Source organism: Macrotis lagotis, chromosome 2 (assembly GCF_037893015.1).
Source record: "Macrotis lagotis isolate mMagLag1 chromosome 2, bilby.v1.9.chrom.fasta, whole genome shotgun sequence".
Classification (NCBI taxonomy): domain Eukaryota; kingdom Metazoa; phylum Chordata; class Mammalia; order Peramelemorphia; family Peramelidae; genus Macrotis; species Macrotis lagotis.
Window position 1 is genome coordinate 343,055,631 of NC_133659.1, and position 108,840 is coordinate 343,164,470.

General features: G+C 50.7%; 4 protein-coding genes across 11 annotated transcripts; 1 reads left to right on the forward strand and 3 right to left on the reverse strand.

The window, feature by feature from the left end:
* Positions 1-679: 679 nt before the first annotated feature.
* On the reverse strand, positions 680-13,175 carry FAM118A (family with sequence similarity 118 member A). Of its 4 annotated transcripts, none has more exons than XM_074227300.1 (10): positions 12,944-13,175; positions 10,077-10,132; positions 9,283-9,535; positions 8,261-8,482; positions 6,664-6,792; positions 4,746-5,031; positions 2,997-3,095; positions 1,245-1,277; positions 929-1,012; positions 680-820 (listed from the first exon to the last, which is right to left on the reverse strand). In XM_074227300.1, exons 2-10 carry the CDS (start codon positions 10,121-10,123, stop codon positions 801-803), a joined length of 1,173 nt encoding a protein of 390 aa, XP_074083401.1. In that variant the 5' UTR covers positions 10,124-10,132; positions 12,944-13,175; the 3' UTR covers positions 680-800. The 4 variants fall into 4 exon arrangements, with proteins under 4 accessions (XP_074083401.1, XP_074083399.1, XP_074083398.1 ...); XM_074227298.1 differs by having other exon boundaries at positions 4,746-4,926; positions 12,944-13,025; XM_074227297.1 differs by lacking the exon at positions 2,997-3,095 and having other exon boundaries at positions 12,944-13,025.
* A 1,182-nt stretch (positions 13,176-14,357) lies between these two features.
* Positions 14,358-21,197, reverse strand: UPK3A (uroplakin 3A). Its single transcript, XM_074227301.1, has 6 exons — positions 21,026-21,197; positions 20,393-20,551; positions 18,150-18,429; positions 17,282-17,364; positions 15,817-15,949; positions 14,358-15,118 (listed from the first exon to the last, which is right to left on the reverse strand). The coding sequence occupies exons 1-6, from the start codon at positions 21,075-21,077 to the stop codon at positions 14,959-14,961; spliced, it is 867 nt and encodes a 288-aa protein (XP_074083402.1). The 5' UTR covers positions 21,078-21,197; the 3' UTR covers positions 14,358-14,958.
* Positions 21,198-40,263: 19,066 nt separating this feature from the next.
* KIAA0930 (KIAA0930 ortholog) lies at positions 40,264-67,730 on the forward strand. 2 transcript variants are annotated; one of them, XM_074227318.1, is made up of 10 exons: positions 40,264-40,410; positions 58,174-58,331; positions 60,185-60,289; positions 60,445-60,522; positions 60,910-61,011; positions 61,438-61,578; positions 61,759-61,953; positions 62,438-62,600; positions 62,762-62,920; positions 63,902-67,730. In XM_074227318.1, exons 1-10 carry the CDS (start codon positions 40,347-40,349, stop codon positions 63,940-63,942), a joined length of 1,206 nt encoding a protein of 401 aa, XP_074083419.1. In that variant the 5' UTR covers positions 40,264-40,346; the 3' UTR covers positions 63,943-67,730. The 2 variants fall into 2 exon arrangements, with proteins under 2 accessions (XP_074083419.1, XP_074083418.1); XM_074227317.1 differs by having other exon boundaries at positions 60,182-60,289; positions 63,902-67,728.
* Positions 67,731-69,338: 1,608 nt separating this feature from the next.
* NUP50 (nucleoporin 50) lies at positions 69,339-91,067 on the reverse strand. 4 transcript variants are annotated; one of them, XM_074227302.1, is made up of 8 exons: positions 90,882-91,065; positions 75,657-75,735; positions 75,491-75,574; positions 73,767-73,953; positions 72,733-73,311; positions 72,542-72,623; positions 70,322-70,440; positions 69,339-69,708 (listed from the first exon to the last, which is right to left on the reverse strand). In XM_074227302.1, the coding sequence occupies exons 1-8, from the start codon at positions 90,911-90,913 to the stop codon at positions 69,506-69,508; spliced, it is 1,365 nt and encodes a 454-aa protein (XP_074083403.1). In that variant the 5' UTR covers positions 90,914-91,065; the 3' UTR covers positions 69,339-69,505. The 4 variants fall into 4 exon arrangements, 3 of the variants coding, with proteins under 3 accessions (XP_074083403.1, XP_074083404.1, XP_074083405.1); XM_074227303.1 differs by lacking the exon at positions 90,882-91,065 and adding an exon at positions 76,088-76,121; XM_074227304.1 differs by lacking the exon at positions 90,882-91,065 and adding an exon at positions 75,936-76,079.
* Between the last annotated feature and the right edge of the window lie 17,773 nt (positions 91,068-108,840).

Below are 108,840 nucleotides of genomic sequence, written 5' to 3' on the forward strand. Positions count from 1 at the left end.
GACATGAAAGAGGATCACACTTCCCAAGAAGAAAGGACCTGGATTCGATTTCCCGGCATCCCTTGGGGTGTGACAGCCAGATGTCACTTGGTCTATCACATCTCCCAGCAAGGGGAGAAAGGCCTGCTATCAGTGGGGAGTATGGTGGGGCAGAGGCTACCCCTCCAGGCCAGGCCAAGGCCCCTTCTTGGTGCCATTCGAGGCCTGCCAGTTTAGAGTGGCGCAGGCCCTTAGCAAAGTTCTGCCTCCCCCACTTGACCAGAGGCCTAGGGCCCGTTCTGTAATCATTTCCCCAACTGAGCAGCACAATATGCCCTATCTTAGGTACAAAGGAGTGTAATATTCTCGAGGGTCTGCCCACAGCCTGGGAAGCCCCTCTCTTTCTAGTTCACAAAATAAACACTTTCTAATGCATCTGTGCCCCAGGAAACCCCTGAACAGGGCCTCTAGTTTCTTCATTCCTTGGCACCTAGGAGGTGGTCGGGATCACACAACACTTCTTCCATCTCTCCCCCACCCCCTTTTAAAAAGGGTCTTCACAAACAGGGAGGCCATCATTAGACTTTATCCCTGAGGTAGCTGTCCATCAGTCCTTTTCCAAGTATACCTGAAAGGTAAAAATATCAATCCCTAGTAGTTATATGCACAGTCCCACCCCCACCCTACCCTGGGCCATGCCCCGTGGGGCTCCCTTGGGGCTTCCCTTGATGTCAGTGTCTGAGTGGGGGGGGTCCTGGGTATGCACTGTGATGGCCTCGAGGCTGGTTTTTCCAGGCACAGTCTCCAGGGTCTCTGGGATCTCAAGACCCTCCTGCATCATCTGTCAAAGACACCCAGCAAACACTGGATTCAGAAGACAGGCCCAAGAAAGGGTCCACCAAGACTGCCCCTCCCCATCCTGCCTCCAGCAAACTCCAAGCACACAGACCTGGATCTGACTGTCTTGTTCTTTTGGGATTGTCGACACCAAACTCTCCAAGCTTCCGTTTGGCACAGTCCTGGCAGGCATTCCCTGGGGGGGGGGGGGGGGGGGATATAGACACAGATCCCATCCCATGAGCAGAGCTCCAAGGGGCTCCATGCCCCTCAAACTTTGTTTTGGACCTTCTCACCAGCCAGCTTCCGGAGAGTTGAGGGGACCTCTTGGGTTGCCTTGAAGCAAGGACTAGGACTATCAAAGGGGCTTCCTCCCCCCCTCCCCACCCAGGTCAAATATCCCCCAGTCCCAGAGGGATGTCCTTTACCTAACAGCGTTGTACTGTCCACTCGGTCAGCATCTACAAGTGAGAAGAAACATTCCGTGAGTCACGGGGGCCTGGATGCTGTCCATCTACAGTCCCCACCTTCAGAGCCTGGGTAAGAGAAGCTACCCCAGCCCTTCGGACCCAGCCAAAGGTACCTCCCCAGGCCATGTGTCTCCCCTCTCAGGGACCAGTTGACTGCCTCTCATTTCTTAAGGGTGAAGGCTGAGCTAGGGAGGGAGCAAGACTGGCTAGACTCTGAGCCCCTCACAGCTGGGAGTGGGCCCCCTGTTCAGAGGCTGCTGTGCTATCTGGCAAGAACCCCCCCCCTCCCCTTTCTGACACTGGAGAACATGCTCCCAAGGAGAAGCCAGACAGAAGGTTCTTTCTTCTAGGCCTGCCCTCTCTTCCCTCCATCCCCTCACAACCACTTTTGTTTGGCTATAATGTCCAGCCCTCCAATTCCTAGGTTAATTCAACTCCAACAGATGTGAAGGTTTGGCATTAGCCAGAAAAATAAACCAAATCAAGCCATGACACAGAGAAAAGGGAAACCACAGAGGGCCCCATCACCAGGTCAGGGAGGGAGGGAGGAAGGAGTGGGCAAAGACAGACGGACAGACAAATGGACAAAACTATTCAGAGTCAAAGTGACCCAACAAAGGAATACCCCCAAATTCAGAGGGTACTAAACAGGACCTGAGGCCTCTCTGAGAAGAAATGAGACCAAAAACTTGAAGAATCAAATCTAAGCCTTTGAAGAATCAAATTCAAGACCAAAAACCCTCCCAGAAGGCAGAATGAGAAGAAGCTGGGGGATGTTGTCATTGTAATATTTTCAAAGTGGCCAATGCAGGAATGAATGGGTTTGCTTGACAAGAGAAAGGTTTGGATTTTTTTTCCTTTTCCAACAGGGAGAGGTGAGAGAAAAATAAAATTTTACTTATAAAAAACTAAAAAGAAAAAAACCAGAGTTAAAAAGAGAAAACTTACATTGGAATCCCTAAATTCTTTAAAAAAATAAAGACTAGATACAATGCAAAAAAAAAAACCCCAACTGCCCAAATTAACAAAAAATCAAAGTACAAGGTAAAAAAGTGGACTTCCTAAAAGTCAAAGTCCCAAGAGTGACCAAATCCTGCAACCATACATAAAGAAGCAGACCAAATATCAAGGAATCACAGCCAAGATCACATCAGGCCTGGCACCTGAAACTAAAAACCAAAGATCTTGAAATAATAGTAGTCATTTCTGCTGTCTATAATACTGCAAAGGGAAAAAGAAATGAACTTCTCACACGATTTTCTGGTCTTAAAAAACTAGAGTGGAATAGGAAGTTTGACATAGAAACACAAGAGTACAGAGAAATCTAGAAAGAGTCTTAACTGAGAAATAAGGAGGAGCTATATTATTTCTCTTTACATGGAAGAAGCTCCATGTTATCACCTACAGAGTTTGATGCAGGAGGGAATCAGGCTGGGAGTGTCAGGGGTGGGATGACTTAGAGAGTCATCCTGGGGAGGGAAGAGTCCCAGGCAAAATAAACTTGTCAACCCTGAAGCAGGGGTTGGGGGGGGGGTCTAAAATAATACGACTCAACAATGGGGGAAAGGGATCCTGGGTCACATAAGCTAAAGCACAAAGGGAGTTAAAACAGCCCAGTCAAGAAAAGGCAATGACAAAAGCACATCCCCATCCCAGACAGACATAGGTACATAAAACAAAGGTACATAAAAGAGATGGGGGGTTTTGGACCTGGACACAGGGTGGATTCATTCTGCTTGACTTTGTTACAAAGGCTTTTTTCCCCTCTCCTCCTGATTTGTAATTGGGAATAGGGTAGCAATGGTGAGGCTAAAAAAGAAAGAAAAAAAGAGGGCCAATATAACAGAAGAGACAAAGGGAAAGTTAAAAGGAAGCTTAGAAAAAGCAGGCACCTCTAGAAGTAATAATGCTGCTTTTTTTTTTTGGAAAGAAGGGTATGGAGGCAGCTACGTGGCTCAGTGGATAGAGCACTGGCCTAGAAATCAGGAGGACCCAAGTTCAAATCTGGCCTCAGACACTTAATAATTGCTTAGCTGTGTGACCTTGGGCTTAGACCCATTGCCTTAAATAAAATATTTTAAAGGAAAGAAGGGTAGGAAATGGAGCTTTCGAGTGCTGCAAGTGCTTTGGCTTCCATGTTCCACCATTTGCCAACATTGTTAACTCCAGCACATCAGCCCCTCCCTGTCTAACCCTCTCTGCATCTCATGAGATGCCTTCCTTCCAGTGCCCTCCAATCCATCACAGGTTTGGCCAGACCTAGTGTCCTCCCCCCGATTTTACAAAGCCCTATGTTTGCAATTCAAAGTGGAAAGTGCCCACATCTAACTCCAAATCACTTTCCCTCCCCTTTGCAAAACATCATTCACACAGCTGTCAAAATGATAATTAATTATATGGATCATAAGAGCAGATCTAGAACCAGAAGGGATCGAAGAGACCATTAACTTCAACCCAATCATTTTTACAAATGAGGAAACTGAGGCACGGGGAGGCGAATCCGAACCCTGTTTCTGATTCCAGTTTAGCACTATAACCATATCAGGTCAATTCTCTGGCCTCCAGGATCAACACCATGTCTTAAGCAGAAAAACTAGCCTTCATACCATTGTCTGAGACATCCAGACCACCCTTCCCTAGGCCTGGGCTCTTCCTTCCTCTGGCCACCTCCCTCCCTGTGGCCGTGTCCCAAGGGTTCCGGATTCTCTTCCTCTCAATTACTCAGGCTGCCTTTTCACATTTGTTCACCTTGAGAAAAGATCTGTTCCTCCTCAAGGACAAGAACCGTTGAGACTAGAGCTGGATGACTAGCACCTGGCCCAAGGACTGGCACACACTAGGGACTCAATAAATACTCATAAACTGAATTTAGAGAGAGTGTACATCAGGCAACTTTGCTTGCAGTTCTGATTTGATTCACTATTTCATTTGAGGAGAAGGGAGGGAGTGGAGACTTGTGCTTTCAGTTCACCTTGGATTTCAATTCTCTAAGCTCTACCCTGCTCCCCCAACCTCTCACCCCTCCCCTTCTTCCAGCCCCCCAACAACTAGCCTTCAAATTGAGAACTGGCAGGACAAACTAAGGCTAAAGGGATCTCGTGCCTGACAACACAGTGATGTCAAGAACTTATCAATACCGACACCATTCAATGCAGTGCCAGGGACTCCTCAAGTTCGAGGAGACCACTGAGCCCTCTCAACATCCTACCCCCACTCCTCTATTTTGGTCGGAAGAATCCGAGTTTGGGGTTCCCCTGAGTTGGGGACTGTTCCCCAAAGGTGTCTTTGACCTCTTTTGTACAGATCAGAACATGCCACCTTGGGCCACAAGCTGGCCTGGTCCTAAATGCCTGTATCCGAACACTGTGGGCTGCTTCCAAGGGACTCCTCCATCCCACCCTGCAGCCCCTTGGCTTTCCCAGACACATGGACAGACACAGAGAGAGAGGCTCTGCACACCTGGACTCCGCTGTTTGCAGATCTGAGCAGCAAGATCTTGCACATATTCAGGGAAGTGGTCAAAGCAGTCCCCATAGGAGACAACCTTAATGCCATGCAGAAGCATGTCAGCCTGGTGCTTGAAGAAGTGGTCTTCATCCTCCTTGAGCACCACCATGAAGTGCTCCAGATCCACCTTGTCCTGCACAGAGTACAGGAACAGGGCTTGGAATATCTGGTCCCTCAAGGTCTCGCCGCAGCCCATAAACAGAAAGGATTTGGTCCGGTACAGGTTCTGCAGAACTTTCTAGGAAGAAGCAGAAGCAGCAAGAGCTCGCCGCAACTTACCAGATGAGAGCAGTTGCCTGTTTGCCCCTCCCCCAACCCCTCCTATTCGCTCTGGCTCTCCTCCATCCCTCTCCTCCAATTTTCAACCAGGTCTAACTCAACTCCCACCTCCTACAAGAAGCCTGGTCAGCCCCTCTAACATCTAATGCTTTCCCTCTATTCCCGTTTATCCAGTATTTAGCTCATTTTGTGGATTTGCCTCTTTTTGTATTTCCCAGTGCTGAGTGGAGTGCTGGCCCCCAAATGTACATCTCAACAGTTTCTTGAAGGAAGGAAGGAATGAGACAGATGGAGACGCCTCCACCATGGCAGCAGACCTAAAGCCACAGAGGCATATGGCCAAGTCTGTGACCTTTATACATCCTCCCAATCCTGGGGACTCAGGCCCCCAAGGACCCTTCCAGCTCTGACCTGCTAGTTCTACAACCAGAAAATTCCCAAGCTGCCTAAATAGACACCCAGGCAGCACCTTTGAAATGCCTGCTAACTCACAATCTGGGTCAAGTCACCCAAAGCTCAGAAGTTTCATTCTACTCATCCCTAAGACCTATTTATTTCACAAATCTCTAGGACTTCCTTGAGCATATCCTCTTTGCAGGGCTGTCATTTTGCCCGGCCTTTTCCATCTTAAGGATTTAAGGTACCCTTCTGCAGATCCAGATAAGGGGCAGTGGCTTAGATATGGCAGCAATGCTGGAGTCCTCATGGTTAGTGAAAACCACAAGCCAGCTCATCATGTTTGGAGGACTTTTTTTTTTTAGCTTAAAAAATCTTCAAAATTCTCAAATTTAAATTTAGGAAAAAAAAATTTTTAAAGTAAGTATTAAAATCAGATAACATAGGGAGAAAAACACCAAAAATGGGGGGGGGGAGACCAAAGGAGGTAAGAATGGGCCAGAAAGTACCAGGTTAGCAGATTAGCTGCCCCCCCCCCAAAAAAAACCATCCAAGTACCAACAGTAAAAGGTGATCTCTTTCTAATTGATAAACAAACCAAATAGGTTGGGACAGAGACCAAAAAAGTGATGTAGAAACACTTTCCCACATGGGCAAAAGGAAAAAAAAAGTCACAGGACCAGGTTTCTGTCAAATTGCTCAAAGAAAATAGTTGCTCTGGGAAATGAAGCAGCAGAGACTTCAGGGAGGGCACCTTTGGGTCAGTGCTCAAGCCCAGCTGGTTTATCACCTCTCCGCTATTTCTCTAGGGACCTGGCCTGGCCTGGCCTGGCAGGCCCTTCTGCTGCTGAGGCCTGGCCAGATCAGCCCAGAAGGACCCAGATGGACCATTCTTCTAGGTAGAGTTGTTCTATGTCCCCATTGTCCAACTGGGGAGCCCACCTGCTCTGGACCTAAGCTCCAGGAGTGGGGGCAAGGGGAATTCCAGGCAAACTAAGCTGGCCTGGGTTTTGGAGGGAACTTGGAGGCTTTTGCCCTTCTGGGAAACACCAAGCTAAAGGTTGGCAGTTGGCAGTGCCCTTCAAGTTCCTCATTTTACAGATACGGAGGAGTGCACCAACAGAACCGACTCCCAGACAAGCCCTATGGATAGGATTGTACCAACACAAGCCATTGAAGAGAGGGCTTTTCCTACCATCACTTCTGGGTCCTGGGTTACATCTTTATATCCTGAAGGATCCAAAACCATCCCACAAGGATCTGTGTATAAGCCATGGATATGAAGAACACCATACTTCATGTGTCCTTGGGCCCACTGGAGAACCTGCCAAGAAAAATCTAGGGTTAATCTTTGCCCCAAATCAGAACAGAAACACCCCAGGGATCTCACCAGAACCTACTCATCTTCTGTCTTGAGCTCAACTTAGAAGTTCACTGAGAGCTTCCTTAAAGGATGTACTGCTCAATGTTCTCAGGGACTTAGGCGCCCCTCAACCCTGCTAGGGGTACCCCAGAATCACAAACTTCTGAGACTTGGCACAATCATGCCCTCCATAGCATCTCCCCAAGAGGCAAACCTGTCCCCTCATTCTCAGGCAGAGACCAAGGCAGTCTTCTAATACCCTGCCACACAACAATCAGTAGTTCCTGGGGCTCCAAGCTTCTCAACAGTGCTCTGCCTGTCCCTTTGGGGATTAGCTCATGGAACCCGGAAGAGCACTAGACATATCAATATCCCCAATACTTCATTCATGTGACACCAGCAAGTCCTCAGCTCCACTCCCACCTCAGCTCCCTTACCCAGTCAGGGAACCAAGAACATAGGCCTTAACCATTGTGTGCCTCTGTTTCCTCTCTTTATTTATTAAAGAAACCTCTCCAGAGACTCCTTCAAATGACTCCCCAGGAGGACCCAGAAATCTTCAAACAGTAAGAGATGGACAAGAGTCAAGAAAGCCCCAAGATGCATTGGAGAGCACCACCAAAATGTGCCCAGCTCTTGCCAGGACTACCTCCTCAACTGTGCCTAAGTCAGCACAAGGCCATGACACCCTCAATGCAGCCCAATCCTCTACAGGCCTTCCCTGAGATTCTGTGCCGAGTTGCCAGTATGGGGTCTCTCCTATCAAACGGGAAGCTTGCTGAGGACAAGGCCCCTGTTCTGGCCTTTACTTGCATCCCCTCTGCCTAGTGTAGGGCCTGGGACATAGTACAGTGCCCTTAATAAAAGCCTAACTTGTTGACCACAAGGATACCTGAGATTTCCTGGGAGAAAGCAACAAACCATTGCCATATTTGGCAAACCTATTCTTATTCCATACCACTGTACATATTTATCCATCAGATTCTTTGTTAAATTGGTTTTTTAAAACATACAGATCTATGACAATTAATGATAACTTCACGGTCTTATACTGGAAAAGACAAAAATGAACCAAAAATATTAATGGTTCCAAGGCAGAAGAAAGGAGGGCTCTTGGGAAGGTAGAAGGTGTGGAAGACGCGATACCTCTGGTTCAAAATGTGCTTGATTATACATTCTCTAGTTAACAGCAAGATTGACCAATGGCAGGATGCCCGGTTCCTAGTCAGATTCTGCTACTAACTAGCTTGGTGAAGCTCTGCCAGCTGTCAGACCTCTCTGGATCTCAGTTTCCTTCTCTGTTAAAGAAGTCCAGAAATCCACAGGAGGCAACAAGCTTATCAGTTTGATTCCCTGCCCACCAAAGCTGAGCCCTCCTTTGCCTACGGTAGCCTGAACAGATGCCCTAAGGGAGCTTGTTCTTCCCGACCTTGGTTTTATCTTTCAAATCTAAGGACTCCATTGGTTTGTTCTGCTGCTGGCCAAAGATCTCCAGCAGGTTGTCGTAATTGGTGGTGAGCACCATGGTTCCCCGCTCCATCAAGCTGAGGATAGACTGCAGCACAGTAGGGTTCTGGATATGCTGCTCCAAATTGTCGAAGACTTCCATTAAGCAGTCCTGGAAGAAGTTGGGCTTGGTGTCCCCGGTGCGCTGTGGATGGAAAAGCAATGCTGTTCATGACCGAGTGTCCACAAAGGACTTTTAGCACCCACGGGCTTCCCTCTTAGGGCTGGCCAGGATCACAGAAGCCATCGAAGGCAAAGTGATTTAGCCTGGGTCACTCAGTCAGGGTCCAACCTAAGAGGCTCATCTTGGCTGTGACTACAAATTCAAGATTCCCTCCATGGAATCCAACTGCCAGCCAGAATTCCTTTTCAGCTTTCAGGTGACATGCACTAGAGAGCATCCATGATCCCCATACCAGGCCACAAACAGCAAGGTGGCATTTCATGTTTTCCCTGCATAGCTGAGCGAACTGTCCTTGACAATCCCAGCAAATAGCAGAACCAAATCCCAGTTCATGTTTTTGAAAGACAGCCCCTGATGCCACCCATAAAAAGTGGCTTTGGTTTTGAAGCAATTCCTACAGAGAGCCTCACATAAAGCCTAAGAAGCAGATCAGAGACCACAGAGACCAGGGCTCATTGTCTCCCCCCTATGCTCTTGGACAATTCACTGACCCTCTCTACACCCCAAGCACCTAAGACAACATCACTGACCTGCATCAGTAAAGAGTTTCTTCAGCTGAGAATTCCCCAATGAAATCCCAGGACCTGGGCCAGTCCCTAGCCCTGATGCTGATGGGAAAAAACAGAAACGCCTCCCTGGAGAGACGAAGTGAAGGCAGAGGGGGACATGCCACACACTGGCTGGGATGCACTTTACACACGTTCTCTCACCAGAGCCTCAGCACCAGACACCTAATGGACCTTCCTGTACTAGAACCTTACCGGTGACATCTTTCGGATCAGGTCGTGAGCAACCACAAGCAGATCTCGGTCTTTCATCACTTTCTTCCGGAATTCTGCAACATCTCCTGGATGCAGGACCTCCAGCTGCTCTGCCGCTTCTAGGACGGCCTCAATGCAGCTCCTCCAGGAGCAGAGGGCACGGATGCCAGGGGCCACTGCAGCACTAACACCCGTCCCAATGACCAGCAGAAGGTCCTGGGGCTGCTTCCTTACCAGACTTTTTAAAAATTTCCTGGTGGAAAAAGAGGAGGACAGAACAAGAATCTACCTTTTAGAGACAGCCCATGTCAATAAATGACAGTAACCTACATCCTCCTCATCCCTTCCTCACATTGTGGGTGCTGGGGTACCTCTGCCCATCTCGATGGTAAGGTCCATGCAGAGAAGGGACCTCCTCAACAGTTCTGTGACTGCCTGGTACTAACTACCATCTCTGTAAGAAGCACCCCTAAGTTTGGTGAAACAGATCATGGCCGGACCCTCCCAATCCATCTGCCCCTGACCTTTCCTTACCCCTCTCTCCCCCAAAACTCCATTCATTTGGATTCACTCCAAAGGCCTTCTTGCTCTGGGCTTCTAGGGAGGCACAAGGAAAGGTGGGCTCTCAGAGGGGGCTGGGGTCTCCCTACCACACTAATTCTCTAAGAATATCTCTTCCTTCAATTCCTCATTTTTCAGGTAGGTGGTCAAAGGCAATTTTCTTCTTCTCATGAGCCCTCCTGTGGACAAGGGGACCACTGGAGGAGGCCATGCTAACACTTGTCATCTCTTACCTGGATTTCTGTTCACTTCTATTTGCTGTCTTTTCTGCTGACTCCATCTGTAAACCCTGTGAAAAAGAAAACAACATCAGAAGCCCAGCTGAATTCAGTCACCACTCTGGAGGGCTCCATAAATAGACTCAAAGTGGTTACAAAAAGGTCTCTGTTAAATGCAAGTCCTCATCTCTCTTCTCAATTGCTTTCTCTCTCCATCAAGGGCTTCCTAAGCTAAGCTCAGGGTCTGGACAGCCTGGGGCCAGCAGCTCCATTCATACCACATGGGGAAAAGGGGATTTAAAGCCAGACCATAAGAACCTGGAAAAGAGAAGGGGGAGATGTTTCCGACTTCAAGCACACCAAGGGCTGTCCTGTGGATTCTAAGGTCTCAGGCTCAGTCTCAGAAAACAAACATCAGACCCAAAGATGCCAACAGCAGGGGCAGATCCAGGCCCATGACAAAGCAGCGGCAACTTTCCAACCAGCCCGAGTGTCCAACAGAGAGGATGCTCTCTCATGAGAGAAGGTTGCTGTGAGGGGTTCTGCTTTTGGCTCTAGGCTGGACAAGGTCAACTCTAAGGCTTCCTTGGAATTCAGAGGTTCTGGGTTGAAGACTACACAAGGCACCACATCCATCATCCCCCAGCAACTGCCAGTCAGTTTTCTCATCCCCATCTCTCCTGGGTCTTTATGGTCAAGAAGACAGAAGTTCAGAGTCATAAAGTCAGCTAACAAGCTTTTAGCACTGGGTAGGGGACTGGAGATTGAGACAAAATGAAAACAGTCCCATCCCATCACAAAGTCTGCATTTTCCCCACTTAATTTTATTTTTTCTAGTCACATAGTTTCCATTTTTGGAAGATTTTGAGTTCTTCTGTCCTTCATATCCAAGACAACAAGCAATATGACATAGGTTATATATGCACAGTCACTGTAAATATATTTCCACATCGGCCATGTTGTGAAAGAAGAATCAGAACCAAAAAGAAAAACTAAGAATTGGAAAAAAACAAAAAACAAAATTTCAAAAAGTGAAAATAGTAGATTTGATTAGCATTCTGGCTCCTCCAGAGTTGTCTGGATATGAATATTTTCCATCACAAGTCGTTTAGAATTGTTTTGCCTCGCTTCACCACTAAGGAGAGCTAAGTCTATCATAGCTGATTATCGCACAGTGTTGCTATGACTTTGTACAACGTTCTACTGGTTCTGCTCACTCGACATGAGTTTGCCTCAAGTCTTTCCAGGTTTTTCTGAAATCCACCTGCTCACCATTTCTTATGAAAGAAAATCCCTTCACATTTAAAAACCACCACTTTTTCAGCCCTTCCCCCGTGGATGGGCATCCCCTCAATTTCCAGTTCTCTGCCATCACAAAAAGAGATGCTGTAGATATTCTTGTACATATGAGTCTTTTTTCCCTTTTTAGGACCTTTTTGGGAGATCTCTTCAGGGTACAAGTCTCATAGTGGCATTGACCCAATTTCTACTGGACTCAGGGAAATACGTGATTTTCTCTCTTACATTCCTTCAATGATTGTAGGCCCCTCGGCCTGCCTCCTGGGGGTCTGGCAGAGCTGGGGGGCCCACTTCCACAAGGCTCATGTTGAGGTGGCAAGGCCCAGCTATTCAGAAAGCACGTGCCGCCAAGGAGCCCAGGCTGGGCCCAGGGCAGGTCATCTCCCCTGGCTCTCTCCAGGCCGGACCTGGGCATCTCCTCCCCTGGCTCTCTCCAGGCCGGGCCCGGGGCAGGGCATCTCCTCCCCTGGCTCTCTCCAGGCGGGGCCTGGGGCAGGGCATCTCCTCCCCTGGCTCTCTCCAGGCCGGGCCTGGGGCAGGGCATCTCCTCCCCTGGCTCCCCCCAGGCCGGGCTCGGGGCAGGGCATCTCCCCTGGCTCTCTCCAGGCCGGGCCCGGGGCAGGGCATCTCCCCTGGCTCTCCCCAGGCTGGGCCTGGGCTCGGGGCAGGGCATCTCCCCCCCTGGCTCTCTCCAGGCCGGGCTCGGGGCAGGGCATCTCCCCTGGCTCTCTCCAGGCCGGGCCCGGGGCAGGGCATCTCCCCTGGCTCTCCCCAGGCTGGGCCTGGGCTCGGGGCAGGGCATCTCCCCTGGCTCTCTCCAGGCCGGGCCCGGGCATCTCCCCCCCTGGCTCTCCCCAGGCCGGGCCCGGGGCAGGGCATCTCCTCCCCTGGCTCTCTCCAGGCCGGGCCCGGGCATCTCCCCCCCTGGCTCTCCCCAGGCCGGGCCCGGGGCAGGGCATCTCCTCCCCTGGCTCTCTCCAGGCCGGGCCCGGGGCAGGGCATCTCCCCTGGCTCTCCCCAGGCTGGGCCTGGGCTCGAGGCAGGGCATCTCCCCTGGCTCTCTCCAGGCCGGGCCCGGGCATCTCCTCCCCTGGCTCTCTCCAGGCCGGGCCCGGGCATCTCCCCCCCTGGCTCTCCCCAGGCCGGGCCCGGGGCAGGGCATCTCCTCCCCTGGCTCTCCCCAGGCCGGGCTCGGGGCAGGGCATCTCCCCTGGCTCTCTCCAGGCCGGGCCCGGGCATCTCCCCCCCTGGCTCTCCCCAGGCCGGGCCCGGGCATCTCCCCCCCTGGCTCTCCCCAGGCCGGGCCCGGGGCAGGGCATCTCCCCTGGCTCTCCCCAGGCTGGGCCTGGGCTCGAGGCAGGGCATCTCCCCTGGCTCTCTCCAGGCCGGGCCCGGGCATCTCCTCCCCTGGCTCTCTCCAGGCCGGGCCCGGCGCCTCTGGGCTCGCTGCAGCCCAGGTGCCCCCGGGGCCGCCCAGCCTCCTTGGCAGCCCGGGGGCTCCCTCGCCCCGGCCACGGCCCGGGCACTGCCCGCCGGCGCCCGGGTGGCTCCGGAGGCCCCCGCCCCGCCCTGCCCTCACTCACCGGGGGGTGCGCGGCCGCGGGGCGCCGAGGCGGGGCCCGGCCGGCGGCCCCCTGGGCACCGGGGCGAGGGGCGACGGCGGCAGCACCTGCTCCCCTTCCTCCTCCTCCTCCTCCTCCTCCTCCCGGGGTCGGCCCTGCCAGCCCCGCATCCGCCGCCTCCGGCCGGGGGCGGGGAGGGGGCGGCGCCGGGCCGCGCCGCTCTGGCCCCCGCGCAGGCGCACTTCTCCCGCGGGGCCGGCGCGCGCGCCCAGGGACCGCCGACGCGCAGGCGCGACCCTGCCTCGCGAAAAAGGCCGTTAGAGCGGAAAGGCGGGCTCGCGGTCACTCTGCCGCGCAGGCGCGGACCCCGGCGCGGAGGGGGAGGGGCGCGGGCTCGTGCTCGTGCTCGCCGCCGCCGGCCGGGGAGACGGGAGCGGCGCCGGCGCCCACGCGCAGGCGCGGGACGCGCTCCCCGCCTTCCTCCCTCCCCACGCAGGCGCGCCCGGCACGCCGGAGGGACCCGGAAGTCGAGGCGGAGGCCGGCGGGCGGGTGCGTCACGCGGCCTTCCGGCGGGACTCGGGCTCCGCGCGCCGGAGAGTTCCGGCCCCGAAGGGGCCCCACGCGGGCGGGCCGCGCCCCGGGCTGCCCGGCAGAGCCGTCCGGCCCGAGGCAGGGCACGAGCTGGCCGTGGGTGCGCCCGGCCCGGCCCAGTGAGGGGGGATCAGGCAGAACGGGGCCCGAGGCCCGGGCGCGCCTAGGAAGGGCGAGGGGCCTGCCCTGGGAAGTCCGCCGAGACTGACCAAGGAGAAAAGCGAGTGAGGCGGGGCCGCTCCGGGTGAAAGGCCCGGTGGGCAGCACCGGCCCCGGAGCCGGCGGGGCCTGAGCTCCCCTGCGGCCTCGGACACTTCATGACCCAGCCGGGTGGCCCGGGGCAAGTCATCACCCCGACTGCCTGGCAACGACAGAAAGACCCCTAGTGGCTCTTCCGGATGAGCCCCTCCTCTGGGGGTGGAAGCTGCCCCAGGCACCGGCACTTAGCCTTGACCTTTGCATCAGCACAGGTAAGGGCCCAGCATACGGCAGGTGCTCAGGTGCTTGTCCGGGGACCCTCAAATACAACCTCCCTCCTCCGCAGAGGATCTCTCGTTGACCTGGATGGACAACAGGAAGATGCCTTGGAAGTCTTGGAGGCCCACTACGCACTTTACAAAGGGAGAAACTGAGGCTGAGAGGGGGTTACCCCTCAGTCAAACTGCCCCCTGCACTAGTGAGTGTGCCCAGGGCGCTCGAGGGCTCATTTTCTATGAAAGTAACTTCGTGCCCAGGAGGCAAAAGTGAAAGGCTGTACTTGAGTGATGGAGAGCCCATTAGCTCACAAGCTTGTTCTGATCAGTGACGGTTTAATGAACACATCCTCAACGGAGCAGAGTGGTCAACAGTTGTTTATTCAGAACCTGCTCTGAGCTCTCCCTAACCAGAGCCAAGAGCCCTTATACAGGTCAAGTCAGTGGGGCAACACGTATTGATTCCCCTCCCTCCAAGGCCTGGAGGAAGCTGGGAAGAAGATCCAAGCAGAGGCCTCTCTCAGATAGACACACTGGCACACACACACACACACACCTTTACACAAGCCCACACATACTCAGCCATTCACATATCCATACACACATTCACATACATCTACCCACCCATAACATATACAACACTCACACATGTAGACTACATACCATCAGTCACTCACATATACATATATCTACCCACTACATATACTCACAGACATACCTACACAGATATACACATATAACCTACCACTCATACATTCATACATGTACAGATAGCCTACACACACACACACACACACACACACACACTTTTTTTTTTAGGTTTTTTTTGCAAGGTAATGGGGTTAAGTGGCTTGCCCAAGGCCACACAGCTAGGTAATTATTAAGTGTCTGAGGTCAGATTTGAACCCAGGTACTCCTGACTCCAGGGCCGGTGCTTTATCCAATTCTTTATGCCATCAGTTCAACTGGTCTCAGTCCTGGAGCTTGCTGGTATAGACCTCCGCTCGATCCAGAGATTGCCTTCGATTCACAGAGGAATAGGAGGGCTCTGAGGTTCCCTGGGCTTTTGGAACCACCTCCTGGCTGATTTGAGATTCATGTTGTATCTCTAAGTCTGAGTTCCCCATACTCCTAAGCAAAAGAAATCAGGACAAGAGATTGATAAATACATAACTAGGTGGGGAAAAAAGGACTTTGTCGCAAGAAATCAAATTAAAGAGGGCTTGCTGAGCTTCAGTGATGTGGACAAGAAGAATTCATTAAAATAGGAAACTACCAGATGGCAGGGCCATCCTGCCTTGAGGCAATCTCCTCAGACTCAGCCCTGAACTCTTTGCTTCCTTCAAAATCCTAGGAGTTCTCCTCCCCACCCCCTTGCCTTCTTCCCAGCCTTGTTCCACTGAAAATCCCTTGGGCCTCCTCACTGCCCCATCTGCACTTAATATCACATGTAAGCCCCATAAGAACCCAGGAGGATGAACAGATTCTCATGTCCATTTTGTAGTTAGCAAAATCAAGGCCAGTAAGTGGCAGGGCCAACTAGATGCTGAGGAATGTGGTTGACCTATCATCTTCTAATATTCCAAGATGTTACTAGCTGCATTACTATGAACAAGGTCCTGTAAGGTGAGGGACCTAGATTGTGTTCCCTGATTCTTCCTAGCTGAGACATTCTCATTTCCCAAGGTACTGGGACAGAAAAGGACCTCAGCAACCCAGCAGGGTGAGCAGGAACAACCCTCTGACCCAGCCTGTCAAGAGACTTTTCCCCAGGGAAACTTCCATGGTCCTAGAGTGGGTCTCATCTCACCAAGGAGGCAGTGACTTACACAAAGCTGAAGATGACAGCTGCTGCAAAGCCCACCAGCAGAAAGAACACGAGAGTGCTGAGGATGGAAGTGATGACTATCATGGCCCCACTCCGCCTGCCAGGCCAAGTGTCAATCTGTGAGGGTGGGAAAACTGGAAGAGGGGACACAAGGCACCTCATCAAAGTGAGGGAGGCAAGGAGGAAAGCCCTCTCTCAGAACACCAGCTCAAATTGTGGAGTGTCAATGCTCTGAGGGCTCCAGTCCAACCATTGATTCCCCTTCTGATCCCTATGTCTCAGCAAAAAGAAGGGCTGAGATCAGATGATCTATCGGGGTTCCCTCCTCTGACAGGCTAAGGTTCTGGGAACACTGGCCCTCATGGATTGCCATATTGTCCCCACCACCCCCTCACTTCAACATCCACAACACACACACCCCTTTTAGTACTGGGATAGCCATTGGACAGTCCCATCTTCTTCACACCAAAGATTTGATTTTGCCAGTGTGAGAGCTAGAAGAGCCCCATCAAGCTCATCTCATCCAGCCCCCTAGTTTTACAGAGGTGAATTTGTCCAAGACCACCCAACTAGTCCCAAACAGGTTTTCTCCCTCCCCTGAGAACAGGGAAGAAAGATGCTTTATTTGGATATCTGCTCCCCAACTTCCAATCCACTCCCCATGATAACGGTGTTTAATTGAATCTGCCTGGTCTCAAGTCCTTGTGACTGTATCTCTTCTCATCTTGGGGCTGAGCTAAGTCCTATGAGACCTGGAGCCCCCAAGGATTCAGGATGCCATCCCCCTTGGAGCTCCCTGCACTCAGGAGACCCAGTTCCTTCTATGCTTCACATGTAGGAAGTCATTGTGGACTGTTGTAGCCATGATCATTACAACTGATGAGACCAGAAGGGATGACATGAAGACAGCAAGAACCCAGATCCAAATGCCTCCTCTGATGGTAGACCCTTCAACCACCTGGACTCTCTCGCTAAGTGGAGGAGGTTGGATTGGGTGGTCTTGAGGTCTCTTCAGCTTTAGAGAAATGATCCTCTGACCCTAAGAAAACACATTGGAACCAATTTGCCCAGAAGCTAGAGAGTGGGAAGGAAGCCTTTAGCCTAAAATGAAACACAAGGATGGCCTCCCCACATTAGCCATCACCTGTGGTCAGACTGAGCAGAAGTCCCATCTCAGCAAGTTCCCAAGTTTGCTAGAAGTGGGGGGCCTAGGAAAGTGATCTAAAACCCCTGAGAATCGAGTTTGGGACAGGAAGCTCCGTAGGCCAGTCTAGGCTTGACTCTTTCCATCTGGTGTCACCACAAGCCTATCCCTTCCACACTGCCAGCCCCAGATTCTTCCCACATTGCCAGATGAGAAAAGAGCTTGTCTAAACCTTGCAGTGCTACTGGGAAGAAGGAGAATGCTCATCCTCTTTATTCCATCACCTCAAATGATCCAACCTCCAGTCACTGCCAGTACTTACTCTGGTTTGTCCGAATTGGCTGAGACCAGAGGGTTTGATCTTCCACAAAACCACTTGATATATTTACCAGTACATATTTAAACCTAAAAGAAAAAAAGGAGGTGTTGATAGAACATTTGGAAGGGTACTTAGAAGACAGAACACCATCTTAGAACTGGAAGAGACCTTTCAATATAGAATAAAGAATATTAGGGCTGAGAGGGAGTCTAGAACAGAGCTGGGAGGGACTTTAGGCTGTAGAATGAAGGATGCTAGAACTAGGAGGAATCTTAGAACAGGGGATATCAGAGGAGGGAAGGAACTTAGAACAGGGAAAGTCTGAGCCAGCAGGAAACTTAGAAGAGAGACTATAAGAGCTTAGAGAGGAAGCTTAGAGCTAAGAGGGGCCTTAAATATGGAGAATATAGAAACTTAAAGGTAGAATCTCAGAAGCCATCTAAATTTTACTATCTTACGGGGGGTGGGGGGGTGGAGATGAGACCTGGAGAGAGAAAGAGGCCATAATAATTACAGGCATATTCCAGAAAAGCTACCCAGTGGATGCAGAGCTTCTTTGAATTGCCCATCAGAAATATATGGTGAATAACATGGAATTCCATTCTTGTTTGACTTCGTCTCAAACAGCCAAATCAGGAGGATTGGGGGAAATGTTTCATGGAAACAGATTTGGGTTCAATGTGAAGAAAGTCCTTTTCCTCCCTAGAGTTATCCTATCCCGGCGTAGTTCCTCTCAGGGGGCAGTAAACTGGCCAAATAGGCAGAACTACTTGTCAAGGATTCTAGCAGGGTCTGTGGGTTGTCCCAGGTGACTTGAGAGGGCCTTGGAACTCTAGTATCCCGTGATTCTGACCTAGGAAAGCCTACCTACCTGTATTCTGTGGCCCTCATAAGAGGGGGATTGCAGTTACCCTTGAAGTTGGGGTTCAGTAAGCAGTAGTCATCGTCTCCAACCCTGACCAAATAGGCACTCAGGATCTCAGCAGCTTTGTTCACGTCCCCAGCCTCGTCCAGGTTGGGCAGGTCTCCACACTGGGGCATGATGAAGGAGGCAGCTTTGTAGGGTGCTCTCTGGCCCCCGAACGTCTCCTGGAATGTGTTATTGATTGGGAAGCTGCGATTGTCCTGGATGGCCGCCTGTCCTAGGCTCTCTGAAAGGCAATTCCTCATGATCAGCACCTTCCATGTGGACAGCATCCACCTCTGGGAGCATCACATCCCCGCTACTGCAGTGAGAGCAAGACCTGCTGAGATGAATCCCAGCAGAAGGATGCTTAGGTCAGAGAATGAAAAATGTTAGAACTAGGAGGGAGCTTAGAACAGGGAATATCAGTGCCAGAAAAGAGCTTAACCCAGGAAATGTCAAAGCTGGGAGGGACCTTAGAACAGAAATTGAATGAGTTGAGAGGAAGCTTAGAAGAGAGACTGGGAGGCAGCGTGTCTGCTACATCTTCACAATTGCCCTGAAAGGCAGGTGTGACTCCTATCCCAGTAACTCTCCTCTCTCCCTTTCAGGGCAGTAGAAAGAAAACTGCTGCCTCCAGTCAAGGGCACCTTCTGGGCATGACCCTGGGTCAGGCATTGGATAGATCTGGACCTCCAGATCCTCCACTGTAAAAGGTTGGGGTTAAAAGTCTGTGGCCTATGAGTCGATGAAATTGGAGAGGCAGGGACTACAAGGAGGGGCCAAGGATAGAGCCCTGCATTGAAACACGGCAACTCCATGTCAATCACCGTGCTGAGCACCTCTTACAAATACGTTCTCATTTGGTCTTCAAAACAACCTTGGGAAGTAGGGGCGATCATTATCCCCACTTTACCACTAAGAAAACAGGTAAATAAAAGTGCAAAGACTTGTCTAGGGACACGCAGCTAATGAGGCAAGATTCAAATTCAGATCTTCCCAACTTCAGATCCAGTGCTCCATCCTCTATACCACACCAGCTGCCTGGGCTCACTGAGATCCAACCTCAAATCTTGCCTCAACCTTCATTAGCTGCTCTGTGACTCAGGTCACTTTGACTCTCAGCCTCTGCTTCCTCATCTCTCAAATGGGGGGGGTGGGATAGATTTCCCAGCTCTAAATCTGTGACACTGAAGTCCTCGATGTCTACCAAGCTAGTCTTGGACCAAGAGCTAAGATCTGGACCCCAAGTTTCTGCCACGTCCATTCCACAGGGAAGGTCAATATTACTCCATCAGGGAAAGCAAGATATTGTCCCAATAAAGGAGTGAGTCTATTAGGGTTGATCTGAGGGGGAAGGGTGAGATTGAGGAACCAAAATCATGAGCCATTTAAGATTTGTGCCACTTCAGGAAAAGAGAAAATCCATCACAGTTACACTAAAGATAATCATTTCTGTGTCTACCTGCTAATCTAACACAAAGCCAAGGAAGTGTCTCCTCTACGAAGCTCCCATAGGTAACCAGCCAGCCTCCACTTGAATAAGAGTTCACTAACTCTTAAGACCACAGAGGTCATTTTCATAGAGCCCTGAGGGTTAGGTAGGATTCCTGCTCCCAGATCTTCCCCTCCTGTTCCTTGATCTGCCAAATGGGGTTATGCAGAACAAAACTAATCCTTCTTGACCATGACAGCCCCTAAAACACTTGGCATCTGACCTAATCCTCCTCCATGATGCATTGAAGTTGCAATGATACCAATTTTTAAGTAAGGATAAAACCGCAATAGAATCTGGGCAAAGGTGGCATGGGCTGCTTGGGAGGCAGTGATCTCCCCCTCCCTGGACTGTTCTCAGAAAAGGTTAAATGCTACTCATTAGTAATAATGTAGCCGAGTGTGGATGCTGGCCCAGGGAAAGGCTCTGGGTCTCACCCAGTTGTGAGGATGCCTTGGCCTCCTGAATGCCTAACTATATGTTCTGAGATCTTGAAGGCCCAGAACTTGTGCTCTTCCATGACTTTTTATTGGGAAGATGCTAGGCCAAGATGAATCTTGACTCAGGAGACTTGGATTCCAGATGTGACGTGATCACACTTCTCTCTCTGTGAACTTGTGCCCTTCTGGTCAGTGAGGAGTGGGTATAATCAATGATCTCCCAGGACCCTGCCAGCCTTGACCTCCTGGGAGCTGGGCATAAGAACTCAACTTACCTGAGTTCACCATCACATACAGATTGACCTCATAGGAGACATTCTGTGAGACAGCAGAGGCATCAAACATACAAATAGGCTTCTCCAAGGTGATAGTGGTCAAGGTGGGGTTGTTAGTGGCAAACGTGATGCTGGCTAGTTGAGGTTCCAGGTCCACCGCTGGGGAGGCAAACAAGGCAAGGGAAGGATCAAGGGAGCTGAAAGGGACGCCCCTCATTTTACAGCCAGAGAGGTTGAGGCTCAGAGTGTTAAAGAGACTTTTGCAGAATCACAATGAGTATCAGAGACACCATCTGAACCCAAGTTTGGGATTCCGACCATGAGGCCCCCCTAACTCTAAGAGACATGTTCCATTTTTTTCTGCTCTAAGCATGCCTTCCCACTCAGGCCCTCTATAGAACAGAGGGAAGGAGGGGTTAGACTATAGAAGAGTCAGAGCTCTTGGCTGTTGAGAGGAGACCTTGGACAGCTCGCTGGCCCTCGATTGTCGTTCATCTGCAGAAGGGGGCTTTCAGACACATGGGGTGTTCTCCCCACTCACTCAGGGCTCTTACCTACTTGAGGCTTCTCAGCCTGGCACCAGGCTTTGGGGTGGGGAAGAGGGATGAGAAGAGAGAGAGGGTGCTTACTTACCCAGGCTCAATGGCAGCCAGCCCAGAGCTAGTGCAGCCCATAAGGGACACATGGTCAGGTACCTGGGGAGATTCTGGCTGAATTGGGACGGAATAACAGAACTTGACTACAGCTCCTACACATCAGAGAACCTGGGGACCTAGAGCTGGCCCCACCCCTATGCTGCCCTCAAACCAATCCATGCTCTCATCACCCAGTAGCCTTGCCTACAGTCCCACCCTTTCCACTCACCTGGTGACCCAGGAGAGAAGGGAGGAGAGGAAAGGTGACTGGAAACCGATATTTCTTGTCCCCCCATCCATGTTTGTCTGCCTCTGCTTATCAGGGCAACATTGATGGTAATCAAAGGGTCAGTACTTAAGCATTCCTGAGTTTAGAGGCAGGACCAATATCCTTATCTAAAGCTTAGATGTGTGTGGGGAGAATACAAGGGAAGGGTAAATCTGTTTCCCTGTCTTCACCATTCTGCCTCCACTTGTCCTGCATTCTCCCCTTATCCCACTCACATAGTCATACTAGACCCACATCAATTTTCACTGAACTGAGGCAACAGTCTCATCTTTGGCCTCCCTGCCTCCGGTACCTCCCATCTTAGATCTATCCCTCATAGTTGTCAGATGGATACAGACATCTTGAACCAAGTGAGCTTGGTCTCATGGTGGTCTTGGCCCTACCCTACCCCAGATCCAGAACAGTACCTGGCAGCAAGTAGATACATGGATTGATGCCCCTCAGTTTACTGATTGATGTCTCTGTCCTGCTCGAGGACCTGCAAAAGCTCCCTAGAGTCCCTGAGCCTGGCATTGGAGGCCTTCACAAGCTGACCTCCACTTACCTTTCTGGGGTTACTGCACAGCTCCTCAGCATGCATTCTGCCATGAACTCTTTGGCCTTCTCCTACCCTCAAGCTCTGGCACACTCCTGCAGTGCCCTTCCTCCTGGCCTCCCTCAAAGCTCTGCTCACATTTTCCCTTTCAGAGGAAACTTTCCCGTCTTCCCCCATTGGATATACAGGCTCCTCTCTTTAAACAACATATCAAGGCTTCTTTATCTCCAGTAGCTGGGCAGCTCCTGAGGGCAAGGATTGCTGTTTGATTTTGTTCTATTATGTCTTCAAAATCCTGGCTAGCACTGATCGTACTGGAGACTTAATGTTTGGATGAGATTGGATGCTCTGAGGGCTCTCACAGTTCTGACCTCTATTCTAAGATCTCTCCCAGCTCTGCCTTTATTACCTTCTGTCTTCCTAAATGGGGGGGGGGGGGATCCTCAGCATAATAGCCAAACAGCTTTCCAGAAATTGTTCTCATTCTAGACTCAAATGTATAAACAACCTTTTGTCTGCAAGATTCTAACATGACTTTGTGGGGTCTGAGCCCAGGCCAGTCCCGAGGCTGCTAGTGAATTGACTTACTTTAGGGCTAGTAAAAATAGCTGCTCTGCAGAGGGGAGAGGTGCAGAGTTTGAGATTTATCACCATTCCTGTGGTGGCCCTAAGCCCCAATGGCCCATTCAACAATTCAGTCTGCATTGAAGGACTGTCCCATGGAAAGCCTTCCAAGGACCTTCAAGCCCTGGTTTTACAGAACAGGATACTGAGAAAGAGAACATTTGGAGAGACTTGAACCTGGGACCCCTGCCTTTTTTATCCCGGATTTTGTTGACTAGTGTTTCCACAGTAGTCCTGCCCAAGCCAGGCACATCCAGGACTTTGCTAGTGTCTCAGCTCATTGAAATGCTGTCTTGAAAGCTGACTAGCTGAGAGCTTCTTTTGGTCTGAAGGAATCTTTGTACCCCTGAAAAAAAGTTGTGTTTTGTTGGAAATTGGGGGAGACTAATTGTGAGAAAATTGCCCAGAAAGCCAACCCACTCTAGGTCAGGTTCCTGAATTCTTTTCCCCAAGGCCTTGCTTGAGCAAAGCAGACCATCCCATCTCCTGACCTTGCTTCTCTTCCTTCCCCCCCTCTCCAGGCTACACTCCAGACCTGGATCCCCAGGCTGGTCCTCAGCTCTCTCTGCCCACAGGGCTTCTCACACTGGAAGGACCCCAGCCAGGTAGCTCCGCTCAGAAGCTCTAGTTTGGGAACAACTGCTGAGTCCCCAGGATGCCCACCCTCCTGATTCACTGATCAGCTGTTCCTTGAGACAGGGACAGTCTGTCTTTTTGACTGCCACTCATAAAACTTGGCCTCCCTGTCCACATGCCAGCCCCATCCTTCTGTGTGATTCCATGAAAGGGGATCTGAGTCCTCTGGTGACTGACCTGGGGAGGCTGGATCAGTCATTAACAAACATTGTGCCAGACAGTGTGCATGTAAAAAAGGGCAAAAACCCTGCCCCTGCCCTCAAGGAGGCCGCAGTCCAATGAGGGAGAGAACCGGTAAAAAATCTAGTAGTAACAACTTTTTAAAAACTTCTCATGGTTTTCATTCCTATCCCATGTTTTTTTTTCTTTTCCCTTAGTCCTAATTACTCAAACCCCAAATGACTAATATGTAAACATGTGAAATTCAGATGTATATGTACAACTTTTACTAGACTGTTTGCCAATGAGGGGAGGTAGGTAGGAAGGAGGAGTGGTAGAAAAATGTAACATAAATATGCAAATGGATGAACATTGAAAAACTTTCATAGCATGCAACTGGAAAAATAAAATATCAATTAAAAAATCTAAGAACATACAAAAGAGAGAGTGTAAATGACAGAGAATGGGGATGGAAGGAGGAGAGGGAGATGGCCCCCTTGAGTTCCCCTCAGATCCCCCGGGGCGGGTATCACACAAATCTATAGGCTAAGAAGCAAAGATCAGTCTTCACAACCCTGGGCTGCCCTTCAGGGGTGCCCTTTGCAGGGAGTGTTGGGAGGGACCAGAGGCCATCCTGCATCCTCTGAAACTCTTCCATGATAGGGCTGGCTAACAATGCCTCTGATTTTTGAGCCAGTGAGAACTGGCAGAGACCTCAAAACAGAAGATGCCAGAGTGCAAAAGAACCTTGGACTTTAACCTCCTCATTCCAGAGTCTGGGCAATTCCCTGAAGAGAGGCTGCCCAACTCTCTGGCATCCTCTCCCCTCTTATACCGGATGCAGGTGATCAGAAACCCCGAACTCAGACACTGCAGTTACATTTACAGACTTCAGTTGTTGTGCAACACCAGACCTGGCTGACTGGCTCTGGAATGAGGATGTGAGTTATTAGAAAGAAATTCCTTCTTGCTGACTAGGTCTGACAGCTCAGATGACCCAGGCTACAGAGCCCCAAACCACAGCAGCCATAGATCCCATGACCTGTTTGGCCTTAATAAAAAAAATTAAAGTTTTTTGAAATAAAATTTGAAAAAAAAGAGATGAAAAAGAAAAAAGGAAACTATCACTATATGCAAGGTTAGTTTTGGCAGCTCTTTCCTGACAAGGAATAGGAAATGGAGGATATGTCCATCAGTTGGGAAATGGGTGAACAAATTGTGGTGTGTGATGAAGATGATGATGGGAGAATAATATTCTGCTATATGAAGTGGGAAACAGAAAAACCTGTGAGGACGTATATGCACTGATGCAAAGTAAAATGTACTGTGTACAAAATAATAGCAATATTATAGGATGATCAGCTGTGAATGACTTCGCTTTTCTCTGTGATATGATAACCTAAGTCAATTCTGAAGGACTTATGATGAAGACCACTATCCATACCCGGAGAAAGAGCTGATAGAGTCTGAATACAGATAGAATATATTTTTTAACTTTATTTTTCTTGAGGTTTCTTTTGAGGGGGCAGGGAGGTCATGTTTTCTTTAACAACTTGACTATCATGGTGATGTTTTGAATGACTGCACATTGATTGTTTGCTTTCATATGGGGGGAGTGAGGCAGGAGGAAGGGAGAGAATTTGGAACTCAAAGTTTTAAAGACAAATGTTAGAAATCGCTTCTGTGTATAACTAGGGAAAATAAAATATTAAATAAAAATTTCTTTAAAAAAATAAAGAATTAAAATAAACATGGTGTTAAACTCCAGAATTTGTCCTAATAAGGATCAAACATTAGCCCCCAGAGCTGGATCTCAAGAAAGAACAGTTAGGTTAACTTCCATATTTATTACATTTCTCTAAGCTTGCAGATTATGCATATATGTGTGGGACCCAACTGGAAAACTGGACCCAAAATGGAGTTTGGAGAATGATATTTATATAATTGCGCTATCAGAAGATGATCAGAAAAAGTTGCTCCTGGACTTATCCATTGCCTTCAGCTCAGGACATACTTCATGACACACTGGGGAAGGGGGGGAGCTCAATATCAGACATTCCGTTCCTTTAAAAGGAGTGCCCCCTCCCAACTTGGGACCTTTGTGTGTGCCTGGTCAGTTATGCTAAAGATCTCCACAAAGCATGGGAATCTTCCCTCCCCCCAGGACATAGGTCCCATCCAGTGACTGTAGGACAATGAGGAGATTCAACAGTGTCTATTTAAGGTGATATGCATAGGATAAAAAAAAAATCACTGTCATGGACAAGATGGAGATAGTGAAGCTGGATGAGCAATCTTGGGAAAAGGTCTGGAGTCATAATGGATCCAAAGCACAATGTGAATCAGAAAGGTGACAAGGCAGCACCCCCCAAATGATTTTAGATGGGAGGTCCTGTCCTGGTATCATCTCCCATCCCCAAGCTCTTCACTTGCTGCTGGGGTCTCAGGTTCAGAATGACAAACCAGAGTGTTTCCAGAGGAGGAAGAAGCATTGAAAGACTGGAAGGGGTGTCATGGGGAAGCAGTGATCAGCCACATTCTGCTTGGCCCCAGAGGGAAAAGCCAAGAGAAGTATTCACTGAAAGAAAGCTACAGAGGCAGATCTGGGGTTGAGAGAAGCAAAAACTCACCCAAGTGGAACATTGACCTTAGGAAACAATGAGCTCCCAGTCACCAAGAATAAGGCAAAGCTTACAGACCACTTAGATTGGATTGAGATACTCTCAAAGACTACTTCAAACTCTGGAGCACTGTTTGTGTGTCTACGTTCCCCCCACCCTCCTTTTTTTTAATCACAGACATTTCTGGAAATATCTACTCCCCCTCCAGACTGAGTTTTCCTTAGTAACCAAAATCAACCAACCTCCCTATCATGAAGTTCCCCTTTCTACATTGGAATGCTCTGATGCTTTCTTCTTCTTCTTTCTTTTTTTTTAAAGGTTTTTGCAAGGTAAAGGAGTTAAGTGGCTTGCCCAAGGCCACACAGCTAGATAATTATTAAGTGTCTGAGGCCGGATTTGAACCCAGGTACTCCTGACTCCATGGCCCGTGCTCTATCCACTGTGCCACCTAGCCACCCCTTTTCTTCTTTTCTAAGATAATAGTGGTCCTACAACTTGGCCCAGGAAGAAGGCAGATCCACCAAGGAACAGGAGTGAGTGAGCCTCCATTCTCCCTGCATAATCCCAGGATTCTAGAACTCACTGCCCACATATGGCCAGCAGTAAAATATTAATCCCAAGTCCATACTGCCCCTCAATTTTATACACACACACACACACACACACACACACACACACACACAAATATATTTGCCTATTCTACCAATTTAAGTTTTCCCCAGAGTTGTTTATCCTTAGTTTTGGAAGGGAACTAATGACATCGTGAAGTGATGTCACTACTTGCTTGTGAATTGGATTGAAGTGATACACAGTCATAAACCTCACACTCTCCTCCAGAATCCAGTTGTAAAACAAAAGTCAAAATGACTGGTCCAAGATGCAGTGGGAGACCCAGGCCTTTCTGAATTAAGGTTTTCTCAAGTCTTGTTTTTTCTGAGGTGACACCTATTCAATGACTAAACACTAGTTTCTTAAATCCAATTCACTTGCATATCATATGGGTGCTCTGCCCAAAGGAATATGGAGATGTTTATATTCCTTTAATCCAGTTATTCCAGTATAATTGATATTGGTCCCAATATAAATTTGAAGTCTCAGGCCAAACCCCCACTTGGTCATTGTTTGGACCTCTTGATTCCTAGTGAATGTAAATAGTAATTGTTTCAGTTTTGGCCAGAAACCCTGAGGATCTTCTCCTCCCAGATTGATATTTTTTGATTTTTGACTAGATAAAAGGTCATTCTTTGCCCCATTTCTTTTTTTATTTTTATTTATTTTTCCATTATATTTAAAGATAGTTTTCAACATTAATTTTTTTAAGTTTTCTCCCTCCCATTCTTCCCTCCCCCAACCCTAGGATAGCAAGTAAGAGATATAGATTATAGAGATACAGTCACGTTACGCACACTTCCATATTAATCATACTATAAAAGAAGAATCAGAATAAGGGGGTGAATATAGTCTGCTTTGCTCTGCATCTAGTCTCCATAGGTTTTCCTCTGGATGTGGGGCATTTTCCATCACAAGTCTTTAGAATTGCCTGTGATTACTGAACTGCTGAGAAGAGTTAGATCCATCATAGTCACTCATCACATGGTATTGCTCTTAATCTGTACAATGTTCTTCACAAAGTAGTTTTGCTCACTTCTCTCATCTCTCTACTAACCTAAATCACTGAATTGCTTCAGTCGAACTGAGACCTGGCAAAGACCTAGCATTAAAGAGCCAAGTCTACCATTCTATCTCCAGTTGTCTTGATCCATATCTGGCACCTGGGCCCAGTTCAAACCAGACCATAGCAAACTAAGAGTAGGCATCAGTGGTAGCAGTGGTGGCTTCCAGATCCCTCAGCCAGAAATGCTAAAGACAACTTAAGATCAGCAGGGAGCACAGACCTAGCTCCAGCAAGCCAGGTTGATAATTGGGAGCTGCTGCTGCTGCTGCTTCCTCAGCTCTCAGCTCACAGATGGGAAGGGGAGCAGAAGGAGATTACCGGGGACTCTTTGCAGGACTGGGTCAAAATCCCAGGGTTAGAAGGAGCACTAGCACACCAGAGCTTGCTGCCAAAGGGGAGCGGAGGATCCTCTTCACAGCTCCCAGGGCCATTGTGGTCATTCACAGACTAGAGCAAAGGCCAGGAGAGTAGTAAATGTCTCTCGCTAGATCATATCACCTTGGAAGAATTGAAAACCTACAAGTCCCTAGAAGCATCTCTGGAAAAAGCTGCACAGAAGCCCTGAAGCTTTGGATTTTGTATCTTCCCAGAACCCTGCCTTAACAAAGAGTTAAAATCAAGTCATAGCTTGAGAAAAATGAGCAAACAATGAAAGAAAAAAATCTGACCCTAGAAAGTCACTATAATGACAAGGAAGATCAAAACACACACTCAGAGTCAAAGCTCCTACATCCAAAGCCTCCAAGAAAAATCTGAATTGGTTTCAGACCATGAAAGAGCTCAAAAAAAAGATTTTGAAAAATCAAGAAAAGTAGAGGAAAAATTGGAAAACAAAATGAGAGTGATACGAAAAATGAATCTGTCTGATCTTGTTATCACTTAGACTTTTTGTTTCTTCCTTAAGGATATGATTTCTCTCTCATCACACTCAATTTGGATCAATGTACAATATGGAAACAAAGTAAAGACTGACAGATTGCTTTCCGTGGGTGGGTGGGGGGAGGGAAGTAAGATGGGGGGGGAATTGTAAAACTCAAATAATGTCTTTAATTAAAAAAAAGGAAAAATCTCACTCAAAGACTTAAGGAAGAGTGAACGTGTCACTGTGGGGACAGATGTGAACTAATCAAATGAAAAATCTGCGCAGTCCGTAACCTTTCTGTTACACTAGACCCCTTCATTTTTAGCCCACGCTCTATCCACCCAAGTGAGGTGCTACATCATGAGGAAAGGGAAATCAAACCTTGCACTCCACCAGCAGACCCAGATCCACTCCCATGAGAGCAAATGCCGCAGAAACCAATCAACCAACCAAAAGGCTTCTGCTAGCAAAGAATCACTTGCTGATATCTATCCTCCATATTCAATCAGGGTGCTTTGTAGGGGGTGGGGTGGTGTTTCGTGTCCAGGAAGGCTGAGACAGGTTAGACAGGATGCCTTGGAGGGCCCTCCCTGCTCCCCAAGTCAAGTAGAAGATTCTAGGTCCCCCATTCCACCTCCCCCTGCATGTTCTGCCCTTCAGCACCCTCACCTTTCCCTTCCTCCACTCCCTTGGTCTCACATGCCAGGAATGTTTCTGGGTTATTTTTTAAACAGCCCTGGGAGCCTCTGGCCTGGGTTGGATGAGGAGACAGTCATATCCATAGAAAAGGAAAGAAAGCACCAAGCCTTTGGGATACCCAGGACTTCATGATTACAGTCATTCCTTTAGGGGGTCATCAGAAGCTGCAGCTGCCCTGTCCTGTCCTCTGTCTATCCCCTGCCCAAGCCCTGCTCAGTGAGCTTTCTGGTCTGTAACACGAGGAGGCTGGTTGGAGGGGCAGCTTCTCTCCGGTCATGTCCTAGTCAAGATACTTTATCACTTCAGGCCCAGCTCTGAAGACTTTCAGGCTGCCCACAGCTAGAGCTGGTCTCTTCCTCCCCTTTCCTAGTGCATCTCACATACACCCACATTCTAAGTGAACAGACATTCATCAAGGATCTATGATGCTGAGCACTGTGCTGAGAGCTGGGGATACAGAGTAAGATGCTCAGGAGGCTCATAGCCTGATGAGGGAGGCCTCTGAACAGACCAGATACGGATGGGGGGAACTATCAGAGGGAAAGCTAGGGCTTTGCTGGGGGGCTCAGGAAAGGCAAAAAGCAGGAGGGTGCTGGAGACTTGAGAACCCAGAGCAGGAACCCAATCCCTAAGTGTGTGAGTGGACAGAGAGTTTCATTTTAAAGGGTGTTGAAGGCCAAACAAAGCACCTCATTCTGGAGATGATAGGGAGCCACTATAGTTTATAGAGTAAGGGGTGACATAGTCATCTGCACTTTAGGAAACTGCCTTGGGTGACTGATTGGAGGATGGACTAGAGGGGAAAGAAACTGAGGCAAGCAGGGAGTCCTGCCCTGTCCCATCCACCTTATGGATGAAGGAGTCATATCCTTATGAATAAGGGAGGGGAAAAGTATGCCTAAAGTGCTATGACTGAGCTGGGGGATGGGGGTAGGGAAGAGGTTGGTACAAGCACAAGACGGGGAACTCCAGTGGGAAGGGGCCAAGACCTGAGAAAACTTGGGGGGAGGGAGGAAGGGGAGAGCTGTCTCAGAAACCCTCTTCCTGGATGAAAGGAGTTGCAAGGTCAGCACCCAGGCCTGGGGGCAGGGGGTGGAAGGTGGAGGTGGGGTGTGAGGGCTAGGTCACTAAACTGAATGGAGGCTTGGGAAATGCTTCTCCTTAGCTCCAAGGTATTCTCCACCTCCCCCCCTTCTCTGGGCAGTATTCATCCCTTAGACTCCCTGAGTCAACATTTCTGGCTTATAACAATACATCTGAACCCCTAAAGTTTTCTATGGTCAGATTAGCTTGAGTACTCTGGACTTGATCTATGGTTTGGGGAATCTGGAACCCCAAGACACAGGCCCCTGGAAAAGGAGTTCTCTTCTGGTTTGTGGCTTTCAGGTAAATCTACATCATTAGGTCTGAACCCTGACTCTATCTCTTCCCCTCTGTCTTTCCCTGTGTGTTCATGGCTCTGCTCTCTCCTTTCTCTTCTTTCTGACTTCTGTCTCATTCCCCGTTGCTAGACCTTCATCCAGATGATGTCAAATAGTCAAGTATATTTACCAAGTCCTCTCTTCTCTTCCCCCCCTCTACCCCAGGGGTGATAGTGGCGGAACAACAACAGAAACAATAGGGAGCCATTGCAATTTATTGAGCAGCGAGTGACCTGTTCAGACCTGTACCTAAAGAAAGTCACTTTGCCAGAAATATGAAAGCAGGGCTTGAAATGGGGTGAGATTTGGGGTAAGGAGACCAGTTCGGAGAGTTGCTGCAGTGATTTCTGCTGGACACTGCCCCTCATCAGCCTTGGGAGTTACTGAGCTTCTCATCATTAGAGGTATCCCAGCACAGACCAGACAGAGGAAGATCCTTATACCAGGCAATGTACTGTGGAAGGTAGTCCAGCTTCTCTGGGACACCAGACTAGCTTTGTTCTAAGGTCTTTCCAGTCCTCGGGTTCTATGATCCTGTGCCTTAAAGGATTCACTTCTTTTTTTTTTTTTTTTTTTTTTTTTTTGCTTGGCTCCAGAGGAGAGAGCTCAGAGCAGTGGGAAGTTACAAGGAGACAGATTTCACTTTGATTTAAGGAGAAATTTCCTAGGTATGTAATAATTTCTTGGTGATTGATGAGTCGCTCACATTTCAACCTATCCAAAAATAGAATGGACTACCTTTGGAGGTGGTGAGCTCCCTGTCCCCAGCAGAGGCTGGTTGGCTGTTGTTGAACTGTTGGGCTTTTGGTCTGAGTAGCCAAGACTTTTTTTCTCCCTCCTAGATTCCTTCTAGACTTTCCCTTCCTCCCTCCAACCGCCCCTCCCCTTCCTTTAAGGATGCTCTTATTGTCCTGGATCCATCTGAATTCAAATCTTGGCTCAGTCCAGGATAGCCACAACCTAGACCCTTCCCCTCTATAAGCCTCCGTTTACTCCTTTGTACAGTGAAGGGATGGGACCAGATCCTCCTTTAGGATGGAAAGGGCTGGGTGCTCTATAATAACTCAGGGTGGGAACTGGGATGCCCTCTGGTGGAGAATGGGGGAGAACCCTCTCCAGACAGCCACAAGTCCAGTAGGGGGAAAAGAGGGAGTAGAAGGAAGGAGTCTGGAGTCTTTGCCCAAACAGCAAGTCCTGCTTTGGGAAAGACTGGAAGCAGCATGTGCCACCCCCCCAAACCACCATCTCCCTTTGGATCCTGAGGGACACAGTCCAGCAACTAAGAGCCCCAAGAACAGCACTGCCCCTCCAGAGCCAGGACCAGGTCTATCCTACAACCATCATCTGGAGGAGTGATCTTGGTGGATCAGAACTCCCATCAACTACCCCCTTGGCATGGGAAGTATCTCTGGAGGATCAGCATCCCCTTCCTACCCCCCTTGTTCCTTCTCTTCAGAGAAATGTGGAGGTGATGCCCCCTTTACTTCTTTTTTCTGAGTCTCTGTGCTGGTTCTACAAATTGGCTTTCCATTAGGAGGGAATGAAACAGCATAATGAGGGGCAGGATGGTTGGAGGATATCTCCTTTCTCAGAATGACTGCCCTGAGTTGGGGGTAAAGAGGTGGGAGAAATGGAGGGGTGGGCATAGGGTGTGGAGGTACCTGCATGTGCTAGGAACCTCCATGCACTCAACCCTCCTGTGGCTGGCTCAGCCTCTCAGAGGCCTAGACTGGGCCAGGAGAGGTTGTTGAGAATTCCCGTTGGCTCCACCTGCCTTCAGTCTCTTGACGCTGCCTTGTCCCCCATCCACTGAGTTTCTCTACATTTGCTTATTATGTGTTTAATGTTTTTCATCTTCAGTGATCAAAGGCATTCCTTGCAGGTTATCCATTAGAGGGGTGAGTATTTAAGCAAACCTTGACTCTTCAGGATCTCTAAGGACTGGATGCCCATTTCAGAGACTGGTCCTCAGTCTAGAAATGAAATGAAGCCCTGGGTGTTGGTGGGAAGGTGATGGGGGGTGGGGGGAGAAGGCAACAAGCATTCATTAAACCCCAACTGTGTACCAAACACTGTGCCAAGTTTTTTTACAAAAATTTTCTCATTGGCCTTGATGGGCTAAAAGGGCCTCAGTGATATGGGTTGGGCAGGAATCAGCTGGAACTGGAGCCCAGGAGCTGTCTACTAAGGTTCCCCTACACTAAGGCTGGGCCTAGGCTTCAGGTGAGTGACCTCCTTTTTCAGGGTCTTCAAATAGGGACTTAGCCTAGATGACTTTGAAGGCCCCTTCCAGTTTCACATTCTCTGTTTCTGACCATCTCTGAATCTGGTCCTGGAATCCCCTTGGGCACCACTGAGTTCACTCCTCTCATTTTGACCCAGGAGGGGATCACTCCTGATCATCCAGGTCCCTTCCAGAGTTGGCATTAGAGATCTTACCTCAATCCTTGCCCCTGTGGGTGAGACTGGGGCATGACCACTTTTTCCCCTGGATGGGGGGCAGAGGGAGCTTGGGGGAGGTTCTTCCCCTTGGTCAAGGTAAGACAGTGCTGAAGGAAGTCTGCAGAGAAGAGGAAACAAAAGGGTAGTATCTCTTTAAAGAGGGAACATGAGCTCATCCTTCTTCCCACAGCTGATGTCATCAGGTAGTCACTCACATTGGAAGCAGTAGCATCCCTGAGGCTGGATCCAGGGCCAGCCCATCTGAGGTTGGGGGGGGGGAGCAGATAGAGGGAGTCAGGGGTGGTATAGGTGCAGGAGTGAGGACCATGATGAAGGGATCCAGGAGTAGAGGGGAGACACAGGATTTTCCTGCTGGGGAGATGGGTGGGGTATGGATAATGCAGGTGCCATCTGGCTCCAGGGCTGCATGACTTTCCTCCCTCCCTCCTATTTCTCTTCATCTTCTCCCACCTCCTCCCACCCTCCCTCCTTCATCTCCTTCTCTACCCTTTCTTCTTCCTTCTTCTTCTCCCTTCTTTCTTTCTCCCCTTCTCAGTTTCCTCCTTCATCTTCCTTCTCCCAGCTCTTCTCTCCCACATCCTCCTGCCCTTCTTCTTTCCTTCCTCTTCCTCCCTTTCTCCCTTCTCTTTGTCCCCCTTCCCCCTTCCCCCTTCTCCTCTCTCCTTTCTCTTCCTCCTCCTCTTTTTTGCCTTCCTTCTTCCTCTTCCCCCTCCCTCCTCCCCACTCTCCCCCCCATGAAGGTTGGTGGGGAGGGGTGCCGGAAAGATGATATAATCTGAGCCTTAAAGCTGGGAGGGCCCTCAGGGTCGAGCAGTCCTCCCCCTGTACCCCAGGAGGAATCCTCTCTTTGACCTTCCATTTGCATATCATTTGAAAAGGTGCCTTGCTAGGGAGTTCACTAGGACAGACTTATACATGCATTTCAGAAAATCTCCAAGCAACCTGCTCTTTGTTTCTCTTTGGTGTGGAATGTTGTTCAGCCTTTCAGTTGTGTCTGACTCTCTGGGACCCCATTTGGGGTTTTCTTGACAAAGATCCTGGAGTGATTTGCCATTTCCCTCTCCAGTTCTTTTGACAGATGAGGAAACTGAAGCAAGCAGGGTTAAGTGACCTGCCCAAGGTCACAAGGTTAGGCAGTATCTGAGGCAGGCCAAGAAGAATGGGGTCAGGGTGGAGAGGGCGACGCAGTTTGGCCCAATGAGAAAGTGGAAAGAATCTTTCAAATCCCAGGTGTCACTTGTCACTACACAAAAACCTCCAGAGGCTCCTGATTGTTTTGAGGAAAAAATATAGACACGTGATCCTCTTTAACAACTCCCCTCCTATTTTTCCAACCTTTCACCCCCAAATTTCTCCTCTTTTGAGTCTCAGCATTGCAAAAATAATGCAGCCCTGGTATGCCCCTTCCTTAGCCCCCTTCAGACCTCAGTTCAGGGGCCATCTCCTTCAGGAAGCCTTCGCTGATTTTCCCCTATTTCAAAGTGCTCTCAGCCTCCTCACATTTCTCAAAGAACCTGGTCAGAATGACTCCTTGGTCCTAATTGGACCCTAGCCTTATCCAGCCCTAGGGAAGATCTCGGAAGGTGGGGGCTGCAGTATTTTTCAGCTGCTTGTCTCCTACCACCCAGCAGAGGGAAAGTCTGGCCACAGGAAGGGCCCATGGGAGAGTTCTGGTCCCCACCCCAGGTGGGGGGCCAGAGGTGGAGTGCCTCCCCACCCTCTCCCATTTTCTCCCGAGTTGGGGATAATGGATGGTGAGCTCTTGCTTTCCCAGTCCCCAAGAGAGTGAAGCAGGGCTCTGTTCACTCCTGTTCTTTTTAGCATGTTTTCAACAAGGTTGTGATGAAACTTTGGGATGGTTCCTGAAAACTTAGTCCAGAGTGATTTAAATTTTTTTATTATTATTTTATTATTATTTATTATCTTACCAAAATGGTGCACCTCTCATAGTGGGAGAGAGGGGTGAGGAAATCCCAGAATGCAAGGTCTTTTATGAACTTTGCAAGGCCTTGTTCCTGCCCCTCATGCCAATCATAGTTTGGGGTCACAGTCTAATGGATCCATTGGTCCCCACACATTTCCCCTGCCCTGCTCATTATACTAAAGAGCAAGAACAGCCACATCTCCCTGAGCATGAGCAAAGGAGGTCAAGACCCACCTAATCTCAGTTTTGATCAGATGGAGGCTGTCTTTTGACTTTACCTCAGTACCTGCCCATAGGCACCAGTAGAAGCAGACCCTGGTCTTTGTCATGTAAACTAAATCCTCCCTTCACATTCTAGAGAGATCCAAACACCCACGTATTCCTCACTCTCCCCAAAGTACAAATGCTTTGGATTTAGGAAGAGCAAAACTGAATTAGAGTAAAGACATATTGATTAATAGTTTATCATTCTGAGACCTGCAATGAGGTGGCTGGATGGACATTTACTCTTAAGTATCCCCATCCTGTTCCCTCCAGCTAGTTCCTTTGGATGAGGCTGGGATAAGGTGGCCAAGAGACGGAAGGGGGTGGGGGTGGGGTGGGGGAAGGAAACCTGGGAGCCTTTCCAACTGGAGAGTCTAAGAAGACCCTAGGGCAAGTAAATACCCACTGGGGTTTCTGATGGGATTAGAAGGTGATCCTTGTTGTTTTGTTTCCCATTAAGGGAATCATCTCTAAGCACTGTTTTCCAATGTTAATTGGTCTAATTACCAGGAGGTGTTTTGTTATCTTCTTTGTACCTAGACTACTCCTTTGTTTCCTAATTTGTTCAAAAGGAGATAATTAAAGGAAATGGGAGAATTTTCAGTCACTTGTAACAGAAACAGAAGTTCAAGACTCATTTACCTTTGGTAATTGTGCGGGTGAACAAGGCATCAAGACCAGCTTCTGCTCTGATATTAAATGATTTAACTTGAAAAGGCTACAAGCCAAGCCTAAAGTGCAAGGAGAGTTGGAGAATGATTTTTTTGTTCATATGTGATTGGGCACTCAATGTAGCTTCTGAGGCTGAGATGCAACTATGTATTGATTGAATCTCTTCTGCTTGTGCTCATTTTGGTCTGACAATTAATGCCCAGAAAACACAGGTGCTCCACCAGCCAGTACCACACAGCCCATATATGGAAGGATTGGTTATAGGGTTGCTGGAAATTATGTGGCTGACTAAACGTTGAGCAAATGTGAAAAAATTCACTTAACAGATCCTCTCTGACCCAGAAGAATTTAGGGACAAAAATGCATTTAGATTTTGCTGTGATTAGTAGAAGTTAAGGGAAAGAGATCAGCAGCAGCAGCAATAGCTAGAATAAGTAGTAGGGAGGGTATCGTGGCAGAGGAGCTTATTTGGGGAATGGCACTAGCCAAGAGCAGGCTGGCTTCCCAAAAGAAGACAAGCAATTAAATCTCTTAGAAGGTGAGCTTTTGAAGGGGCTGGAAGGTGAGATAGGTAATTAGGCCATAACTCAGAGAGCAAAACTGAGGTCTTTGGGGATATAATAGAAAAGGGGTGGTAGCTCCAAGATTTAATCCTTTCAGACTTGGGTGGGGATTCACAGTGTGGTTGACTGGGATTGGTTTTGTTCCTGAGGGCACTGATTTGCTGATCCTTCCCCGGGGACATACTTCTGGAGAAGTTTTGAATACTGTGGCTAAATTCACTTTCTTCGGCAGTATACTTTCCTGGTAGGTGCTCTTTGAATGTGAGATTGACACAGGGCAGGCTAGCCCAGTGCTGAGAGGCTCCAAAGAAAGTTTGGGAGAAAAGAAGCATTCAACTGACAGCCACTGTGCTGACCTCTCTGCTGTGCGCCTGTGAAACCGGAACAGTCTCCCAGCACCATGCCAGGACAATGACTCGCTGCCATTTGCATTATCTTAGGAAGAGTCTGAAGATCACCTGGCAGGAGAGGATCGCAGACGTAGAGGTCTTTTCTTGGTCTAAACAGCCACTCATTCAAACCACGGCGTAGGGCACAACTCCAATGGGCTGGTCACATTGTCTGACCAGCAACTGTTTATTTGCCTACATGCTATTGTCTGGAGAACTCATACAAGGCACGCACTCCCATGGAGGCCAGCAGAAATGGTCAAAAGACTCTCCCAAGATCTCTCTGAAGAACTTTGGAATTGATTTGGGAGATAACTGGCACAGGACTCCCCAGCATGGCATGCAGAGAGAGTGTTGTGCTCTATGAGCAAGGCAAAAGCAAACGTGAGATGAGCAAGTTTAGAGAGGCCACTCCAATTTGGAGCTTGTATTGGGCTGATCAGCCATAGCTGCCACACTGAACCTTGATCCCACCATCATGTTGGTATTTCGATCCTTTCTGAGAACAAACCAACCAAACATTTTTCCAGACTGGTGAGTCTCTGGACTCTCTGGCAGGATGATTCCCAGACAATTTTGCAATTCAGTTCAACAAAGATTTATCAAATGTCTATAAGACATTCCCAGACCCTGGGAATACTGAGGCAAAATGAAACAAGCCCTGGCCTCCAGGAGCTCATTTTATTGAGGAAGTGGGAACCATGTGTTCAAAGACGATTTCAATAGAAAATGCATTCAAAGTATTTTCAGGGCCTTGGGGGAGAAGAGCACAGGTCTGGTGTGAAGGGCAGTTTGTAATTAGAGACCCGAGGGCTCAGAACCAAGGGGATCCTGAAAGGGTCTGGTGTAGCTAAAGGGGAACCCAGAAGGGATGGGGCTGACTCTTCCCCTAGCCCTCAACCCTCTCCTCTCCTCCCTTCAGCTTTCCGTGATTTTGGTCTTTCTCCCTCAGGATGTATACCCCTATTGGGCAGGTTTAAGTTCTTAGCAATCCTTAATCAAAAGGGGAAGCTGAGGCCAGAGCAGGAAAAAGAACTTTGAGCTAGACCTCCTATGATTCAAAATCACTGGGATTCTGAGTAGATTGCCAGGAACTTTCTAGTCTCCTGGATAGCTTTGGTATGCTAATTAATGCTTAGACCAGAAGAGAGGGAGGAGGGGGAGGTACTTTGAGAGTCCTTGCTGGACTTCCTCTGGAGCTGAGGCTGGTACCTCCTCCTCTCCAGTGAGTCCCTGTTTGTGTGTGGGGGAGGGGCTCAGGAGGCCCCTTCACTGCCTAAAGAAAATGGCTGGGGGTGGGCTGGTCCCAGCAGGTGTGGCTGGTAGAAGTCTGGGGCCTCGCTGTCCCTTCTTCTGGTGAAGTGGCCTGGAAAGCAGGGACAGATGAACTATATAAACTGAGGCCCAGACAGGCACTCACTTGTCCCAGCTCATGGCTTCTGGCTGGTGTAATTTGTGCTGCTACTGGCTACCCTCTTTAGGCCACCTCAGACTTTGAGGAGACTTTCCCAAGATCAAGGTTGCCCTAGGTCAGAGTCTGTGTTGATGAAGAAAATCCTGAGAGACCAATCTGGGAATTCTGTAATGCTCCGAATGACTTGGTACTGTGCTAAGCAAGGTAGCTACAGATGGGAGAAAAATGGTCACATAGCCGCCCCCCCATCCGTCCCCCTATCTGTTCATCCATCCCCTACCCCTTGTCCCCTCACTCAGTCAGCCATCCCCCCATTCTTCCACCTGCTTCTCCATCCCTCTACCCACTCATCCTTTATGCCATCCTGACCTCTGTCTTGCCACTGGACCCAGATGGCTCTGGAGGAGAGTGTGAGGCTGTGACTTGGCCCGGCCCTGCCTTACTTAAATCCAATTCGTTTTGGGGTCAAGACATCTTTCTGATGATGATCTCCCTCTTCAAGAAGCAAGGACAATGGCTACCCGCCCATCTCCCATCTATTTGTCCCTTCACACCCCCCCCCCCATTCGTCTACCAACCCATCTACCTAGGAGAGAGAGAGCTGTCAAGTGGGGGACTAAGAGAGACTTTCTGGCAGAGGTGAGGGAGGGGGAACACCTATGGTTCAACAAGACTGTAGGAGGGGGAGGAAATCCTTGGGTCAGACCTGCCTGCCCTTAGGCCTCGGGGAAGGTGAGCTGGCTCCCAGATGAGCCCAGTCACCCTCAGGGGAGGGGGGGGTCTGCTCCTGGATAGCCCTAGTCCCTGGACAGGAGGACTGGGGGCTGGCACTGGGGCTCCCAGAGTTCCAGATTCTCAGCTGCCCCCCCCCCCACCAGCTCAAGCTGCTTTTGGACCATGGAGAACATGATGGGAAAAGGAGGGTTTTTGGCAAGAAGATACTATCTCCTCCCAAGACTCCGGACACCTCCAAATCCACTGGGTAGCAAGAGTCACATTTAGCCACCCTGGTGGGTGACTACAAAAAGTGGGGAGCAAGCTGGGCCCACGACTGGGGAAGCTCACCCAGTGAGGGAGGGCTTGGGGAGAGTTCAGGGAGGACGGCAGAAGGCAGGGGGAGCCAAGAGGCCCTGGGGCCCAGCCAGCCAGGGCCTGCCCTGGCTCTTCCTGTGCAGAGGGGCTGCTTTGGGGGGGTCTGTGTTTAAGGACGGAGGGGCAAGCTTTGGGCCTGGGGGCTCCCCTCACTTCTTGCCCTTCTGCTAAGGCTCTTCCGCTGTTCCCCCGGCCTCTCGGTAGGCCTCCATTTTACAGAGAAGGAAACTGAGGCCCCGGAAGGGCCAAACAAGCGCCAGGGAGCTCAGAGGCCAGGGAGCCGCGCTAAGGGGCCGGGGAGGCCCCGGGCCCGGGAGGCCACATTGTATCTCGTGCTCGCCACATTGTAGCAGCCGCGGCTCCAGGCCGGCCTCCGCCCTTCCTGGCGCCCCGGGGGAAACTGAGGCCCCGGGCGGGGCCGGCGGCCTGGGCGCAGGCGCCGCGCGGGGCGGGGCGGGGGAAGCTCCCGCCCCGCCCCGCCCCGCCCCTCCCCCAGTCGGGCGCTGCCAGGCCAGCCTCTGCCGCGGAGCCGCCCAGCGCCCGGAGGTGGCAGCTCCGCCGCGCCCGCCCCCCCCGGGGGCCCCCGCGCCCGCGCCCCCGCGCCCCCGAGCCTGCGATGAGCCCATGGCCTCGGCGCGGACGCCCGGCCCGGCCCGGCCCGCGGAGCCCGGCCACGAGGAGGAGGACGGGGGGCCGGCGGCTGGGGGCGCCCCCGGGGGGCCGGGGGGGCCCGGGGCCGGAGACCAGTCCCTGCAGCAGACGCCCCGGGCCGTGGCGGAGGAGCGGAGGCGCCTGGGCCCCCGCCCGGAGAGCCGCGGGCTGGCTGAGGGCCCGGGGGGCCCCGGGGCGCCCGGGGGGCCCGGGGCCGGAGAGCGCTCCCTGCAGCAGACGCCCCGGGCCGTGGCGGAGGAGCGGAGGCGCCTGGGCCCCCGCCCGGAGAGCCGCGGGCTGGCTGACAGCCTGGGGGGCCCCGGGGCGCCCGGGGGGCCCGGGGCCGGAGACCACTCCCTGCAGCACATGCTCCAGGCCATCGCGGAGGAGCGCAGGCGTCTCGGCCTCCGCCAGGAGATCAGCGGGCTCGGTGAGGGCCGGGCACGGGGGGCGCGGGCGGGGCCAGCCGGCAGGTGCGAGAGGCCGGCGCCCCCTGGTCTCTGCGCCTGTCCCGGAGAGCGACCCCCCGGGGGCGCGCTGTTGGGGTGCTGGGTGTGCGGGGGAGGATGGGGAGGGGTGGGAGGGGGCTGCAAGGACAGCGCCCCGGGGCCGGGTGCTTGGAGATGACGGGTAACCCCCGGGGCTCCCTGAGCGCCCGCTGCCTTTGTCTCTCAGGCTGGGTCGCTGGGGCGGATGGGCTGCTCCCCGGCGGGACGCTGCCCTTTCGGGGTTCCCGGAGTTCGGGGGACACCCTCTGTGGGCTGCCTGGGAGATCCGAGGAAGCAGGTGGGCAGGGGTGGTTCACGTGGGACCCTTTGTTCCGGGTGCCCTTGGGATGAAAGGTGGGGGGGGAGAGGGCAGAAGAGGGCACCCGCCCCATCCCCAGCCTGGCCTCTCACCTCCTCAGACACTTGGTGAGTCAGACGCCCCTCCCACCCAGGTGAATGACTTCATCTTATTCCCAGGCAGGAGGAGGAGGAGGCTTAGCTTCTTTCTCAGGTTTAGACTGTTTCATTGGGGGTGGGGGGGTCCTTCTTGAAAGGGCTCCTTCCCTCTATGCCCCCCAGTTGGCCTTTGGTAAGGGGAAGTGGAAAGGGGTTTGGGCAGACACAGGCTGACATCTCAGCTGCAACTCTGCTGCAGTGGAAGGGAGCTGGGAGTCCTAGGCCTTCCCTGCCAGCTTGGGTGATCTCAGGACCCCTCTGGCCCTCAGTTTCCTCCTCTGTAAAAGGAAGGCCCCCAAACTAGCTGGTCTTTTCCTAGGATTGAAAAATGAAGTTCTTGTTGGAGTCCTAGAGGTGGGAGCCCTTTCCAGCAGGAGATCCTGGGGCTTCTACTGTTGAACCCCGGGAAGGGTTGGGGGGGGGCAGAGGCTCTTGGAAGGAAATGGAAGTTCCTACTGGGAACCACCACCGTTGCCTTTAGGGTGGAGTTGTCAAAAGGGAGACCCAGCCAGGAGCCCTACCTGCCCTCAGGAAATCCCTTAGATCCTCTCCTCCCCCCCCCCCCCCCATCCCCACTTCTACCCCACCCCCCAGGCCCATGCTTTGGGTTGTTCTTGAAGAATTCTCCCTTGGCCTGTAAGGCAGCCTGGGGTGGGGGTGGGGCAGTTCCCTTTGTCTCTGAGAGCAATCCCCTGCCCCAAGGGACAGCCATTTGCCCCTGGTTTGCCCATCCCTCTTAGCTGGCATCTCTGGGGAATCCTTCTCAGGACCTCAGTTTTTCGGGTAAATGTCCATTTTTCTTAATGGCAGTAACCCCGCTAAGTAGAGTGGGTGGCAGGAGACCTTCCCGGGGCCTTAAAGTGAGTGACAGCAATGGGAGTGCCTAGGATTATTGGGGGGAAGCCCCATTGCTGAGCAGAGATCTGGGCCAGCCCCTGCTGCCGAGGATCTGTCCTAGGTGCTGGGGCCTCCGGGTCTCCAGTGGCCAAAAGGCAGGAGGGAGGATGGGGATTGGATCTAGACCCATGCAGGATTCGGGCAGATGGAGGCTTGGGATGTGGTGGACAAAGGTGAGGCAGTAGGGGATGTTGAACTGTGAAATGAGGCTTCAGAGTTAGGCTGGAGTCGACCCAGGATTGCCAGCCTCAGTCAGGAAAGGCAATAGTGAGCCAGTGAGGGGCGTTGAGCAGCTGAGGGGCTGGCACACATAAACGGTGCCATGCTCCGTTGGCCTGGCTGTTGTCTACCGCTAGGGCTCTGCTCCCAAAGGCCCAACCGCCCTTTGGACTCTTGACCTTCAGGCCTGTAAGCATTCCAAATGCCACGCCACTAAAACAGAACTCTAACTCTTGCACGCTTTCCTCTGTTTAACTCCCCCATGTCTGGAGATTACCCTGAACTTGGAGTCAGAGCCTCACTTCCCCACCAAGTAATGTCTCCTGGTGTGACCATCTTTTTCTTTTCTCACTCAGCCAGTCAGACATTTATTAGGTGCCTACGTTTGCCAGGTGCTGGGCTTGCAAAGGAAGGCCAGAGACAGTCCCTGCCTTCCAGGGCAAACTCGAAATAGGAAAGACCAGGCTTTGGACTCAAATGAAGAGGGTGGGGGTGGGGGTGGAGGATGTCAATGGGATTAAAGAAACCAGACAAAGTAGGAGGCTGAGATGAGGAAAATGGCATTCCAGACTTGGGGAAATAGCCAGAGATGAAACAACCAGGCCATTGGGTGTGTTGGGGGGGGGCTGTACCCAAGGGAATGTGGGAAGGGGCAGGTATAAGAAGACTGGTGAGGTAGAAGGGAGCAGGTTATGGAGGACTGTGAACACCAAACAGAAGGTTGTAGAAGGAGCTCCTGGTCATTGGTTGCGGGGTGGGAGGACACAATATGGCCAACCTGGGCTTTAGGAGGTCACAGCTGAATAGAGGAACATTTATAATGAGGAGACACTGAGGCAGGCAGACCCTCCAGCAGCCTTTGGGTCTAGGAAGGAGGGGGCAGGGTCACAGGAGACAAAGGGGCATATTCATAAAGGTCAAATCTGGGAGGGTGAAGGAGAAGGGAGTGCAGAGTCCAGAATGATTCCTAGGGTGGAAACCTAGAGGACTGGGGTTGGGAGGGTAGGAAGGAGGCAGGTTTGGGGCAAAGAGCATGAGCTCTCTTTGGACCTGGTGAGTTTCAGATGCCTACTGGACGCCCAGTTAGAGATGTCTTAGAGGCTGTTGACCATGAGAGACCTTCCAGAGGTCAGCAGAGTCTGGGGGTAGGCCAGGTATCATTGAGAATGGCTGTTGGGAGCTACTGAGATCAGCAAGGGAAGGGAGAGGAGCAGAGGGTCCAAGCTGTCCCTTGACAAATAGTTCAGGTTAGAGGGCATGATGTGGAGGTGCCAGCCAAGAAGTCAGAGAAGGAACTGTCAGAGAGAGAAGAATCAGAGGAGCTGAGCACAACCACAATGAGAAGGAAATGATTGTGTCCTAGAGAAGTCCTAGAGAATGAGGATTTAAAAGAGCTGGTTGGGGACTTGGGAGAGGGCAGTTTGGGTGGAATGGTGGTGTCAGAGCAGTTTGGGAAGACTGATAAGAGAGGAGAGGTGGGCTATCAGTGGGACCTTTCAGAAGGCTGAGAGGGGAACCTTCCCAGAAGCTCCCTTGAGTTGTCCTGGTCCTCAGAGAAGAGTCCCTGCTTGGGACTAAGGGAGGGCAGTGGTGTAGGGGGATCTGCCTTGGAACAATCAACCCTGTGCCTCTCTACCTTGGTGTTTGCTGGCCGTGGGACCCCAGACAAGGAAGGCCCTTAAACTGTTGTGCTGCAGGGAGTTGCCAGTCTGTTGGCATGGGAGAAGTCTGACATACCAAGTTGCCTACCCCTGTGAGAGATGGTAGCTAGCAAAAGCCTTGGTCATGTGCCGTCAAGGGAAGGGGTGACTTTCCCATGGGGGCATCATTGGGCAGAGGCAGGCCAGAAGGCAACTTAGCAGCCTAGAGCTCTTCCTCAGTGGAGCTTCTGGCCAGGTATGAAATCCCAGGCCTGCACCAAACCAGAAGCTTCCCAAATGGTTTCCCATTAGTTTCTGTTGTCTAAGCTGATGGTTCAGCAGGGGTGGCAATGATCCATTTTAGGCAGATGAATAAACAGTTAACTTGCCTGGGCTCATGCTGAGAGTCACCTACAACTGGGCTTGTCCCTCAACCTACCAAACCTCCTGGAGTTCCCCTCTGGTCCCAGTCTGAGCTGGGACTGGAACCCAGTTCTTAGGATTCTCCCCTAGGGTCACTTCCTCTCCCTCCCTCCCTTCAGGGAGTATGATGGCTCTGGAACTGTCCTGAGCAGGAGCTTGGTCCCTGTCTTCCCCAGCCTGGACCTTCGGGACCTTCCTTAGTCCTCCCCCACCCCCTCTTCTCGCATCCCCTCACCCCCTTCCCCCACTTCCCTATTTCCTTGGTCCTGCTTTCCCTAAAGGGGCTGATGGAGTCAGAAGGTAGTAGGAGCCTAAGATGTGCTAAGCTGGGGCCAGAGACAGTGAGGGCAGATGGGCCAGGGGCTGCCATTCTGATGGGGAGGCTGCTGCCCCGGGAGGGTCTCAGGGCACCCTGCTGCAGTTGCCTCACCCAGTGATCCCATGGCCCCAGCACTTCCTCTGCTGGGCTTCTAGTGGCTGTGGCAGCTCAGGAGATCGGGGTCGGGCCTTGCCACCTGCACAGGAAGTCGGTCAGTAGTAAGCGATGGTGGCGGTGTTGAGGCTGGGATCAGGACAATGGCACCTTCTCTGCAGAAGGGCTGGGAGCAGGCCTGTAATCTCAGAAGAGGGGGTGTGGGGGCCCATGGTCCTGGCTCTGTGTACAGGAGCCTCCCTGGTAACTCCAGGTAGACAGACTGAAGACCTGAGTTTTCAAGTCTTGGTTTGAATATTAACTTTCTTTGTGACTCTAGATAGGTCATTTCTCCTGAACCCAGTATTCTCTGTAAATAGAAGTCTCCTGAAGGCCCTCCCAGGCCTGACTATGTCCTTCTCTCCCCCATAGACACCCCTCTCCGCTCCCCCTACCCCCATTCCTGCCCCTCCACAGTAGCCCTTAATAAGTCTCGTGTCTAATGAACAAGCTCCTTCTGGTGCAGAGTGCAGAGGGCCCTGGACTCTGGGGCAGCTGAAGGGCTGGAAGGGGTAGCCTTAGAGACAATTTGGCTCTAACTGGCATGGGCCAGCCCCTGGGGTACTTGGGACCCTTAATCTTCTTTTTACATACTTAAAATGACACAGGAAACCAATTCTCTTGAATTATAGAATATTAAAAAGAATAATAATCATCGTTTGCCAAGTCCCAATTGGGAGCCTTGGTCTAGTCTGTTTCCTGTAGCCAGGTGTCCTCCAGGTAGCCCCTTTCTCAGAGGCTCAGCTCAGAGGATGGGGAGACAGGGAACCTCATCTCTTTACTTTTTTCCTTGGAAGCCAGGCCCCTCCTGTTCCCTTCCTCCCTCTCCCCAGAGTTGACCTGGGTGAAGTTGCTTCATTTGTCTGGGCCTCTGTGGTTCTATCTGAAGAGGGAAGAAGGGCCTTGTCACCTCTTTCTTAAATTTGCATCAGGATCAAGCTGAGCCTAGGGAATTGTTTTACTGCTTGAATTGCAGCATCTAACATAGCTTCCTCTCTGTAGAAGTTCCCTAAATGGTTAAAATAATAAAGAGGTGACTGTTCTTTCACTTCCATCTTCTCCTTCCTGGAGGAGAGGACAGAGACATTGTCTCTAGAAGCCTCTGCTAGTGGGACCCAAGCTCGAAGGCTCCAATGACTTTTGGGAACGGGATGGTCCAGGTGGGGGTGGGAAGGAGGGGACTCTATACCCCAGATGTGGCTCCCAGGGATGAATTTTTCAGCTACAAGAACCCTGAATGTTTAGTCTTGTCTGGCTTCAAATCCCTCTTCCGTTATCTGCTGGCTGGTGACCTTGGGAAGTAATTTCACCTGTTCTCAGTTGGCCAGGGATGTGTCCCGAGAGTCCTTCCCATTCCTGTTCTAATGGAAGAGGACCCAGCCAGGAGCCGTATGGGTGTGATCTTCCTGTGGGTGAACCCTCCTTCAGGGGGACCTCATCTCATTTTTCAAGCATGGGAAGCCTTACGCTTGCTGAGGTTGCAGGAAGTGGGATGAGTAGGCACGCCACAGAATTTTCAGTTCCTTGGCTGTTTGTTCCCCATCCTGCCCCCCCGCCCCAAGCCTGAAGGAGATTTCTGACTGGGGAAGGCCTAGCTGGCTGTAGCCTGAGTTTATCTTCCCCTACTTCCATGATTTCCTCCTTCATGACAGTTGATATTTCTGTAATCCTTGCTTTAGAGGGTTTTTCAAAAATTATATTTTGAGATCTCTTCCCCTCTGCTCCCCTCCCCAGCCATGGAGAAAGCAAGAAAAACAGAGCCTCGGGTACAAATGCATATGGTTCCCCTCATGACCATATCTAAAGGGATCTACCCTCTGAGACCTTGACTTCCCACTGCGGGCAGCAAGTTTCATCCAGAGTCCTCTAGAATTGTAGCTGGTTTTTCTGTTGATCAGAATTCCTACATGTTTCTGTTAATGTTGTTGTCTAATTCCTTCCCCTGGTTGTGCTCACTCTGTATCAATTCTTCTAAGCCTTCTCAGGATTCTCTGCAACATTTCTTATAGCTCCATAGTATTCCACCCCCCTTCATTCATCATACCTTGTTTTCAGTTCTTTGTTACCACAAAATGAATTGCAGATGTGGACCCTTTCCCCTTTCTGTGATCTCTTTAGAGATATAGACAGGTAGCGTTGTTGTTGGGCCAATGGATATGCAGAGTTTATGGCTTTTGGGGCACAGTTCCAAACCTCTTTCCAGAGTGGCTGCTCCAGTTCGCAGATCTACCAAGAGTCTTGGTAAAGTACCTGTTTTTCCACAGGCTATTTTTGTCAACTTAGCCAATCAGATGGGTTTGAGGTAGGACTTCAGAATTGGTTTAATTTGAATTTTTCTAATTTGTGAATGATTTTAGAGCATCTTTTTTATATGGGTATTGATAACTTGGATTTATTCCTTTAAAATGTGCCTATTTATATCTTTTGATCACTCATTAATTATGAGAATGGCTTTTATTTCTTCTAAGTTTGAGTCAGTCACTTTTGTATTTCAGAGGTACCAGTACCTTTATTGGAGAAACTTACTGTAAAGATTGTTTTTCTTCCCTGTTTCCTATTTTTCTTCTAATTTTAGCCATATTGGTTTTGCTTATGCAAAAACGTTTTAATTTTATATAATCAGAATGATTTATTTTCCCTCCTGTGAATTTCTTCTCTTTTGTTTCTTCTCTCCTCCTTCATTTGTGAATCAGATAGTAATTTCTTTCCTCAGTCCGTGATTTTGTCTATGATAGCTTTCTCTTGGTACCCACCCACTGGGAGCCTAGTTTTGATCAGACTGAGATTCCATTTCCTGGTAGTTTTTGTCAACCAAAGTGTCCAAAGTCTCTTGAGTTGATCCAACCCTCAGTTGCTGTGCTTATTTACCCCTGTTTGTTGTGTCCTGAATCGGTTCTACCCATCAGTTTTTTCCCCAGGACCAAGGTGCTTTGATGATCATGACTCAGTCAGATAGTTAGATCTGTGCTACTTGGCCCCTTTCCTGCTCATTGAGCCACATGGGACTGTACTGGAGCCTCAGACTACACTGGGAGGCACATCCTACAGGTTCTGTTTATTTTATAGATGAGGAAACTGAGTCTCAGACAAAGGGAATGACTTACCTAGGGTCATGTAACCAGTGAACAGCAGAAACAGGATTTGAACTCAGCTCTTTCAGCTGCTGCCTCTCTTGGAAGCAGCTTCCTTGAATTGTCTTCACACCTTCTCAGCCTGTATGATTCATGGGGTTCCTCTCATTTCATTAAGGAAGAATCAGGGAGGGAAAGGACTTGCCTGAGGAGGTCACTCCAATGTCAAAAAAAGTGGGATCCGAACCTAGGTCTTGTAGCTAGAGTTGGTGCCCCTTCCGCCATGCCAGGGCTTGTCCTTGTCCTTCCTGAAATCCACCAACAGGGAGTTATCACAGGACACTAGAAAGCTCCGATTTGGCAAGTGGGGGACCTGCTGCGTTTGAATCCTGCCTCCCCTGCTTCCTCACTTGGACAAGTGACTTTGCCTCAGTTTCTTTTTCTGTAAAAAGAGGGGATTGGATTTGCTAAATGGCCAAGGGTAGTGCCTTATAAATGGATGATTCTGTGAGAGCCAGTGTTGCCTGAAGGCTGTGAATGGACTGTGGGGTTAGGAAACCCTGAGTTGAGGCCCTGCCCCTGACGGGACTGCAGGCCCCTGGGCTCAGCCGCTCAGGAGGTATCCCAAGTTGCAGAGGAGCAGATGGTCTCCCTTGAGGGAGGTGACAGAGGTACCCGGGATACCCTACCTGGAGGGAGCTTCCCACAAGCCTGAGTCATTTCAGGCTCTGGCACGTTAAGGCTTCACAGCTGAGGAGAAGGTAGTCCAGAGCAGAGGGGCCAAAGTACAAAACCAGTTCTCTGGAAGCAGCTTTCTCTGCTGGACTTTTCTTAGGGGGTGGGAGTGGGGATAGGGAGGTTGGCCTCTGCTGAGAACCCTTAACTATAGGCCTAGTCTCTGAGCAGACAGTTGTACCCGGACTTGTATCACATTCACAGGGCTAGTCTGGGGTTGATGGGGGCACTCAGAACAGAGTCGGCATATCAGGTGACTGGAACAGAAAAGCAGATTTCTACCCAACTTGGAAAAATGACCTTATAAAATTATAACCAAAACAAAAAAGAAAACAGAACATTGTAAATGGAGCTGTGAACTTATGTTTGGAACAGTTGGCTTTTTTGTCAGTGTATATTAAATTTAGCCTGGTAGTAGTAACAAAATTGCCCTGCCTCTCTGTGTCCCTTTCTGAACTCTCTTTGACTGTCCTTTCTCTATTTTGGAAGCTTCATCTTGCTAACAGTTCTTCTTCCCCTTCCTTGGGGTAAGGAAACAGTCAAAGAGAGGAAATCCATATTTTGTATGACAACCCATGTCTGTCTCTGATGATTCCATCATCTCTTTGAGAAGAAGCAGACCATCAGTTCTAAAGCCCTACTAGCTTTTTTTTTTTTTTTTTTTTTTTTTTTAGGTTTTTGCAAGGCAAATGGGGTTAAGTGGCTTGCCCAAGGCCACACAGCTAGGTCATTATTAAATATCTGAGGTCAGATTTGAACCCAGGTACCCCTGACTCCAGGGCCAGTGCTTTATCCACTGTGCCACCTAGTCGCCCCCACTCTACTAGCTTTAACCAGAGTTCTGAAGTCTTTCATAACTGTTTTTATTTATATTATTGTAGGCATTGTGTAATCACACCTCATTCTGTGGATTTGTCTGAGGCCCATCTATGAATCTTTAGACCAGTACTTTGTTTTCTGTGGTTAGAAGTTCTGGGAGCTATGGCTATGAAAAACATGTTTTACTTGTGGAGATCATGTTTTCTTTTAACGTTATTGTGTTTTCTTCTCTTCTTCCAGATTGTTCTTTACTTCTGTATTTTCAATTGGTTGTTTTCTCTTGTTTCTTGATCAGGATTCAAGTTTTTCTGTTCTACCGTTTCTGCTATCCAGGTTATAAATTCCTGTTTCTTTCTTTAACCAGGATGGCACATGCTTCTGGGGTTCCATGATCCCTTGAGAATCTGATTCATCAAATGTTGATTCCTTTTGCTTTGTCTTATAGTAATTATTTGGAGATGTTTGGGTTCACTTGGGTACCCTGGAGGCCATGGTCCTTTCTCTTACTAATATCTTCCTTGATACTTTTATCTGTTTGTGTTGAAGGTCTTGGGTTTTTTTTTGTAAGACAATGGGGTTAAGTGACTTGCCCAAGGCCACACAGCTAGGTAATTATTATTAAGTGTCAGGCTGAATTTGAACTCAGGTCCTCCTGGCTCCAGGGCCAGTGCTCTATGCACTATGCCACCCAGCCACCCCTTGTGTGAAGGAATCCTTTTCTTCCTGAGATCTTCAATTACTGCAGTCTTTTCTCCTCCTCTTCCCCTATCACTCACTTTCTGACTCTTTCCCCTTTGAGAGTGGTTTTCTCAAGGGCTGGGCCTTGAAGATTACTTGACTTCCTCCCACTCTGAAGGATTCATATTTCACCAGCTGTGATCTCTGTCCTAAATGATTTTTGGCAGGACAGCACTGGCCTCTGCAGAATGCCAGTTCCCTTTGCTTTGGGCCTGCTGGTGTCCTGCCTCAGTTCCTCCTGTTTCTCTCTTCTCTGACTATTATTGCTTTCAGGAGGATCTTCCCAGTCACATGAGTGCCAGAGCAGGCCTCGGAAGAGTAAGGCAGGGTTACCCTGTTCTTTCTACTAATCCAAATTCTGCCCACCCTTTGAGGGACAGTTCTAGGCTTTCCTCCTTTACTCTTGGAATGCTCTTGCCACCTGGTCCTGCTCCCATCCCTTGTAGCAGTGATACCGGTTCTTGCTTCCAGGCATCTCACCTCTCCAGTCAGACTAAAAGCTGTGGAACTAGAACAGAGAATGCCTGAGTGCTAATCTCCAGCCTTGCCATTGCCTCACAGTCTGACTTAGTCAGGTTTCTCCTTTGGGAAAGAAGCTGCTCAGCTTTGCCTGACCTGCATCATGGGCTGTTGGGGAAAAGAAAGTACTGGGAGCTGTGGAGACCCTTAGGGGTCCCGTTCTAGGGGTGACTGAACTGGATTGGGATGGATAAGCTTTTAGTTTGGATCCTGGCACCATTGCTAATGGTCCTGGGAATCTAGGGTCTCATCTATTTCCTCTATCTCTGTATATTGAAGGGATTGGCTTAGAAGGCTTCTGAGGGTCCTCTCTAATCTATCCAGAGAAGACAGGAGTCCATCTTTGGTACAAGGTCTATCTAGCCTCCCTCTGCCCACCCCTTCATCTGTACCTTGAAATCAGAATGACTATTTAAAGCAGTCCAGTGAGGTGGGGAGAAACAACAGGAATGTCCCCATTTTTCTGAGTTTGAAAGCCGAGGGAAGACGATCATCCCAGGTCATGTAGGAATTCAAGTCTCCTGACTCTGGTTCTTTGGTTAGGGTCAGTTTGATTCAGCGATGCTGGTGGGAGGATCCCCATGGACTGGGGCTGGGATGTTCTGGTCATTATTCCACGACCCTAGGGTGTGAAAGCACCACGACCTTTGTCTCAGAGCCCCAGAGTAGGGAATGGGGGTACATGGTACTGGGGAGGACCACCCTGGACCCAGGGGAAGGGGGGAGGTTGGTTCTGGGAAGGACCACCCTGGCTCCAGCTTCTGCTTTCAGAAGAAAAGTAGGAAGACTTTTGACTGGAAGTCTGGAGATTGAACTTTGAGGTCCAGCTTTGTTCCTTATTGACTTGGATAATCTTAGAAAAGCTATTCTCTCATTTTCCCTCTGACTGTATCAAGTACAGTGATATCCAAGGGCCCTTCCAGGCCCCAGAGTCTCATTGTGTAGATTCCTGTGGGCCTGCCCCAGGCTCAACCTTCCTGGAGCACTTCCTACCTCTGGTGACCAGAAATACTGATGTCCTGGGAGGTGTAGTGGGGAGGAGATTGGACCACTTTGGGGAATAGGCTTGAACCCTGTCTCTTGGTGACTTTAGGTCCCTTCCCTCTGGGCCTCAGTTTTCAACCATGGACAACTTTGCCCTGAAACAGGCCTTTGGTCTTACAACATACCCAGAGAGATGGCCCTTGAGTCTTGGCTTAGAGACCTTGAGGATGGGGAGTTCCCTCACCTCCTGTGAAAGCTGTCTGGCTGTTGACCATCACTGTAGGTGCTCAGAGATGCTCTAGTGCCCCCAATGTGAGCAGGCCTGCTCCCCCTCATCCCTCTGGAAATGAGGCCCTTGTCTGAGTCACCCTCTACCTCCTACTGCCTGCTTTTGTCCTGTCCATTATAAATTCAAGACTATTCAAATGAAGGGCAGGTTCTGGCTCAGAGCCCCACTGGCTGCCCAGGCCCTGAGACTTGCTGGTTCTTGGGGCAGGTGCTATGACCCCCGAGGGAGCAGCTCACAACACTGGGGTTGCAGAAGGGCATAGCTGGGTCTGATTAGTCAGAGAGAGAGAGAGAGAGAGAGAGAGAGAGAGAGAGAGAGAGAGAATGTACAGAGGGATCAGCTTTTACTCTGTTCTGGCTCTGCTCCAGGACCATCCTGCAGGTATTTGAAGTGTGCCTCCCTGTCCTGGCAGTGTGCTGGGCAGACCAGCTGCATCCCTCCTGACATGAGGCCCCAGGACCTGAGCCTAGCCACCAGCCCCAGCCTCAGGCCTGAGGACAGACCTAAGATCATGAGTCATCTCCCAAGTCACCGTCTTCCTGGCTGCCCTCCCAGGTCAATCCCTTGGAGGCCCTCCATCCCTCCCCCGTCATCTCCAGGGTCAAGTTTAAACTCCTGACCCTGTGATTCAAGGGCCTCAGGAGGCTGGAACCCGCTTTTCCAGATGGGCTTTCTGCTGTCACCAGACCTCACTTTATTGAGCCTCAGAGATGCTGTGGCCAGCGAGTCTGGGACGCATGTCTCTGCCTGTTATTGCATGTGTTGTGGCCATCTGGAATCCCTTTGGTGGAGCAAGCTTACTGTGATTGCTTTGGGGTGACCCAAACCCTGCCCATAGAAGATGGTGAATGTCATTGTTAAGTGTGGGTGTTCTGACTGCTCCAGGACTGGTCGCCCCTTGTCCCTCCTCTCCCTCTCCGTCTCTGCTGTCTGTCTCTCTCCTTTGGGAGGGATCCTGCCTCAAGATCAGGCACGGGTATGTGGGTGTTCACCCAATGAGGAGTGATAGAGCGAAGCATAAAGAATGGGGCAGAAGCTGGTCCTCCCTACCTCCCTGTCTGCTTCCTGGCCTTGGCTGGGGGAATCCTGGGGGGTAGAGGCCGAGACAGCCACACTCTTTAGGCAGCCCATGGTAGTTTAACCCTTGAGATGCCGTTTCACTGTCTGGAGAATGAGAGGCTTGCTACCTAAGGCCCCTCCAGCCTCTCATGCGAAGACTGGTGGCTGTCCGGTTCAACGGTTCATTTTGTAGTCAGAGACAGGAGGAGTTTGTCCAACCCCAGGCCAGAGACTCTGAAACCCAAGGCTCTTTCATTATGTCCCCCTCTCCTGCCCGCCAGATCAGTCCCAGCTTGCTTCCTAGAGAAGGGGTTTGGGCTTGGACTGAAAGACTGGGGGTTTGAGAAGTTTCTCTGGGGTGTCCCTGGCATGCCAGTACCTCAGCTTCCACAGATTCCCAGAGCTGGCAGGGATCTCAGAAACTCCTGCTCAGCCCCCTTCATTTTACAGAGGCCCAGAAATGGAAAGCCCTTTACCTAGGGTCCTCCTTCCCCCAAATAATGTTCTCACTGCATTCCCCGATCTCAGCTCTGGGGAATGCTTAGTTGGGGAGACCTGCTGGGGGCTGCCTGGCTGGAAGCTCCCCGAGTGTCGAAGGTCCTTGTGTGGTGGTTTGGGAGGCGGAAAAGCTGCCCAGGTAAGCAGCTCTGAGGTGATGATTCACTGCCCAGAGGGGGGAGAGTCCTCCCCTGGGGCCCAAGACCATAACAATCATGATAATGATCAAATTTGGAGTCAGGACGCTTTCCATGGAGCTCTCTGCTTCCTTCCTTCCAGCCTTTACAAGAGTGACCTTTAGGAAGATGATGCCTGACCTAGAAGGGACCTCAAACTGGGCCCCCCTCTGCCTCCCCTTGATTGAGGGTTACATGAGGCCCTGGTTGGGCTGGTGCAGTTAGAGTGTACCCATATCCTGGGAGAGGGCCTCTGTTCTCCAGGGCTGGCTGTGGATCAAAGGCACCATTCAGGGAAGACAGAGGACCATTGAGCTCTAGGCTCTCAGTGGCCAAGCATGGGGGCAACTGCCCCCAGCCAGAGCCCAGATACTCCTAGACATGAGATGTTAGCTCTATCCTCAGGCATCAGGGTGGGGCTCTGGGGTACCAGGCTTCCTCCCCCATATAAGCAGAGAGCCAGAGCCCAGAAGGGAGTGGGGCGGAGGTTGTAGGACCCTCTGAACCCCTGCTAAGAGGTCCTCACGGCTCTCCTTTTTGTTTCCAGCATTGGGGGAGGGGGCTGGGGAGGACAGGAGCATGTGAGGTGAAAAGAGAGCCAATATTGGAGTAGGGAAGGATGCCCAGGCTCAGCCCTAGAGGAAGGGCCGGATTTCAGACCCTGGGGAAGAGGCACCTCTGGACCTAGGGAATGGCTGGAGATTGTGGCGTGAGGGACACTGGCAGTGGCAGTGACTTCATGGAGAAGGGTTGTTGGGCTGTATTGAGATTATTGAGGACCTCTGTGGCAGGGGCAAAGCGGGGGCATGGGTGAAGATGCCTGTGGAATGGGGTAATACCACTGGTGGGGTCCAGGTGGAGGCAGCTTCTAAAGCTCAATTGAGGAGTTGCATTTGATTCTGGAACCATGGAGTGACCTGGTTTCCCCTTGGTGGCCCAGTTGGAGACATTCACTGGGCTGAGAAAGGTAGGGGAGAGGAAGTGCAGTGGCCAGGTCTAGTGGAGGTTTTTATCCAGGGATGTTTGAAGGGGATGGTTGATGTTCAATGAAGATGCTGAGAAGAGGTGGAGGACCAGGGGTGTGTGCTTAGCTGTAGCCTTGGCCAGAGGCTGGAGGAGAGTAATGAGTGTGAGGGGATGTCAGGAAGGCTTCCCCAAGATTACTGATTGCTCCTAGGTGGATGGTGACACCTTCTCCTGTGGTGATTTAATCGGGGTCTTTATTGGTATCATTTGTAAGCTTCCAGTGGTAGAAGGCGCTTGAGCACGAGAGCCCTCCAAGGGTAGTTTCCATGATTCTGTGCAGGAGCCTGGGCTACTCAGCCCTGTTCTGACTTGTGCCAGGAAAGAAAGAGAACCCAGGTTGCCTCACTTGTCCCTGTAAGTAGCTGAACAGGTGAATTGGAGTTCTCAAAGCCTTCCAATTTCAGCCAAGCTTTTTCTAGGAAGTGGGTCCAGTAGGCAAGATTCCTGGAGGACAAAGTCATCCCCAGGCCCGGTGCTGCTTGTCAGAGACGTCTGTCATCCCTCTGAAGATGCCAGGGTCACCTGCCATGGGAAGGGTCTTCTTAGGGATGGCCAGAGTGATTGGGAGCTTCTCAACAGAGATCATCCTCAGGGCAGAGGTAGTCCACAATGTGCTGGACATTGTTAAGCATGGGACCAGTCCTGAGCATTCAGAGCTTTTCTTCTATTGGAAGGCATGGAGAGAAGTCCATCAACAGAAGGGGCACCAGGAGACTCCATGCCAGGAAAAACCAGGATCCAGAAGAATGTCGTGGTCACCCCTCAGGTGACCACTTTTGGTGGATGGCCCAGCCTGCACCAGCTCTGGGAGGAGGCAGGAAAGAGTCTGGATGGCACTGGGAAAGGGAGCTGGTATTTCAGGAGTTCACTGCTGTTGCCTCCTGGTAATAACATGGCTGGCACCATCACAGAGGACCAGGAGATAGAAATGGAAATCTGCTGTGTGTGTGGGGGTCTGGGGACACCACAACCGAAGGGTTCACGGAGAAGAGAGCTGCTGAATGTATTTGCCGTCAGAGCCATAGGCACACAGACCAGAAAAGAAGGGTGAGCTGGGAGCAGCATAGCCTATGTGGCCAGGTGCCGGGCAGTTTCTGGCAGAGAACTGATGCTTGTTGTGTCTGCATGGTGGCTAACCACAGGACCACGAGGTCTCTGACCCACTCAAGAATGAACTCAGGGTTCTGTGGAGTCACAAAAAATACAGAAGTAGCAACGCCTCTAAAAGGTTCAAACCTTGACATGAAGACCAACTTCCAGGACCCTTCGACCCAGAGCCTCCATTGTCTCCTCCATGTGGTAGGAGGTGGACGGGGCAACCCCTGGACTCCCTTTGAAGCCTCGCTCTATGACCCAGACTCTTCTTCAGCAAAGTGACACAGAGCATCAGAGACGAGGGAAGAAAGATGGGGAAAAGCCATCAGTCAATGAGCGCTTTGGCTCATGAGGAACCCTGAGGAACAGACAGGAAGTTGCTGAAGAGAGGAGAGAATTAAGGGAGGCCCGGATGCTTGAGGAGAAATCAGAGGATGTTAGGGCTGGAAGGGGCCTGAGAACAGGGGATGTCAGAGCTGGGAGGGGGCTTAGAATAAGGAAGTTCTTTTTGGATGCTCTGTGGCCAAGGAAGCAGAGAGAGGCCTGGAGTCTCCTCACCTCCCCCTGTGCTGGGAAGAGTTTCTGTCCAGGAAGGTTTTCTGCCCTCACTTGGCCTCTGCAACTTCTGTCCCTCCACCTCTCAGTCCAAGTCCTAATCTCTGACCTTTCCTCCAAGGGACAGTCCTTCATGTTAGGTGTAGATAGCTGTCCAGCCTCCTCTCTACATCCCAACAGTCTTTTCTAGGCTCAACAGCTGCAGATCCTTAAATGACACCCCTTTAATTAGCCTGAGATCTTGTTTGCTTTTGTTGGCTTTCATATTGAGGTATGCTGAGTCACTGAACTTGTAGTCCACTGAGACCCTCAGATCTTTCTTTTAGTTTTTTTGAAAGATTTTATTTTGAATTTTACAATTTTTCCCCCATTCTTGCTTCCCTCCTCCCACCTCCACAGAAAGCAGTCTGTTAGTCTTTACATTGTTTCCATGGTATACATTGATCTCAGTTGAATATGATGAAAAGTATAAGAGATAGCAAAATTACATAATAAGATATTTTTTCCCCTAATTTGAAGGTAATAAACTCCCCAGTTTTTTCTTTGGATACAGATGGTATTCTCCATTGCAGACAGCCCCAAATTGTCCCTGAGTGTTGCACTGATGGAATGAGTGAGTCCATCAAGGGTGATCATCGCCCCCATGTTGCTGTTTAGGGTGGACAGTGTTCTTCTGGTTCTGCTCATCTCACTCATCATCGATTCATGCCAATCCCTCCAGGCTTCCCTGAATTCCCATCCCTCCTGGTTTCTAATAGAACAACAGTGTTCCATCACATACCTATACCACAGTTTGCTGAGCCATTCCCCAGTTGAAGGACATTTACTTGATTTCCAATTCTTTGCCACCACAAACAGGGCTGCTATGAATATTTTTGTACAAGTGATGTTTTACCCCTTTTCATCATCTCTTCAGGTTATAGACCCAGTAGTGGTATTGCTGGGTCAAAGGGGATGCACATTTTTGTTGTCCTTTGGGCATAGTTCCAAATTGCTTTCCAGAAAGGTGGGATGAATTCACAGCTCGACCAACAATGTATTAGTGTCCCAGATTTCCCACATCCCTTCCAACATTGATCATTGTCCTGTCTGGTCATATTGGCCAGACTGAGAGGTGTGAGGTGGTACCTCGGATCTTTTTTCACACGAACTGTTGTCTATGCATGCTCACTAGGGATGAGGCCAATCTATTCACAATCCCCTCTGCACCTCAGTTTCCTCATCTGTAACATGTTCCTTCCTTGAAAGAGTGTTTGTGGGCCTATAGAGGGGTCACATGTATGGCAGTCAGGAGATTAGAATGGGAGGATCATTTTCGGTCCCGACTGGGGTTAGTGGTTATTGCCAAATGGTGAAGCAGACAGAACTCACTAGGGTTTTCTTGGTCCTTGGGCTGTGTGTCGCTTAAGGAAACCCTAACAGCTGTGGCTGAAGGAGGGGTGGGTTCAGCTTTGCCTCCCCCCCCATTTTCCTAGCTGTTGCTCACACCTCAGTGTTTCCTCTTCACCTGGCCCACTTGCTGGGGGAAGGGGTTGAGACCCTGGTTCAGACTGGGCCTTGCCAGCCTAACCCTGCCTCTCAGAAATAATGCTGGTGGACTTTTGTGGAAAGGTCTATCCTCCCCGTCTTCCTTTTATTTCCCTGAGCCCTGTTCTGGTCTCCATTCATCCATAATACCGACCTGCCCCAATTCTCTTGCCTTTCTCTGCACCCCCCCATACCATGTTCCCCTCAAAAAACTCCCAGAGTGGAAATTTGCTCCAGGTACAGACAACCTGTGGCCTGTAGCCTTTAGGCCTGGAGCCCAGGCCTTCCTGACCCCAAGCCCCTGTGTCTGTGAGAGCCTCCTACATGAGGCCTTGTCCCCAGAGATGGAGACCCCAGGTCCCCCAGAATGTGTTGCTCTGCCAGGTTCTCCCCTAGACTCTCCTCTCTGGAGTCTCACTGGGGCTCCTTGGACAGTCCACATGGGCTGTGCCACCGGCCTCCTCTTTCCAGTCTCCTCCTCACCGGCCTCTCTGGCTTCCTCTCCAGGCTGCTTCAAGGATGACCGCATCGTCTTTTGGACCTGGATGTTCTCCACCTATTTCATGGAGAAGTGGGCCCCAAGGCAGGATGACATGCTGTTCTATGTGAGGAGGAAGCTCCCTTTTGTGGAGAGTGGCGACAGCCCCAGTGATGATGGGAAGAAGGTGAGTGGCTGCTGCCGGGCTCCTCCCCGGGGGCCAGGGCTGCTTCCCACCATTGTGGCATCCAGGCCCCACTGTGTGGGAGAGCTGGCAGGGACCTTGGGCAGTGGGACTTCCCCATTTTACAGAGGGGGAAACTGAGCCTCGGAAAGGTTCTCGGCCAAAGTCACTCCACCAACTCAGGTGCTTCCAGATGGCCGTTGAGGGAGGTCTCGTCTCTTTGCCCACCTCTGGCGCCGCTTCACCCATCAAGGCCTTCACCCTGCATCTGAAATGGCATGTGGCCTCTCTCTGGACCCCCTGCTTGGGCTCGTCCACTTTCCCTTCAGAGCCCCCAGACCCTGCCAGTTGCCAGGTCTCACTGGTCCTCTCTCTGCTTGTGGAGCCTTCTGAGGGGTCTCCTTGCCTCAGCGCCTCCGCAGCAGCTGCCAGGGCTGTCCTGAATCTGGTCTCTGTCTAGTGACGCCCCTCAGAGTTCTGACCTGCTCGGGCTGCCTCCTCCTTCATGACTTCCTCAGGTGCCGTGGCTGCCTTGGGCTGAGTCCAAGGAAGCTCCGAGAGCAGGGACTGGCCTCTGACACACGGCATCCTCTTGATGGAAACTTGGGGAGTTGAACCCAAGACTTCTTGTCCCCCAAGTAAATGCTGGGTCTCTGAAACAGAAACAAAATCCTGGTGCAGGGCAGCACTTTTCCTGGGGTCTGCTTGTGGCTACTCTGATCCTCAGTTTCCTCTTCTGTAACATGGGAATCATGGAAGATTAGAGACCACCCGATCTGAGAGCTGAGAAAAGCCAAGGCCCAGAGAAGGGGGGCACCTTACATGAGCCCTTTAATGAGCCCTTTAACTCTGCCTCATCTGACCTGGGGGACCCTGACTGGGGTCATGCTCCTCTCCAGGCCTCAGTTTCCCTTCTGAAAAAGAGACCACCCTGTGAGGTTCTTTCTGGCTCCCGTCCTTAAACTATGAGAGCCACTTATTAACTCCTGCTCTGGGCCAGGCCTTGGGCTCAGTCAGGGTAAGCTCCAGGCCCCTCATCTGGAGGTTTTACCCCGCTGGAGCTTCTCCTGGGGTCACCCCCAGGGCCCGTTGTCCACTTGTTGTCTTTCCTGTTCAGGTTCTGTGGATGGGGAGGGAGTGGAAGGGACGTGGGTGAGGGCTGAGGTGGACGGGGTTGACTTCTGCTGGCAGCCAGGCTCTGATGACCAGAAGAGATAGTGGAATTACACCACAAAAGTGAGGGGCTGGCGCCGCAGAGGGAGACTGAGGACAAGACTGGATTTAAATTCTCTTTTTAAGAAATCGTACTGAAAGTTTTGTTTGAAACATTGCCTTCATTTAGAATTCTTTCTTCCCCCTTCCCAGCCACCCCTTCCCTATAAGAAAGAATAAAAAATAAAAGGGAGGGCAAAGAACAGTTCAGAAAACTGCCCCATCAGCCACTGTATGTAGTGTCTCTCCCCCATAGCCCCTCACCCTGCCAAGGAGGGAGGAGAGTTGCCTCTCTTCTGGGGTCAAGCTGTCCCTTTGCCCGACCGGTCGGGTGCTGGAGTTATGGGGAAGGGCCGGGTGGCCCAGGCTCAGCCCTTCAGAGGGGCCAGAGGCCCCCTCAGTTTTATGGGCTGTTGGGGCATCTTCCAAGCCACAATCCCCTGCTGTCGTTTCTTTGCCCCCCCACCTAGACTTTGGCCCCTCTGTGGTATTGGGGCCCAACTCAGACCAGGGGTCCCTGAAGGGCTTGTGAGTTAAGACCCAGTGCCAAGGTCTGCCTGGGCACAGGGAGAGAGGTGAAGATGGGGGCCTCCGTAGTGAGGAGGGACTGGAGGGCTCACCGGACCCCCGGCTCCTCCCAGCAGGTAGATGTGGAAGTTTACCGGCGTGACTCCAAGAAGCTGCCTGGCCTCGGGGACCCCGATATTGACTGGGAGGAGAGCGTCTGCCTGAACCTCATCCTCCAGAAGGTTCGAGAGTATGAGTGACGTGTGTGGCTTGTGGGAGTGTGAATGATGTGTGAGCGTGTGCGTATCGTCTGAGGGGCCTGGGGCTGCCAGAAGGGTGCGAGCTCTGGGGGCGCTGGCCCCCCTAACTCTCTGCCTGCTCACCTGGCCTCTCGTAGCTCGATTACCTGGTGACCTGTGCTGTCTGCACGCGTTCGGACGGAGGTGATATTCATATCCACAGGAAGAAGTCCCAGGTGAGATCACCCCCCCCAGCTGGGGAACGAGGGGTCTGGGGCAGCTGGGTATTGGCCCCGGGCCGTGGGCCGGACCGAGTCGGCCCCTTGGTCTCCGGGACTGCTCCAAACCTGTCGGCTTTGGCTCTTGATGGATTTCTCCCCTCTCTGGGAAGTCGGAGCAAAGGACATGACCTGGGCCTCGCTTCCTCTCTGGGAGTCCGCCCCTGCCCCCTTCCTCTTCTTCCGTCCCCCTCGCAAATACGCAGTCTTCCCAGGTTTGCTTGGGTAGCCTCTGGCTTCCCTGACCCTGGTGGGCCTGGATATGGCAGGCTCTGGGGCCCTGGGCTTTGGGGGGGTGGGCTCCGGGGTGGCCTCCTTCACTCACCTGTGGAAAATCTCTTCCAGCAAGTGTTTGCCTCTCCCAGCAAGCATCCGATGGACAGCAAGGGGGAGGAGTCCAAGATCAGCTACCCCAACATCTTCTTCATGATTGACAACTTTGAGGAGGTGAGCGACTTGGAGGGGGGAGATTGTGGCAGGGCTCCTCGGTCCAGCCCGGGAAGGTGAGTGGGAGCTCCAGCAGGAACCCGGTGATCCTCTGGTGCTCCGCACACAGCCAGTGCTCAATAAATGCATGGGCTAGGATCAATGAGCCACAGAGCTGGTCTTGGCTCCCTCCGGGGGCCTGTTTCCTCCTCTGTGGGAGGAGGGCATCCCTAGAGTTACTGATTCCTTTGCCGCAGCGCTGTGAGCCCCCCCGGGGGGGTGTCGCTTTGGGTCTCCATGGCCCTGCCCGGGGGCATCAGGCTCCCAGGCCTTTCTGTTGCCCAAGCACCCAAACCCTGAGAGCCCCTTCCCCAGGGTCAGCCAGGGTTGGGGGAGAGCCTGGGGGGGGGGCCGGGTCCAGCTGCTTACTGCCCTGCTGCCCCCCAGGTCTTCTGTGACATGGCCGTGGGGGAAGGCGAGATGGTCTGCGTGGAGTTGGTGGCCAGCGATAAGGCCAACACCTTTCAGGGTGTCATCTTTCAAGGCTCCATCCGCTACGAGGCCCTCAAGAAAGTCTATGACAACCGGGTGAGACCTTGGAGCCTGAGAGAACCCTGGCAGTGGGGCCCCTGGCGGACGGCCCCTGGCAGAGGGTTATGACTTCTAGCAAGATCGTTTTGGGGCCTTCGGACGTCTCCCCTCCCAGGGTGGTGGGGCCCGGGGCCGGGCCGGGGCATCCGGCTGACGGCTGCCCTCCTGCCCTGGCAGGTGAGCGTGGCGGCTAAGATGGCCCAGCGGATGTCTTTCGGTTTCTACAAGTACAACAACATGGAGTTTGTGCGGATGAAGGGGCCGCAGGGGAAGGGCCATGCCGAGATGGCGGTGAGCCGGGTTTCCACCGGCGACACGTCCCCATATGGGACCGAGGAAGACTCCAGCCCTGCCTCACCCATGCACGAGAGAGTAAGAGGGCTGGGCCCCTTCCAGACCCTGGGTCCGGCTGGGCACAGGCACCAGAGGGGGCAGCGTGGGTCCATCCCCAGTCAAGCTCCTGGGACCTGTATGGCCAGAGGGACAGCAATGAGGGGAGGGGTTTTCTTCTGGCCCCTTCTGTGGTGTCCTTAGTCCAGGGAAGCCCTGATGAGAAAAGTCCCTTCCTTCAGGCCTGGGCCTGGGCTTGGGGACTTGTCCAAGGTCACACGACTCCAAGGCCCAGGCTCCGGCCATCGCACTTCACTGCCTCCCGGGGAGTGCATGTGGGCCGGCATGCCGGGGTGCGTGGCGTGCCCCTGTGCGGAGCAGAGCTGTGCCACCGGGGCCACCCGACCTTTGGCCAACAGTATCCAAAGGCCTTTTGGAGGGTCGGTCCATTTCACGGATGAGAGCCGAGGCCGGGGGAGCTCAGGCGCCTGAGGACAGGGGCTGATGCTCCCTCCTGTGTCCTCAGATGACCTCCTTCAGCACACCTCCGACCCCAGAGCGCAACAACCGGCCGTCCTTCTTCTCCCCGTCCCTCAAGCGGAAAGTGCCCCGAAATCGGATCACGGAGATGAAGAAGTCCCATTCGGCCAACGACAGCGAGGAGTTCTTCCGGGACGACGACAGTGAGGGTGAGGCTGGGGGGCCGGCTGGAGCCCTGACCCTTCTAGGGACCCCAGCGGATGTGGACAGCAGTGGGGTGGGTTTCCGGGCCCCCCGGCGGGGCCTCCCCGGCCTCATGGTCTGAGAGCCCACGAGGGGCCCTGACCGCCCACGTTCTCTCTTCCCGTAGCGGACCTCCACAACACCACCAACTTACGGTCCAGGTCGCTGTCAGGGACCGGGCGCTCGCTTGTCGGGTCCTGGCTCAAACTAAACCGGGCCGATGGAAACTTCCTGCTCTATGCACACCTGACCTACGTCACCTTGCCCCTGCCTCGGATCTTAACAGGTAGGCCCCTGGTGGCCCCCCTCTGCCCCCCGGCCTGGCCCCCTTCCCTCCCTCTGGCTGGTTTCTCTTGGGGGAGTCAGGAGGCTTTTGGGGCTCCGCAGCAGCCCCTGAGAAGGGAACCGTCGCCCAACTTGGGGGGCCGTGAGCTGGAGGGGTGGGCCAGGCCCCCATCCTTACTGACCTCCCTCCCCGGCATCTGTACATGTCACTACTTAGAAATTCTCTTTGAACCACATTGACTGAGAGTGAGTGGAGGGAAGGTTCTAGACTTCCAGGGCCGCCTAGGTCCCTGGCTCCTGGCCCCTGCCTCTCTTGGACCCCGGGAAGGACCGGGGCTCAGCTGCTTTTGCCACCCATTGGAATCAGGACAAAATCTGTCTCCACGGACTTGATTCCCACCCGAGGAGGCCGGCGGAGAGTGCAGGAAATGAGGAGCATTTATTAGTCCCTTGCTGTGCGCTGGCGCTGGGCCGCGAGGGGACTGGTCTTCGTGAAATTCACCTTCTCCTGGGACATGGGCCCAGCGGGCGGGCAGGGGCCTCCGAAGGACCTTGGGTTTTGGGGAGACAGGACCCAGGACTGGCTGCACCCACCTCGAGTCTTCTCCTGTTCCCCCAAGCCTTTGGAGGTGGGATCGGAGAGGGGAGACCTGAGGCGGGGGTGGGGCACGGTGGTCACACCTGGCCAAGGACACGGGTGGACCCAAGGCTCCCAGGGCGAGAAGCTCCTGCCCAGTAGAGCAGAGTGGGTCAGTTCCTGAAGGATGGTTGGTCTTTTTGGGGGCAGCCTCAGGAGGGCTGGCGTGGCCTTGGGGTGAGAGAGAAGATGAGTTTATGGGGGCCATCCTGTTCATTGTTTCTCCCCTTCTCCCCCCCATCTTTCTTCCCTTTCTCTCCTAATAACTGTTCCCGTTTGGGTTCTCTCTCCTTCCTCCTCCACTTCCTCCTCTCCTTGCCTCCCTTCCCCTCCCTGCGGCCACAGACATCCTGGAAGTTCGGCAGAAGCCCATCCTGATGACGTAGCGGCGAGCCCCGCAGAGCGGCACTGTCCTGGGTTCTGCTGCCAAGTGCAAGTGCCTGTCTGCCGTGGTCCTCCGATGCCCGCCGCCGCCCCACTAGCGCCCGGAGTGCAGCGTCCAGCGCCTGCCCCCGTCTGGCCAGGCTGGCCCCTGGGAAGCCGCCCGAGAACACCAGCCGCCCCAACTGAAGTGCCTCTCTCTCCTCCCATGCACCCGGTGCCCACGTCCGTGTGCCACCGGTGGGTCCCGAAGAGGCCTGGAGAGCGATCCGAGCGGCGCCATCCTCATGCCTTCAGACCGTTGGTTCCAGAGCCAGCCTTTCGACCCACGAGGAGGACTCCCTGAAGCCCGGAGGGGGGGCCCCTCTTGCGGTGGGCAGGGTCTGGGCCCAGGGAGGAACGGTGCCCCTGGGGTCTGGCCAGGCGGAGGCCTTCAAGTGCTCTGTGGGAAGGGGGTTCCTCGGATAGCCGGCCCCCTCCCGCTTCCAGCCAAAGAATACCCACCACCCATTTGGAGAATGTCCACTCCAGGCAAAGGCTGCTGGAGGGCTCAGAGGTGGACCGTGAGGCTGGACACCCGGCGGGCCTCCCCGGCCCACCCGAACGGGAGCCCCGAGAGCTGGCCTGGGGCCCGTGATCTTGGGGGCTGGGGGGGTGCCCTGTCTTTCCTGACTGTGCGTCGGTCCCACTTTTCAGGCTGGGGCCTAGCGGGAGCTGGTGAAGGCGGTGGGGGTGGGGGGAGGGCATGCACACGGGTCAATGGAGGAAGGAACTTTGAACGGAAGTGTGGATTTTTATTTCTAGTTCCCCCCCCCCCCCCTTTGGCGGGTGAGTGGCTCCACGGGGCTGGGCTTGAGTGTCCCTAGGACCCAGGGTCCCATCTTCCATTAACCCGGGGGCCTGTCGGGGGTCTCCGGCTTTGGATCTGCTTCTGCTGCGGCGGCTCCGGGAGCCGGTTTGGGGGCCAGCCTGGGGGGCCAGGGAAGGCTCTTGGTGACCTATGGTCGGTGGTTCTAGAAGGAGATGTTTCCCCAGCTTGACCTTTGTGCAGGGGTGGGACCACCACAGGCAAGTGATTGCATTTCTTGGTGCCTCAGTTTACCCATCTGTAAAATGGGGCTAATCACCTACCTCACCGGGTGTCAGGAGAGCGAAAGGGATGAGAAATGGGCCGTTCCAGGGGTAGCGTCACATGCAGGTTGGGGGGGGTCACTAGCGCGGCGAGGTCGCCTCCCCAGCCCATCATGGGAAGCCTGATGTCTCCCCACCATCTTAAGCCAAGTGCCAAAAGTTAGTCTCTTCCCTTGGGGGGCTTCCCGGGTCCTAGGAATCTCTGAGGGGAGCGCCACAGAAAGAAGGCCCCTCCTTCACGGACTGGGGCTGTCGTGGGGGGCTCATCTCCTGAGGTGGGGAAGGAAGGGCTTGGGGCCCTGCAGAGGCCGCAGACCATCCATCCAGGACTCACACCTGCCCAATGCCCCCCCCCCCCACTCACCAGCATCTTAGAGCAGCGCTCACATGGGTAGGAAGAAAATGGGATGGGACCTGGGTTTGAATCCCAGCTCCGCCACTCCCAGGCCTCAGTTTCCTCATCTAAAATGCTCTTGAGGCTGGTGGGGGTCAGCAGCAAGCACCTCAGGCCTCTCGGTCAGTGGAGCAAGACGGGGCATGTGCCTGGGGGTCCTCCCGGACCCTCGGGCCCTGGCCCACAGACTTCCCGACACAGGCTGGAACCTGATGCAAAAGCTGGGCCTGGGGGCCCTGCTCAGTTTTCCCTTTAGATTGAGTTCCTAGCTTGGGGCCCACGGACCCCTTGTTTTGGGGAGGGGGAAGCCTGTGAATTTAGATGGGAAAAATGCAACAGTAACCAGTAAGGTCCTGAGAAGCCTGGCCACAGGCTTCAGACTGACCCACCAAGGGGCTGTCTCGAGCTGGGTGTGGGTCCCGTGTAGGGGGGATGTGTGTGCTTGTGTGTTGGCGTGGGTTTTGGGGGGGTACGTGTGTGCTTGTTGGTATGTGTGTGGGGTTCCTGCCAAGTTCAGAATGGAAGGAACCCTCAAGATCATTTTACAGTTGAGGAAACTGAGGCCCCGAGCAGCTGGGGTCTGCCTCAGGACCCCCGCCGTCTTTCCTCTCCCCGGGTCTAAGCAGGTCCTTTCCCCAAGCCTAAGGCTGGGCTTTCCTGGCCTCGAGGACAGATGAAGGAGGGTCTTGAGTTCTGCAGCCAGCACCCCCAAAGAGCGACGCCTGCCACTGGGATCCTGGCAGATGCTGGAGACCCCCCCACCCCGCCACCATCATCCACCTCCTTGGTGAAAATAGGAAGACCATGGGGTGGACCCCTGCTGGGGAGCAAGCAGTCCTGGGCTGGGAGAAGGGGGTGTGCGGGGAGCCCCATTTTTTAGACGACCACCACTTACTAAGCGCTTACCATGGCACCAGCTTCAGAAGGGAGGTCCCGACTCGTCTCCTTTCACACATCCCCCTCCTCTCCCCAGGGAGGGTTGCCCTCCTGGCTTTGCCTTCAACCCCCACAGACCCAACCCTTTCTATGGCCTGTCCCAGATGAGAGAGTAGTGAGCCCTAGGACTGTGGGCAGGACAGTGGGACTCCCCAGGGCCCCCCAAAAGGGGGGCTGCAGGCTAGGAGGGGGCAGGTCCAGGCCCCCGGCTGAAGCTTGCCCCAGAGTCTGTGTTTACAGTTTTCTACACACCCTGAGGCACAGTGGGATTTGTGTCTTTGTTAACAACCCCCAGCCCCCCCATTCCCACCAGGCTCCCAAATGGTGGGGTGGGCCAGGGTGAGGTGTAAATAGCCCCTGCGAACTTCCCGATTGTGGACAAGCAGCCCCAGCTGTCCACAGGTCCCCCGCCCCGGTCTGAGGCTTCCCCGCCGTCTGGACTCCCTGGAGGTGGCCCGGGCTGCTGCTGCTGAGCCTGTCTGCCGGGCCTTTTACCCTCCGGCCCACCCCACTCCCCCCTCCGGGACCAGCCCAAAGCTCCCAGGCCTGCCTGGGCTCGCCGGCCCTCGACATCTTCGTGGCCGGCCGCTGACTCTTGGTGTGGTTTTCAAATTAAACACTTGCCCGTCTTTGTTTTGCCGTTAAATGTCTCAATTATTCGTCGCCCAGTGGGGTGAGGCCCAAGTCGGGGGTCAGCTGGGGCTTTGCACCATCTCTGAAGTGCCAGGCATCCCAGAGGACGCCCAGTCTGGCTCCCAGTCCTGCCTTAAGGACGGGGAGGTAGATGCCTAGGATTCCTATTCCCGAGGATGGCTGCAAGTCTGGGAGTTCTGGAGTCAGGAGGGTCAGAGTGGGGAGCCAGACTCAGTAAGGGGAGTCTGAAAGGAATCTGACCCGGCCTCCTGGGGGTCGCTGCCCGCAGCAGCGTAATGGGTAGAAGTAGGGAGGGCCATTTGGTGCAGCAGAGGTCACCAGGGACAGATGGGGGGCACCTACTCCTGGGTCTGGAGATGCTTCTGGAGGAAGCCAGGCCGGGCCAGCTCCCAGTCGTGGGTAAAGGGCCCCGGGCTCACCAGGTGAGAGCCGCTCCCACAGCTTTGCAGTCACTGGGAGCCAGAGTTTGAAGCAGGGCAGTGCAGGGGCCGGGGGCCAGTCATGGGCTTGACCTTGAGGAAGGCCAGCCTCAAGACCACCAAAGGTCACAGGGAAGTGGCCTGGGATGAGCAGATTGGCCTTGAGTGAGGCAGGGCTGGGTGGAGACCCCAGCCTCCTGGTCCAGTGGCCAGACCACTGTGCCATCTAGCTGCTCTGATGGGCCCCCAAGCAGTTGGGAATGACAGCTGGCAGCATGTGCCAGCCAAGGCAGGCCCCCAGACCTGAGGCAAAGGGCTGGCCTGACTGTGCCCGGGGGGGGGGGGGTGAGGTAGGGTGTGGTAAGAGCACCTTACCTTCTCGGATACCCTTTTCTAACCCCTCTTTTGAACAATTATAGTCCAAGGGCATTTCTGCTTCCATACCAACCCCCCCAGATTAGAGCTAAGAAGAAAGGGGGTGCTTTGAGATTAGGAGGCGGGTCTGAGCCCAGGGATGGACAAAAACTAAGGCATCTGCCTGGTTCCCTGGCTTGGCAGTGGCGCAGCAAGCTGCAATAAAGACGCCCAATGGCTGCATTTTGTTCACTTGCTGTTTATTCACATTCTGTGGATTTGTTACATGTCCTCAGTGGGACCATTCAAAGCAATACAAACCCCAAATGCCAGTGTACTGTGAGCCTCAAGGGCTGGCACAGCAGGACAAAGGGCATTGCCAGCCCCTTGGGTGGCCTCAGGGCCCCTGATGCTTCGGCAGCTGTTGGGGTGAGTCCACCCCAGGTGGCTCAACCACTGTTCCCCTCTCCTAAGAGCAGCGCCCCCGTCACCTCCTGGGGCAGGATCCCAGGCAGAGCTTCATGAAAAATCTCTTTCTTGCTTGCCCCCAGCACTGCTGACAAAAGCCAAGACCCCCAAGGGCCCCCAAAGACCAGTGGTAGACAATGGCTCAGCGCCGCTGCCCATCAGATGCTCACTCAAAACCTACACAATTCCTCGCTTTCCAAGTGGTTTCTAATTTCTTTTAGTTTACGAATCTAGCTCCGTGGCTAGACATAGCTGTGGTCAATGCCCCGCAGGAGTAAGGTGCCCGCCTTGTTCCCTATTGTCACCTCTCACAAGTAGTGAAAAATGGCTAACCACCAGCAAAGTGGGTTCTCACCAGGCCCACTGCCTGAGAATCTGGGCAGAACCATGCCCACCCTCAGGGCACTTTCCTGGCACTGATACTGGGGAGTGAGGTATCATCCCTCAGGAGAACACAGCATGCCACTATCATCCATCCCTGACATCAGGGAAGGAAATGGGATACTTGGAGGAGACCCCAGAAGGCTCTCCACCATACCCAGGGTGGAGAGAGGGTCTGGTCTCAGGAGGGAGGCATAGACCCTGAGTCCCTGGGCACTCATAGTCTTCCTTTGGAAAACCTACCCCAGGTTCCCAGGGTTACACAAGAGTGTAGGGGATTTAGTGGGAGGGTCACCAGGGCCCCTCTCCCCTTTCAGAAGGGCAGCGAGGCTTCCTAGGATCCACCACTTCTTCCTCTCCACCTCATTCACAAAGGACCATAGAACAGGATCCCCACCTAAGGGGAGTTCCACTAGAAGAGCCCCCACTCTCAAGAGAGCCCAGGGCTGCAAGGGGCTCAGCCCCTCAACTCCCACTCCCCCTTCCCATTAAAAGGCCATTCCTGGGTCTTTGGCTGTGGCCACACAGGGGGTGCCCCATCAGTGGCCATCAGGGTCCAAAGGAGAGTCACCTCATCCTCTGCCCTATCCCGGGGTCCCTCAGGGCCATGTGCAGGCAGCTCTTCCAGGAAAGGAAGGCAACACACTCCTGAAGCTGTCCTGCATTCAGTTAAAGCTTTTTATTGGCCATAGTAATTTTCCCCCCACAAAACCTTCCAGAATACCTGTACCTTCTTAGAATGTCAAAGTAGAAAGTTTAGAATAAAAGGATTCAGTTTCAGGGAAAAAAGCAGCAACTTGGCAAACAAGTCTTTGAACCCTCCGCCCAGCTTCATGCCTCTTTTTTCTCCAGTAGGATTTTGTGCAGCTCATCAGCATCCTCGGTGGTCTTGACCCGGATGAGCATCGTCACAGGGATGGAGGCATTCTTCTCGCAGACCGGTGGGTTTGGGACACAGACAATGAGGACGTTGTTCTTGCCAGTTCGGGAGCAGGGCATGTTGGGTGGAACCAGGACGTTCAGGAGGATGTTACCTGTGCATGAATGGATGAGACGCATAAAAGGACCCATGGCTTTAGCTGGGCACCCCTCACCCTCCCAGGGGAAGGGCGTCTCTCTGGGGTTGGTGGCATTGGGACCCCGCCTCTCCCTGAGCCAGTCTTTATACACAGTGGTCAGTCCAAAGTGCCTGGCAACCCAAGAGAAAAGATAACTCTCTGGACCAAGTCCTGCCCTAGAGACCCAAGCAAACACAAACTAACTTGGGGGCCAATTCTAGTTCTGACTGAAAACTTTGGAAACTCAATCTGTTCCTTAGCAGTATCAGGCACTAATTCAGCCAGTGAGATGTGAGCCCATGCCCCCTGCCCCAGACTATCCACCAAGTGTGGTTAGCTCATACAGGACAACTGGGAGGAAAATGAGCTCACTGACCACCCTTTGTCCCCCCTGCAGGTGACAGGCAAGGAAGAGGGCTGGGGTCTTGGTTAGCAGTTTTCAGGACCGGGACCAGTGGCCAGCTTTTGAGGGCAAAAGTCAGAACCCACTAGACCCCTAAGGATCCCGGATGGCTTTGAAAGCCTGCAGGGCAGGCCCCCAAGTCATCGTCCCCCTTCTTCAAGATGCTCAGCCCCTCAGCCTACTCACCTAAATTGGTGTCAGCTCGAACCAGCAGCTGGGTCTTCTGATTGGCCGTGGGTTTCAGGTGCAATGTGCCCACTCCCTTCTCTTTAAACTCATTATCTTTTTTGTAAAAAAGTTTGCACCTGAGGAGAGTCAATGAAAAGGGTGCTGTTACCATCATCAGGAACCCTAAGCAGAGCGGGGTCCCTGGGAGCTGCAAGGCAGAAAAAGGAGGTGAGTGTGGCAGAGCCCAGCACAGTGAGCCTTAGCCTGACACTGCTCTCTTACACAGACCCTGCTGGGCCACTTCTGGGTGGCCAGAGGGCTCTTTGGAGGCCCTGACCCTCAGCCTTTCTGCCTGGTTCTACACCATCCAGTGTCATTAAGCAATCTCAGGAGCCACCAGACCTCATGCGACCCCCAAGAGGCCTCCCGCTGACTCCCTGTCTCCAGTCCTGTGGAGGTCTTGGTGGTCACTGGCATTAAGATTCCAGAACCCCACTTCTGCCTTCATGGACCAATGAGCTCTGCAGGACCCTTCCGGTTCTATGCCAAAGACCCTTGGCTGTCAGTTAACGTTGGCTCGGCAGTCTGATCCTTCCCCTTGAGGACCGTCTTCAACTCGGGTGTCTGGATTTGTGCACGGGCACCAAGCACCTAAAGAAGTGATGCCAAGGGTGGCAGAGTCTTGGGCAAGGAACTGGAGAGCCACACGAGAGGTGGCGTCAAAGGTAGGTGGACTAAGCAAGGAGCCCAACAAGATGGCGCTGCCTAGGCCCTAGACAGGTTCAGCTCCTGGTCACACTCAAGTGCCCAGAGGCTTGTGGGTAGGCACTGACCAGGCCTACAGCTTTGCACGTAGTCCAAGGGGCTTACACCCAACCAGGGAAGGGATAGAACTGCCTCAGAGAGGAGCTGCAATCAGAGAGAACGGCAGCAGAGATGCCCAGGATGTCACGGGAGAGAAAATTCAGCAGAGACCAGGAATGAGGTTGGTGGCCCTCAGCTGCAGGTCAAGTGCCCTTAACTAGGAAAACTGACCTCTTTGGTGGGATGAGGGCCATGGCTGGAACAGGACATAGACACAGGAGAGCACGTTTGAGAGAAGGTCAGTGGAGACAAGAAACAGGAGAGGAGACTAGAGACCACCTGGACAGAAAGAAAGGAATGAGGATTTCTAGAAAAACACCTGGTGCCTGGCCTGAAGTCTGGAGCATGCTAGGGCCGGGGGCTCCACTTGTTCTCAGACCCTTCAGGCTCTCGCTGGGAGGCCTGCATAAAAGGGATAGCAGAGGGCAGAAGGGGAAGGATGCCAGCAAGTGAGCGCCGCTGTGGAAGCACAAGGTGTGAGCTCTCCTGAGGACTGGGCCTGTGGGGTCAGGATGGTGGGGGTGCCCCAGGCCTGAACAGGTGGGAAGGTCTTGGGGACCAATGTTCACTGAGATAACCAGACTAGGGTGGGGAGAGCTTTTGAGAAAACCTGGAGGATGGAAAGGAGAGGAGAGGAGGTGCAAGCAGGGACCCTTGACAGCCGGCCTCTGGCCAAGGAGTAGCCCAACGCGACGGTGGAGGAAGAGCGAGCTGAGACCACCAGAGACCCCCCCCCCCGCCAGGCTCAGATCAGAGGCTCACTCAGGAGAACCCAGGAAGGCGGCGGCGCTGCTGACAAAGGACGGCAAAGGACTCGTAGGTTCTTGCTAGTTCTGCCTTTTCTTTGCTTAACCCAGGGTACATCATGCCTTGGAACAGGAGTCAGTCCTGTCTGTGAACATTCTAGCCTGTCGGCTCACTTCCCATCAAAGTTCAGAGATCAGTGAACGGGCTTGGGCCTGAAACAAGGGAGCGAATCCCTGGAGGCATCTCCTGCTCTCAAACTCTAGCACAAGGATTCTGCCCAGAGGATGGAACTAGCCATCCTAAGCAGATATAAGAAGAAGGGGAGGGGCAGACCAGGCTGAGGAGCCTGCATTCGCACTCGAGTCTTTGGCTCCAGATCCGGCACGCACTAGGCTCTTTTGCTCTCAAAAGATTCAGGTAAACAATTTCAGTCCTTGGACTGAGGGCAGCAGGGAGGAGGCCACAAGCCCTGGCTCCATCAGTTCCAGGGACAGAGCAGACCCTGCCCCAGGCCGTGGCCTGATTCCTCCTCCTGGATCCAGGCTGCCCACCCCCCCCAGGGGGCAGACCTCAGAGTATTGCACAAACAGACCCATCCCTGCTTCCCAGGAGAGATGCCCTACTTACTTCTTGGAGTAAAAGGCATCCTCCTCTTTGACTTCAGTCACAATGACTTTAGGTGGTTCCTCACTCTCTTCCTCGTCAGCACCTTAAGACAGACCCAGAGCTGTTGGGGGAAGGCCTGGGGTCCCCAGCCACCTCAGCAACAACCCAGGCCTCCCCTGCCCACCTCCTAGGGGAGCCGCCCAGCTCGTTACCTTTGCGTTCGTTAGCAGGCCCATCAGCATGGCCCTCCGGCACTTTGGAGAAGGAAGAAATGGGACTGGCTTGGCTCACACTTTTGCCAAACATGCCTGTGTTTCCAGGAGAGAAGGAGAAGCTGGCTGCCACGCCTGAACCCAAGGGGCCCAGAACTGAGCCATCCACTTTCTGGCCAAAGTGAAAAGAGGTGGTGGACGTGGCTGCCGAGGCCGAGGTCGGTCTCTTCTCTGGTGGTGCCTCATCCTGGGGCTGCTGCGAGGGGCCCCGGGTGGCAGGCCCAGCTGGGGTCTGCTTCTGTCCACTGCCGTCATTACTGTTGCCAGGCAGCTGCTCGATGCTGGTGAGGTATCTCTCGTAGTCTTTAAAGATAGGTGTCAGGTCGCAGAGCGGGTTGGTGTCCACGTGCTTGACAATCCAATCACGCACCGAGCAGTTTAAGGCTGCGAGCTGTCTGTGGTAGGCACTGGCGCTGGGACCGGAGGAGGAAGGCTGCTGCTTGTCCCCATTGGTCTTGGGGTCAGTGGCCTTCTTGTCCGTTCCCAAGGGAGACTTGGGGCCATTGGCTGTGATGCGGCCTGTTCAGGAAAGGAAGTCTTTGAAGCATGCTGGACCCAGCTGTCTGATGGGACATACCCAAGGGACCTTTTGCACCCCTAGGGGAGACTCTCAACTTCAAAGTCCACTTTAGATCAAAGGAGCAGTTCCCAAAACCTGCCTCTCTCAGCTGAGTATCAACAGGGATTTCCCTCCATCTCCAGGAAAGGCCTGGCCTCCCTTCTGTCTCTCCCATCAAACAGTCTGGAAGTGCCAGGGCTAGCCACTTTGGGTCAGGGACCCAGCCACAGGCATGGTTTTGCTCCCATTTGTAGTAGGCTCAATTCTACTGAGGGTTCCACGAGTTATGATGTACTGAGGACACTGACCCTGCGACATGCTTCAGGTCGCCCTGCTCTCGAGTAAAAAAGCCCAGAGCCCTTTGAAGGGAAAGCAGGCTGGACAGTGTCCTTGGTCACACGTTTGGGAAACTCACCAAAAGTCACCTTCTTTTCTGGTGTGGTCTTGGCAGGGGCCAGGTTGGACACAGAAGACATGGTACTGCCATTCGACAGGCCTTCCAGAGGCTTGATACTGGTGCCGTTGCCGAAGCCAGCGAGGCCTCCTCCTCCTGGAGGAACCATCAAGCCTTTGAAACCTTTAAAAGCCCCTCCACTTTCAGACTGAAAAGCAAACCAGAGAAGGCTGGTTGAGATGGTGGCCTGCATGGTGCATGCATTCTGACAAAAGCAGCAGCTAGAGGGCCAGCAGCAGGCTGCTGCTGACCAAGCCCAGCTGTCCCAGAGCACCAAGCCATGTGAGCTGTTTCCTGGGGGGGCTACAGACACCTCTCCTCCCACCACTTCTGGATACCTTCCTTTTCCTCCCCTAATGAGGCACCACATCCTGCCTCTGACAATAAGGACCAACTCCAAACCCAGGTCTCCTGAATGCAAGGCCATGGTTCCTTCTACTTCCCCATCAGCACAAAACAGAGGCACTGCTGGCACAACAGAGCAGAGGACTGGGGCAAGAAGGTTCTGGGTTCAGATCCTTCATATGTCCCCAAGAGTGACTACATCATGCTTTGCTGCTCCTGGCAGCTGCCCCCCCCACCCCGTGGGACAGAAATAAGACAACCTGGGCCACATGTTCGACACCCCCCCAACGTTCTAGATACAGTGGTAGGACCCTCACTCAGGTTCAATTAGGCCTCTGGTCAACCACTAACCAACTTTTCAGGCATTTAAGTATAAAGTTGAGCCAGAAAAAATAAATCATCAATCATGTCACACTTGGCTTGCCTGTGGAAAACCCAAAGCGCCACCCCCCCAACCAACAAAAATATCCAAACCCTCTAAATGCCCCATAATACACACATACAATCCACAACCCCCCCCCAATCTAAACAAATGGTCCCCAAAGCCTGGCTGCTTTCTCTGTTCCATGGGGTCTCAGGACTGCACAGCTTAGGAGCAGGGCTGGCCCTGGAGTGCTCCCCAGGGGAGGGCACCTGATATATCCACGGCTATCCCTCAGCTCCCAGGAGTCATGGGCTGGATGTGGTGGCAGACCCAGTGGTCTGCTCTTGTTTTACTAGTTAATTTTAAGAGTTTGACCAGGAACATTTTACACTGGAAATTTCCAAGGTAATTGGGAGATACAATCCTAACCAGATCCAGCTTGTTCTGCCCCCAAACAATCAACTCCAAAACAAGAATTATTTGTGCAATTAGGCCTGGAACCACTGAAACAAAAAAGTGAGTCCGGGAAGGAGCTGCAGAATTCATCTTTGACCCGGCTCTTTTAAAATCCCACCCATCACAGCCATGGACTGGTGAACGGGGGAGGGGACGAGCCTGGGAAGCCCCGCAAGAAGCAGGGCAGAGCAAGGCCAGCTGAGCCACAGAAAGCACAGACCCGGCGGGGGCAGGGGCAGCGGCGGGGCGGGGGCGGGGGCAGCGGCAGGGGCAGGGGCAGCGGCGGGGCGGGCCCCCCTCCTAGCTCAGGCTCGGGTGAGGAAGGGGAGGCACGTTGACAACGTGTTGCTGGTCTAGGAAACCCCGTTCTGAGGGACGGGTCTGCGGGGAGGAGCGTGAGGAGAACTCGAGCAGCCGATGGCCACCTGGCAGTCCTGAGCCCCACTAGGCCCGCGGGGCAGGAAGGAAAGGGGGCTCAGCACTGCGGGGGCCGCGCCTGCAGGCCCCGGGCCCGGCTCACCTCCAGGGCCACGCCGCGGCGCTTCGCCTTCTTGATGGCTCTGTTCTTCAGGACTTCCTCACTCGCCACTGAGAAAGTGCCCACCTGCGGGGGACACGGTGCGGTCAGGAGAGCCCGGCGCCCCCCGGCCGCCCCGCGGCCCGCTTTGGGGGGTCCGGGCCCTCACCTCCTCCGCGTCGTCCTCCTGGTCCCAGTTCCGGTCCGTCAGCTCCTTCTCCGCGTTCCTTTTGGCCATGTTTCGGTACCTGGCGCGGGGAGATGAGGTCAGGGGCCGGGCGCACCCCGAGTCCGCCCGGGCCCGCGGGGGCCGGGCCGCGCCGCACGCACGCGGCGCATGCGCGCTGGCCCGCAGGCCGCGGAGCCCCCCCCCCCCCCGGGCTGAGGCGCCCCTCCCCGCCCCTCCCCGGCGGGGTCTCCGCGGGCCGCGCGCCGGGCCCGCCCTCACCTGCCGGGCGGCTCCTGCTGGCTCCCCGGGCCCGGCCGCACAGCATCGCCCCGCCGCCTCAGCCCGAGGAGGCCGCCGCGCGTGTCCGCATGGCGCGCGCCCCGGGGGTGGGGGCGGTGGGGGTGGGGGGCGCGGGGACTCACGGAACGGACCCGGAAAGGAGCGCGTCCGGCAGCCGCGGCCTCGGCTCTTCCGTCGCGCAGGCGCCGCCTCCCGGGCTCAGCGCGCAGGCGCCGCGCCCCGCCGCCCGCCGCTGCGCAGGCGCGACAACGGTCGCCAACGCCCGCCCGCTCGCCACGAGGCCTCCCTCCTCCCCTCGAGCCGGCGCCGGAGGGGCCGTTGGGCGGAAGGGCGGGAAGGCCTGCGTGCTGGGCGTCTTGACGTAGGATCACGTGACCTCGGGCGCCCGGAACGGGGGGCGGGGCCGGATACGGGGGGGGGGAAAGCGGGAACTGTCAGTCCCTCAGCTACCTAGCCAATCACGGAGCAGCGGCCGGAGTTGGGGCGGGGCCAAGCCCGCCCGCCGCCGGGTGGCCGTCTCCGGCCCCCCCCCCCCCCCCCCCCCCCCCCCCGGGATGAACCCGGAAGGAAGGCGGGAGGCCTGGCTCCGGGGCCTGGCTCCGGGGCCTTGCCCAGCCGGTTGCAAGGTTGCTCGGGCCCGTCTCACGGGCGGTGAGCTGAGGCGCTGGGGACGCATCGTGACCACCCCCGCGGCCGGCGAGTCGGCTGGTGCCTGAGCGCGCGGGCCCGGCCTCGGCCCGTGGCTGCTGGAGCCTCCCCCGCCCCCCACGGGAATGCTCTGGCTCGCGCAGGGCAGGGGCCCCCTGGCCGGCCCCGCCCCCGGCAGGCCGGCCCCGCCCCCGGCTGCGCCAGGCCCCGCCCCCAGGCCACGTGGCCGGCCTCCTGCCGTCCCTGAGCTCCAAGGCCAAGGCCGGAGACAGAGGAGGGGCAGGGGCGCCAGTAGGGGCCAAAGGGGAGGGGCCAGCCGGTCCCCGTGACCCCTCCTCACCGAAGGGCCCTCGCCCTGGGTTCTGCACCACCCTGCCCGCCTTGCCAGGCGCTTGGAGGCCGCTTTGAAGGACACGGCGTTGAGGAAAAGCAGGTGGACTGGATTTGAGTGAGGGGGTGCCACCCTTTCTCCTCCAGATGGACGTCCGGGTCCAGGGGCCACAGCTGGATCAGGGAGACTGCCGATGACCCTGATGCCCGGCAGCCCGGGGAAGTGACTTGCCCAGGGTCACCCAGCCAGTCAGTCAAGAATCTGAGGGCAGGGCTGCTGCGCGTCCACTGCACCCAGCTGCCCCTTTCTACGAGTCTCTAGAGAAGTTGAGGAGAGTTTGAGGGTCCCCTCTTTGGGGAGCAGCGAGTGTCCTGCGGGGCCTCCCAGACTGCTAAGGGAGGAGGCCAACTGTCCAGATCCTTCCTGGGGGCCAAGAGCTAACTGATCGATATCTGAATACACCAGAGAGGTGATCCTCACCTCACTTTGCTTATTTTAAAAATGGGGATCGGACCAAGCTGTCTGACCAGTGGGATCTCTGCTGCCTCTAGAGCTTCGACCCTTGTCCTTGTCTAGTGAAGGATGGCCTACGTGCCCCGGCCTGGCCTCAGCAGGAGCAGAAAGGTGAGGAAAGTTAGGACAGCATCCCTTTCCTTCCCTTTAAAAGATATTTTTGCCGTAGCTGGAGAGTGCAGCCTGTTGTGGAGGAAGCATTCCCCTGTAGGAAGATGGTAGTACTCTCAACAGGAATAGGGAGACTTGGAAGAGGGAAGAGAGTTGTGTTTTGGAATGGGCAATGGGCATGCATCCCCCTCCAGGCCACTCCCCCATGGAGGACAAAGATGTCATCAACGCCTCGGTGTTGCCCTTGTCCTAGGTCGAGTTGTTCCTCTCTTCACACAAGCCCTTGATTCCTCTTTCTGAGGTTTCCGTCAGCCTCCTTGCCACTTCTCTCTCCTTTTTGCATTCTGCCTAAGTGCGGGTTTCCATCTGTAATAAGCACTGGTGACTTCCAGGGACTTCTCTTTAGCTTTTCAGGTCTTTACCAACCTATCTGCAGCCACCTCATCTTCATCATCATCCAGCCCTCTTGTTCGCTGCTCTCTGACCCAGCCAAATTTGCCTTTCTCTATCCCTCACACTTGGAGCAGATTCCTGCTCCAAGGTTTGGCTGGCCTCCATTTCCTCCTGACCCTTGCCTTGGAGAAGCCCCCCCAAAATGCATTTCAAAAATCAACTTCTCTATAGCAACTCTTTTTTAAAATTAATTTTTATTAAAGATAATATTTGAGTTTTACAATTTCCCCCCCAATCTTACTCCCCCCCCCCCCACGGAAAGCAATCTGTCAGCCTTTACTTTGTTTCCATGTTGTACCTTGATCCAAATTGGGTGTGATTATAGCAACTCTTAATTTCCCTCCTGAAGGACTGGCTCTCTTCTCACTGCATTACAGATGGAATTGATTTGTTTTTCTTTAGAAAAGGATAGGCCACCTCTCCTATCCAATGGTGATTTCCAAATGGTGGTTTCTTTTTGGAGTCTGTATTTCCTTTGCCCAGCACAGTTCAGGGTGTGATCTAGATACTGAAGCTTCTTCAAAGGAGCAATCTGGAGAGCAGATCGCCTGAGAAACATGACAACTCCTTGCTCTACCTACACTGGGCTCTGGTATTTGAGAGCCTCAAAGGAATATACAGCCTGCACACCTTTGAAACCCCTTGGTCAGATGCCTGTACACAGCTCGAGTCCACAGTCCTAGGCAACTTTATGGTCCCATGGTGGCCTCTCAGAAAGGGCTGCCTCGGTTATAGGGTGTCTTCCAGGGGCTCTGGAGCCCCTCCCCAGCCACAGTCTTGTGGGTATGTGAGCAAATACTGAGATATGTGAGGCAGGAGAGCAGTGCTTCTAGATGGCTCAGCATTCACAGGAATTGGGCCTGAGAACAACCCTAGTTCTAGCCCCAGATTCCTGCTCCGAGGTTTGGCAATTGCCAAGGGCCCCTGAACCTTCATTGACTGTCTTGCCCTTAAAATAAGAAGATTCTAGGTCAGGTCAGGAGGTATGAGCTCAGCTAGAGCAGAAAATCAGGGTCTAGAAGACCCTGGAAGCCCCTCTAGCTTCCCCATGCTGATTGGTATTTGTTGTATCTCTGCCCTGGAACTGCCTAGGGTCTTAACATAGGGCACACAGACCCCTGTGAATCCCCACTTCTCCATCTTCCCCTCTGCACCTCCAAACCACTGGTTTCATTATCCCCCCCCCACTTGTGCCCGCTCTTCTTCCCCAGTCTCCCCCTCAACACAAGCTGTTTTGGTTAATGCCTGCTGGCCCAGCTGCCCCAGGGTGAGGCAGCTTGTGTAGCTTTCCTGCCTCTGGCTTCCTTAGGTCTCCCCTTCATCCCTTTCAACTGAAAGTTCCTTCCCAGTTTTGAAATCTTCCTGAACACTTAAATGATTCCTGTTCCAACAGACAGGGAAGAGACCTGACCCAGGTCCTTGTAGCATGGCTTCCCCAAGCAGAGTCTGCTGGGAAATTTTTAATAACAAAAAAAACAAACAAACTGGAAAAAAAGGTACCTCTCTCCACTTTTCAGTTTAATCTGCATCAACAGTTTTTTTTTCATCAAACGAACGAATGAGTAAATCCATTTTTTTCATAGAATTTTTTTTAGGTTGTTTTTTTTTTTTGCAAGACAAACGGGGTTAAGTGGCTTGCCCAAGGCCACACAGCTAGGTAATTATGAAGTGTCTGAGACCAGATTTGAACCCAGGTACTCCTGACTTCAGGGCTGGTGCTTTATCCACTGGGCCACCTAGCCGCCCCTATAGAATTTTTTCATAACCCCAATTTGACTTTGGTTGATTGTTGATTTTTAAGACATATAAATATTCCCACTGCATATTTAACAAGCTCTCCAGCCTCCAGCACCCTAGATCCCCCTTCTGGAGCCACTGGCTCCCTACTGATCTGCCTGCTTTCCTAAGGATTGATCAATCATAAAAGCACCTCTAAGCAGATGCGGTGACAGAAAGACCCAGATGAACTCGAGGCCCTGCCCTTGGTGTGCTTGAACCCACTAGCACACAGCAGGGCCTCTGGCAGTTAGAACCCAAGGTTTTCTTGTATTTGTGACATTTTCAGAACCCTAGTTCTGTGGTCAAGCTGAACAGAGCTTGTGCCATTACAAAAGAGGAGACCCCCACCCCCTGCCAGTGAATTCAGAGTTAGCATCCTGGACCCTCAGAATGTGGAAGGGTGGGGCCTTAGCAGAATCACGTCCACTCTGCCCCTGCCCCCCACCCCTGCTGGAAGATTCTCCCAAACTTCAGTCAAGAGCCTCCTCTTAGAGACTTCCAGGGAATGGATGGAGAGCTCCTTACTATGTCCGATTTGCGACAGTTTGGTTGGGGGGTGATTTTCATTTAGACCAAGCTCCAGTGGGTGGAGGTCCCCAAAATATTCATCTGCTGTACAAAGCCTCCTGGCCCTTTGGGAAATGCTGTTCCTACAGACAAGCATTATTATTCATTCAGTTGTCTTCCCCTTGGGGATAGCTGTGGTCAAACTGTGCCAGCCCCTTGGTTCTTATTTAGTGGTGCCCACTCATCCTTGGCACCATCTTTCCACCTCCTCATGCCTCAGCATGTAAGGAGAACTCCTTTCAACAGCTCTGGAAGGTCGGGGTTATTATGATCCCCATTTTACAGGGAAGCAAATTGAGGGAAATAGAGGGTAAGTGACTTCCCTAGGGTGACATGGCTAGTCTGAGGCTCTTGGAATAAAGGCCTGGTGCCCTGGACACTGCCATACTCTAGCCTCTAGCCTCTTGGTGGGCAGGAATCCTGCTGCAATGGTTCCTCTTTGGAGGCCTCTTCCTTCCTTTGAATGGTGTCTTTGAGGCCAGGGATCTTCCTTCTTGCTCATGCTCAGTACCGTATCTGTCCTAGAAGTGGTGTCATCCCTTCATTCTTTGGTTAGACAAGGACCTGCTCCAGTAATGGAGTGGATTGGCCATTATCCTCATGGGTACAATGTGGTAAAAGCCCATTGTTGACCCCTACAGTCAGGGGCCACCTCATAGACTGCAGAAGGCTCAGAGGGCTCCAGCTCTGCCAAGGGTAGGTCAAGGCTCCAGCCAAAGCCCTAGCACACCCCAAAGGAATCTTATGGTGTGGTAAGAAGTGATACCTGGGAGTTCTGGGAAAGGGGAAAGAGACTCAAGAAACGCATCCAACAACTGCAGCTGCTCCAATGAGAAGGTCCCCTATCGGAGGCTGAACTCCTGAGTCTGGGAGAGTCAGCTGAAGCAATGACAATCCCAAAGAAGGGAGAACCCTCCTAGCAGAGGGAGAGGAGGGGGACTGCCTTGGAGGGGGTGGCATTTCCGGCATCAGACAAGTTTTCTACAGTCTAGGTTTTCTGTGGAATCATTTGTACCATCACAAAGGGAAATTCAGCTTTGTGGTGGATGGGAAATGGGATGGGAAGAACAAAAAAAAGGCTCAGAAAACATTTTTTAAGAACTGGGAACCAATTAGGGGCCATGAAGATGTGGTAGCTACTACTAAAACTGGCTCAAACAACCAACTGGCTGCGGCCTCATGTCTCCATGAAGGATCCGGTCCACCATCCTTTACCTGGGGTGTCTGGGTCACCCAGGACTCTGGATTCTCTCATTGTTGGCTGCCACAGTGTAAGCTTTGAAGATAATTCCACCAAGCTAGAAAGGGTTCAAGGCACCCACTGTTCTAAAGACGAGCATAGAAAGACTTGTCCCCAGAAGGTGGGCATGAGAAGGGATGAGCTTTCTGGGTGCAGCATCCCCCGAAATGGATCAAAATAGCAAGCAGCCGGGAGCCCAGGTGGTCCCTTCTGCCACCACGGCAGCAGAGGCGTAGTGGTAGAAAAGAGGGCAGACTCTGGAGCTGAGAACCACATGCTTTGAAGCCATACCAACATTAATTTTACTGTTGGTATTCTAAATATACAATCTTTGGCCAATGGCCAAGTGACATTACTGGAAGAACTAAACACCATCCACATTGACATTTTCTCCATCTAAATTAAGCCAGAAGACTGACTACACTTACAAAAAAAATTTTTTTAAATGAAAATAGTATGCTTTGGTTTGCATTCAGACTCTATAGTTCTTTTTCTGGATGTGGATGGCATTTTCCATCACAAGTCTTTAGAATTGTCTTTAATCCCTGTATTGTTAAGAGCTATCACACAATGTTGCTGTTACTATGTACAATGTTGAACGAGTTGTTTTCTTCTTGCACCCCAAGACAATAAAGAATGCCCTCAAGGGACCTAGAAGTCAGACCATCACTTGTCAGAGGGCTTATTATTGATGTCCTTCCTGAGCCATGGCCCCCCAAATTGAACCACATTATCTAGATAGATCTGGCTCTAACAGGGCAGAAGCAATGAAACACATATATTGAACTTGTGGGCCACTCAAATCTCCCAATCTTTTTTCACTTGAACTTCTGAGTAAACATGCCTTCTGAATATCTGTTGCCCATGTGTTGGTGAATGTGCCTATAAATCTGGTGGCTCAGCCAAAAGAAGAGGAACTATCTGCTTCCTCTGACTGATGACTTGAACAGAGATCAAGAAGCAGTCTCTTCTACCCAGATAATAGGGTGAGGATGAAGTCCCCTCCCTTTCTCCTCCAAGCCTTTCTACACCAATCTAAGCCACCACTGATCTTTCCCTGAGAGATTTCATAACAATTAGTAGGACCTATTCATTAGCAATTAGTCAAAAACCTTATAACTTGTCACATTTACCATCACACTGGCTGGAGAGGTATAGGATTTAGATAGTTCTGTTACAGAGCTGATTTGTTTCTGTTTAAGTTGTGATAATCTACTTCCCAAGCTAACATTTCTTTAATACTTCCTTTAGGCAGGCATTGTGTTAAGGCTAGGAGTTACAAAGGGAGGTGAACATGGTCCCTTCCTTCTAGGAACCTGCAGTCATGTTGGGTCTGGTGAAGAGCAGGGGTGTTTCCTTCCCTCTCCTCCTTCCCAGACCCTACCTTTGTTCTCTGGAATGGTGAACCTTCAGGAGGGAGGAGAAGAATATCAATTCCAACTGTAATCCGCTAAAGGTTACCAAGTGAGGAGACTGGTGTGAGCATGCTTCCCACGTTAGAGGGAAGGATTGAGTCTCAGAAAGTTAGAAGATTGGAGACTTGGTTCCCCTGAACACTAGACAACCTGCTTTTGCTGCTCCCTGTTGTCATGTTGCTGAATCAGCAAGGCAGGATGGAAAATGGTGGGGGAGATGACTGGCAGTAATTCTGGTTTGGGGGAAAAGAGGCTGAGAATGATGCCTGGGGGACTATGGCTTGCTGTCCTTGTGATGGTGGTCTCTAATTGGCTTGCCCTAAGAACTAGGGAGGTTTGACTTTGGAAATGGGCATAGGTGGCTTAAATAAAATGTTAGGTACCCAAATCTGGAACCAAAAAGATCTCAGCAGGCTAGGTGATATCTGATAAGATGAAATTTAGTAGGAAAAATAAGTCTCCTACATGGATTCAAAAAGTCCACTTTCCAAGAGGTGCAACCAGACAGTACTTCACCTGAAAAATCGATCTGGGGTTTTAGTGAACCACAAGCTCAGTGGGAGTACAAAGTGAGAGATGACAAAAAGAGCTAATGCAATATCAGACTGGGCTTAGAGAGAAGAGAGAAATCCTGCCCAGTAGGAGGGTGGTGAGGAGAGTCCCTCCCCATCCTATCCTTGGAGGATTGTGCTCAGTTCTGCTACTCGTTTTAGAAAGGGCATTGAGAACATTCCATGGAAGGAAACCAAAGTGGCAGAGGGACTTGGGATCACACTTAACCACCAGGGGCCAATTGAAGGGCTTGGAGAGACCAGTCATATAATGCCAATGAATTGTGTGCAGTCTGGTGACATTTCCTATTAATACTATTTATACTATTTAGCCAAATTATTGTGGAGAAATGGAAACGTCAGAATTGGGTGGGGATCTTAGCAAGCAGTACTTAGAACAAAGAATTTTGGAGTTGGTAAGGGCCTTAGACCAAAGACTGGTAGAGCTAGAACCAGAAATGTCAGAGCTGGGAGGGGACTTAGAACAGGGAATGGTAGAGCAAGAGGAGAGGGTGCTTAATGGTCACTGAACTCAAGTTACTTCACTTCATTGGTGAGGAATAGGAGCCCAGCACTGCAAATTCCATTACTGCCCGAAGTCTTACAGCAGGTCACTGGCCGAATCCTAGGCATGTCTCTCCACCTTTCCAGGGCCTCTGTTTTCTTCTTCTCTAAAATGAGAGGCTGGCCTGCAAGGCCTGGGCAGGGGGTGCAATGGCTAGAGGGAAGGGCTCAGGAAGAAATGAGATCAAATCCAGCCTGATACACTTAGTAGCTGTGGGGTCCTGGACAAGTCAACCATAAAACAAAACTTTTCAAATTGTCCTTGTGTCTGAGGGTTCTATTGTAAGGACCTCAAACAGGACTGGGCACAGGGGACTCCCTGTCTCTGTGCTTGGGCATCTCCCTCTGCACCCCCCCCCCCCCAGCTAACAGACTTCACGCTGTCAGCCAGCAGGCATCACTGATCAGTGGGAATATAGAAAACCCAAAACACAGACCCTGCCCTCTTAATGGAGACAGCAGGCAAACAAATTACTAAGGGTGGACCTAGTGTGTACATGGAAGGTACTGGGGCTGGCTTGACTTATAAGGAACCTGGGAAAAGCCTTTGGAGTTGAAATAGAAGCTGAATCCAGGCAAAGGAGGCGGCTCCAGGCACTGTCATGGCCAAGGTGCGGTGTTGGGCAATGAAGCATATGTGGCAACCAAGAAACAGCCAAGAGGCTAGTATGACTGGAAGGAGGGGTGAGAAGCCTTGCACTGTCCCCATTGAAGGGTCCTCTGTGGGCATGCAGGCAGTATCCTAGAGGAGGCCGCTCTTAGAGATTTCATGATTCTGAGGTCTTCTAAGGGAGTCCTGGGGCAGCCTCAGAGACCCTGAAGAGTTGTGCTCCAAAGGTTCAGTGACATTTCACAGGGAAGCCTCAACCTTTCAGTCTTTTTGAGGCTGGCTGCCAATTCAGTGCCCACTCTGACAATGAGAGACCAAGGGAAACTCCTCTTTGAGATAAAGGAAACATCTCAGCTCCAGGTCCGATCAAGGAAACTTTCCTGCCTGAACTTTCCCCTAGCCCCAGGGATTACTCCCTCCTTCTTCTGAGGTTCTAGACTTCTTGGAGTGGGGGACACTCTTCAGCTGAAATCCATGCTCTGTCTCCAGGACCCTGGGCAGTCAGCCACATATTGACTCTGGCCTGTGGTATCCTCCCCAGACCAGGCATCTCACTGGTAAAGGGTCTAGCCCATCCATCTGCCTCCTCTGGCACCCAGCCCTTCATGGCTTCTATTGGAACAGAACCATGGTGAAGTGGGCTTCAGGGGGTCTGAATGAGAAGAGCATCGATGATCCAGTAGAAACCTCTTTGCTTATTGGTCAAATAGAGACTTCCATACATGAGGTCAGTTCAAAGGAATCACTTTGTAATTACAGAAATGCAGGCTATTTTGTCTCAATTTAAAGGAATGAAAATTCAATTCAGCAAAAGTACAGTTATGTGATGGGGGGAGAGGGAAAGACCATGACAAGACAGACTAGGAAAATTTGAGGAGGGAGACCCTGGAAATGCTTCTTCAGGAAGAGAAAGATTTTGAATGGCCAAGTTGAAAGATGATATTCCTGGGTGGGGGAGATAGCTTGTGCAAGGGCAAAGAGGTGAAAGATGGAGGCTTCAAAGTTCGGTGTGACAGGAACCAGAGGGTCCCAGGAAATCATATAGAACTAGGCTGGAGAGATCATCTGAAGCTGGATTGCAGAAACCTTCTATGAATTGAAGTCTCTTCCCTAGTTGGGTCATCCTCTCTGTAGCCCTCCTGAGGACTTGGGATGGATTTTAGAACTGTGATGATGGTTGGCCCTCTGACCCTGTGGCTCTCCTGGTCTAGCCTAGGACCACTTATTTAGCTCATTCAAAGGACACACATTATTTATCTAAAATAGCTGAGGAGATCCCAGGGGACCATTTCCCTGTACTGTGTAAATGCATGTTTGGATCAGTTTAGTGCACAGCAACAGATGCTGTAATGAATGACTCCTTGGTTTTTCCAGTCATCTGGGTGAAAGCCATATGTGGCACATTATAAAACATGTCATTTTTCTCACCTGACAGACCACAATAGCTTGTTTGGAGCCATGATGGCCTAGTTCCTACTGTGAGAATGGGGGTCTATTCCTATCAGCCTCCCCATTAACAGAAAATAACCATAATACAAATCAGGATGAAACTTCTCTGAAGCTCCTTAACCATTCCTCAGCACTTGGGCCTCTTGGATAGTGCTGAGGGTTGGCTTCTACCCTCATTTCCATGTGGCTTTCTGCCTCAAGAAAAGTTTTCTGTATATTTCTAACTTCTCCTGCCCATCCTTGGAGGCCCTCCTCAAGCTTTTTCTCCAGGAAGCTTCTCCCAGCCCAGTTTAACCCACCCAGCCTTGCTTTGCTCTGCTCTGTCATTTGGGAGCAGATTCATTTGCTGTGATCCATCCTTCATACCACTAATAACAGAATAGCCTTTTTTGTTCCTGAGTCTGGTCATACTTCTCTGCTAAAGCATCTTCAGGTTCTTCCCCCCGCTTCCTTCTCCTATCTCAGCTCCTTAAAAAGTTCCCCATTTGGGAACTGATCTAGGCCCAAAAGTAATGAAACTGTTCATACCCTTTAAGTCAGCAATACCACTACTAGGTATGTATCCCAAAGAGATCATAAAAAATGGAAAAAGTCCCACATGTTCCAAAATATTCGCAGCAGCGCTTTTTGTGGTGGCAAAGAATTGGAAATGGTAGGAATGCTCATCAGTTGGGGAATGGTTGAACAAGTTGTAGCATAGGAATGTTATAGAGTATTATTCCATAAGAAATTGTGACCAGGGGCGGCTAGGTGGCGCAGTGGATAGAGCACTGGCCCTGGAGTCAGGAGGACCTGAGTTCAAATCCGGTCTCAGACACTTAATAATTACCTAGCTGTGTGGCCTTGGGCAAGCCACTTAACCCCATTTGCCTTGAAAAAACCTAAAAAAAAAAAAATAAAGAAAAAAAATGAAATTGTGACCAGACTTTATAGAAGCATGAAAAGACAAAGTAATCACAGAGCCATCTACACTATGAGATGGATCTCACTATGATGGAGGCAGCTCTTTCCTCTGAGCAATTCAGAGATCAAAGACCATCCTAAGAGAAAATGCCATCCCTATCCAGAGAAAATAAACTGGATTCTGAATGCAGAGCAAAGTCTACTATGTTCACTTTTTTAAAACTTCTATTATATTTTTCCTTTCTTTCTCATGTTTTTCCCCTTTGTTGTAATTCTTCTTCCACAGCATGACTAATATGAAATTATGTTAAACTCAAATGTACATAAACAACTTTTACAAGGTTGTTTGCTGCCATGAGGAGGGGGAAAGAAGAGAGGATGGTAGAAAATTGTGAAACTCAAACTTGCAGATGGCTGAATATTGAAAACTACCTTTGCATGTAAATGGAAAAATTTTAATTTCAATTAAAAATCATAGGTTCCACATTGGCTTTGCCCTTCCTGTTTCTTTGCCTTTGTTAATTTTCCTGCTTGTGTGACACTGGGCAGGTCATTTACCCTGTCTGGGCTTCAGTTTCCTTCTCTGTCAAATATTTAATAGCCTATGAATGACTGCTTCCAGCTCTAGGTCTGTCCTCTAATCCCATTATCCCATGTACCATACTTTCCTACAGAAAAGCTCTTTTCCTCAAGGAAGCCTTCCCTGATTTCTCCTAGGGTTCACCCTCAGGCCTCAAGAGCAGATACAAAGCCTTTGTTTAGGCTAGGCAGTTTTAAGTGATCTAATATTTCTGGAAATCATAGTTAGCAGTGTTGGCTTCTGACCTTTCTCTGCCTCTTCCCCCACCCTGTATTTGTAAGCTTCAGGAGGGCAAGGAATGCATTTTAGTTTGAGTCTGGGTCCCAGCACCAGGGGGCTCTTGGGGTCTCTGCATACAGCAAGTGATGAATAAATATGTTGATTTTTTTTAATTTAATATTTATTCATTCTCATTTTGTACAAATAATGTTTTTTTATACATTAATAATATATCCTTGTTTAAGAGTAAACAAAAGGGGTGGCTAGGTGGTGCAGTGGACAGAGCACCGGCTCTGGAGTCAGGAGTACCTGGGTTCAAATCTGACCTCAGACACTTCATAATGACCTAGCTGTGTGGGCTTGGACAAGCCACTTAACCCCATTGCCTTGAAAAAAAATCTAAAAAAAAGAGTAAACAAAATACCCCCCCAAAATATAGACTCGCTTGAGCAATAAAGGGGAGAGAAAAAAATTAAAATTAAAATTAAAAAAATAATAGTAATAATTGTAGGTATGTCCAGGTGGCACAGTGGACGGAGTACCAGCCCAAGAGCCAGGAGCACCCAAGCCCATATCTGGCCCCGCACACCCAACAATCACCCAGCTGTGTGACATGCAAGCCACCCCAACCCCACTGCCCTGCAAAAACCAAAAAAAAGAAAAAAAAGACCTAAAATAAAATAAAATAGTAATAATAGTAGGGGCGGCTAGGTGGCGGACAGAGCACTGGCCCTTGAGCCAGGAGCACCCGGGTCCAAATCCGGTCTCAGACACCCAGTGATCCCCCTGCTATGTGATCCCAGGCAGGCCACCCAGCCCCATTTGCCCTGCACCCCCCCCCAAATAATAATAATAAAAAATGTGCTTCAGTCTGTATTCCAACACCACCAACTCTGTCACAGGTGGATCATATTCTTTTTGATAAATCCATCACAAAAATTACTTCCATATTTTTCCACCATTGCCATTGCTGATCACAACTCCCTCCTTTCATATTTCTCCACTACCATGTACTATATTTTCTCTCTCCTTTCACTCTGACTCTGCTGTAGGGTCGCTGAGTGGTGCAGCAGACAGATCCCTGGTCCTGGGGCCAAGAAGCCCTGAGCCCCCATACCACCCCTTAGGCCCAGCATCCACCTGGCCCTATGGTCTTGGACAGGCCATCCAATCCCAGCCCCTTGCAAGAAGTAAAAAAGAAAATGTGTTATATCTGACCACTCTCCCCCCATGGTCCATCCTCTCTTCCTTCATTCACATCCCCACCCCTTCCCCCTGCTCCCCTCTCCTTCTTACTCCAGATGTCTATGCCCCATTGAGTATATATGCTGTTTCCTCTCCTAGCCACCTCTGAGGAGAGCGAAGATTCCCTCATTCCCCTTGCCTTCCCCCCTTCCATATCATTGCAATAGCTCATTGTAATAAAGAAAAATCTTATTATATGAAATATCTTGGCCTATTCCCCCCTCTCCTTTTTCTTTCTCCCATTACATTTCCCTTTTTTCTATTGACTCCATTTTTACACCATATTTTATCTTCAAATTCAGCTTTCTCCTGTGCTTCATCTATAAAAGCTCCTTCTACCTGCTCTGTTGAGAAGGTTCATATGAGTATTATCAGCATCATTTTTCTATGCAGGAATATATGCAGTTCATCATTATTAAGTCTCTCATATTTTCCCCTTCTCCTCCACTCTCTATGCTTCACCTGAGTCCTGTATCTGAAGATCAAACCATCTGTTCAGCTCTGGCCATTCCAACAGGGACATTTGAAATTCCCCTGGTTCATTGAAAGTCCATCTTTTTCCCTGGAAGAGGACATTCAGTTTTGCTGGGTAGTTGATTCTTGGTTGCATTCTAAGCTCTTTTGCCTTCCAGTATATTATATTCCAAGCCCTACGAGCTTTTAATGTAGTTGCTGCTAAGTCCTGTGAGATCCTGACTGCAGCTCCATGGTATTTTGAATTGTGTACTTCTGGCTGCTTGTAATATTTTCTCTTTGACTTGGGAGTTCTGGAATTTGGCTATAATATTCCTGGGCATTTGTTTTTTGGGATCTCTTTCTCGGGGGGATCGGCGGATTCTCTCCATTTCTATTTTGTCCTCTGCTTCTAGGATATCAGGGCAATTTTCCTGTAGTAATTCTTTGAAAATCATGTCAAGGCTTTTTTCCTGATCATGACTTTCAGGTATTCCAATAATTTTTAAATTATCTTTCCTAAATCCATATCAGTTGTTTTTTCCAATGAGATGTTCTACATTTTCTTCTAATTTTTCATTCTTTTGCTCTGGCAGGCCACCCCTCTGGTGGGCCACCCCTCCAACCCCAAGGAGCAGAGCCTTTCTTCTCTTTTCCAGGTTACCTTGAGTAGGAGAACTGCCTCACTGGGTCCCTCTGTGGGTTCTGTCTCTTGAAAATTTAGTTAGAGTCCTTAGTTTATAAGTTTTATGAGAGAGCGTCTAAGAGACGTTCCTCTCTTGTCGCCATCTTGGCTCTGTCCCTGATAACAAGCATTGATGGTCTTTTCATTTGAGTCTGAGGTAGGACCACCAGATTGGAATTCAGATCCTTGTTCTTCCTATCCTACTCCCTTATTCCCGCCCCCCCATCCAGTGATAACCCCAGACCCTTTGCTATAGCTCTACTCAGGTGCTAATATTGGGGATTCATGTGAGAGAAAATCCAGACCTTGGCCAGACTCCCTTGGGATGACAGCTGGGACTAAGAGGAAGAATCCTAGCACAATGCTATTACTTTTGACCTTTTTGTGGTCCTTTTCAGTGGGCCCACTCAGACAGCCCTCTCTTTTAGTTCTTGTTCTAGAATGAAATCTATGGACCACATATCTCTGTATCAGTGGACCTTGTGCTTGGGAGGCCCCAAGCTTCAGGGAGGCACACATTTTCATTTTTTATCCCAGCTATGAGGCAGCTGCCAGTTAGGATGAGCCTGGGAACCCTTGTTCTGCTTATGCTGGGCTGGGCTCACTTACCTGGTACAATTGAAATTCAGTTTATATTTCATTCTGACTGTTGCTGGGTGGTTCTGTTCACAGCAGAATAGATGCTTTCATGGAATGGGATGGTCCTGTTTCTGAGGACTAGGATGGACTTAGGTAGCTTCTTTCTGACACCATTCCAGGCACACTCTTCTTCAGTGTCCCAAGTTGACCTTTGAGGAAGAGATCTTCAAATGCTACTGTGCTACTGTGACCCGGGCAGGGCCTCACAATGCCTACTGAGGCCCCTGGCAACTTCCACCAGGTCTTGGGCTGGCCTCCTCAGGGACAGAATTCCCATGGGGTGGGGCAGCCACCTGCATTGGGGAATATTCCATCTGACTGCCCCAAATACTGGGTCTAAGTGGGGCCTTGGAAGCTCCAGGATGGAGTCCTAGAAGTCCAGATGCTAGCCAGTCCAGTCAGTATGTGGGCAGGCCAAGCCTCTGCCATGCTCCTAGCCCCTATTGGAGGGGGGCCTTCCATCCCATTTTGGACAACTTCTACTGCCAGGAAGCTTTCCTTGCATTTAACAAATTCTCTTCATGCTCATTTGGTCTCTGTGCAAGTGGAAGAAATCTAATTCCTCTTCCATGTGCCAGCCCTTTCCATCCTTGGAGTTGCTGCCTTTTCCTTCCCTCAGCCAGAACCTTCCTGGGTCTTAAGACAACTGAACTAGAGCCTCTAATTCTACCCACACCATTTACAGATGGAGAAACTGAGACTCAGAGGACAAGTGACTTGGGAAAGGCTACACAGCCGTAGAAGGCAGAGTCATGGTTTGAATCTTGTGCTTGAGAATGATCTTGAGATTCTCCTGAGGGAAGTCCTCCTGTCCAATGGGGCATATCTGAGAGACTGAGGTTTAGTTCTGTATACTCCTTGGTAGGAGGAACATTGATCGACTGGAGTGGAACTAGCCAGGATGGTATTGGATCAAATATAAAATCCTCTTAACATCCTTACTAACCTGGCCCCCTTGAACCTTTGGATACCTTCCTCCATACTAAATGCTCAGTGATGCAGTGACACTGGCCCCACGGGCTGTTCTTCACACACAACATGGGGCCCACATGCCTCCAGTTTCTGGCTTCCCTGGCTTTCTCCAAGCTTCAGCTAAAGCTGACCCTCCAAGGAGCCCTTCCCTAAATCCTAGTGCCTTCCCTCTGAGATGTATCCTCCACTGTATTCTGCCCATAGCCTGTCTGTCCATAGTTGTTTGCATGGTGATTTCTCCCCAGTAAGTAATGCCTCCTGTGAAAAGGGGGTGTTTATTGATAACAAATGTTGGAGCTGGGAGAGGCCTCCTCAGAGAGATGAAGAAACAGGATGAGTGGAAGGGACGTTCCCAGAGTCACTGGCGTATGAGGTTGCCTGTCCTGGTTCTGGTGCCTCCTGTTCAGTTTCCTCTGATGGCTTTTTCGTGAACTGAACTGTCATCCTTTCTTTAGTTTCATCCAATGGACTTGACCTCCCATGGTCTTCATTTTCTGAGAGCTGCTCCCTTCCCTTCTCTCCAATCCCAACGGTCCTCAGTGTACAGCAGCAACCCAGTGGAGTTGTGTTCTGAAGCTCGCCACTAGATGGTGGTGGAGAGAAGTTCCAGTCAAGTTGGAGTTTGTGTGTCTTTTTGGCTCTCTTCTGGGATTTTATTTTGGAAGGCAGGAGCATGGCTTCTAGCCCAGGGGAAGTCAGTTTGCAGGAGCATATTATCTCCCCTGCCCCCGGTAATCCCTCCAGAATTTACATTATTACTTTGCCTTGGAATCTGAAGTCCACAAGCATTAAGCACCTACTGTGAGCCAAGCATCAGAGGGACAAATGCTGACCTGGCATGAAGAGGCTACCTCCTAAAAGCTAGCCTTCTAAGCATGTGTCCCCTGCCATAGCATGGAGCGGGGATACCATAACCTGAGAGAGGAAGCCCCCTCTTTTTTCCTATTCCCCCTCCCTGGTTCAGAGAAGTTAAGTGATTTGTCTAGGGTCGCAAGCTCATGAATATCTAAGGAAGGATTTGGACTTGGATCTTCCCAACTCCAGGCCCCTTGCTTTCTCTGCTGAGCCACTTAGTTCCATCACTTCAGGGGAGAGAAGGGAGCAAGCAGGAACTTGGGAAGGCCACTTTGCTTTGGCACCTTGGAATATCTGAGTATCCTCTGTGGCAGGAAAAGGTGGCACTTCATGATGTTTGTGCAGGTGGGTTGAACTGAATGTGCTGGAGGATGTCCTGTCTTCCCCTTTTCATAGCCAAGGTGCTTGATAAGGCTCTTTAGGTGACCTGCCTTCTAGGGTCATCTGATCATTCCCAAATACAGACTGCTGCCAGCATCTTGGTGGCCAAGGTGGACTTTGGAAGTATTGGAAGCCCCAACTTGGGTGTTTTAACCCATCATCCTCCTATTCTGTAATCCAGACCCACCTCACAGTCAATGGGCCCCTACTGAGAGCCTACTCTACCAGCCAGGCATTGTGCTATGGGCTGGGGTTACCAAAGAGAAAAATGGGTTAGCTTCAGTACATCTGGAAGGATACATACAAAGGACACACACACACACACACACACACACACACACAGAGACACACACCACAAACTTATGAAAGTCTTGAGACAGGTTCTAGGTTAGCTAATCTTGGCATTCCTAGCACAAAACATACAACTCTGCACCAAGGTGCTTAATGATGATGATGTTTGTCCTTTATTATCAAAGAAGATGACAACAGCAGGGAGGTGATGCCAGGACAAGGAAATGTTGGCTGAGAGGAAGGTATTAGAACTGGAGAGATTTGAAAGACTTCTTGTAGGATTTGAGTCTTGAAGGAAACCTGATATTTTAAGAGACAGAGATGAGAAGGAAGTAAAGTTAGGTGTGGGGAACAGCTAATGCAAAGGCCTGGAGATGGGAAATGGAGCACCGTGTATGTAGTACAATAACTTCACTTTGACTGGGATTATTGAGTACATGCAAGGGAGTAATAAAACAGTAAGACTGGAAGGATAGGTGGGGGTCAAGTGATGAAGGGATTGAAAGGGAAAACAGGCCTTCTGGTTGATTGCTGACTCTAGGGAATTAGGGAGCTCCTCTCACACTTACTCAATAACCCTCAGGGCTGCCTGTCTCTGTCTCTGTCTCTGTCTCTCTCTCTCTCTTCTCTGCCTCTGTCTCTCTGTCTCTCTCCTCTATTTTCTCTCTCTTTCTCTCTGTGTGACTCCTCTGTCCCCAACTTCCCTTATTTTTTTCCTTTCACATTGGGAAAAAGAAAAAGAATGCTCTTGTAACAAAAAAGAATGCTCTTGTAACAAATAAAGTCAAACAAGCTCCTAAATTGACTATGTTTGAAAATGTATGTCTCATTTTGCACCCTCTCAATCCACCACTTCTCTGCCAGGAGGTGGGCAGCATGCTTCATCATTAGATCTCTGGATCAATGGTTGGCCATTGCATTGATCACAAATCTCAAATCTTTCAAAATTGTTTTTCTTTACAGTGTTATTGTGTAAATTGTCCTGGTAATGCCCACTTCTTTCTGCATCAGTTCATATGAATCTAAGTTTCATCATTTTTTAATAGTGCAATCATACTTTGACATCTATGCATTAATATTGGTTTATTTATTCACCAGTTGATTGGCACCCTCTTAATTTTCAGTTATTTGCCATCACAAAATAACTGCAATTTTAGTGCGTATGGATCTTTCTCTTTTTCTTTGATCTCTCTGAAGGAAAGGCTTAGTGAAAGTCCAAGGGTATGGACATAGATCTGAGTAATAAATTTGTTTTCCATCATCATCATCTTTGTGTTGGCTAGAGGGAGTGAAGCCCATGTAACCATTCAATGTCTACCAATTATCAACATTGTAAAGGAAAATAAATTACTTTTTTTTAGGTTTTTGCAAGGCAAATGGGGTTAAGTGGCTTGCCCAAGGCCACACAGCTAGGTAATTATTAAGTGTCTGAGACTGTATTTGAACCCAAGTACTCCTGACTCCAAGGCCGGTGCTTTATCCACTACGCCACATAGCTGCCCCTAAATTATCTATTTTTTTTTAGTTTTTTTTTCAAGGCAATGGGGTTAAGTGGCTTGCCCAAGGCCACATGGCTAGGTAATTATTAAGTGTCTGAAGCTGGATTTGAACTCAGGTACTCCTGACTCCAAGGCTGGTACTCTATCCACTGTGCCACCTAGCCGCCCCTATTATCTATTTTCTTAAAAGACTTTTTAAAACCTATGCTTCTCTGAAATTGAACTCCCCTTTTTATCATAGGCAGAGGATTTTTTTGCCTTTGTGATTACCATCACCTTTCCTTTTTCCCTTCTTTTGTGTCCCCCTGCATCTCCATCAAATCCTTTTTTTGATTCTAAATTGGAATATATTTTAGCATTCATTTTGTGTTACTCATAGTCTATAATTCTAATTCCCAAATAAAAGCTGCTTCTTTTAAAGTAAGTAAAGTTTACCTAATTAGTTCTTACATTGCTCCATGGGATGTTTAGATCTCAATATTTATTTATGTGGAGGTAATCTTAGCTGCAAGTATTCATAAGTTTCACATTTACAGCAGTGTAATGACCTTCTTGTGGGAGGGGCACAGTTGGCAGGACAGTACTAGATTGTTTCTGTTCCCAACTCCCTTCTGGAAAGGGCCCCCTGTTTCCTCCCTAGGTTTTAGGGTATCTGACCTTCTCTTCAGTAATCAGCTTTTACTCCCATCTCCCTACCCCCCATATTGAAGACTTGTGATTGAATCATTACATTGTGTTAAAGCAGTTAAACTTCCTTTGTCCTAGGGATATAGTTCACTAATCAGTTTTCACAGGATACAAACTATATCAAATATTAGAGAAAGGGCCCACATGAACCTTATGACCATCACAATGTTTGTCTTTCATTCTCAAAGAAGACCACAACATCAGGAAGGTGATGCCATGACAAGCATGTGAATTGAATTGGAGTGAGGGTTGCTGAGCTGTGCTGTCACCAGTCTCACTATCTCCTCCAAGGTCATCTGGATCCAGTGGCCAGATATGGATCAGGACAACTGAGATGGAGATATATGAGGCAATCAGTATTGAGTGACTTGTCCAATGTCATGTAGCTAGTAAATAAATGTCTGAGGCTGGATTTGAACTCCTGTTCTCCTGACTTCAAGACTAGTGCTCCATCTAGCTGCCCTTATGACCATCAGACAATTGGTTAATGACTTTCTTTGTTATTTAGGGAATTTATTTAGATGAAACTTGATTAAGAAAAGTAAATATCTCAAAGCCTTACCCAGGTAGGAAAAGTTCTACTTTTTGGACAGAGATTTCCTTTTCTGCCCTAATTTAAGTTCTGTGTATTTTCAACTAACTTTTGACTTCCTCAGTTTACCTTTTCTAATGGTATAAAGTATGCAATCTAAACTTCATCACCAACCCCAGGTTTCTTTACATTTGAAGCAAAATTTGGAGGCATAAAAATAGTTTAGATAATGAATGAGAAGACAACCTCAAATCGTGTGACTAGCCTGAGAAGGGAAAGTTGTGAGTGAACTTCCCTATATCCTTAAAGAGATGAGGCCACCTGAAGCTTTAGACTGAATTCTTTGCTTCACCACAAAATGTTCCCTCCCTGCAGTGTCTTGAGTTTTCTCATCTCTGCTCACCCATTTTCTTGTGGCTGTCACTTAGAACTTCACATGGTACTTTCCTTGTAACTTATAGTCTCAGAGAGTCTCCTGGGCTGCTGAGAGATTAGCAGGCTGAAGATCAACCAGAATGTGTCCGAGAGGAGACTAAGCCTTAGATCTATTGGACACCATACTCCATGCTGCTTCTCATGGAAAACATTTGTGATACCAACTTCAGGAAACCACTGACAGAAAGTCATCGTAAGAAACGACAGAATCTTGGAATATTACAGCTAATCTTTTTTCTTTGAGGAGTCTATGATCAGACTGAAAGTCTGACTTTCTCGAAGTTAACACTACTGGTTGAAAGAGAAGGGGAGGAAGACAGCAAGAAAGGACTAAGTACTTATTTCTTGAGAGAATGGAATTCAACTCTACCTTGTGAAGAAACCTAAATAAAGCTCTTGAGAGAGGGAATATTACCTGGGAGCCTGAGAGATCTGAATGGTGGCCCTATGTTTCCAAAGTTGAGAAGTCATCAGTTATAATGATGGTTAAAGATGGCTTTGTGGTCTCACCGCTGATGCATTGTAAATATTTATGTCTTTGTTTTTAATGTTTGTTATATTGGTAATAAATTATTTCACCTCTAATCTTAGTTTTTATTTAAGAGAGAAGAGGATTTTTATTAATGCAGAAGTTTTCATTGAAATTTGGTGTTTTAATTTTTTGTCATGGCCTCTATCCCTTGTTTGTTCATAGCCATGGCTATGAAAGGAACTTGATCTGGCACTCATCATTTTATTATGCTTTAACCCTTGACTTTAAATGTATATATCCCTTTTTAGCTTATAGTGAGACCATGTAAGATGGTGGTCTAACCCTATTATCTGCCAAACTGTTCCTCACTTTTCCCATCCTGTTAAACAGTTAGTCTTTCTCTAAGTAATTTATGTTATCGGACTTATCAAATATTCAGTTGTTGAGTTTGGTTACTGCTGATTTATCCATATGTAGTTTATTCCATTTTTCTATGTTTCTGTTTTTTAACTATGGCAAATAGTTTTGATGAGTGCTGCCTTCTAATATAATTTGTGTTTGAGGCTGAATTTGAACTTAGACCCCTCTCCCCTATTACAGTTGGTAAACCTGAATATTTTCTTCTTCTAAGCTCTGTCATGGGACCCTGGCATCATTTCTTTTTATTCTTTTGAGTGCAGGAAAAGTTCATTTACCATTTTTAAAATATTTATTATGTATTCATATAGGCATTATAGTCGGGAGAAGCCAAGTCAGCTGAGGAGGAAATGTCTCTAGAGAAGCAATGGAGATAACTCTCACCCTGAGGTCTTTAGTCAGAAGGACAATCTTTGATTAGGAGAAGGAACTGAGGATGATAGATCTTTGGATGGTACTTCTCAGAGTGGAGAAGTAGCATGTATACTCATCTGGGCAAGGAGGGTGAGGGGAAGGAGAAGAGGCCAAATAACTCAGATCACCCTAAGACCTCATTATTGCTACTCCCTGGAATTGGGTTAATAGATTTCTGGTTCTGCTTTGTCCACTTTACATCAAGATCTTTAAATATTTCTTTGATTTTTTTCATAATCTTTATTCCTTCCATCATGATGATATTCCATTATATCCATATGTATCAGTTTTTTTTCTGTCATTGCTCAGTTCCCAAACAACATAACTTTTTCTAAACTTTTGCTATCATCAATTATGTGGCTATGACTATTTCCTTAAGGGGACAGAACTGAAAGTGAAAGGACTGGGTTCTGGATTCAGAGCCTCGGGAAGCTAGGGCTGGAAAGGTGTCAGACTCTGATGAGTCCCATCCTCCCTTTTAAGAGAAAACAACAGATCCAGGGCAGAGAAATTTTGAAACTTTCTTTTATAAATCTGATGTGTTTTCCAAAATGCTTGGACCAGGTCAGAGTGCAGTAGTGGTAAATTAGTGACACTTCCTTCACTATTTTGGCTGCCATGTGAATCTGGGTTACAGTCATAGGTCCCTGGGCCTTCTCTCCAAGCCATGCCAGAATAGGCATTCCTTCTGCAGTTTCTGAAGGGTGTTGGTCTCGTCTTTGCTCAGTAGACTTCTGTCATGGGTGCCATGTTTCTTCACAAGGTCTCAGACTCCTGATAGTGGAAGGGCTTCTTCCATTGGCTCAGTGAGTCACAGAGGCCAAGGTTCCAGTCTACACTGACCCCTCAGTCAATAAGGCAAGCCTTCAGCCCCTGCCTCCCACACTGGCATAGCTATACCCCACCCTACCCAAGATGATGAGCTCGCCAGAGGGAGGCCTCCCAGGCTGGGCTGAGTCAAGTTGGGTAAATGAGGAGCAGCTCCTGTGTTGTCTTCCCTTTCCCTGGCTCAGCCACGTATGAGTAAGCCAGGTAGGCCTGCTAGGCCTGAGTGGAATTTCAGAGTCCAAAGGAGGACAAAGAAGAGCTGTTATTTTAGGCCCTGGGGATTGTGTGGGCTGGGGGGAGGGTGGTAGCTCAGATGGGTGCTTCCAGCCAGCACTCTGGGGCACTCTGCTAGTCCATGGGCATTGCAGGAAGGAAATGCACTGTGGGAGGAGAACTAGCTTTCTCCTTCCATCACAGAGAACCTGGACCTCTGCCAGTTCTTGGCCAGCTTCCTTGTTCTCTCTGCCTCATGCCTGACGTGGTATTTTGGGCAAAAATCCCAGGGGATCCCGTTAAACCCCCCAATTCTATTCTAAAAGCTGACTCCCAGGTCCAAGCTCTGTGTGTGTGTGTGTGTGTGTGTGTGTGTGTGTGTGTGTGTGTAGGAAAGACAAGAGATACAAGAGAGACAGATATAGGAGAGAAGAGAGACAGAGACACCAAACAGGAGAGAGAGAGAGAGAGAGAGCACGAGTACACACGCATACTGAGAGGATAGAACTGGAAGATCTAGCTTCATGTCCCATTTTGATTTGTGTGAACGTAGCCAAGTCACTTCTCTCTGGGCCTCAGTTTCCTCTTCTGGGAAATGCAGGTGCTGGGTGATTCTAAGATCCTTTCTGACTGGGACAATTTAGGGTTCCTTCATGTGTGGGAACTGCTTTGATAGGAAGCCGTAAGCTCCCACCCCAGCTGCCTCCTGGCCCCCTTCTCAGTTGTTTGCAGTTGTCATTCAGCCCTGGATTATTGCTGGGGGAGACAGATGCTGGTGCCTGGGTCATTGTTCATGACTCCCCACCTTTCCAGCACATACAGAAAGATGATGGCCCTTACCTAGTACAACATTTCTGAGACTGGCCAGTATAAGCAGTCTGGCTGGGGATTGATTCCCAGGTGTGAGAGATCAGACAAGCACAGCTCTAGAGATGGAAAAAACCTTAGGGGCTATTGAGTCCAATAGCCCCACAGGTCTTCTCTGCTTCAAGACTATATGGCATCTGCTGTGCCTTGTCTTCTGACAAGTCAGGACTCCTGTGGTTGCTCCCCTCCCCCAACCTTGATCCTGTTCTGCCCTGATTCCCTGGGGATTGGAAGAGACTCCCCCTTAGGATCCTCTCCTTTTATACCTGAGGAAAGGGAGGCCCAGAGAAGGATAGCAGCTTGCCTGGGGACACAGCTGGAGCTGGGTCTCCCCTACCAACTTGTGGTTCATTCTAAAACAGTCTGTCTTCCTGCTGATTCTCATTTGTCTGTTCCTCCTTGGCTCCTCTGACATCTAGGCCTTCTCCCCTACTGGACCAGACTACCAGGACTGTCCCTCTCATCTCTCCAGGCCTTAGTTTTGCCCATATTTAGAGGGAGACTCCCAGGAATTCTAATTCTTATGAGCTTGTGTACTTGTGGCCCCTCTCCCACAGTGTGCTCCTTCTGTGAGGAACCAGGACCCTGTATATGGTAGGGTCGTGGGCTCAGTTAATTAAACAAAGAAGTCACTTTTATAGAACCTTGACATTCTCAACATCCTCACACACACTGAAAAGAGCTCTCAGCAGATACTAAAATGACCTTGGTTCTAGTAGCAGTTCTTTTCATTAGTTACCAATGCGGTATTGTGAACCTCCATTTCCTCACTGGTAAGATGTATTTATCAATTTTTATCCTGCAGAGTTCTTAGACCTATCAATGTGATCATGGATAGGAAACTCAACTGATGGGTTGGATGTTGGACGATGAGTTTTGGATGGCAACAATGGGCTTTGGGTCAGGGATGGAGTGAGTGCCTCGAATGAGATTGGGTAAAATATTTAGCAGCTTAGAGACTTCCTGATTTGGTCAAGAAGACTTTAAACTGAAAATGTAGAAGAAGGGAGAAAACTGTTCAGGGCATGAGCTAAGTCAGAAAGCACTGAAAACTTGAGTACCGCATAGGAAGAAACACATCCATGAGAGAACTGGGAATGGCGGAATTCAGCATCCAGGCAGTGGGATGACCCAGGCAGCTTGTCTGGGTGCTCTGTTCTCTCTCATCTAGCAGCCTCATCAACTATGCAGGTTCATTTGTTGTCTCTAGGGAGGTGATTCCCAGATCTCTGTACAGTCATGATCTCTCTCCTTGCCTCCAGCCTCCTCTTAGACATCTCAGATGGGGTGTCCTGTAAGCAGCTATGTCCAAAAGAAAGACTATGACTTTCATCCCAATTCCTTTTCTCTTCCCTTCCTTTCCCTTTCATCTTCTCTGTTCTTGCCAAGAGCACCCCTTACCCCACTCCTCCAGTCTCAGTCATAAACTCCTCTGCTTGGCATTCAAAGTTCTGTTACATGATCTCCTGTTGACCTTTCCAAAATTCCAGTGCTATTCTCTCCTCCATTCAATGGCCCAATGATACTAGCCCACCTGTTGATCTTCCTAGAGGATCCTCTGTTCCCCATGCCTATGATGCTCAGTTCACCCCACTTAGCTTCCCAGTCTTCTTTCACCATCATTTCCAGTGTCTGCAAGTGTCTTCCCAGGCCAAGATCCTTCTAAGGTTAGCTTCTTTTTACACAGTTCCTATCTGTCATCAAGGATCTTTCTCATTGGTCTGTAATGTAAAACCCATTTGGGGCTTTTCCTGTGTCCCTGGTGCAGTGACTGAGAATTGAGAGAGGGTAAAGAGAAAGAAATAAGAGAAGAGACAAAAGGCGGGAAATGAGGGAGGAAGGAAATTTTGGAGGGCTTGGCCAAAGAGAGGGGCAATGAATCAAGTGGGATGTGAAAGGAGGAGAGAAAAGGAGAGATAGGGTGAAGGAGGGGAAGAGAGGGGACAAGACAAGGAATAAAGAGAGCCATAGGCCTCAGGACCTGGCCCTCTTGTCCATGCTGGAGTCTGGCAGCTTGAATAGGTCTCTGGGCCACCTGAACCCTGCCTTGTACACAGGGGAGCATGAACTGTGAAGCCTCTTTTGATTCACTCACAACTCTAGGGAGCCAGGGTAAGGAGTGTCCCTGTGGGGAGAGAACTCAGTAGGGTCCTTTTTTTTTTTTAGGTTTTTGCAAGGCAAATGGGGTTAAGTGGCTTGCCCAAGGTCACACAGATAGGTAATTAAGTGTCTGAGACTGGATTTGAACTCAGGTCCTCCTGACTCCAGGGCCGGTGCTTTATCCACTATGCCACCTAGCTGCCCCATAATAATCAAAGACAATTCTTTTATTTATTTTTTATTTTTTTTTAGATTTTTGCAAGGCAATGGGGTTAAGTGGCTTGCCCAAGGCCACACAGCTAGGAAGTGTCTGAGACCGGATTTGAACCCAGGTACTCCTGACTCCAGGGCCAGTGCTCTATTCACTGTACCACCTAGCTGCCCTGCCTCAGTAGGGTCCTTGGGGCAGGTCAGTATCCAGGGTGTCATCCCCAAGGCAAGCTTCCTCTGGTCAGGAAGCACCTGGAGCCCAACCAAGAGAGGGCAGGTTTGGACCAAGTCACTCATTTTGGAAGTTTCTAGTAACTGCTCCAAGTAGTTTATATCTATCAATGGAAGGGATGTCAAGAGGCCATTCTATCCCATCCCTCATTTTACAGGCCCAGGGAAGTTAAATGACTTGGGTAAGATCACCCAGGTAACTAGTGGTAGGAGTGAGTTTGCACTCAGGCCCTCTGACTCCAGGGTAGAGTAGGTCACTCCAGGTATCTTGCTGGGTTTCTCCAGGCTCACTCTTCCAGGATTCCAAACCTGACCCTTGCAGGGACTCTTGCAAGGTCACACTGCTTGATGGGTGGTCATAGCTCTTATCCTCATCACCCTTCAAATAGAAAAGAATGAGAAAGAGACAGTAGTTCTGACAGATGCGATGTGACTGTCCCATTGCAGGATGACACCTCCTCCTCCTTTCATTGTGTACTTCAGACAAGATGCTTCCCACAATTGCTTGGATCCTTTGCGAACCCAAGGTCATGGAAAACACCAGGCACAGATTACTCAACCATTTGACCTCATGTGAGGTCCACCTAAACAGACTGACAGGAAAATGGCCCCCTACAACCAACATCTCCCACAGAGGATGAGGACAGAGAGCAATTTTATGAAGCATCTGACAAGATAGCCCCACCCAGGCCCTGACAGACTCCTGAGGGTCTTCCCTGAGGATGAGGAAAGATAGAGTGGAGAATATGGGTTCTGAAGGAGAGTGATGGGAGGCGCTGGCATGACAAACACCAAACATCCCCATATAATTTCTTTGAGCTTCAATGGGCACAATCTTCATGTCTACCTCATGGTGTTGTGAAAAAAGTCTTCAGTCAAACTTAAAACACTATGGAAATGTAGCACAGATAGAAACAATTCTCTCTTTTTTTTAGAAAGAGTTTATTTATTTTGAGTTTTACAATTTTCCCCCATTCTTGCTTCCCTCCCCCCATCCCCCACACAAGGCAGTCTGTTAATCTTTACATTGCTTCCATGGTATACATTGATCTCAGTTGAATGTGATGAGAGAGAAATCATATCCTTAAGGAAGAAAAATCAAGTATGAGATAGCAAAATTCCATAAGATAATGGTTTTTTTTTAAAGAAACAATTCTCTTGAGGAGAAAAAGTGGGCCTTGTATAAAGAGGAGAGGAATGAAAGCTGAGCTTTTCAGCCGTTAGGGGACCACGGGCTGGGCAAACAGCTGCAGAAGTCAAGGGGGTGCCTATTGTCACTAGTCAGAGGGGAGACCAGGAAGGAGAGGTCCTTTGAGCTGAAAAGTGACAGGGATGCTGAGAGTGGCCACAGGGGAGAAGGGGAGCAGATCTCAGCCAGGAATCATGGCAGGATCGATCTGACTGTGGTTTGTGGATCCATCACTGTAGAGGATGGGCAGCTAGGAGGAATCTGAGGAGGTGGCCAAAGAGGAGCAGCCAGGGTCCCCTCTGGGGTCACCGCTCTAAGCTGTGCTCACACATGTGGCTCAGGATCCTCACAGGGTCCATTGACTCTCTCCTCAAGGTTCTAGGGAGTAACCCCGAGAGAGCAGGTGGGAGTTTCATTGTGGACAAACCCTTCCTTGGGAGTTTCCCATGAACATCAGCTAGCCGGGCTTCAGTGAGCTTTTAGAAAGAAGGGTATTTACTAAGATCCCAGAGAAAGAAAGCCCAACTTCCCTCCTCCAAATCTGGACACAATGTCCCATGGATCCTTATGAGTTCCTGGTGGGAAAGAGCTCAAACTGTAGAAAATGTGTGTCTAAGGGGAAACAGCTCCTGTTGCCTGGTGGTCCTTCCTTGAGCCTCCAGCAGCATTTCCTCTGATATGAGGCATCACCCCTTGAAGCTGCTGCCTCCCTCATTTTATAGGATATGAATGTCAAGAACAAAACTGTTCATGTTTGTTCTTGACATCCTTATGCTATAAACTGGGTGAGTGTTCCTTAGTTCTCAGTTCTAGGATATATTTCTTTTCCATTTTGGCACAAAATTAGTTTGAGAGTGCTTTGTACTGGATGGAGGATTCAAGGCCTGGCCTTGCCACTTGTTTTGGGACCTTGGGCTCAGCCTTGCTCCACTCTGAGGTTCTGTCTGTGAACTCCCTTCTAGTTTTAAAGCCCTGATTCATTTCTCTGGGAGTCTAGTGCTTCCTGTTTTGCCCAGCTGCTATCACAGAGCCCCCAGGGATGCCAGAGAAAGCTCTGTCTCCTTTAGTTTCAACTGCTCATAGTTTAATGACAAGAATTACCTGAGAGGCTTGATTTTCTTATAATGAGAATCAATCCCAAGTGAATGTTTTTGGAAAATCCCATTTGTCTATATGTTTTTTAGTTCTCTCAGTCTGTGAATTTAATTAAAATAAGATGTACCACCTGGCCTACCCCACTCCTTCCCCCCTTCCACAGACACACAGGTGCTGGTGTAAATTCTATTTCCTTAGGGAGATGGGGCAGACAGACTGGCAATCAACAGATACATTAGACCGGCACCGTGGGCTGGGCACTGTAGGAAGACCCTCAGCAGAAAGAGCATTGGCCTGGATATGAGACAAATTTGCCTACTCCCTAGTTTGATCACTGGCTTCATGATCCTGGTTTCACTGCCTCTCCTCTTGGGTCATTGTTCTCTCCCTTCTAAGAAGTGCCCAAGATCACCACACATGATTATTGGGCTATTGAGAGGATCTATCAGATGCTCAGATGTCTAGTTCTTATAAGTGGTGCATCAACATCCTTTACAAAGATGAAGCCATGTGAGACTCACAACCACTTTGGAAAGCAGGTTATTATGTTCTATTTTACAGATGAGGAAATTAAGGCACACATTTGCCCAGAGTCACATAGCAAGTCCGAGTTCAGGTTTGAACTCAGTACTTTGACCCTATATCCAACACCACAGCTCAGCCATCCTTACACTAAAGTATTAGTGACTAAATCCTACTTCCATGGTGAACTGCTTCCCCAGGACACTTTCAGGAATTAGTGTTTAAGCCAAAGGAAATCTGCTGTAAGGGTGCCACCAGAGAGCAGTTAAAAGAGGATTGTTTGACTTGTATTGTAGATGTACAATATGACAAATGAGACCTCAGTGCTCCCAGCTCTTCCTCCTGGGATGACTCCATGGCTCGAGGCAGGCGCCATGGATTGCTATTTGAGTGTCCCTCAAAGGTTTCCTCTGAAAGGCATGGTGAGGTCTATCCCAGGGTGTCTAGCCCCGGGTGAGGTTCAGGCCAGAATTCTGGGGCTCTGAGTCTCCACCCAAATTCAGGACAGAGGAAAAGCAGCCTGGAAGATGCCAGGGGTTGAGCATGTGCAAAGAAATCAGAATTAGCCAGGAAATGAATGAGGACCTCCTACTCCCTATTGAAAAATGAAGAGATTTGACTTAATGTCTCTGTAAGGATCCTTCTATCTCTGCTATTCCATTCCTGTCCTGACATGCTCTGATCTCTGTCCCAGCTCTGACAGTTTCTGTTCTAAGGCTTCTCCAATCTTGACATTATTTCTCCCTCCCTCCCTCCTGTCTATCCTTCCTTCCTTTCTTTTTACTTTCCTTCCTTTGTTTCTCCCTTCCTTCCTTCTTCCCTTCCTCCCTTTCTTACTTCCTTTCCTTTCTTTCATCAGTTGAGGAGTTGTTGAAGAACTTATGGTATCTGAATGTGATGATAAGTGACTGAGCTGCAAGAAACGAGGGAAAAGATGGCATCAAAGAGACATGGGAAGACTCATCTGAACTGATCCAGAGGGAAGGGAGTAGAAGTAGGAGAACAAAGTATACAGTGACTATGAGGCTATAAAAGCCACCAACATTATCTATAGTAAGTAAGAACTCTGATGTAATGACCACTTGATAATAAAACCTTTTCCATCAGAGAGAAGTCACAGACTAATGGTGCAGAGTGAGATGGAGACCCAGGGCATCCCAAAGAGCTTTGTACCATTTTCAGCTTTAAAGGCCTAAAAACTCAAGGACAACATGTATTTCTGGGCATAGTCATTGAGGGAATTTGTTTCAATTAATTTTGGACATTTGTTACATGACATTTGTTTTTTCTTTCTTTTTCAATCAGATGGGGGAGAAAATGGATTTATGTTAATTTTTAAAAATAGAATGGTGTGTGGGAGCTACATTTGTGATATGTTGTAGGCCTTCAGATGAGGTCACTATATTATTTATTTTACTTAACCATTTGATTGTTAGAAGAGACTTCTCACGAAGCAGAAGCAATCTGTAGATGTTTGTAATGTCAAAACAAAGCACATCAGTGAAACTTAAGAACTAAAAAAAAGAATTGTGTGATGTTGGAGGTGGAACATAAGATTAGTACTAAGAGCAAAAGTTTGCCAAGACCTTTGATCATAGAACATAGAACATAGAACAGCAGGAACCTTGGAACATCAAATATACAGGGGCTGGGTTTCTGAAAGGTAACTGGACTGGACTTGGAATCAAGAGGACCTGGCTCTGCCATTTACTCCTGAGTGATTTTGGACAGATCCCTTCCCCTCTCTGGGTCTTGGTTTCTTCTTCAGGAGAATGAGGTGATTGGACTCTTGGCCACCCCCAGTTCAGCATCTTGGAACCTGGGGCTTTCCATTCTTTTACTTCTCTGGGTGTTTGTGAACAAATCACCCCACATATTTGAGACTCCATTCATTCTTGGTGAGATGAGCAGGACCTTGGGAAGGGCTCACTTTCCTCGCTGCCCTCTCTGAACCAGTACCCTACCTGCCACATTCATTTTCTTTTACCTCTCCATCACTTTTGTTTGACCTTGTGTGGGACTCCAATGTGTGTCTAATATGGAATCAGGATGCATCTAAGACAGAGAGAGAAACTGATGACCACAGGTTGGGTGGTCATCCAGCATCCAGCTGTAGCATTTTTGGTGGACAAGGGAGTCCCCTAACACCAAGACTGCATATCTACAGCCTCTCAGGGTCATTTTCCCAGCGTTTCCTTTATGTACTTTCCATTCCATCCATTACAGCGTGTGTGGCTTGTCTGGCAATACCAACGAGATTCCCCACAGGCACAGAGACAACATGTCTCACCACGAACCAGAGGGAACTACTGCATCAGCAAAAGTCAATGATGATAGGTCATCACTCTTCTTCTGCCAATCGATCTCTTCCATTCCAGCCACCCCCACATAGTTCATAGGCTGCTCTGAGCTGAAGAGTTCCAGCGATGGTACAGTTCAGTTTGATTAGTATCCTGTGAGTAAGCAAAGTGATGTGGACAGGATCATGTAGTTCTCAACTGGTTTCTGACTCATCTGAGGACTCAGGAACTTTGAAGTCCTGCCTTACTGTGGCTTCCTAGCAGGTGACATGAACCTGGACTATGGCTTTCCCACTCACTGTCCTGCCCTTGGCTGAGACTTCAGGTTTCATGGTGTGCCCTGCTTCTTGAACTCTCTTCCCACCAGGTAGTTGGAATCCCCACCGAGATGGAGACAGACTTTGGAAGAGAGGAGGACACTCTGTGTTAGATAGGTCTGGACAGGTCAGATGGAGTTAGACTGTAAGGGGTTTAAACTGAGAAGGTGTATTTTAGCCTATAGGTGTCAGGGAGCCACTAAATATTCTAAAAGGGGGAGTAAGATGGTTTAGACCTGTGCTTTAAGATTATTTTGGCAGTTAAGTGGAGGAGGTTAGTAGAAGGGAAAGACTATAAAGCAGGTTGATGGACTAGAATAGACAAGAAGTGATGTGGGTCTGAACTGGGTGAACATGGGAGTGGAGAAGATGGAAACAGATGCCCATGCTGTGAAAGATTTAGTAACTGATTGGATATGGGGGGACAGAGATGGAATTCATGTTGAGATAATGATCAGGGTGCCTGGGAATGGTAGTGCCCTCATCTAGTGCACTAGTTAGGAGAAGGCACAGGTATAGGGAAGAAGAAGGTGAGCTCACCAGATAGGCTGAAAAGCTAAGATGGATCTCCTAGTCTACAGCCCCTCTTAGCTTCCGAGAGACACTAGGCTCTACATTAGTGAGGGTGGGAGGGGTACTCTGGGACCCAATGGAATGACAAACCCTAGAATTACATGTCACACTGAAAGGTTCACATAGTGCTTTTGTCTTTTTCCCCAACAAACCAGTGAGCTAGACAATGCAAATATGAGTGTTTCTATTAGAAAGATAAAGACAATGAGATTCACAGATGTGAATGGCTTGTTTTTCTTTTCATTTTTTTTCAAGGCAATGAGGGTTAAGTGATTTGCCTAAGGTCACACAATTAGCTAAGTACTATGTGTCTGAGGTCGGATTTGACCTCAGGTCCTCCTGACTCCAGGGCCAGTACTCTATCCAGTGTGCCACCTAGCTGCCCCTGGGAACTGGTTTGTTAAGGGACATAGTTTGATTCTCTGTAATGGGCCATTTTGGCCCATGATGTGGAGTTCATAGGGATATCTTTATTGGGAGGGTAACAGGTGTACCATCTTATAGGGGATACCTGTGGACAACAGCCAGC

What these genes read in the sequence shown, in the direction of transcription:
- FAM118A (XM_074227300.1), bottom strand. Translation starts at nt 10,123, where the DNA reads ATGGAGTCAGCAGAAAAGACAGCAAATAGAAGTGAACAGAAATCCAG. An exon ending in TGAATCCACCCTGTGTCCAG is followed by an intron (nt 1,278 to 2,996) that starts GTCCAAAACCCC and finishes TCTCACTTGTAG; the next exon opens with ATGCTGACCGAGTGGACAGT. An exon ending in GGACAGTACAACGCTGTTAG is followed by an intron (nt 1,013 to 1,244) that starts GTAAAGGACATC and finishes CCCCCCCCCCAG; the next exon opens with GGAATGCCTGCCAGGACTGT.
- UPK3A (XM_074227301.1), bottom strand. Translation starts at nt 21,077, where the DNA reads ATGTGTCCCTTATGGGCTGCACTAGCTCTGGGCTGGCTGCCATTGAGC. An exon ending in CTGGCTGCCATTGAGCCTGG is followed by an intron (nt 20,552 to 21,025) that starts GTAAGTAAGCAC and finishes TTGCCTCCCCAG; the next exon opens with CGGTGGACCTGGAACCTCAA. An exon ending in GCCAATTCGGACAAACCAGA is followed by an intron (nt 15,950 to 17,281) that starts GTAAGTACTGGC and finishes CCCCTCTTCCAG; the next exon opens with TTTTCCCACCCTCACAGATT.
- KIAA0930 (XM_074227317.1), top strand. Translation starts at nt 40,347, where the DNA reads ATGCTCCAGGCCATCGCGGAGGAGCGCAGGCGTCTCGGCCTCCGCCAG. An exon ending in TCCACAGGAAGAAGTCCCAG is followed by an intron (nt 60,523 to 60,909) that starts GTGAGATCACCC and finishes AATCTCTTCCAG; the next exon opens with CAAGTGTTTGCCTCTCCCAG. An exon ending in TGATTGACAACTTTGAGGAG is followed by an intron (nt 61,012 to 61,437) that starts GTGAGCGACTTG and finishes GCTGCCCCCCAG; the next exon opens with GTCTTCTGTGACATGGCCGT.
- NUP50 (XM_074227302.1), bottom strand. Translation starts at nt 90,913, where the DNA reads ATGAAATATAAACTGAATTTCAATTGTACCAG. An exon ending in AGAAAAGAAGGTGACTTTTG is followed by an intron (nt 73,312 to 73,766) that starts GTGAGTTTCCCA and finishes TTTCCTGAACAG; the next exon opens with GCCGCATCACAGCCAATGGC. An exon ending in TCGAGCTGACACCAATTTAG is followed by an intron (nt 69,709 to 70,321) that starts GTGAGTAGGCTG and finishes ATTCATGCACAG; the next exon opens with GTAACATCCTCCTGAACGTC.